The 144,179-nt window shown below is 39.8% G+C and overlaps 1 protein-coding gene and 1 non-coding gene across 4 annotated transcripts; both read right to left on the bottom strand.

The window, feature by feature from the left end:
- Positions 1-5,232: 5,232 nt before the first annotated feature.
- On the bottom strand, positions 5,233-94,439 carry LOC131221178 (uncharacterized). 3 transcript variants are annotated; one of them, XM_058216347.1, is made up of 13 exons: positions 94,266-94,439; positions 93,986-94,110; positions 62,911-63,063; positions 46,688-46,818; positions 45,458-45,691; positions 45,121-45,296; positions 38,925-39,025; positions 32,675-32,854; positions 31,660-31,715; positions 31,060-31,117; positions 6,880-7,000; positions 6,690-6,800; positions 5,233-5,794 (listed from the first exon to the last, which is right to left on the bottom strand). In XM_058216347.1, the coding sequence occupies exons 1-13, from the start codon at positions 94,273-94,275 to the stop codon at positions 5,676-5,678; spliced, it is 1,575 nt and encodes a 524-aa protein (XP_058072330.1). In that variant the 5' UTR covers positions 94,276-94,439; the 3' UTR covers positions 5,233-5,675. The 3 variants fall into 3 exon arrangements, with proteins under 3 accessions (XP_058072330.1, XP_058072331.1, XP_058072332.1); XM_058216348.1 differs by lacking the exons at positions 93,986-94,110; positions 94,266-94,439 and adding an exon at positions 93,759-93,890; XM_058216349.1 differs by lacking the exons at positions 93,986-94,110; positions 94,266-94,439 and adding an exon at positions 78,507-78,539.
- Positions 94,440-136,339: 41,900 nt separating this feature from the next.
- Positions 136,340-136,446, bottom strand: LOC131222187 (small nucleolar RNA R71). Its single transcript, XR_009159895.1, has one exon. It is a non-coding gene; the product is annotated as a small nucleolar RNA R71 (small nucleolar RNA).
- Between the last annotated feature and the right edge of the window lie 7,733 nt (positions 136,447-144,179).

The following is a 144,179-nucleotide window of genomic DNA, read 5'->3' on the forward strand; positions in this document are numbered from 1 at the left end:
TTAACTTAACACCCATAATGACGGATCTTGTTGTCTTAAGGCAGAAGGATGTTGAGTCATTATCAGCTTACATTGGACCGTGGTGAGCCATGACTACCAAAATGAAAACACCTATCAACAACAGAGAGAAAATCATCATGATCCTCCACTCAACAAACCTAACTATCTTTAGATACATTGCATGTCTTTTATTCGTACGCCAACTTTATCTAACTCATCCGTGCCAGGGAACAGGTCAAAGCTAAAATAAGGGATGCGACTATCTCCCCTTGGTGGCCTCATCAGGTCTCCCTGGTGTACTCGATAGTGGAAGGAAGTCATACTGAATAGGAGAACATTTAATGAAAGTGTTCCCATTTCCCCAACAATCGCATTGCCTCTACCCAAGGCACGTCATTCTCCCCTCAACAGGGACAACCGCAACAGTAACAACAATAATAACCAAGATGGAATATAAAATACCCAATCATGATTGGTAAATAGGGATGGCATGGGAGCTTAGATGATTCACATCGATAAAGAAAACTTACAGTGAAATGTTAACAATGCTAATTCAGTGGCAACTTCTTACCCCATTAGTGTTGAGGCCCCCAGCAAACCCTTTGCCACTAACTTATAATGAAAATGAGTATTGTATATACCACTAGGCTAGAGGCCACACAATGGTTCACTATTTCACCTTAAAATAAATAGCCCAAAACTTAATCGATTAAAGAAAATTTTTAGTCGAGGCCTTTGACGCAATCATGAACAACATACTTCAAAACCCCCTGCCATAGCATCAAGTGGGTCCCGATACATTGAGCACCCATACCATCAATATCATCAAGGAAGAATTCACTTTCTATCCAGTCTGGTTTTTCCATTGCAGTCAACTCAAGAAGACAAATTGAATTCATTGATTGGGGATTCCTGAATCCTTAGTTATTATTATTATTTATTTGAACCATTTAATTCCTTTTCTCGATGGATTAAAAATCAGAAAATCATTTACGTTTTGCTATGTTCTCACTAATTCCACGTGGATCAACCTTGGACTCCCGAGTTTATTACTACAATGCAATCGTAAACATGGGATTTCCTAACATGCCGACACTATTCAACAACCTTAATATCATGGACGTGTGAGATTCGAAGATAGATGTCCGCAAATAGATGATTTTAGAAGCCCGGTGTAAGTAAGATGCAACACACCCTTTCGCAACATGTCCCTCTATAAGAGAGGGCATAAGCCTCTTCTCTAGGCCATAACCCTTGCACGCCCAGCCCCTTGCATGCCCGAGAGAGAGAGAGAGAGAGAGAGAGAGAGAGAGTGGTGAACACCCACCCTTGGGGATGCCTCGCCAATTCCAAGCTATCCATCCCTTCGTGTAGCTGTCTCCACACCTTGTGTCATTCGTGGATTCACAAAAGAGTCGTCTTCCTTGAGTTCTATGCCTAAGGTTTCGAGTTTATGCTAAAGTGATGATCCCTTAAAGCTTAGTTCCAATTCTAGCTTTGAGTGTTTTAGCTTTCTTTACAATAATAATCTATAAATTTTATTTTTAATTCTCAATTTTAAATTGAATTATTGTTGTGATTTTGGTGTGAGATGGATGAATTCATGTTAGAGTTTGATTCATTGAAACTTTGAATCATGATCATGCCTAAATCTAAACTATGTTGTATTGTGCACACAAATTGCATGAAATCAATGATTATGGGATAACCTAGATGGGGCGTGTAACCTTATGAATGCCCAAAGGACGTAACTTGCCAAACTAAGCCAACTCGCTAATCTACACATGGTGCGCGCACTAGGGTTGGATGTATACAACCCATACAATGTAGTTTTGATATGGGCCATGTGTGTGATGTTTGTACATGTTGTGAATGTGATTTATGTGGAGAATTTATAATATATTATTGTTGGACTTTTGAGTTGATCATCATTATAAGACATGTTTGGGCGTTTGAATATGAAATCATGTAATGTACACATGCCTTGGTGAAAATTATGTGGAAACTATGTGTAGTTTCTTAAATAACAGTGCTCATGATAGAGATAACATGCCATGTGATGTTGGATACATGATTATATATATGGATATCATGTTAGTGGAAACCCTTGCCCCATGCGTGGTAAGGAGTGACTATTGATGAACCGGTTGGATGCTAAACTTATCCAATTAAATGTGAAACTAATAATGCATTCATTGGAATCTGTCTTAGTGGATCAGCCCCTTGGGTGTCGCAACGGATGTGTAATTGGAGTGTCCAACATCGAGTCGTACACTATCTAGTTGGAACGTGTAAAGGTGTCCCCCTTCTGCTAGTTAGGTTTTATTGTGAAGTTATAATTGGGGGTATCTCGCTTCACAACAACTCTAGTGACTAGTGGCTAACAAATATGTAACTGGAGTGTCCAATATTCGTTTAGTCAAGATGTCTTTTTTTAAAAAAAAAAAAAAATTATTTTTACACACGCACACACACCCCCACACACTCACGCTAGTGGAATTTCACCACCTATGGATACTCGAACCCTTGACCAGATGTTGAAAGTCTTGAGAGTCTACCACCCGAGCAAGAGTAAGGATCCAAATAGTCGAGATGTCTTTAGAGCATGCATACATGCATTACATTAAACAAGATTTTCTCATGGATGTTTCGTTACGAAATATCGTTATCATTATTATGCTATTATTGTGCTAATCTTGGAGGGATAACCTCACGGAGTTGTATCACGGCAACTCATTCATCTTTTGTTGAACAAACAACCATAGGTAACAATCCGATAGAATGAAAGTGAGCCTCGAGAGGAGGAACATGACGGCTCTTGGCAACGTATGGCAAGAGAAGAGATTGGATTAGCTTAAGAGACAGACCATCTTATTTATTGCTTTCTTAGGAACTAGTTTTCTATTATTTGTTGAAATAGTAATAATGTCCCAATGGGAGGACAAAGACATTGGATTTTAATTAATTTTTTTAGTTCTACATGAATTCTTAAATGGGTATGTATATTATTTAATACACATATGAATTGTAATTAACTAATAACCACAATGATTTATAAGTCAAAAAATATAAATATTACAATTAGAATTCAATTATAAAAAATATAATCCAATTAAACAAATGTAACTATTTGTAATACAAATATCACAATTACAAAATACAAATCTAATCCAATTACATAAATGTAACTATCCATAAATAAAATACAATTATAATGAATTCGACTCTACAAATATAATGCAATTACATTTATACAAATGACAAATCTAAGTGTTAATTAGAGTAAACCCAGCATACCCAAACCAACCCATCCCAACCAACCCAACCCGACCCACCCCCAACCCAATCCAACCCCATCAACACAACTGACCACAATCGACCCAACCCAACCGGCCAACCCCACCCAACCTAATCCAGCCCTGCCCAAATCTCAAATTATATATATATATATATATATATATATATATATATATATATATATATATATATATACCCAAATAATTTGCAAATAAAAACGCCAAATCTCAAATTTGAAATTTTCTTATTTTCAAAAAATTACACAAATCAAAAAGAAATTAACTATAAATGGATTAAAAGTATACCTTATGGGTAATGAAAGGGAGTAAGTTCCGAGTCGGGCAGATCCAAAATAGTTAGAGCTGAGTCGATTGGAGTTTTTATAATATAATTAATTAATTAATTAATTACAAATTGAAATTATATTCGAGCAAGCCAAGCTCGGACTCGAGCTTTGAGCCAAGTTGAGCTGAGCTACACTCTGTTCAAACTCAACTCGTTTTCAAACGAACTAAGTCATGTGATGCTTAGTTTGCCAAGTCACCTTTTAAGTCGAGTCAAATCGAGCTGTATTCAAACCAAGCAAATAAGCTTTTCCACCTAGCTTCGCTCGTGTGTACAGCTCTAATGCCTACTACTTCATGGTACGATCTCTCCATGCAGAAAATTTTTGGCTGTGCAATGCTCATGTGTACTCGGGCTTTCAGTTCTAGCAAGTGGGGCCCATATTTTGGAGATCCAGACCATTGACATGATATCTCCAGCCATGGTTGACCTCGGCCATAAAATTCTCGTCGAAATGTTGATCACAGACGAACCAACGATGCATAGCCACTGTGATAATTCAGTTTTAACCATTTCTTTGCAAGGTATCGACTAAATGGTTAAGATCTACCATCAATGCCTAAGGTGGGCCCATATATGTTGGAGATGGATGTGTCCAAGATCACCTGGCGAGAGACCCACCTTTACCGCACGAGTGCACTGACAGGATATCAATGTCATTGAAAAAAAAAAAAAAAAGTACAAATTCACTCATTTTATTAGTAAACAACAGTAGAGATTAGCCTCATCGATATACAGAGGAAGACGTCTTTACCTACATAATGATGTTAGGGCCCACCGTTATGTTTTATCAACATCCAATCCGCCCATCATGTGCACCCCCGATGTTCCCCGTGGCCCCGGACGCGGACACCAGCCAATGGCTAGTGGTTGGTGTTCTGTGGGCCCCACCATGATGTATGTGTTTCATCCACGCCGTCCATCCATTTTTTCAGATCATTTCAAGGTATGAACTTAAAAAATATATAGATCCAAATCTCAAGTACACCACAGGAAACAATGTTGATTGAACGCCCACCTTTAAAAACTTCTCGGGGGTCACAAAAGTTTTGGATAAGCTGATAAGCTAATATTTGTTTTTATTTTTTGTTTTTTAATTTCATCCATATAGTATGACCTAATCAACAGGTTGGATGCCAAATAAACATTACAGCCCTAGGAGGTTTTTAACAGTGGACATTCAATTACTAATGTTTTGCAGTGGTGTGGCACACCTGAGATTTTGATCCGCCTCATCTATGGGAGCAAGATGTAAATTGATCTGGAAAAATGGATGGACGGCGTGGATAAAACACATACATCATGGTGTGGCCCACAGAGCACCGATCGACCACTAGCCACCTGGCTAGTGGCAGGCTACAGCTACACTAGCCAAACTGCATCCTGTTAAAACCTTCTAGACTGTGGGGCCACCGAGTTTTGTCTATGCCATTCTAACTCATTCAGACAATCCATCTGTCCAGGATAAATGTATAGCCACGAAGAAAGAAAAAGACAAAAATAAATAATAATAATAATAATTATGGGGAAAGAGGGATGGACCCGTAGAAGAAGATCAGGTCGGAACCTAAAGCTCCAAAACCTGACTCATGTCCAACCAGGTATGGTCAATTCAATTACTCAAATGAGACTTGACTCTACTTATAAATTTAATAAATTAATAATACAAGTAGAAGTAGATGTTTAAAATATATACACATAAAATATACAAATTAAGTGAAACTAATAAAGATGCATCTTGTGGTGTGCTGGTTGTAGATGTTTGGAACTTACCATGAAAAAAGAGAAATTTATCAGGTGAGTGACTCGGTCTGAGTAATTGCATTGACACTGAGTCGACTGAGTCAAAACCATTTGTGGCTGACAAATCAGTATAAGGCAACAGGAGATGAAAGGCATGTTCCATGAAGGGTAAGCATCGTCATCTCTTTGCAACACCTCAGGAATGCACGTCCATGGTATCCAATGGTTCTGCTCTGTAATGAGAAGGGGCATCGTCATCCATCGTTTCTTTGCATTCTGCAGGATCTGGATCATGATGCATGCATGTAAAATAAACCTTCACGTGATCCAAGCCATGCCCCCCAACTGTGATTCTGCTCAAATAAAATCCCTTTGTATCTGTGCCTTTCATCGGAGTATTCCTGTAACTCTGCACAACTCAGCATGCATGAGTAGAAGCAAGAATAGTGGCGTTTGTGTCATGAGCTATATACTAAAGTCCACACAGAGTCACAGACTTAAATTGCCTGTCCCCCCTGCCAACAAGAAGTTCCTGTAGGCAGAAGCTGTGTAGGGCCCACCACGATGTCCTTGAGAAATCCACTGTCCATCAGTTTTGCAAGCTCACAATAGGGCACGAGTCCAAAAATGAGGCAGATCAAACACTCAGGTTGGCCACACAACAGAAAACAGTGTGAATGAAAACAACCATCATTGAAACCTTCCTGGAGCCCATGGTGGTCTTTATATGCCATCCAAACTGTTCATAAGGTTATTACCACTGGGTTGAACTGAAAACACAAATATAATCTTGATCCAAATTTCTGTGGCACCCATGAAGTTTCCAATGGTGGATGTTTGATCCCTGCTGTTTTGTGTGGGATGGCCCACACAAGTTTTGGATGTGCCTCATTGTTGGATACCTGTCCTATCCTATCACGAACTTGTGAAACTGATGGACTGGATTTCTCATGGACAGCAGTGGGTGGCACAGGCAATTTGCGTCCAGCCCACATGCACCTCGTCTGAGCAATACACCAGATGGGTAACAAAGTGGAGATGTGCTGAGCCAAAATAAGGCCGATCGACTCATCAGGTGGGCAACAAACGCACAGAAACAGGAGATGGCTTCAAACTAATTGATGATTGGTCTATAAACTCAACATACATGTGTGACCCAACTGATGAGTGGAGCATTTGAACTTTTAGGATATGGTGGACTAACACATGGTTCAGGGATGAACTGGATACAATGTGTTCTTAGCAAAACTGAAAGCGCGAAACAGCATGCTAAAACGTGAGTGAAGCAAGGAAACGGGGGGTACCTCCAGTTTGTGCCCAGCACACTGTTGAGACAACAGTATCTGAGATGCTAGTTCCGAAGAGAAGTTCGCCAGTCTTGATGCTCCAGATGCGTACACAGCAATCCTCTCCACCTGGTATGAGAGTTCTTTAGCATATCAAATCAGCTACCTGAAAGTAGAAAACAATAGACTGCACTGAAAAGCAATGTACCAGACATAACGAGCGATTCAGATGGATCAACCCCAAGCTGTAGATGGGTGTGGGTATTCATGTGCCCCTTATAGGACTGGACAGCTCCTCTATCTATAAGACGGCGGTCGTAGAGCTTGATCTGTATACACAAGAAAGTTAATCAGGCTATGTGAAGTTAAAAGGACAACAATAAATAAATATACATGATCAATGGCAATGGTTGTAGGCAATAGCATACAAGTAGGGAAAACATGACATTTTCCATGCCAGACGTAGATAGTTAAGTGCAGCAAGTAAAAACATTGAATATGACATATATGCGATTACAGGTGCATTCCGATCCTGTAGAAGTTATGAACCTGAGGCTTCATCATAGATGTGGGGATAAGAAAAGTAAAGATTACAGACAATTAATACAACACTAACCCATCAAAATGATTAGAATGGCCATATTGAGAAAACTCATCAAATAGAGTACATGTAATAATTGTGGATTGAAACTGGCCCAAATGGATGTGACCAGTCTATATTTGCACAAAGTCTTGGCAACAAATTCAGGTGTGAATGTGAAGAAGCATCGGTTTCAAAATGTTAGCAAGAAATAAACATCTAGGATGCGGGAGAGGAAGTGCAAAAGGCAGGAGCACACCTGGTTAGAGGATAGGATCATAGATAGGAATGGTTGACAAAACAGGATACATTAAGCCACCCCATAGCAAGTATAAGCTATGATGATGATGATATTGATCAGAAGTTTGAGAACTGATAAAAGCAATATTAGAGAGAGATGATTACATCCATTATTTGAAGTATTTGTATTGCAGTTTGTTTCACACCCTTGGAATATGGAAATATTGTGGAAAACATCGGGAAATATCGCATGTATCATGTAACATATCATCTGGGGAAACATTCGGGAAATTTTAGGTCATGTAATGTATCATCCAGGGAAACATTAGGGAAATTTGAGGAAAATGGTGGAATTTTTCACTGAAACTTCAGGAGATGTGAGGAGACAAAACATGATTACATACATAGAACTCAAAACATAACAGAACAAAAAAAAAAAAAGAAGAAGAAGGAACTATGTTTAATAGTTTGCCGTTGTTTAGGGGACAAAACAATGCATTGTCATAGAAAACTTTGCTCTAAAAACCCTTTCCAATTGCGATTTCTCTGCCAAAGTAGTGTTTTGATAAGAAACAAGACAAGTTGTTAAAATACAATTACAAAGAGAATACCAAACCGTTTGTGTGTGTGTGTGTGTGTGTGTGTGTGTGTGTGTGTATATATATATACATATATATTCTCAATGGTTTGCGTTTGTTTCAGCCGAAATATAAAAAATATTGCCCGAATATCAAAGAAATACCAGCAAAGTATTGACAATATCGTGATGTATAGGCATGTATCGACCATATTGGGAATTTTTTTATATTCTTGTGTGGTTTTGTATAGCTGGGATTCTCTTTTATATTCCTGTGTGATACACAATTACATCAAAGACAATGCAAAGAGGAGACTAATGAATGGCTAAGACTTGACCAAAAGACAAGAGGTCAGATCCAAATCCAGATGCTAGTGAGCAACAATACATTAAGCAAGGACATGTGAGCCGAGAGGTCTGCAAGTAGCAGCTAGCAACTGCTTCAGGTGCTTAGTAGTTCGTGTTTGATTTGCCTCAAGTGCACAATGGTTTGGGTTTGCAAATCTGGCAATTCAGTGACAACCAATGTGATTAGAGAACCATTGTTCTCTAACCCAACTTTATTAAAATAAAATATTTTTAATCCATAGGATTACACATGAAAGCCAACAAAACCCACAACAAAGAGAAGCCCAACATCAACACACTAACACTTCCCTCGAGTTGGAGCATAAATATCATGCACACCAAACTTGGGTTTAGTATCAAAAAGTCGAGACGCATGAACTGACTTGCTGACACTATCAACAAGCTAATCATCGTAGGAGAGATGAGTAGAAATAATGTCGGTGGACAACTTCTCAAGAACAAAGTAACAACCCCAATATGCTTGGTTCTTTCATGTAAGACGGGATTAGAGGCAATATGAATCGCCAAGTGATTGTCACAGAACAATGGGATCAGAGATGTCGAGTTAATGTCCATGTCTGATATAAGAGATCAAAGCGAAACAATTTCACTAGTATCATGCCCCATGGGTCTATACTCGGTGTTATGGCATAAAAAATTCATTAAGAAACTTGTTGTGTGGGTTCTAAAGGTGTTGCGCGGCCGCGCAACAAGGTAGTGTTGTGCAGCTGCACAAAGTGACCTCCAAAACCAATACGGATACGGGGGCGTAACGGTGATACGGGGGCGTAACGGCCCGTAACGGTGCAAAATTTTTTTTTTGCCAAAAAAATATGAAAAATATGGATTAAATCCGGAATATTCTAAGCATTCCAAATATGCATTCATTTATAAATTGGAACATATTTATGGTGGTGTAACGGTCTACTCTTTGGTGAGAAGTTGTATCGGACTATCTGATGAATTTATGAACCGGATAACCTGAATTTGACTACAAAATTCATATATTTAATTTTCTAACTATCTACTATCAAAGATAGATATATTAGAATGAATGTAATATGAAAATATCTTACATTTAGGTGTTTGCAATTATTTTTTAGGGCCAAAATTCATACGTAAATAGAAAAAATATAAAATGGCACCCCAAATATTTAAAATGCACATTAACATGTTCTACTATGATTAACACATCATATGGCATCATTAAAACAGCAAAAGAATCATTAAAAACTGATTTTTTGAATTTTCAAAAAAAGGGCCGAAATAAATGCGTAAATAGATAAAAATATTAAAAAAATATAAAATGGAACCCCAAATATGTAAATTGCACATTAACATGTTCTACTATGATTAACACATCATATGACATCATTAAAACAGCAAAAGAATCATTAAAAATGATTTTTCGAATTTTCAAAAAAGGGCCGAAATAAATGCGTAAATAGAAAAAAATATAAAAAAATATAAAATGGCACCCCAAATCTGTAAAATGCACATTAACATGTTCTACTATGATTAACACATCATATGATGTCATTAAAACAGCAAAAGAATCATTAAAAATGATTTTTCGAATTTTCAAGAAAAAGGGCCGAAATAAATGCGTAAATAGAAAAAAATATAAAAAAAATATAAAATGGCACCCCAAATCTGTAAAATGCACATTAACATGTTCTACTATGATTAACACATCATATGGGGTCATTAAAACAGCAAAAGAAGCATTAAAAAATGATTTTTCGAATTTTAAAAAAAGGGGCCAAAATAAATGCGTAAATAGAAAAAAATATAAAAAAAATATAAAATGGCACCCCAAATCTGTAAAATGCACATTAACATGTTCTACTATGATTAACACATCATATGATGTCATTAAAACAGCAAAAGAATCATTAAAAAATGATTTTTCGAATTTTCAAAAAAATGGCCAAAATAAATGCGTAAATAGAAAAAAATATTAAAAAAATATAAAATGGCACCCCAAATCTGTAAAATGCACATTAACATGTTCTACTATGATTAACACATCAAATGGCATGATTAAAACAGCAAAACAACCATTAAAATTTGATTTTTCGAATTTTAAAAAAAGGGGCCAAAATTCATGCGTAAATAGAAAAAAATATTAAAAAATTATTAAATGGCACTCCAAATCTGTAAAATGTACATTAACATGTTCTACTATGATTAACACATCATATGACATGATTAAAACAGCAAAACATATTAAAAAAAGTATAAATACCTATTTTTGACGAATTTCTGAAAAATGGCCCACCGAGCTTTGATTCAAAAAAATTTGTGATATAATGTGTTTTTATCTCAAATACCTAGCTAAGGTTGGTCGAAATTAGTAGTAGAAGGAGTGAAAAACAGTTTGGAAACAAAAGATTTCAAAAAAATAGCAAAAAACGAGCTAAAAATGAAAAAAAAAAAAAGTTACCGTTTCGGGCCCGTTACGGGCCCGTAACTGCATAAGACTGCAACAATGAAATGAAATCAACACAGAAACAGAGCCAAAAGGATGGAAAAGTCAGGCAATCCATAAACCAACCTCAGGGGGAAAGAGAAAATGATCTGACTGTTAAGGCATAAAAAATCATTAGTGTCATGTTGCGCGGCCGCGCAACAAGGTAGTGTTGTGCAGCTGCACAAAGGAATGTTGCACGACTGCATAACAGTTTTAATTCAAGGATGTTTTGTGTGACCGCACAACAAGATTTGAATTGGGTGAAAACAGAGTTTAACACGTGCGGATGCCTATAAATACCCCCTCCTCCCCCTCATTTGCATGCTGGGAACATTTGAAAGCTGTTGGAGTAGAAGAATTGCGGAACTCAAGTATAGAGAAATTCGCGGAGTCGAGGAAGAAAGAGAAATGAGAACGGAAGAATTAAGCTTGTTACGCGACCGCACAACAATGGTCTCGCGAAAATCATTCAACAAACTTGTTGTTGGCTGCGTAATCAAGGCTAGGGATTATCAATTTAAGTCTTTTAGCTTGCGTATCAGTATGAAGCCAGGGTTTCATACCCGCACAACTCTTCTATCATTTTGACGGACACTCTACAGGGCCGAAATGCTGCCAAAATCACTATTCTTAATTGTCACTTAATGTTATACAATTAATTGTATCCTGTTTTAGAATCGAGGGTAATATAAGGAATGTAATAAGAACCCAGATTAATAAAATCTTGGATGACGAGCATTCTCTCTTTTGATCTTTCCTAGTCATGTTATAAACTTAGAATACAGATATTCCAACCCCCAAACCAAAACAAAACAACATTTTGTCCTAACAAAATGGTTACTCCACTAGGGGTCGAACCCAGAATCTCTGGTTGGAATATTTGTGCCTAATAAGCATTGGAACAATTGGAAGATGTTCGTCCCCAAAAGACGTCGCAAAGGCGCCAAAATGACGACTCTCGATAGGAGCATTCCTCCGTCTCTAAAACAAGACGCAATTTGAATTAATCAGTATAACTAATGGTGACTTGTTCTAATGTCAGGTACAATATTCTCGTGTAATCGCAATGGCTTCTCTTCCTACTAATGTCACGTTTACTTCATGCCCAATGGGTTTGCCATAGCTTATGTAGGCAAGGCTGAAATGTCACCAAAGAAGATACTAAAGAAAGTCCTCGACTACAGTTCGAAGCGAACAACCACAAGCAATGGCGGCGGTGATTTTTGCTTCACCCGAAAAGCTTGGTCCCGCTGAGTGTGATAAGAGGACCGATCATGCAAAACACCGCAAGGCTCAATCCAGCCTTAGCTCCACCTTTACTCTACTTGGGAAGGATTGAAATGTCCATCACCCCACAAGATTTCTTCGCACTGCCAATTATGACTGTAAAGACATCCACCGCCAGTTCACCAAGAGTTCATAAGGATAAAGGAAAAGCCATCGTGACAGGCGAACCTTCGCCTGTGATACCCTCAGCAATGGATTCAGTGCAGGCTTCTACATCAGGAACATCGCATTGAGTCGGCTAGTTCCCCGAGATGACGATGCACTACTTTCGGGTCGAGCAACGGCTCATTTTCTTTGGTGCCATCAATGACGGTGTATTCTTCTTCTTCAGTATCAAGCCAACCGAGAAAAGAAGCAATGGTCTTTATGGTGGGTACTAGTCAAACTGATCCGCTTCCACTAGATGAGCGCTTAGCTGAGATGGCACGTACGCAAGCCCTCTTGATGGAAGAATGTAAGAACCTTCAACAGGCGTTAGTGGCATTAACTCGTAACACGACTTAGGTCCTTGCTCCTCCAATGACAATTGCCATGATCAATAATGAACAACTAGTGGAAGGGTCATAGCCGCGAAGGGTTGGATCTAACGGGTCTACACCTGCTATTGCTCAAACTATAACATGGGAATAAATCCAACAAGTGGTCGCTCCGTTCACCTAGAAGGGGAATGGGATCAAAAGAGAAGGTTCCGATATCAGACATTGCATCCTCGCGAAATAGAGGAGATGTCGTCCCCTGCCAATTTCAAATATCCGGACTTTCAAAAGTTTAATGGAGATGGCTTACCAGAGGAGCATCTTATGCACTTTATAACAATTATAGGAAATATCTCAACAGTTCATCAGTATTGCTTATGGTTAATCGGCTCATCCTTGACGAGAGGAGCCTTTATGTGATATTCGGATTTGGCTCCGGAATCTATTTGTACTTGGGAACAATTGCAAGAAACTTTTTTCTCTTCTAACAGGGAAGTTAGCTTAATCGAATTGGCTTTCATTCGTCAAAGAGAGCACGACCCAGTTGAAAAATTCATCGACTGGTAGAAAACCGTAGGGGCATCGTGTTGACAACTTCCAGGAGAATTAGAAACATGTTAAACTATGTTTGGGTTGTGTGGAACCAGAGGTGGCGTTTGGCCTAATAAGTGCTGATATACAAACTTTTCGTGATCTCGCTACAAAAGTCCATATGCTTGGAATAATTGCTAGGAAAGTGTTAGCTTCTCATATGAAGCTGCTACGCTAGAGCTTTGATAGCACATTAGCCAACACCGCTGGCAAAAGAGAGAAAAGGGAAGACTCCCAAAGTAGACAAAAAGCATCAATGGAGAAATTAGGAATAGAAAGTAGGAACAATTATACAATCGGGGCGGCAGATAACAGGCCTATACGATGTAAGGACCATAAGAGGTATGGATTTGCAAAGGAAGACGTACTTCCTACAATGAACCAATTATTGGCTACGGGAAGGATCGAGTTACCTCGGCCAAAACTCATTGAAGAAATGGGGAAGACAAGAAAAAGAATTACCGTCATTATCATCATATGCTAGGGCTTCAGACTGAAAATTGTTATGCCATTAAAAGTATAATTTAAAAGATGATAGATAAAGGCAAAATCGTTATGGAAAAATACGACAAAGGGAATAAGTAACGAATGCAATTTCTATTAAAAGTATGTGGTATGAAAATGATACCTCTTAGCCCCATACCGAAACCATTGTCTCTCGTATTCTCTCCGGAAGTTCTTAATTCGAAGGTCGAGAGTAGTTGCAGGGGCGAGAAGCCGAAGGGAAAGCCATGAATGGTTCATGAAGAAGGATTGTTGTGCAAAGTATGATATTGTGCAATGCCAAATGCTGATCCTTCAAGACAGGAGACATGGTTTTAATGCTTAAATGACCCATCATGCTTATACGCAATATTGGGGGCAGATTTAACCCAAAATGAGATGGTCCTTTTTGTCCCTTGAAGAAAACGAGGAATGAAATTTTAATTCTGAAGATTATTCATGAAGAATCCACCCAATCAAAAGGGGGCAAAGAGTACACTCTAAAAGAGTGAGAATGATGTATAATACAATACAACGACAAAAAGAATGCAATGTAATGACAAGAACACTCTTTAAGCAAGAGTGAAGAATGAGAAATAAATGATAAGTCAAGGAAAGATCTGATCTCCAATTCTCCAAATCTACGGAATGGATAATAATTATTGATCTTCCAAGGTGTTTATCGCCGACGTTGACCAACCAATTTTAAAGCAGCAAGCTATGCAATTATTGACAATCATCTCCAAAATAATTGCAAAATATCGCCGATTATCTCTAGGATTATCATCGATTACCTCCAAAATGATTGCATTAATATTACCGATTATCTCCAAAATAATTGAAGAATATCGCTGATTATCTCCTAAATAATTACAGAATATTGTCGATTATCTCGAGGAATAATTGCAAAATATCATTGATTATCTCTAGGATTATCGTCGATTATCTCCAATGACTATCGTCGATTATCTCTCCAAGATTATCATGAATTATTTCTAAAGATTATCACCGGTTATCATCGAGTACTTCCAATCATTAGATTATTGGTGATTATCGCTAATATTAAAGGCACCAAACTATGCGATAGCCTTAGTCTCTAATGGATTGCTGATTAGCGATAATTTTCACAAGCTATTGTGTGCGCTATAAGCCAATCATTCGTAAGACCTACATAATGTCATGGGGAGGGTGAAAGAAAATACCGTGAAAGAAAATACCCCCTGTGAACAACAAAAAAGATCGTCAATTCTTTAAATATTATACAGGCAACAGTGAGAGCTAGCGGAAAAAGGTCATGAAGGCCAATCACGCATAAGACCTATGTTGTCTTTATCACTCTTGATAGCATCATGGGGAAGGGTAGAAGAAAAGGCCTCTTGTGAATGGACCCAGGTCATAAAGGCTATAAGAGCTTCCCCCATTGATGAATTTGTTGGTACCCCTACAGGCAGCAGTTGCTCCGCGAACTTGAGAGAGTTACGGAGGCCAGCCGGCATAAGTCCTACATGCTCCAACTACTTACGAGCTTAAACTATGATTGCTCCAACTACTTACAAGCCTAAACTATGAATGCTCCAAATACTCAAGAGCTAAAACTGTGGATGCTCCAAATACTCGAGAGCCTAAACTGTGGTTGGACTTGGCGCTTTAGTTCTACTAACAGAACTCCAGGGTAGCTCCGCCCATTAAAGAAAACATAGCACAAAGTATACTAATGTGTAAAAGTCAGAATGAATAAATTATCACAATGCCACAATGTTTTGATTTAAAAGAAATGCATATGCAATTACGACAAGACTTATAAAGTTAAGAGTTGTTTAAAATCATATATTAGAAAATAGTATAGCAATTGAATGAAATTGTTTATGAAATTTCAAAATATAAAATTCTTCTGAATTATATATTACAAAATTTTTATGAGTCATTCAAAAATCATGAAATGTCTTACTTAGATTACATGAGTCACTTACATTATTTCTCAATACCCAAAAGGGACATAGTTTTGCAGGTCTTGGCTGATGTTGCACTTGTATTACAACAATATCCATTTCAACTTTAGTAACAAGTTTAGCTCAGTTTGGAGCTCCTGCAGGTTCCTACTCTAAAATAGCAGCATCGACTTTCTTTTTATTTAGCTTTCATCCTTCAAGCTCCACGTTATTCAAATTCTCAGTTAAATTCGCTTGGAGTTTGCTCAGCTTCTACTCTTCTGACTATCTCAAAGCTTGTAGGATCAATTTCTATGTTCGTAACCAACTCAGACGCTTCAAGGAGTTGCAGAACCCAACAAGAGAATTATGTAGCCGAGAGAGTCACCTTAGCGAATTTTGTCGCGTTGTTCAACATATCTAAAGCCTCGCCAAGTTCGGGTCATTGCTCCTGGTCCTTAAACATACAAGCTACTACTGTTAAGGAAGAGTAGGTATAATGGAAGGACCAACAACACTGGGGGCAGCATAATGATCAAGAATTTCGACTTGGGTAGTAGTGTCAAAAGTAGGCTACCTGACATTGGTGCTCAAATCCATGGTTCTCAAGAGTAGTTGTTGTATTACAATTGGGAATGGAAACATGAGGAGAAATAGAAGAAGCAAGAGCTACGTCCTTGGTCTACATATGATTTGTATCGTCTTCAGGTATTTCGACGAGGGTAGGTGTTGTCTCTATATTCTGATCCACCTCTATGCTCCTAGAAGTGGAAAAAGGTTGGATAGGAAAGATTAGCCCTTCCGCCACATTTCCAACAGGCATAAATACCTCTGCTTCCTGCAAAGAAGAAACTTCCGTTATTATTGGAAGTGCATGATGAGTTGTGGGAGGAATGATAATACGAGGCATGAACAGAGTGGATGTAGCTTGGTAAAATGAAATGTGTTCTAGTATGCACCATCAACAGTTGCTTCCATATAAGGGTCCAATTGTATAGTCCAACTCCATAACTTCTAATTATCCGAGTAACCACATCATGGGTTTTCGATATTGTCTGGTCGAACCCGAACTAGCTTGGGAACCTGTTTGGGTAGTAAGGCTCGTGCCAAAGCTCGTTACATTCTCTTAAAACACAGTTGATGATTGGAAATTGATAGAACAAGATGGACTCCGTGCTCTCGATCTTGTTCATGACCTAGCTTGGGATGCTTGCAATGTGTTACTACATCTTCGAAGGCCCAGTATAAAGAACAGAGCATCCGGGAGCCAATGAGTACTTTCCTTCCGCCATTGTCCAGCTATCACGCAATAGAAAGTTGATCCAACTTTGATTCAATCTCTGAATAAATCAAAGAGGATCAAGGAGGCATTTGTTTTGGCATAAAAAATTCATTAAGAAAGGTGTTGTGTGGGCTCTGAAGGTGTTGCAAGGGTTCTGAAGGAGTTGTGCGGGTTCTGAAGGTGTTGCGCGGTTTATAAAAGGTGTCGTGTAGGTTCTGAAGGTGTTGCACGGGTTCCAAAAGGTGTCGTGTGGGTTTTGAAGGTGTTATGCAGGTTCCGAAAGGTGTTGTGCGGGTTCTAAAGGTGTTGTGTGGGTTTTGAAGGAATTGAGTGGGTTCTGAAGGCGTTGCACGAGTTCCAAAGGTGTTGCACGGGTTCTGAAGGAATTGTGGGGATTCTGAAGGTGTAGTTCGACTGCACAACAAGGCAGTGTTGTGAGGCTGCATAAAGGAAAGGCGTGCGACCGCGTAATAGTTTTAATTCAAGGATGTTTTGTGTGACCGCACAACAGGATTGATTTGTGCGAAAAAAAGAGTTTCACTACCCCTCCCTCTCATTTGCATACAGGGAACATTTGAGAGCTCTTCGAGTAGAAGAATCACGGAATTCAGGTATCGAGAAGTTCGCAGAGTCGAGGAAGAAAAAGAAATGAGTAGTGCAGGAATTGAGCCTGTTATGTGACCATGCAACAGGACTGCCTTACGCGACCGTGCAACAGAGCTGCCTTGCGTAACCACACAACAGTGGTCCCGCGAAAATCATTCAACAAAGTCGTTGTTGGCCACGTAATTAAGACTAGGGATTATCAATTCAAGTCTTTTAGCTCACGTATTAGTATGAAGTTAGGGTTTCAAACTCGCAAAACTCTTCTGTCATTGCAACAGACACACTACAAGGCCGAAATGCTGCCAAAATCACTATTCTTAATTGTCACTTAATGTTTTACAATGAACTGTATCTTGTTTTAGAATCAAGGGCAATGTAAGGAATGTAATAAGAACCCAGATTAATAAAATCTTGGATGATGAGCATTCTTTCTTCTGATCTTTCCTGGTTATGTTAGAATACAAATAGTCCAACCCCAAACCAAAACAAAACAACATTTTGTCATAACAAAATGACGACTCCACTGGGGATCGAACCCAGAATCTCTGGTTGGAATATTTGTTCCTAATAATAGCATTGGAACAATTGGAAGATGTTCGTCACCAAAAGGTGTTGCGAAGGCGCCAAAATGACGACTCTCGACAGGAACATTCCTCAATCTCTAAAGCAAGAAGAAATTTGAATTAATCAGTATAACTAATGGTGACTTGTTCTAATGTCAGGTACCATATTCTTGTGTAATCGTTATGGCTTCTCTTCCTACTAATGTGACTGTTTACTTTATGCACAATGGGTTTTCCGTAGCTTACATAGGCAAGGCTGAAATGTCACCAAAGAAGATACTGAAGAAAGTTGAGCTGACTACAGTCTGAATCAAACAACCGTGAGCAATGGCAGGGGTGGTTTCTGCTTCACCCATGGTGCAGAAAGTTGATGAGAAATGGATAGTAGTGACGTTCAGGAGAAGAAAGGCTTGATCCCCTTCCATGAAAAGCCTAGTCCCACTAAGTGTGATAAGAGGACCGATCATGTAGAATACTGCAAGGCACAATCCTGCCTTAGCTCCACCTTTACTCTACTCGGGAAGGACTAAAATGTTCGTCACCCAACAAGATTTCCCTACACTGCCAATTATGACTGTAAAGACGTCCACCGCCAATTCACCGAGAGTTCAGAAGGATAAAGGTAAAGTCATCATGACAAGCGAACCTTCGCCCGTGGTACCCCCAACAATGGATTTAGTGCAAGCTTTTGCATCAGGAACATCGCGTTGAGTTGGCTAGTTCCTCGAGATGGCGATGCACTAGTTTTGAGTCGAGCAGTGTCTCATTTTCCTTAATGTCATCAATGACGGTGTATTCATCTTCTCCTTCATTATCAGACCAACCGAGTACAGAATCAACGGTCTTTATGGTGAGCACTGGTCAAACTGATCCGCTTTCACCAGATGAGCGCTTAGCTGAGACGACGCGTACGCAAGCCCTCTTGATGGAAGAATGTAGGAACCTTCAATAGGCATTAGTGGCATTAACCTGTAATGCGACTCATGTCCCTGCTCTTCCAATGATAGTTGCCATGATCAATAATAAAAAACAAGTTTAAGGGTCACAACCGCGAAGGGTTGGATGCTATTGCTCAAACTGTAACACAAGAAGAAATCCAACAAGTGGTCGCTAAAGCCGTTCGCCTAGGAAGGGAATGAGATCAAAAGAGAAGGCTCCGATATTAGACACTGTATCCTCGCGAAATAGAGGAGATGCAGTTTCCCACTAATTTCAAATATCCAGACTTTCAAAAGTTTAATGGAGATGGCTCACTAGACAAGCATCTTATGCACTTCATAACGACTATAAGGAATTTCTCCATAGTTCCTCAGTATTGCTTACAGCTATTCGGCTCATCCTTGACAGGAAAAGCCTTTAGGTGGTATTCGGTTTTGGCTCCGGAATCTATTCGTACTTGGGAACAAATGCAAGATGCCTTTAAGACGAACTTTTTCTCTTCTAATAGAGAAGTTAGCTTAATCGAATTGGCTTCCATCTGCCAAAGAGAGGACCAGTTGAAAATTTCATTGACCGGTGGAAAACCCTAGAGGCATCGTGTTGACAACTTCCAGGAGAATTAGAACATGTTAAACTATGTTCGGGTTGTGTGGAACCAGAGGTGGCGTTTGGCCTAATAAGTGCTGATATACGAACTTTTTATGATCTCGCTACAAAGGACCATACGCTTGAAATAATTGCTAGGAAAGTGTTAGCTTCTCGTATGAAGTTGCTAAGGCAGAGCTTTAATGAGACATCAGACAATACCGCTGGCAAAGGAGAGAAAAGGGAAGACTCTAGAAGTAGATAAAAAAAACAACAATGGAGAAATTAGGAACAAAAAAATAGGAACAATTAGAAGATCGAGGCGACAGATAAAAGGCCAAGACGATATAAGGACCATAAGAAGTATGCATTTGCAAAGGAAGATGTACTTCCTATGATGAACCAATTATTGGCTAATGGAAGGATCGAGTTACCTTAGCCAAAACACCATGAAGAAATGGGGAAGACAAAAGAAAAAGAATTACTGTCATTATCATCGTATGCTAGGGCATCAGACTGAAAGTTGTTATGCCATTAAAAGCATACTCCAAAAGATGATCGATAAAGGCAAAATCGTCATGGAAAAATACAACAAAGGGAAGAAAGCAGTAACTAATGCGGTTTCTGTTAAAAGTATATGTAGTATCAAAATGATACCTCTTAGCCCCATACCGGAACCACTGCCTCTCGTATTTTCTCCGACAGTTCTTAATTTGGAGGTTGAGAGCAATCGCGAGGGCAAGAAGCTGAAGGGAAAGCCATGAATGGTTAGTGAAGAAGGATTGTTGTGCAAAGTATGACTATTGTGTAATGCCAAATGCCGATCCTTCAAGAAAGGAGACATGGTTTTAATGCTTAAATGACTCATCATGCTCATACACAAGATTGGGGGCATATTTAAACTAAAATGAGATGATCCATTTTGTCCCTTTAAGGGAAGGAGGAATGAAATTTTAATTGTGAAGATTATTCATGAAGAACCCACCCAATCAAAAGGGGGCAAAGAGTACACTCTGAAAAAAGAGTGAGAATGATGTACAATACAATACAACGACAAAAAGAATGCCATGTAATGACAAGAACACTCTTCAAGCAACAGTGAAGAATGAGAAATAAATAATAAGTCAATGAGAGATCTGATCTCCAATTCTCCAAATTTACAGAACGGATGATACTCGTCGATCTTCCAAGATGATTATCGCCGATGTTGACCAGCCAATTTTAAAGCAGCAAGCTATGCGATTATCGCCAATTATCTCCAAAATAATTGCAGAATATCGCCGATTATCTTCAAAATAATTGCATTAATATCGCCGATTGTCTCCAAAATAATTGCAAAATATCACTGATTATCTCCAAGATTATCGCCGATTATCTCCAAGATTATCACTAATTGTCTCCAATGACTATCATCGATTATCTCTCCAAGATTATCATGAATTATTTCTAAAGATTACCACCAGTTATCATCGAGGAATGCCGATTATTAGATTATCGCCGATTATTGCCAATATTAAAGGCACCAGATTGTGCGAAATCCTTATTATCTCTGATGGATCACTAATTAGCGATAATCTTCACAAGCCGCAGTGTGCGTTATAAGCCAATCATGCGTAAGACCTACATAATGTCATGGGAATGGTGAAAGAAAATACTACCTGTGAACGACAAAAGAGATCGCCGATTCTTTAAATATTATACGAGCAACAGTGAGAGCTAGTGGTAAAAGCTCATGAAGGCCAACCACGCATAAGACTTATGCTGTCTTTATCACTCTTGGTAGCATCATGGGGAAGGGTGAAAGAAAAAGCCTCCCTGTGAATGGACCCTGGTCATATAGGCTATAAGAGCTTCCCCCATTGATGGATTAGTTGGTACCCCTACAGGCAACAGTGGCTCCGCGAACTCGAGAGAATTACTGAGGCCAGTTGGCATAAGTCCTACATGCTCCAACTACTTACGAGCTTAAACTATGATTGCTCCAACCATTGTTTGAAATATCGGTATCGCATTACGCATTGCATTCTTGGGATACGGATATGTATCAGTTATCGAATGGGATATATTAGTTGTATCGTGTAATGTATCGCTGTTGTTGGAAACATGGGGAAACTTTGGGAAATTGGTTGAATTTTTCAATAAAACTTCGATGATTGTTAAAAAAGACATCAATACACTAATAAATCAAAACATTATAAAAACAAGTACACATAATAGGTTTTCTTTGTATGGGATCCTAATCTATGCGTTGTCTAACTGAATTGATGCAAGTATATTCAATGTCTATTCATATAATTTATAAATGTAAGAAGACCCGTGGGAACATAAACAAAACATTCAAAAGTAAAAGAAGAATCACTAGATTAGGTTACATACATGTTTGATTTGATGTCTGGCCACAGATTGCAAACGATTTGCGAGAAATTGGGAAATTTTGAAATTTTTTTTTTCAATTTTCCACAACTTGACCCATTTCCTCCAAATCTCGAAATTGAAGCTCTCAATCCATGATTTTTCATTTTAAAAAAAAAAAATCATGGATTTGTAACAATTTGACACTAAATTAACATAATTTACAGAAAATAAAAGGATCGAAATACGAAAATGCTCACCCGATCGAACATGTGGGATATATCTTACTAATTGTGCATTTTGAATCGCACTGGTGGCATATAAGATATATCGTGGGATATATCAGGCGATATCGTCGATATTTAAAGCACTGGCTCCAACGACTTACAAGCCTAAACTCTAAATGCTCCAAATACTCGAGTTAAAACTGTGGATGCTCCAAATACTCAAGAGCTAAAACCGTGGATGCTCCAAATACTCGAGAGCTAAAACTGTGGATGCTCCAAATACTCATGAGCCTAAACTGTGGTTGGCGCTTTAGTTCTACTAACAGAACTCCAGGGTAGTTCCGCCCATTAAAGAAAACATAACACAAAGTATACTAATGTGTAAAAGTCAGAATGAATAAATTATCACAATGCTACAATGTTCTGACTAAAAAGAAATGCATATGCAATCACAAAAAGATTTATAAAGTTAAGAGTCGCTCACAATCGTATATTAGAAAATAGAATAGCAATTGAATGAAGTTGTTTATATCATTCAAAGCATAAACTTGTTCTGAATTACATATTGCAAAATTTTCATTAGTCATTCAAAAATCATGAAATGTCTTACTCAGATTACATGAGTCAATTACATTATTTCTCAATACCCAAAAGGGACATAGTTTTGCAAATCTTGACTGAGCTGCACTTGAATTACAACAATATCAATTTCAACTACAGTAACAACTTTAGCTCGTTTTGGAGCTCCTGCAAGCTCCTACTCTAAAATAGCAGCATCAACCTTCTTTTTATTTAGCTTTGATTCTTCATGCTCCACGATGTTCATATTCTCAGCTAAATTCGCTTGGAGTTTATGCAGCTTCTGCTCTTCTAGCTATCTTAAAGCTTGCAAGATCAATTTCTATGTTCTTAGCTGATTCAAGATGCTTCGGGGAGTTGCAGAACCTAGCAAGAGAATTATGTAGCCGAGAGACAGTCACCTTAGCGAGTTTCGCGGCATTGTTCAGCATATCTAAAGCCTCGACAAGTTGGGGCCATTGCTCCTGGTCCTTAAACATACAAGTTACTATTGTTAAGGAAGAGTAGGTATAATAAAAGGACCAGCAACAATGGGGCAACAAATGATCAGTAATTTCGGCATGGGCAGTAGTGTCAAAAGTAGGCCACCTGACAGTGGTGTTCGAATCCATGGTCATCAGGAGTAGTTGTATTACGATCAGGAATGCCAATAGGAGGAGCAATAGAAGGAGCAAGAGCTACGTCCTCGGTTGGAATATGCTTTGTATCATCTTCAAGTATTTCGACAAGGGTAGGTGTCGTCTATGGACTCTGTACTCTCGATCTCGTTCACAACCTAGCTTGGGACGCTTGCAATGTGTTGCCACATCTCCGAAGGCCTTCTGCTTCCTGCAAAGAAGAAACTTCCGTTATTATTGGAAGTGCATGATGAGTTGTGGGAGGAATGATAATACGAGGCATGAACAGAGTGGATGTAGCTTGGTAAAATGAAATGTGTTCTAGTATGCACCATCAACAGTTGCTTCCATATAAGGGTCCAATTGTATAAGGGCCTACTCCATAACTTCTCATTATCCAAGTGACAACTTCTCCATCTTATGGCATAGTCTGATCGTAACCGAGCTGTCTAACAACCTGTTTGGGTAGTAAGGCTCGTGCCAAAGCTCGTTACATTCTCTTAAAACACAGTTGATGATTGGAAATTGATAGAACAAGATGGACTCTGTACTCTCGATCTCGTTCACAACCTAGCTTGGGACGCTTGCAATGTGTTGCCACATCTCCGAAGGCCTGGTATAAAGAATAGAGTATCCGTGAGCCAATGAGTACTTTCCTTCAGCCGTTGTCTAGCTATCATGCAATAGAAAGTCGATCCAACTTTGATTCAATCTCCAAATAAATCAAAGAGGATCGAGGGGACATCTGTTATGGCATAAAAAAATCATTAAGAAAGGTGTTGCGGGGGCTTTGAAGGTGTTGCACGGGTTTTGAAGGAGTTATGTAGGTTCTGAAGGTGTTGCGCGGGTTCTGAAAGGTGTTGTGCATGTTTTGAAGTTGTTGCGCGGGTTCTGAAAGGTGTTATGCGGGTTCTAAAGGTGTTGTGCAGGTTCTGAAAGGTGTTGTGTGGGTTCTAAAGGTGTTGCATGGTTCTGAAGGAGTTGTACGGGTTTTGAACGTGTTGCACGGGTTTCGAAGGAGTTGTGCCGGTTTTGAAGGTGTTGCACGGGTTCCAAAGGTGTTGCACAGGTTTTGAAGGTGTTGCACGGATTCTGAAGGCGTCGTGCGACCACACAACAAGGCGGTGTTGTGCGGCTGGACAAAGGAAAGTTGCGCGACCGCACAACGGTTTTAATTCAAGGATGTTTTGTGCGACCGTGCAACAAGATTGAGTTGTGCGAAAACAGAGTTTCACACGTGCAGAAGTCTATAAATACCCCCTTTTCCCTCTCATATGCATACTGGGAACATTTGAGAGCTCTTGGAATAGAATAATCGCGGAATTCAGGTATCGAGAAGTTCGCGGAGTTGAGGAAGAAAGAGAAATGAGAAGTGCAATAATTGAGCCTGTTACGCGATTGCGTAACAGGGCTGCCATATCTGACCGTGTAACAAATATGCCTTGTGCGACCATGCAACAGTGGTCCCACACAAATCATTCAACAAATCGTCGTTGGCCGTGTAAACAAGGCTATGGATTATCAATTCAATTCTTTTAGCTCACATATCAGTATGAAGCCAAGATTTTAAACCCACACAATTCTTCTGTCATTTCGACGGACACTATACAGGGCTAAAATGTTGTCAAAATCACTATTCTTAATTGTCGCTTAATGTTATGCAATTAACTATATCATGTTTTATAATCAATAGCAATGTAACGAATGTAATAAGAACTCAGATTAATAAAATCATGGATGACAAGCATTCTTTCTTTTGATATTTCCTGGTTATGTTAGAATACAGATATTCCAACCCCCAAACCAAAACAAAACAACATTTTGTCCTAACACTCCAGCTTCAGCATAAGAACATCCCACAACTAATTGCTCCTTACTATTACAGGAGATGAGATTTCAACCAACAAAAGTACATAAACCAATAGTGGAACACTAATCGCAAGTTAAACCATCCTAATCAGCATTACAACAAGCACTACTATCAAGGTTACCATGATTAGAGTATATGATACCCTTACTTGAAGTAGACTTCAAATATTGTAGGATTAGAAAAAATACCTCAAGATGATGAGCCTATGGAGTTTGCTTGAATTGGCTAACAACACTCACATCATAGGCAATATAAGGTCGAGTGATAGATAAGTAAATGAGTTTACCTACAAATCTTCAAAACAGGCCAGGGTCTTCAAGTTCAGTAGACTCCTTGGTTAATAAATCACAATTAACTTTAAGTGTAGTCTCAATAGGGCAAGAACCAAGCATATCATTGGCAAGAAGGAGATCAAGTGCATAATATCGATACTAGAATGATTAGAGGCACAACATTAAAACCCAATTTGAGATCAGTGTTCAAAATATCGATACTATTGGCAAATATTATCGGTATCGCGGTCCAGCGATACAAAACCCTTCGGAAGATACTAAAAAAATGGAAAATTTTACAGAATACTTTGTATCGATTGATATATCGATAAATATCGCATAATATCGCCAAATATCGTTTGATATCGCTAAATATTGTTCTAAATATCGTGCGATATCAATGATACAACCACTTTTATTGGGATTTTATTTCTTTTTTCAAGAAATTTGCTAAACAACACCTGCCGGGGCTACTATAGCCAATTCCGGGATGTTGGGAGAGCATCATTATCCGAAAAAATGAAAAAAGAAAAGAAAAGAAAAAATAAAAACTTTCAACAGCAGATTTCGATACCTGTAAAGAAGATCGCCCTAATCGGAAGCTACGTTTGATGGGCCATTCGAATTGAAGTCTCTGATTTGGAGAGATTTGGGCGCGAAATCCTCGGAATTTGGGATAGATTTTAGGGTTCTAGCGTTCCAGAACCCTCTCTGCTTCGAAAAAAAAAAGGGTTGTGAGCCCTTATTTACGGGAAGCAAATGGGCTAGTGTACCACACACCACCGACCTGGATAGTGTGTTGATGTCACCAAGTTCTATGGGTCCCATCATGAGGTACATGTTATATCCAAACCGTTCGTCCATTTGGTGAGCTCGTCGTAAGGCTTTAGCCGAAAAATAAGACAGATCCAAAGATCAAGTGGACCACACTGAAAAAAGCAACGGGATATTGAACGTCTACCATAGAAACCCTTTTGGGGGTCACAGAAGTTTTGGATCGATATGATATTTGTTTTTTCTCTTCATCAAGGTCTTTGTGACCTCATGAACAGATTGGATGGAAAATAAACGTTATGGTGGGCCCTATGAGTGTTATAACAGTGAGAATCATTGTCCTCAATGCTATTTGTGGTGCGGTCCACTTGAGCTTTGGATATGACTCATTTTTGGGCTCATGGTCTAATATGATCTCTCCAAATGGATGAACGGTGTGGATATAATAAATACATTATTGTGGGGCCCATGTAACTTTGATCTCCTTTGAACTATTTGTACAACTCGAGCTTGAGGATCGCCAGTGCTCATCTTCGCGGACGCGGATTTCCTACGAAAGGCTTTTGCAGGAAGTTCCTCTACTGGAAACTTAGGTGGGGGCCACCATGATGTTTGTGAGAAATCCACCCTATCCATCTGTTTTTTGAGCTCATTTTAGTACATAGGGCCAAAAATGAGATGGATCCAAGACTCAAGTGGGCTGAAAACGTGAGCATTGAACGTCCACAGTTGAAATATTCATGGGGCCACGAAGTTTTGAATCAGTCTAATATTTGTGTTTTCAGTTCATCCTAGTAGTAATGACGTTATGAACAGTATGGATGACATGTAAACATCACTGTTGACCTAGGGAGGTTTCAATGGTGGGAATTTCCCTACCCACCTTGTCCTTTAGTATGGTCCACTTGAGTCTTGGATCTTGCTCAATTTGTCTCATGTCTTAAAATAAGCTCACAAAATGGATGGATGAAGTAGATTTCTCACAAATATCATGGTGTGCCCCACCTAGGTTCTAGCGCAGGAACTTCCTGCGAAAGGATTTAGCGAGAAATCCGCATCCCATCTTCGCAGGGCATGTACCAACACCAGCCAGGTTGCTGGTGTGTGGTACACTAGCCAATCCACACCGTCCATCCATTTTCAAGTCATTTTAAGGCATGAGCCCAAAAAGGAGACAGATGTAAGCTCAATTGTACCACACCACAAGAAAACATGGTGGCAATGATGTCCACCATTGAAGCTTCTTAGGGCCCACCGTAATGTTTATTTGCCATCCTATATGTTCGTAAGTTTTGACAAACCTGGATGGGGAAAACATAAATATTAACTTGATCCAAAAATTTTATAGCCCCAAAAAAGTTTAATGGTGGTCATTCAATGAGCACTATTTTGTGTGGTGTGGTCCACCTTAGAATTGGATCTCCTTATTTTTCGGCCCATGCCCTAAAATGATATGTTAAAGTGAATTCACAGTGTTGATACACCATCTCATATCGAGGTAGCCCCATGGTCAGGGTCCCATCCAAGTCGTTGGTTGCTTGGATTTGACCAAACAAATTGGGTACGTGAGTAAACTTTTAGGGCCCACCTCGATGTATGCACTGCACAACAATGTTGTCCATCTGTTTGGACTGCTTATTTTATGGCATGGTCCCAAAAATGAAACAGATACAAGTTTCAAGTGAACCACACTATAAGAAACAATGGTCATTAATCCCCCACCATTGAAAACTTCTTAGGGTCCATTGTGACCATCCAACTCGCTGATAAGTTCACACAGACCTGGATGAAAGGAAAACACAAATATCAGCTTCATCTAAAAAGTTGTGGTCCATAATTTTTAATGGTCAATAACCACTATTTCGTGAGTAGTCCACATCTACCTGAAATTTGTAATTGCCTCATTTTTTAGGCCAACCCCTAAAATCAGGTTGCAAAACAAATGGACGATGCGGATATGCCGTGCATGCATCGAGGTGTGCCCTATTGTTTTCGACAGTAGCATCAATTCATTAAGGCCTTTTACGACTCCAAGAAGTTTTCGACGGTAGCATCAATTCCAACTGTTTTCACTTGCGTGGTCCACATAAGTTTGAATGAAGGGAAAAAACAATTATAAGCTTGATCCAAAACTTTTGCGGCCAACTAATGGTCAATCAACATTGTTTCTTATGGTATGGTCCCCCTGATTATCGGATATGCTTCATTTTTTGGATAATGTCCTAAAATGACATGGAAAAACGGATGGACGGGGTGGATATTGAATACACACATCATTGATAGGTATGTTTCCTAATTTCTAATATATATTTTACTTTTGAATGCATTGGTTATGTTTTCATACATATCTTTATACATTTATAAATGGTATGCAACATATTTGAATATATTTACCTTAGTTCAATTAGATAACGTATAACTTAAGATCTTATACAAAGAAAATTTATTATATGCACTTCTTTTTTGAGATTTTATGATTTAAAAGTGTGTATTAAGGTCTTTTTAAATAATCCTTGAAGTTTCATAAAAAAAATGTCAACCATTTTGCAAATGTTTTCCCATGTTTCCCAAAAAGTGCGATAAATTACGCGATACAAACGATATATCCCGTGCGATAACCAATACGTATCTGTATGCCAAGGTTGCGATACATTGCGTGATACCAATATTTCGAACATTGTTTGAGATATAGTAATGCTAAACTACTCAAACCGAACTTGAGGAGACTACTTGAGAACATACAAGGCCTTTTTTCTAATTAGCACACATTTCCAATGGATTCGTGTAGCTGAAACTTTAAGAGGAAGACTCATGTATATCTCTTGGTGAAGAGCACCATGAAGGAAGGTGTTCTTAACATTAAATTGATGAGGAGGAGGACAGTGTCGATACACCACCATAGAAAGAAGCACTTGCACTGAATACAATTTAGGAACATCAGAGAGTCTAATGGTACCCTAAACTTTCGTGTAAATCCCTTGCCTACTAGACGAGCTTTGTAATGGGCAATGGAACCATCGTGATCATATTTAAGAGCATAAATCCATTTGCATCCGACGACATGATGATCTCCAGGAAGGTCGGCTAACTCCTAGGCCCCATGTTTCTCAAGGGCTGGCATCTCGTTGACCAGTACCACCTTCCATAAGGGATTCATTAGAGCATTTGTCACTTTAAAAGGGATGGAGACGTCTAAGTTGCAGAAGGAAAGGCATGAAAAGATGGAAAAGACAATTATACGAGGCTTACCAATTAAATGAGATGTGCTGGTATAGTATCTCGTTAGATTATAGATTATATGTTTGGCTCTACAAACTGCAATATGTAGGTCATGAGAGGCCAAAGGAATGTCAGGACCATGAGTCTTAGAATGAACATGTCCATTGTTAGCAACATTGTTGATAATTGGAATAGGGGTATCATTACCCGAAGTGACGATGGAAGACTTTGATAAAAATAAATAAAGAATGTCTTTAAAAAAATAACATTCTTGGAGACATATGTCCATTTGGTTGCATGAAGATAACATTTGTACTTTTGAGTAGAGGACCCAAGAATAATACATCTAATAGACCGAGGCATTAGTTTTCCCTAAGATTGACTAACGACATAAACAAAAGAGATATAACCAAACACATTAGGGGGAAGACTGAACAAGGGTGAAATTGGTTTAAGAAGTTGAAGAGGATAACTAGTTCCAAATGACAAAGAAGGCTCACTATTGATCATATAGGCAGCCGTAAGAATTGTTTCTTCCTGATAGATCTTTGGGGACAACATTTCAGCGGATATGGACCTAGTAATATCCAATAGGTAATGATTCTTCTGTTCAACAACCCCATTTTATTAGGGTGTGTAAGGACATGATGTTTGAAATTCAGTACCACAATTAAGAAACTTTATAATTTTTGACAGACATCTTTTCGCATCATTAGATCTAATCAATAGCTCAAACTGCATCTGAAAATATTTGCAAACATTTGAACAATTAAAAAAAAACGAGTTGACTGTTGATCAGATAAATTCAAGTAAATCTAGAGTAGTCATTAATCAATGAAATGAAATATTTGTTAAAAGAAGAAGAAGAAGAAGAAGAAGAAGAAGAGAGACAAACAGGGTAGGTCCTCACACATGAATAAATAAAGCAAACAGTAAACCGACTCGGTTTCACTAAGAGGATAAAATGTACTAGTCTATTTAGATAGTTTGTAAGTTTCACAATGAAGTTCTCTATTAGTCATGAGTGGTACTTAGTCATTGACCCAATTCCCTAGTGTAGAAAAGCCTAATATACGGGATGAAAGGAATATAGTTGCACAGAGTGTGAAGTGAAGTAGCAACAGATTTGGGTGCAGGAGCAGGGAAACGTCTCTCTGTTTCAAAATGTTTTCACAGGTAGGAAGCAGGAGCAGGAACACAAGTCCAAAACATGACACGAAGCAAGAGCCCACACCTAGCTAGAAGAATCATGCAACTACGAAAGGAACTGCACGTTGTATCTCATTTGGGAACCTTTAGTTTCTATCGTTCATAAGCTGCAAAATGTGTCATCATCAAGAGCCAAGTATTTTCACAAAAAGACTACCCCTAAGATAAATAATACAGTTGTGCTTAAGACATAAGAACTTCACTATTATAATATTAATCAATTATCAGAAATGAAAATAGTAAAAGTATACGGGGCTAGAAAAGGTGCCAACAATACAAAATTTCATTAACATAAACAAGATGAAACTTACAAATCCATCCATGGAGCTTGCCAAGAAGTATTTGTCATCAGATTGAAGCAAAACCAAACTACAGAGCGGTAATTGAATCCGTTAACACGAAAATGAAGAGTTAATAAAGAAAATGCTAATATGCAGCTTTTGTCATAGATGTGGTATACAGCTCAATCATGGTACAGTTAGCAAACATTTGAAGTGACAGGAACTACTGATCTGGTGGGCCATCCTGTGGATATTCATTATCCCAAAAGCGAGGGGATTGGATGAGTTAGCCATCCAACTGTAGACTGCAAATGGGACAGTTGGCTCAAAACAGCACAATGGCAGTCAATCAGCAAAACTCGTGACAAATGAATGATTAGAGTTGTCCAGTCATTTGCCATTTTGTGCATGCAGATCATCCATAAGGTGGCCCCACCAACTCAACAGTCCACATCACCATGCATGTGTTCCACATGTATTGTGAGGGAGCTGTATTGTACGTCATGATGTCATATGATCTGCATATTATGATCTGCATATTATCATTGCTCATTTTAAAAAAAAAAAACACGTTATATGTTTATAGCTACTATGGGAGAAATATTAGTGTGCAAAGTGAGATTCAAACACCTGCAAACAGCTGAGGACATGTTAATAGCATTGGAGGGTTTCAGATTTCCTTTGAGCTGCAAGGCACAGCATTGAGATCAGCAAGTTTTTTTCTATTTGACAGAATGGTATTTTATATTCATGGCAACAATAGTTTTTCAGCATGACTCCAAAGAGAAAACAAAGGATTGCTTGCAAGGGATGCTGACTGGGCAACCCAGGCACTACCAGGCAATTAGATATAAAGATTCCAATGCACAGAAAAAAAAAAATCTTTTTTGCAGCCCTCTAACTGGGGCAAACCCAAAGCCCATCCCAACCCTAATTCTTCTGCACTTTTTGGGTTCCGATTTTTCATGGAGAACCTTGGAAAAGGAAACCAAGAAGAGAAGAGAGTCTGCTCGCTTCCTTTGCAGCCTTGGAAACTGATTTAATGCCTTTTGTGAGCGACATCAATTTCCATGATTTTCTCAGAAAACCATGGAAAAAGAAAAGATAATCCACAACATTTTCTTCATTTCATAACAGACGAAAAGTAGGTTTTTGTCGAACTCGTTTTCATTTCCAAGGTATTCAAAGTTCCATAACACTGCATTTGCCTTCTGTATAATTTTTTATTTTATTTTATTTTTAAAGAAGCATTACTTTCAAGAGAAAGCATGGATAAGCACCTAAGTGCTTGGCCAAGTAAAAATGCCCTCATTTATATTCAAATGCAGAAGAACCAGCAATTGATGGCATCTGAAAGTTCTGCAGCTAGCTGCTCGATAGATTGTTTCGAAGACAGGATAAGCAGCTAGGAAGAAGCTCGCAAGTATTTATGTACCAGTTAGAGAACAACGCAAGAAAGGGTTTCCATGATAAAACCATCATTTAATACTCAGAAGCTGGGTCTTATTTCTCCATTGGGCCCTTTTCATTACCTCTCCATAACCAACACATAATTTTCTTGTACTTCAAAAGCGACGAATTTTCTTTCAAACCGTTTAATGGAAAGCTGTCAGAAAAGTAAAATCCTAGAATGTATTTCGAATACCTCAAAATATTGTTTGGTCAAACTCTGGCCATGTCTACTTTGAGGCTCCCGAATTTTATTGGAAGCGAAGGCTATTCGATGTCTAGGAAGTCCAGTAGACTGTGCCATTGAACGTTGTCTCTGGCGAACATCAATTTCCACAATTGCCCCATTTCTAAACCCACATAAAACAATGTTTCCCTGCAAAATAGGCTATGGTAAGTGTGATAAATAGTAATACAAATAGTATTAACAAGGCAGCATGTAGTATTCGTCAAAAGGGGCACATCAAACTTGTTTTGATCATTAATATGTTCTAATTGCGAAGTTTAAGTTTGAAGATGACATCAAAATCCAGGAAGTGCCATAAAGATGATCAATATTCAGTACATGTCTAACAGAAACTAAGGAAGAAAAAGATTATAAACGTAAAATAAGGACCAAAAAGTCATGCCTACATGGAAGGATGAGAATATCAAACCTTTGAACAATACACCCAATGCATGCCTCATCTACTTCAATTTCCCTGTTTACTTTTCTGTTCTTCAAATCATCTAGAAGAATCTTCCTTTAGCGTCTAATGCTCGAATTTCCAGAAGAATAGCTGCCTTGATGATTCCCGACAGGCCGCAGCATTAAGATGCTCCCTTCACTCCTTAATAAGCCCCTTTCAATCGCATCCCCAATTAAAATCCAACCTAACCATCCAAATGAATAAATTCTCACCACTTTCACTTTTTCAGCAAGCCCTCTTCTTCAAAACACATTAGCTCAAACCATAATAGCAATGACACCATAGCTCCTTGTTTGTGTCCAAGATGACCAGGTAATGAGACAGTGGGAAATACAATATTTACCCCACCCAATACCGAGCTACCCAATCTGTTGAGACCAGGAAACAATCTAGTTTGGACATAGCTGGGATTTCCTGGTTATAAGTCAAGTAAACTCACAGCCCCCCATCGGAAGATCGAACCCAAATCAGATAAAACACTTGTACTAGACTTAATCCTTCCCCCCACCTCTCCTTACATGAGTGAAAGAAATAACATTGAATCTCTGCAGATACACCATGGCTAGTCCCATTTTGCTCAACTTTATTTAATTCTTCCCAAAATTCTGCACGAAGTTTCTGAACACATGATCCATGAACCACCAACATGATCCCAGAGAAGCTCCCTGAAAAATCCTGGAAAGAGATCGAAACTGAGAAACACCTGGTACCATTCCACTTTTTGAAGCACATCTCCTCTCCACCCCACCGCCATGCCCCTTGACTTGACAATAGAATCCTGGGTAATCCAGTTTGAAATTGTTGTTGGCCCGGTAATCTCAAGTCATTGGCCATTACTTATTTTGAAACAATAGTTAGAAGTAAAAGATCTCAAACAATGTTTGATTTTTATTTAACAGTGTTACTTTATATTTTAATAAAAATGGATCCAATGAATCAGATGTCGAAACAGGTTATGTTAGGGAGACAAGACTCTAACTGGGGGTGTCAGTGGCTCATGAGTGTACTGAATCAAGACAGAGAGAGGTAAAAGTAGATATACTATACAAGCTAGACATGGAGAAAGCATAAGATCATGGATTCTCATCTTTAAGTGATTGGGACATCAGAGGACCTACTCGAGTGTACTAGAGATGGAGGCGACCACCCACATCAACACGACTCTCTTTGTGGATGGGAGACGAGTTCCAAATGGGGCCCACCAGGCCATTTTAAAGACCCCACATGCATTGGACGTGCATTAGGAAGACCCCGCTTAGGGATGATGCATGTGGGCTGCCTAGGAGACAGTTTTAGTCATAGGAATTTTTTTCATGTTGATCCAACCATTGGATCTTGTTGATCAAGACATCGGGCCACCAAATCTTTCAGATTTGGGCACATTCAACCCTGATCTTATTTTATTTTTTATTTTTTATTTTTTAATTTTTTTGATGGTTAAGATTTATGGTAAGTGTTTTAGCTTGATTATTTTGGAAGATGGGCCATGTCACTAAAGAGAGTAGCATATTTGTAATTTTTAAAAAAAGTTTTAATATAAAAGATAGGGGGGAGGGGGGAAGTCCAACCCTATTGGAGCTTGAGAAAAAAAAAAGGTTTTCCTAGTGTTGAAAAGGTGTTCTTCTTCTTTTAAGGTTTGTGAGAAAATCCTTCCTTCCAATCGAATTATGGAAGGGTAGAAGCTTGCTTGGTGGTGAATTCCTCCAAAGTGTCTTTCTTCTTCTCTCTTATCCAACAAGGTACACCACTTCTTTTCTTTTTCTTCTTCTCATTCCCTTACAACTCCTCTAAACCCATCAAAACCCAGCCCAATCCACCTCCTTTCTCTTTCCCCTTACTTGTCCATACGTGAACATGCGCGCGTGCACGTCCGTACACGCTGCCACATGTGAGCCCCCTCTTGGTACCTTTTCTTCCTTAATTCCCCTCCAAACCCTACCTAATCCCCAAATCCCTAATTCCCAAAATCCCCAAATCTCAATCCCTAAACCCCAAAACCGTAACGAAAATATGATTTTTTTAAATAAACCCATTCCCCAAACCTGATTTTATTGGTGTCATTATTTTCTCACATGGTAGTTGCACTACCCATGCTATATCGAAAGTCCCTACTTCCAACTGGGCTACTCTTGTAATATTTTATATCTTCATGCACCGCGTATGTGATAGCCTAGGCCATTTGCATTGCAAATCTGAATTTTCTGAATTTATTATGTGGATGTATTTGATTTTATATGTTGAATGCTGAAATTGATGTATATTTGATCTCACATCTTACATCCTAGGTTAGTTTCACTCATCCTGCATCAGTCTTTCAAGAAAATTTCCTTAAAATATACAATGATCCTTTAATAATTTATGTTCTTGTTAACTTTCTTGAATGTAGAATCATGTTGGAAAAGCAGCATTTGATTACGTAGACCAACAGAAAAAGATATTTTGATTTCTAACCATCATTCCACAATACCTATAAGTCAACATGATCGTAACCATCCATAAAAACATTACAGGTAAGTCATACATCATTTTAGTGTTTTGACTAGTTAAGAAGTAAGAAATCATTACATAAATATATATATATAATAAAATAAAATAAAATAAAATTTAATTTTAATTTTAATTTTATTTTTTTTAAAAAAAAAAAGCTCTATGATTTAACGTTAAAGAGAATATATATCATTTGATCTCTTATAAAGAACAAAATAAAATAATTTACCTTTTCTAAACGGTTTTTTTTAAAAAAATTTAAAAAAAGTTTTTTTTTTTTAAACAATTCTTAAAGCCCCCACCAATTCAAAAACATAAAATGAAAGCCAAGTGAAGCTTAAAATAGAAGAGAATAAGTATAATTTGAATCGTAAATCAGCATTTGAATCGTAAATTGTAGGATTCAAATCAAATAATCATAAAATCATAAGATTCATATAAAAAGGGATTCAAAGTTGGGATTCAAATTATTTTGCTTAAGATTCAACTCAAATCATAAATCGTAAATCATAGGATTTTGACAACATTAGTGGAACTAGTATTCAGGTTTCCAATCTACAATATGCAGATGACATGATTCTTTTCTCTTTTTTTTTTCTCTTTTTTTTTTTTTTTTTGAAAGGCATGACATGCTTATATTTTGTGACACAAATATACTGAAGGTGTCAAAACTAGGAATATTATCAAATGTTTTGACGGTATTGGGTCAAAGACATTATGTTTAAAAAAATAAAAATAAATAACAAATACAAAAGGTGAGAGGAGTTTGTCCCAAACTTGGCAGAATTTTATGGATGCAAAGCAAGGAGTCCATCTAGGTATCTCAGGTTGGTGCTGTGGGTAAGCCAGTCATAAAGCAATGAGATCTGCTGGTAGAAAGAGTGGAGAAGAAGTTGTCAGCTTGGGAAGGGTAGATATCTCAGTTTTGGGGCCACACGACTCTTCTAAGGGTGGCACTATCAATTTCCTGGCTAACTATATGTTGCTGCTGTTTTGATATTGGCCAGAAGAGCCCAAAAGAATTGACAGACTTCGAGGAGAATAACCATGGAGGGGAAATGTAGAGACAAGTTTCATATGGTAAAGTGGGTTGAAATTTGTGCGGCTCAGGTGCAAGAGGCATTAGAAATCATGAAACAGGCTCTTTGCAGAAAGTAGCTGTGGAGGTTCCAGGATGGTGAAGAAGGCATAGGAAACTAACTGCCAACAAATACGGTGTAAAGATCCTTCAGAAAAAAAAAAAAAAAAACGGTGTAAAGGAAGATGGGCAGTTTGCGAAGGCTTCTTCTCAATATAAACCATCAAGTGTTTGGAAAACAATATTTAGGGAGAAAGAGAGATTCTTAAACAGTTTTTAGTTCAATGTTGGGGATGTTTTAAGGATTAGGTTATGGATGGGCAATGGGAAAGATGGTTGTCCATATGCCAAAGGTTTGCTTTGTTATATCAAGTTGCCTCCAATAAGGAGGCAATGATAGAAACTGTATTACCAAAAGCCTAAGAAATCATCTGATCGATCATCATATGGAAGACAGAAACCGCAATTGAGACTTTTCACGGAACATTTTGTTATTACATTCTCTCCACACAGACCATATAACCACAAGCAAGATGAACACCACAAATGTCTCTTTCTTTTACCTTACCACCCCCATTCCAGGCTTGAACGAAAGCTTTCGTAGTCCATTGAACACAACATGGACCATCTCCAACCAAACATATGCAAAATAAGTGACCAGATTCTCGCAACATATTCACAATGAATGACCAAGTGATTTACAGATTCCACATCCTTAAGTCATAAGATACACCCATTCTTAATTGTCACCCCCCTTTTGCACAAATAATCAATAATTAAATTTTTATTTTTGGCCACTAGCCAACCAAATGCAACCACTCTAGAGGTGACCAGGAAGATGCCAAATAGTGATTGTTTGGGGCTTAAGGCCCATCATTGGCACTGCTCCACCACAAAGAGAGTGATAGAAGGGCCTAAAAATAAATCTTTCCTAAAGCATCTAACTTACAGTGCCACATTTGAGTCATGACAGGGAGGGGAAATTGACCAAATATACTCGTCTAGCAACATAAAGTCAGACTTCTCTGCATCCCCTAGGTTCTTAAGAAACCAAGGAGGCCAAACCACCAAATATTTTCTCCTCCTTATCATCGTAATGCCAAAAAGGGCCTTGGGAAAACAGAAGAGACTGGTTTGTCTTTTAACCATAGAAATTATCCAGATTATAGATGGTATTAGAGAGATGCCTAATATGCGGCTCCTGATTCCAATACATATGGAAACCTGCTAGAAAAATATTGGATGCCATTCTCCATCTTCCCAATATCTGACGATCTATACAAAGAAAAGCGGGAAGTGAAGCAACCGTTTTTGTGAACCCCATAGCTGTTGCTAGCAACAACTTGCTTCCACAAACTACTTTTCTCAGTCCCAAATCTCCAAAGCCACTTTCCTATCTAAGCACGGGTCATAGTATATAAATCTTTTGAACACATGCCTCCCTCAAAATGGGCCAACAGAGTTTGTTCCATGCAACCAAATGGAACTTTCTCTTTTCTCCCATGCCAATACATAGAAAATCTCTTTAATTTCTCTCTCTATGCCAAGTAACACTCACAGGACATTCAGACAGGGAAATATAATAAACTGGCATGTTAAAAAGGGTGCCTTGATTAACTTTATCCAGGCCCCAAGCGACAGGTAATTTATGCATTTGGATGTTTGCCTAGATATCTGATTATCCTCAGGTTACACAACTGAGCTCTCTTCGCATCACAAAACAAAATATTACCATCAGCAAATTACAAATTACCGACTTGCAAGCCTTCCCTGGTTGCCTTAAAGCCACTAGCCAAACCAACTACCATTGCCTTATCAATCATGAAGCTAAGAGCATTGGCAGCCAGAACAAACAAGAGTGGAGAGAGTGGATCTCCCTGATGGATACATCTTGAGCCCAAAAACAGTCAAAAGTCTTATTGTTAGCGGAAGAATCTTCTATCCACTTTCTCCTTCTAACCCTGAATCCTGTCTCCATCTAAACCCCAAATGTCGTATTACACATCATATATTGAAGATATCCCACTTAACAAAGTGTATGCTTTTTCCATGTCTAATTTGCAAGCTTGGGCAAAGTTTTTTTTTTTTTTTTTTGGAAACGACAAGCCTGGACAACGTTATGATAATGATGACATAACTGAAAATAATGTAAACTAAATACATCTCCCCGGAGGCTTGGTATATAATGTTACCGACTGATCAAATTGTTGCGAGAAGATGTCACTTTTACTGCGGCAAACCCATGATTGCAATCCACTTTCTAAATCTATCAAGGCAGCTCCATGATTGGTGCCTATGTGAAAAAGAATAAAAGGTAAAGTGAAAGAAAGTGAAATATCCATCTAAAGATTAGAATCTAAATAAATATTTGGAACAAAAGAGCTAGGTGGGGTATAAATTGTTGGAATTAGTGGCATACTGGTAACTGTGGAACTTCTAGGCAAGTTAGCAAAACATGTCTCATATTTAAAGAACGCATCACTTTGTAGCATGTATAAAGACCAGGGGATGCCAAAATAATTACAAAATGGTCATAACGGCCGGTATGTAACAGTAACGGTGGTAACCGTTATGTGTTACAAGGGCCGAAACGGCCATCACAGAAAAAACGGCGCATAACAGGGCTGAAACAAATTTATGAAGAAAAAAAAAAGGCGCCACAATGGCCATTACAGGGGCCGTAACAGCCCGCATCATGACGGTAATGACAATGGCCGTTACAACCACCATTAGCGTTATGGAATACCTTGATAAAGACAATTACAAAAATAAAAATAAAAAATAATAATAAATAATAAAATTTGAAAATAAAGAAAGAAAAGATTTAATAAAAACGATTATATGCTATCAAACATGGTTGAGTGTTTTTAATCGTACTAATACTGTTATAAAAAAATTAAAACATATTGCAGTGATACTGTAAATAATTGAGGAAGATGGCAAGGGGTTCCAAAAAGGCTAGTAATTGATGTTCTCTTTCTAATGACATGGGAGATGCTAAAGTGGGAAAGTAAGATGAATGAGACAAAAGGTTGGCGATGATGAGTTTGGAAGATCAGGTTCACCAGACAATAGTGATATGGACACACATGAAAAGGTGATAAAAAAATAATGAGACAGCAGCTAGCAGCAGAAATGAGTTGAGGAGTATGATATATCATAGCATCTCATTAGTGAGGCCTACAGGGGTTTGAATTTCAAATCTCCAGCAGGAAGGCCTGATTGATGTTATAGAAGAACTAATGGTTAACATATTTGTCAGGTCTGATCTCTCCTCAAGAAGCACTACTGGGCAAAGTAAATGAGGGAAGAAAGATATTTTCAAATGGGAACGGGAAGGGCATAGAGGTAACGGCACATGTCGATAATGGGGGTAATGTGAATGTTAATTGGAAAATCATCACCACTTACTGAGGAAGGTAGCTTCGATAAAATAGTCCACAGTAAGAGGGCAGTTTCAACCCTATCACCAGTAACTGAAGAAAATAAAAGGAGTTGCTACAATTAGGGTATCGACAAACAAGAGAAAGGATCTAAAGGGAGGGTGTCAGTTATCAAACTTCAAATGCATTAAGAGAAGGCTTGTTCCTAAATGTCATGTTGATGAATTTCAAGTGAGGGATCCAAATATCCGTATAGAGTCGATGATGGATACTCGAATCTCAATAATAGAACTATTTCTTTGTTCAAAGTCATGGTGACCATTCTGTTTCTGTACAAAAGGATATCTCAGGTCTCATTGTGCTTGCAGTATATGTGGATGATATTGTTGTTACTGGAAGCGACAAAATGGGGATTGAAGAACTAAAGAAGCATCTTCAACAGCATTTTTTCACAAAAGATCAGGCCATCTTCGATACTACCTTGGTATAGAAGTAGCCAGCTCTAAAGGAGTTATATCTCAATGGAAATGTGTTCTGGATTTACTTATGGAGAAGGGTTTTCTTGGGACCAAGACAGTTGACACTCCAATGGATCCTAATCACAAGCTTATAAGTTGTAAGTGATCAAAGAGATGCAGCAGAGGTTCCAGAGACTTACAAAAGACTAGTTGGAAAACTTATCTACTTAACTATTACTCGACTAAACATATCCTATGCAATGAGTTTAGTAAACCAATTCATGAGTTCTCCAAGAGTACCTCACACGGAAGCAGCTGGTTGAATTTTGGGTTACTTAAAAGGAGCTCCAGTTCAAGGAATGGAATGGTCATCTTTGGGTCATAGGATATTCAGATGCAAACTACACAGGTTCCTTAGCAGATAGATGATCCACTACTAGATATTCTACATTTGTGGGAAGAAAACTAGTCAAATGAAAGAGAAAGAAGCAGAGTGTGGTGCATGGGTCAAGTATCGAAGCAGAGTACCAAGCAATGGCTTATACCTCTCATACTTGATCTGAATCAAGAAATTGTTGCAAGAAATAGGATTCATAGTGTTCATACCTATGTACTTATTTTGTGACAATCAAGTTGCTACACATAACAAACAATTCAGTCTATTACAAAAGAACTAAACATCTCAAAGTCGATTGTCACTTCATACACGAGAAAGCTTCTAGTGGCGAATTCTCTACTCCTTATGTTAGATCTCAAAACCAACTTGCCGATGTATTCGCCAAGGCTCTTCATTCCATTCAGGCTACACACACACACACACACACACACACACACACACACACATATATTCCAAGCTTGTCATAGATAATATATATACTACAGCTTGAGGGGGAGTGTTAATGAATGTGATATGGGCCTACATAGGCCCACTTAGGTTATTTTGGTCTAGGATAGAAGGGATTTTTTCTTTTGTTATTAGTAGCATTTTTGTGAATATGAAACTTTCAAAATGTGTGTGTGTGAGAGAGAGAGAGAGAGAGAGAGAGAGGAAACCGTGGGGGGGGGGGGGGGGTTGTCTTAACTCAGTCCATTCCCTCCTCTCTACATTCTCCTCCTCTTTTTCTTCTTCTATATTTTATCGCTTTCCACTATTTTACACTTACATTGGGCCACAACTGTGGAGGTTTTCTTAGTCGAGTTCCTCGGGTCATCTTTTTTTCTTTTCCAATGTGTAGGAGCTCATCCTAATGGAGTTTTAAATTAGTACATTATATATGCTATGCATTATTCCTTGAAAATTATTACACTAAAATGATATTTATTAATGAAATATTTTTGTCCGACAACGCATAGTTTGGGCCCCTATACAAGGGAATATGATTATGCATAGTTATTTTTTTATAATATTTTGAATTATGTAATCATTGTGTCTTTTAGGTCACATTTGGATAGACATTTATAAGGTACTTATTTGGCTAACATCAACAAATCAATAGCTTACGTAAACAAAGTTTGCCAAAAAACCATTCAAGAGTTGTTGAACACCTTAAGATGGCTTATGGCCTTGAGCCAAAAAAAGTTGCTTTCTTACTTTTGTTGAAGGCAAGAAAAGGAAGAGAGAGAGAGAGAGAGAGAGAGAGAGAGAGAGAGAGAGAGAGATTGAGAGAGGAAACTGACACGGCTAAGAGAGAGAGATAGAGAGAGAGAGAGAGAATGAAAGAGGAGAGAGATTGAGAGAGGAAACTGACGCGGCTAAAAGAGAGAGAGAGAGAGAGAGAGAGAGAGAGTCCATTGCCGCCTCTGCTCCGGCAGAGAGTGGGTTTTCTTCTTGCACAGCCATTTTCACATAGAAGCTCTCTACGAAGAGAACCAGTTATAGCAACAATAACAACAAAGAATTAGAAGAAGAAAGAGGATTCTCATAGCTTTATAACTAGGCTAGATGAAGCTACATGGACCTTTCTTGAAGTTGTCCTGCTTAAAAAGGTAGTTTCAAAAATAACCCATCTTTTTTAAATGTTTTGGAGATATTGAATTTTTTTAGGTTGTCCAAAGGAGAAATATTAGTTGGGTTTTATGGGTTTTTAGGATTGAAATTGGTTTTGTATTGGGTTTTTTATTTTATGGTGTGAACTTTTGTTTGATTTTTTCAAAATTAGGTTTTATGAACCTTTTTTATTTTATGTTTTTTTAGATTTTCTAAAAGTTGGGTCTTTTTTTCAATAGAAGATAGGGTGGTTTAGAATGGTGAGTTTTTTTTATTACATTTGGATTCTTTTCAGGATTAAGTATGCTACTAACCAAACATACATTTTTTTAGAGGTAATTGAAATTGTATTAAGAAAACCACCCAAGGGAAGAAAATAATACAAACCAAGCACTAAGACAAAAACCAAGAGTCGAGATTGCAGCCTTTGCTACCTTTACAAGAGGAGCCCATTCCAAGACCACAAATTTCATTAAAAAGATGATTTCTTCAATGGAGGGACTCTTGTTTTCGAAGCATTGACTATTGTGGCCCTTCCAAATGAACCAGAATATCCCCGAAGAGAGAAGCCTCCAAATAACTTTCTGGGGTTTCCCGATAGGAACTTTGTGCAAAGCCCATAAGAGGAGATCTATAGAATTCAACATCGCCCAAGATATTTGAAGTAACGAGAAGAAGTGGTTTCACAATTTATGCGCAAAGAAGCAATGCATGAAAAGGTGATCGACCGACTCCGCGTCTTCCATGCACATCAGACTGCACATCAGACATATGATGGGGAGAATAAGGGATCTCCTCTCGAGGGTATCTATTGTTAGAACTCTATTCCTCCCAACAAGCCAAACAAAGGCTGCAATCCTAGGGGGAGCTCCAAAAGACCACTGGTGGAATGAAAAGGAAGTCAAGGTGGTCGGCTTAGAGATCAAACCATAGAAAGATCAAACTGAGAATACGTTGTAGTTGTGAACTTTCCAAATCATCAAGACTTCTTCTTGGGGTGATGGTATGAAGGGCTTCAAGAAGTCGAGAAGACTAAGGAACTCGTAGAATTCCGTGTCCAACATATTTCTTTGACACGGGGCGTGTTCAATCAACTGATCCGTCCACCATGGAGTAGCAACGGTCAAGAAGGATAAAGCAGTTTGTGGTGATATTGGCAATACTCATAAATCTCTCTAGTAAAGGTGTGTCCCTGCACAAGTGGTCAACCCGAAAGCAAATCTGATTCCCCTTTCCAAGCAGAAAGGAGATCAACCAAACATACTTGTGTTGAATCAGTAGAAATCAAGATCAACTTGATGCATAAGGAGCTGAAGCAAAACAACTTGCAACCAAACGTAGACTTAAAATCTCTTGAAGTATGATGGAAAATTTTTTCCTAATGTTTGCCTCAGACAACAATACATTCCTTAGTAACTATTAACTATGATATTATCAATGATATCAATAGAAGTTTCCATATCCGAGGTCTCCGATACATATAGATATCACTAATGTTGAGAATATCATTGTTTTTATAAGTACTTAAATTTTACATTTGTTGAAGAATATGGGGAAACTAACTCCAATGTAGGCTGTCCAAAGGTTCTTTGAAAAATATTGGATTTTCAAGCATAAAATGACGTAACTCTATAAAATACAAGAAAAACAAAATGGAGCTCGTGACTTAATTTAGAGCATCTATTAGTAAGGTATAGTAAACGGAAGTGATGACAAGCAGGAGTAGAATATAGATATAGTAGACACAATTTGTGTGCTTCTTGGAACATGTCCTGAATCATTGCCAAACTGGGGGGGGGGGGGAGAGGGGAGTATTGAAATATACAAATATGCAACAAAAAAATCAAAACAAGGATTGGTTAGCAAGGAGGGCTAGTAGAACGAATTGAATATTAAAGTAGAGCAAATAGCAATGGTACAAGGTAAGTAACAAGTTGACAATCAAACATGCAGATGAAGAGTTCTCTACGTGATACGTGGATGGTTACAATAGAAATACTAAGACAATTTGCAGGAGGAAAGATTAAGGCGCAATCTGCAAGACACGTGCCAATGTGGCATATGGTTGAGAGATATGGTCGGTTCATCAGCTGGGCTCCACTGCCAACATGCCCTGGTCTGAAAATCAGGGCAGTCCACTGAACAGGCGGACCACATGTAAGGGGGGAAAGTCTATATCTAAAAATAGAATGAACGACCTATATTCAATATACATGCTTGTCCAACTTGATGAGTGGGCTAGCATAATTTTTGCACCAAGACATTTTCTCAATGACTCCATCTGACAAGGGGCCCAACCTCAAACATGTGCCACATTGTCATCTCATCAATCTCTTCCCTGCAAACACTCCTGGTTACACTGGTTTTATTGCATAAGAACAAATTATCTGCATCCTCATCCTTATGAAGCATTTTGCCACTTTACCATGCTCAGTATAAACATTACTCCAGTAGAAATTTTTGCACTGGTCAAGAAATGAGAAGTGAAATCTCACTCCAGAGTATCTAAACATTGAAGATATTACAAAATCAGCTGAAAAGCATTAAACGTAGAACTTACCAAGAACTGCACGTTTCCCATCAGAGTTGCAATCAGCTGTCCAAATTGTGCAATTCAGTGAAGCAATTTTAAAAATTCTTCTATTGATGGGAATACTTAGGCAGAAATCTAATGGCTCATTTAGGTTCACAGTGTACACAGATCCACCTGACATTCCTGATCCAAGAGTTGTAACTCTGTTTCCTTATGTCAAGTATAGCAAGTGCAGTAACACAAGAAAATGTGATTGAAATATTTGATGCTGGAATGAATAGAACTTCCATGCAGTCAAAGAAAACAGATGCACAAGGTTTTTTCTCTCTATATGCTAATTACTGAGATATATATAGGAGGATACAATGCATGCTGGAGGGATGAACCATCTCCAGCAGTATCAGGAGAATGCTTACCAATCCTCTTAATACAAGATATACTGGAGGGTAAAGACGTTGATGCCTCAGTTGAACTCCTAATTTCTCCAGATGCACTACCACATTCTCCTTCTCTTTCTGTAATGAGAGGCCAGACACGATTTGGAATGCATGTTACCCCCTGATCAAAATGTTCCCCAACTTCTACAACTTCATAAAGACTGCAAAAACATAGTACCGTAACAACCACTAAATTAATGACTTGGAATAGGAGAGTGAGTGGGATTATAAAATCAAAAGTCCATACGTATAGTCAGATTAAATAGAGAAACTGCAAGGAACAACAATAGCAGTAATAATCATTGGAAAGATCTAAGGGTGGCAATGGGTCGGGTAGCCCACCTTGGAATTACTAGCTTGGTCCATTGGTGGGCTAGGGCATTGCATGCATAGCCTTATCAATTTTCGTGTCGGGCTTGGGCTCATGTCATTTTAGCCCGATGGACCCGAATTTACATGTTCATGTGTTATATCCTACAAATATGCCATTTCAATTGTCAGTTAGGCAACCCATACTTCTTGAATATAGCAGTTGGTTTCATTCCTCTAAAATGTCTACTTCTTGTGCATGTGTGACCCACTTGATCAACAGATATATTAAGAATATTCAAGTGGAAATAGGGATTTTATTGATTTTCGGACTGGCCAGGTTGGTTTGGGTCGGGCTGGGCCCAGCCTTTTTTTGGGCTCAGACCCAGGCCTGCTGTACTAGGCCCATGCTGGGCTTGGGCCTTAAGTATTAACTGTCTGACCAGGCCCGGGCCTAGCTTGGCTCAGACTAAACCTGGCTCATCGCCACCCATAGAAAGATCCAATGTGAGAGCAACACAAAAAGGAATAGAATCTCAAACACACCAAATTACCCACACACTCACCAACCCAACCCCAGCCACACCCACCCACCCACAAACCCACGCACGCATGCATGCACATATATAAATATACACATATATTACATACATCATCGTCATCATCTAAGCCTTAGCCCAAATAAACATACCTACAAACATAGATATATATATATATACACACACACACACACGCACACAGAGAAAGAAAGAAACACATAAATACATATATTGACATGAAGCACACTGAGAAAATGCGAAAAAAAACCCAAAACATCAACCAAGAGTGCAGTGCCATCCATATCTCACCTAAGTGAACCGGTAACACTTCCTGTTAACAAAATGTTTGTTCCCTTTTGGCCATGTGGAGTTTGAATATCAGCATGGAACTGTTCTAGAGCACCATCTGCATGACAATCTGTGCCTTGATACTTCCATGCCTGTAATTCATGAAAAATCTTGAAACACTTAGATATTTCATATGAAATTAGAAACCCACAATATTCATATACAACTGCAAAGTAAATCTCAGGAGGGGTATTGAAAGTGATCAAATCCACAATATTCATATACAACTGCATTGTTAACCAATCAGATCTTTGGACTGTTTTTGGCGAGAGTGTGCTGCACAATCCAGTTAGTTTTATTTGAGTTAATATATGCCACGTGAACAATTCCCAAGAGCCAACATATTAGACAGCCTAAGTACCATATAACTCAGGAGAAAAACTTTGTTGCTATAACAGGAGTGATGGATGATATACGGCCATTTTAGATTACTTCAAAATTGCAAACATGGCATACAAGTAATTCAAATCAAACTTTCCAGATTATCTTTTGTAGCTTAGATGCATCATAATGTAAAAAATTAGGCTTATTTCATCATCTGACAATCAAATTGGTGGACATTTAAGTTAAGAATGAAAATTTCCAATGGTTTTTGGATCAAAAAACAAGTGCCCATGAATCAGAGGTTAGGATTGTTCAAACAATATGATTTTGGGGCTGGGATACAGTGGCAGTGGGTTCCACAAGTTAATTGATTTAGTTTGAGTTAATACATACGCGGCGTGTACAATTTCTGAGTGCCAATGTATCTAGCATCATACTGTTGCCGGAGTATCACATATATCCTCTTTCTAGTGAGAACATTGGCAGAGCCGTTTCAGGCTCTTTATTTGAAAAAAGAATGAGAGAAACCCTTTAAACACACTTTCATTTGAAATGACCCACATGTGCATGCAAGTAGAGTAGGGAAAAAAAAAAAACAAGAAGAAGAAGAAAGTAGAAAGGAGGATTTACAAGCATTGAGTTTTTTCTCCGGAGAAAGTGGATTTTATTTTTTTTTTTCAGAATTTTCGGAGGGTACAGTCTCTAGCCAAGTATCATCAACACGTGTTGCACAAATTGGTGATACAAGGGAACTTCACAAAGGTATTTTGGCAATACATTGCAGTACGAGTTGTGGTATATTGTGTGATATCGTCAATATATCATATGATAAGGGGAAATTTTATAATTTCCCTTGTTTATTGTTTCAGGGGCGTGTGATACTGATGATATCGGCTGAGATTATCGATACTATAACACTACAACTAATTATGAACTACCCCCAAAATCTCTACACCCTCACATTTTCTAAACTACCTAATCTACACCTATATACCGGTACAAGAAAATCAGACACCCGAGTGTGAAGCCCTAACTATCTGATCATGGCTACATCATCCTCCCTAGTTGGAAAAAGAAAAATCTCCTACGTGTTTGGCAAATTATTGCAGTATGTCTCCAAGTGGAAGCTTTTTCCATATGCCTTGTCTTTTCAGTGTCTGCCATGCACATGCTACAAAGCCAATTGAATGCTTTTGAATAAGCACTTCACCAGGTTTGTGAATTCCATCTTGGTCAATCCAGTCCTGTTTTGCTTGGCAATTAGCTTCAAACCCACCTGAATCTCGCTCTTTCTTATTGTCACTGATTTCTTTACTTCTGTAAGATCTCATCATCCTTTCTTCAGAATTTTTTACCCAGTCTCCTGCTCGTTAGATTAGCTGGTAGAGACACTGTAGTGTTTGTGAGTGATCCAGGGTTCAATCCCTAGAAGTGTTAGCTTTCAACCAAAAAAAAAAAATGGATCATGGAAACTTCACTTCTAAAACTACATCATAACCAACAAAGCTTCTCCTGGAACCCTATCTTAATGACATTCAACGGAATCTACTTCAAGAACTTTCTCCTTATCTCTATACAAAACACCTGCTTTCTCAGCACCCTATTGGCATCTAGTCATCCTTGGGATATTGATTAAAGACAGTCTCATGGTGTTCCTTTCATTTCCCATTCATTCTCAGGGCATCATCTTCATAGCCTTGCACAGCTATTTGAGGTTGGCCTTCATGATTTCTTGGCAAAAGTTTGGCAATGGGCTGCAAAGCTAACATCAACCCTCCAGATGCTGCCGAGTTTGTAATCGTTGACCTATCACTCAACAGAGTGAGATCTGGATGTTTGAGTCTCAGATCTGAGTCTGAAACACCTGTAAATCACAGAAAATGGAAGCAGAAAATCGGAGATAGGACTATGGCAGATTCCCAACAGCCACTAGCCCAAAAGCTAATGTTAACAGGCACCACCCTTCTCTTAATCTGGCATAAGGAACAAGACAATCACTTTCATTCCTTAACGCGATCCTCCTACTACTCCATTCACCTTTCTAATAGTAGCCAATGTTGTCAAAATCATTATCGTATTGCAAATCATAATATATGTGTTGAATCGTATCGAATTGCAATTTGTATCATAAATCGTAAGATTTTTTCTGATTTACAAAAAATATGTAGATAAGACATGAAAAGATGTAAGTAAATCATAAAAGATAAATAATAATAATAATAATAAAAAAAAAAAAAAAAAAAAAAAACAAATAAAAACTCATCAATCATCCATTTACCATCAACATGTACCAAAAAAGTAATACATATCGTGATATTATCAATTAAGAAAATGTAAATGGTATACATATCATGATTGTAAAGGATTCTGTCTTTTTCCTTTGTTGTCTATTGAAAATTTTATCTTAAAAAACATACATGAGTCCTTAAAAAGTTTGTTTTGTACCTTTCTTGAGTGTAGAATCATGTTAGAAAAAATGGCATTCGATTCCATTGTGAATCAAAAGATATGTTGATTTCTTTGTTGTGGCTTTTTAAATCTCTCTCTCTCTCTCTCTCTCTCTCTCTCTCTCTCTAAAGAAAAAATGAGGACATTTTTAATAGGGGAACCTTTTTCATATTTTATGAGCAAAAGGGAACAAAGAAAAGGAAAAAATTGAATAAAAAATAATAATAAATTATTTTTCCAAGTATTTTTTGGGCCCATTTATGCAGGCTACAATTATCTTACGATTCGATATGATTATCAGACAATTATTTAGGATTTACGATGGGTGTACAATTCAAATTGTACACCCATACGATATGATATGAATCGTACGACTCATATCCTAAATCGTACTATTCAAATTACCGACTCTCGTTGAGATCAACTTTTCGGAGCACTGGTTTGAGACACTTTTCCAAGGCTTTTGGGGAGATAAGAGAGGCAAAGGAGGTGGTGCTTCCACGATTCTAAGGGTCTACAAAACTCAAGGGATTTGCATTGATGAGAATGGCAACCGAAGGAGCTAGTTACAATGTTGTGCCAGCTCTGAACAGGATGAGCTTTGAAAGGAGAGGCTCTCTAAAAAAGAGGTGAAAGGGGTGGATCATAGCAGAAAAGTTGGAGGCATGGAAGGTTGTCAAGTCTATCACTAACAGGGCTATTGCAGCGAGTGGTCCTCGTACCTATCGAAATGCAGTGACCAAAGGACCTCAAGGGAGAAGGGTCGTGATGCAAGACACATGCATGTGGCTAAATGGTGAAGTGAGATCAATCAGCAAATTAAATTAAATAATCAAAATCAAAAATCACGCCAAAATCATCAAATATCTCAAGAATCGAACATGAAACTATGAATAGTCTAGGCAACAATTAACAAACTACGCCATGCATGATCATTGAATACTAAAAATTAGGATCTAATGGATGTGAGAACACCCAAATAGAATAGGAATAAGCCTATTTCAAGAGGAAGGGAGTATTACTACATAGGATTTGCTCAATTAGAATGTGGACCAACCTAGGATTCAAGGACTATGGGGAAAAGGTGAAATTAGGGTTTAGACGGCTCAATTGGCTTAGGGATTTTCGAGCTTGAGCCTTACTTGAGGGGAATTAGGGATTTGAGTGGTTGGAGGATTTGAGTTTTAGGTTAATTAGGGAAATTGGGATTCTAGGGTTTGGAAGATTTGGGGAAAATGGGCGACATGAAGTTCGATTGGTGAAACCGGCAAGAAAGGGCAGTCATGTCTAAACCATGTCATCTCCTCATTTCTCGACTTTGTGGATATGTAGCCTTTAGTGAGATAGTGAGGTCTACCAAGACTGGTTTCTAATCACTGCCCGATTCTGTTGGAGGTGGTGGAGGAAAATTAAGGCTCAAGTCGTTCCTGATGTGGCTTTAAGTGAAAGTTTTCTCGGAGCTTGTAAAAAAGTGGTGGATTTCCTTTCAAGCTGAGGGTTTTACTAGGTTGAAAATATTTCAAAAGCTTAAATTATTAAAAGGAAAGATCAACAATTGGAAAAGAGAGGTGTTTAGGGGTAGAGACGCTGAAGTGGAGTCTATTTGTAAGGATATCCAAGCCATCGACCTAAGGAGTGCAGTCTAGTTATGAATGATGAAAAGGTCATGCATGCTAACTTGTCTCTCAAGTACATGAAGTGCCTTACGGAGAATGAGATAAAATAGAGGTAGTGATCTTATGCAATGTGGATTAAAGGATACAAGAACATCAAAAATTTTCATGGAATTGCAGGCGCTCAGGCCAAGAATAAAAGGATCCGCAGTGTAACAGTGGATGGTAGAAGGATCGAAGAAAGGAGCCAGGTGTGTGATTCCATTGTGAAGTTTTATAAGGAACTATTTTCAGAAAGGGGTGGATGCGGCCTCAACTAGACAATCTCTGATGTACGACCAATGTATGAACCAAATATGTTGTGAGATCAAGTAGCAAAATTAAGGTAATTAACAAAAAACATAAAACTTGCCATTATCATCACAAATACCAAGAAATCCAAAAGAATATCATGCATATTCCTAACCTAGGTTACCAAACATTGTCGTACAAGATCATTAAATAAAGGAAACTAGGATCTCATGGATGTATGGACATCCAATTAGCATAGGGAAAAGTCTATTTCAAAGTAAAGGACCTAATACAACCTAGGGTAAAATTAGGGTTAGGGAAATTGGGGAAATCTAGGAATTAGGGTTTATGGGATCAAATTGGGTGAAGGGATTAAAGGGTATATAGGTTAGGATGTGGGAATTAGGGTTTTGGGTAGAAGGGGTGTAAGGATTTTGGGTGAATTGAAAAATGGGAAAAGTTAGGGATTGGTAATTTAGGAAAGTAGGAAAGTCAGGGATTTCTAGGTTTAGAGTTAGGGTTTTGGTAAAGAGAGAAGAATGTTTTGATTTAAGGGTCATGGGATACCAAAAAGGACAAGGTATGGTTGTACGGCCAACCCGAGGGGTTCACACATGTGGCCGTACGGTCCCACGCGTGACTAGGTTGGATGGGTTTATGTCTTTTTAAGGTTTGGATTGTTGATGGGTATGGGAAAGTTAGCTTTATGAGAATATGAAGATCTGGAATGAGAGAATCGAAGAACTTTGAAAAAAGTACCTTGATGGAGAGTAAAGTGATGATGATGCGGGGATAGATGGAGACCTCGCACTTTTGTTGATGAAGATTAGCCTCACACCAATCTCCCTTCCAAATCACATGGAAGTATCTTCAAATCTCATGAATATAAAAGAAGAAGAAGAAAATGAGCATTTTCACAAATCTAATGGGAGAGCCCCCCCCCCCCCTCTGTTTGTAGCTCCAAGAAGTTTCAATAATTACAATAATCACTATCTTGTGAATTCTAACGAAAATAGCCCTAGTCTAAATAAAATCAACTAAAAACGCTCATAATGGTGTCCAAACATAACATAAACAAAACTAAATCCTACAAGCTGATAAAGTCTAACAAAAACTAGTGTGGATGATCCACGATCAATGGTCCGATCATGTGATCCAATGGCCCGATCGCCACATCCTCCAATTCAACGATCTGGATCACTCCATAAACCAGCCCATATGCATCTTCCCATTGTGAGGTCTTTCAAATACACGCACATACACATGGGGTCTTCAGTACGATCACGGGTAATCGCCTAACCATAGGGAAATCGGTACGGCCTGCCTCCTCTGATACGTACGCAAAGATGTACCTGAAGTGATGTCCTCATCAATCTCACTTCAGCCAGCTTTCATCAGAGTTGGCCGATAGCCTTGAAAAGCCAGTTTTCATCGGAGGTGGCTAAGAACCTTCAAAAATCATACTCCATGGAGGAGATCAAAGCTACAATCATTGGGTGAGGACAAAGCTCTTGATCCATATGATTTCTCGTTGGCTTTTTTCCGAGTCTTTGGGACGTTGTGAAAGGCGATTACTTTGCTTCTTATCCAAATTTTGAGAGAGAGATTGGATTACATCAAGTTTGGGAGCATCATACATCTCTATCATTCTGAAAGCCAAAGGAGCCACATCTTGATGATAAATGGGGAAAAGAATCGAAGAGAGAACAAAGATTTACAAATCAACTATGAATTTTACTCTACTTTACTCCAAGGGTGGGAAACGCCGAAACTTGACAACTTGCAAGTTGATTTTTTGTCCAATGAATAGGTAGATCAGGTACAAAGTCCAATCATAGAAGGGAAGAAAGCAGTAGAAAAATGTTTGGGTAGACAAAGAATTAGGTTTTAACGATTTCCCAATTATGTTCTTCCAAGTATCATGGGAGCAGTGTTCGTGTTGTCGACGGAAAATCAATATTATCATCGATAATTTCGGTATCGCTAGACCTGCGATACCGAAAACCCATAAGTTTGTTTGTCTTCCACATATCAGTGATATGTCGTCGATAATGTCGGTGAGAACGAAAATATTGATAATCCAACCATAACATCCGAGTTGCAGATCTGCGTATAGAGTTTTAATTTTTTTTTAAACGAAGGATCTTATATTAGATCGAGAGAATCGCATAGAGATGTACTACGGAGGGAGAATCGAACGAAGTGATTCAAATACTTACAGAGGGAGAATCGAATCGAGAGATTTCTACTGCAGTTAGAGCTGTTCACAGGTTGAGCTAGCTCGAATAACTTGCTCGACTCGGCTCGAGTCAGCTCAGATTGACTCGGCTTGAATGGCTGAGTCAGGCCGAGTCAAGCTGAAATACTATAGCTCGAGTTGAGTACGAACCGAGTTCGCCCAGGGCCCATTTTAACTCGACTCGACTCCAAACTCGAGCTCGACTCGGCTCGTTAGAAATAGGTTTTTATACATTTTTAAATATTATATATATATATATATATACACACACATACACACACACACACACACACGGAAAGACTCACCTGCGAACCAGTTCGTACGTACTACATACAAACTTTTTTGAGAACTCATCATATCTAATGAGTCTCGTAAATCTGAATGGTCCACATGAAGCAGAACCTCATGAAACCTCCTAGTACGAATTTTTACTTTGATTCAAAACTTCGGTGGGCCATGAAAAATGTAAACAGTTTCTTCCCTTGATTTGAATTTATCTTTGTTATGGCCCACCAGAATCTTAGATCAGGGTGAAAATTCACCCCCTAAGGTTTCATGGGAATCCGCATCTTATGGACCGTTCGGATTCGACACCCATGACACGTGTGCAAAGGTGCGCACGTGCGTAGGTGAGCATGCCTCTCTCTCTCTCTCTCTCTCTCTCTCTCTCTCTCTCTCTCTCTCTCTCTCTATATATATATATATATATATATATCATAAAAACTAAAAACCCTACCCCACCCCATCTGCATGGCTGCCTCCCTTTCCCTTTCTCCCTTTCTAATTTTCTTCTCTTTCTCTATCTCTACCCCATAGTCCCCACCCAGCCCGCTGCCCCTGCTCGCCGCACGCCCGCCCGACCAACATCATCAAGGTGAGTTCTTCTTCTTCTTCTTTTTTCCTCTTTCTTGATTCCGTTGGAGAATGGGGTCCACCTGATGAGTGGCTTGGATCTCGAATTGGGTTCCGTGATGGCCGGCCTGATGCCCCACCTGATGAGTGGATGGATTAGATCTCTCATGTATCTGCCTGTAGCGTGGGTATAAGAACAATGGTAGGATGTAGGAGGTTGGAGGTGGAAAGGATGGAATGGATTGGCTACTCCCCGGAGAACAGGGATGCAGAATAGGGATGCAGATTTTTTCAGAGAATACTAGAATAGGGATACGAATTGGCTACTCCCCCTGACACGAGCCCCAGAGCTGGTGGTCGGTGCTCTGGGGGCCCCACCATGAAGTATATGTTTCATCCATTTTGTTCATGCATTTTTAAATATCATTTTAGGTCTTTATCCCAAAAATTAGAGGGATATAAATCTCAAGTGGACCACACCACAGGAAAACAACAGTGATTGGATATCCATCATTTGAATCCTCCTAAGGCCCACTGTACTGTTTATTTGACATCCAATCTGTTGATTAGGTCATAAAGACCCAGATGAAGGGAAAAAACAAAGATCAACTTGATCTAATACTTTTATGGCCCCGAAAAGGTTTTTAATGGTCGAAGTTCATTCAACACTGTTTCTTGTAATTTGGTCCACTTGAGACCGGGATATATCTCATTTTTTGTGTATTACTATAAATTGATCTAGAAAAATAGATGGACGGAATGGATGAAACACATACATCATGATGGGGCCCATAGAGCACCGACCACAAGTAGCCAATCCATTTCAAATAAGTCAAAAGGGAGCTGTGGAAACGTCATTTCGGGCATGGCTGTGAAGCCCCTCCTTGGAACCTACGCTGGAGTAAGGGATTTCGTGTGCCCAGTGGTTGGTGCTATGTGGGGCCCACCATGATGTATGTGTTTTATCTATGCTGTCCATCCATTTTGAAATATAAATTTAGGGCTTGATCACAAAATTGAGGTAGATATAAATCTCAGGTGGACCACACCATGGGAAAACAGTAGCGATTGAATTACACCATTAAAAATCTCCTAGAGCCAACTGTAATGGTTATTTGGCATCTAATCCGTTGATTAGGTAATAAAGACTTGGACGAAGGGAAAAAATATTTATGAGCTTGATCCAAAACTTTTGTGGCTCCCAAAAGGTTTTTAATGGTGGGCGTTCAATCAACACTGTGCAGTCCACTTGAGATTTGGATCGAACTCATTTTTGGGCTCATATCATAAAATGATCTGAAAGAATGGGTGGACGGCATGGATGAAACACATACATCATGGTGGGGCCCGCCGTGCTTGGGCTTCACAACCTACCATTACATTAATATGCCTGGATCCCTCACGGAGAAACACCTTTAATACTCTAGCGAAGTATCATAGACGATACGCATGCACTTGAGACTTGCATACATGGCATAAAATTAGTTCAAATTAAACCGTCTGAATTATGGGTATCAATTTATATTTAGGAAAAAATTATGCCCACTTGATCATCTAATATCAAATTTATGAAAAAATATTAGACAGTTAGAAATTAATCCTATCATATGGTTTGATTTCAACAAACAAGTGTTTACGACTCCGAGGTCATGATTTTCTAAGATACGGTGGATTTTGCAATTTAATTTGTTTAATGTGAGTTAATATATTCCAAAAATATACCATTTTTAAGTGACTGCATATCAAGCGTCATAGGCAGGCAAGCAGAGTATCAATTAATTTCCCATCTCTCTCTCAGAGTTTACATTGGTATACAAATAATTCAAATGAGACCATTCAAATATTGGGTACTGGATTTTATGTATCATGGATCGAAAACTGAGATTATTAGATAATCTAACAAGTGTTTAAGAATCAAAGGCCAAGATTGTTCAACTAATCTGATTTTTGGATGGTAACTCAATGAGGGTGGATCCCACGAGGAAAAACCAACTGTACAGGTGATGATTTCTCTTTCATCCACGACATACACTTACATTGATCTACAGTGCCCAAATCACGGCCCCCAATAGTCACACTGATCAAATGGTCCTGATTATCTAAGTATGGCCACCAAATGGACAGTTAAAAAGATGATCATCTATGGTCCAAACCTTATAGGTAAGGCCGTATCCTAAGTGAGCTATTTTGGATGGTCAGGATTGACAGACATGCATGCCACTTGCTTGGTTAATAAGTCATCGATATTTAAACAATTGTACAAAAAGTACACGGGAAGGCAGCTGTTGGCAGTAATTGACTTAATTAGAATTACCGGCTGTAAGATATCATAAAAATACAATAATTACAAATTACAATCTAATTACAAATTACAATCTCTCTTTGATTTATTTTTTAAAAAAAAGTAACTTGACTAACCATTTTTATATTTGAATATAAGTGGTAAAATCATAATAATAATATTTTTACATTACTAAAATATTAAATTAATAGAAAAAATATTATACAATTTATTTTTTCCATACAATACAATATAAAATTGTGATGATCACAAATTTCTTTTAAAGTCCACTTGATTTAATATAATGTAGAGGAATTAAACAATGATAACATATTACTTTATTATCTCCTTATATAGTTGCATTATGCAATGTTGTATGTTAATGATCATATATATTATTTTCTTATTTGTTCTCAAACATTATCTTCTTGTAGAGTTGTAGTTGTTGGATAAATTGGTTCTTATATATTTTGATAATTGTTCTTTACATATTGTCATATTGATGCTTATGATTATTTGTGATCTAATGTTGTTAATTAATATTTAAGCCACCTAGGAATTTATATTGAACAAGTACAATCATTCCACTGAAAATACTTGTTCTTTATGAATTCCTAAATTGTCCATTTTGGACAGTTCGTTACCATACCATGTACTTAGGTTGTCATCATTCAATTTACATGTGGTTGGAATTTCGATAGTGTTTCCCTATATTTTCTCTAAATATGTAGTTCTTTACTAGTTAGTTTCCACTACATGTGTAATGGATTACATGTGACTGTGGCAACTAATTAGTATTGAATTTTACATATATCCGGAGAATATAGGGAGGCGCTGCCGAAATTTCGGCTCGCATGTAAATTGTATGGTGATAGTACATGGTCTATTACCGAATGGGATAGAGACAATTAGCACCTCTACATAGAGACAAGTAGGAATAAGATATTTAGAAATAATTAGTAAAAAAATTTGAAACAATTATGGACAATTTATAATTATGTATATGTATGTATCTTAGTAGATTTATTTATTAGGGGACTATTTGAGACACTTGTGTTTTGCAGTTTATGGAGGGGCCTGATATTGTTTGTGTTATATATTTATATATACGTATAAATGTCATTGACTGATTCCTTCAACCTATAAAATCCCTGATCTTACCCTACTCTTGTTAACTTTTAATTTTTAAATGACTAGTGAAGAAAATCCAAGTACTCCTGGCCTTAGTGCGTCAATCAATTCTTCTTTTTCTGTGGATGATGAAAAATTAGAGAACAAAGTTGAAACAGCTTCAGGTTCTGTGAGGGGGGAAAAAAGATCGGCAATATGGGAATCTTTTGATGAGATCACGCAACCAGATGGTTCTGTCAAGATTAGATGCAAGTTTTGTAAGACTCTTTACAGCAAGCATTCTGGTTCTTCTACAACTCACTATCAGAGCCATCTAGATAAATGTGTAAAGAGACCAAGAACATCGAAGGGTGGAGTGCAACAACTGCTTTCATTTAATATTTTTTAAGATGACGACTCTAAAGTTGCACTCTCAATATATAAGTATGACCTGGATAAACCAAATGAGTGGTTTGCGAGGTTAGTGATAGTCAATGACAAGCCATTTAGCATGGTGGAAAGTAAGGTTTTCATGAGATTTTGTAAATTTCTAAATCCCAGATGTGAAAAGGCCACTCGATCCATTGTGAAAAGAGAGTGCGTGAAGATATATGCCGTTAAGAAAGCTAACTTCAAAGCTCTCCTTGAATCCGTATCCAGAATAAGTTTGACATCTGATATGTGGACGGCCTCAAATCAGATAAAGGGATATATGTCATTGACCGCACACTTCGTTGATGCGGATTGGAAACTACAAAAGGAGATTTTAAACTTCCGCCATGTTCCTCCTCCTCATACCGGTGTGGCACTGTCCGATTGCATTTACAACTGTCTTGTTAAGTGGGGCATTGAAAAGAAAATATCTTCAATTACTTTAGATAATGCCTCGTCCAACGATACGTTGATTTCTTTCTTACGTACTCAGTTAAAGGCTGCTGGAAATTTATTCTTCTAAGGTAAAATATTCCAATTTAGATGTTGTGCTCACATACTCAACTTGATTGTCCAAGAAGGGCTTAAAGCAATTGATTCAACGATTGCAAACATACGAGATAGCTTTAAATATATAAGGGGGTCACCTTCAAGAATGAGTACGTGGAATGACATAATCCAACGTTTGGATTTGAAATCTAAACAGCAGTTGAAGTTAGATGTCTGCACTCGCTGGAATTCCACTTATGAAATGTTGGATACGGCTTTACAATTTAAAGTTACATTCCCTGAACTTGCGGCGCGTGATAAAATGTACGCATACGTGCCAAGTGATGAAGACTAGAAGAAAGATGAAGATGTTCATCGGTTTCTCAAAGTTTTTTATGACTGCACGAAGATTTTTTCAAGAAATAAGTATCCCACGGCAAATCTATTTCTTCCTAAAATTATTTTTATTATGAACGCGCTTAAAAAATGTGTTGTTGATGGTCCGGAATTTTTAAAAGCGATGGCTCTAGGAATGCAGATGAAATTTGATAAGTATTGGGCTGAATGACACTTGTTAATGGCCATTGCGGTTGTCCTGGATCCACGATATAAGATAGCAATGGTTAGATTTGTTTTCAGATTGCTTTATTTCAATTCCGAAAGAGTTTCAGTGGAGACCGTCATTATTAATGCTACAATTGAAGAGTTGTTCGCATCATATATTGATAATTCGGCCGATCCATCAAGTGCAATAGGTACTTCTCAAATTGCGGATAGTTCTTCTACTGCGGGCGAGCGACTTCATGACTGTCTTTTTTAGACGAAGAAACGGAGACGCAGAAAACTAAATCCAAAGTGGACAAGTATCTAAAGGAACCGGTCATAAGGATAAAAGATAATGATTTCGATGTTTTGCAATGGTAGAAGTCTCGAGCTCGTGAATACACTAGACTTTTATTGATGGCACGAGACATTTTAACAATTCCAATGACCGTGGCATCAGAATCAGCTTTTAGCACTGGCAGTAGGGTAGTTAGCAAGTATTGAAGCTAACTCGCCTCGAATACAGTTAAAGCACTGATGTGTACGCAAGATTGGTTACATCCAGTTTGGGGCGGTAGCACTTTCAATGCTGAAGAGTGTGAAGAGGACAATGAAATTGAAAGCGTGGGCCAGAATGCTTGAAGGAATGAAAGCTTTGAAAATTTTCATGAACAGATTTATAATTTTTGATATATTTTAACTATTTTGAATTGATGTTAATGTTGATTGTTGAGGACAAATTATGTTTTTGTCGTATGATATTGATAGTATCTAGAGGTTTATCATTTATGTCTTAGTAACGTGGCATTTAATTTGTATTTTTTGGCCAAAATTTTAATAACTTAACCTATGATGAATGATATGAACAAGCTCGAGCTCGACTCGAGGTAAACTCGACTCGAACTCGACTCGACAGCTTTGGCAAACAAGCCAAGCTTCAATGTTGAGCTCGAGCTCAAGCTCGAACTCGAGTACACCATGGACAAGCCAAGCCAAGCTTGGCCTAGCTCGACTCGACTCGGCTCAATGCCCACCTCTAACTATTGTGGATGAAAGCTTGCGTCAAGTTAAGGCCTGAAAAGAGGGACCCCTCTGTTAAAAACCTTATCCTTTTACTTTTTTCTTTTTCTAAAATGTATGTTTTACACTGTTAAAAAGCATGGGTCGCCACCATTTTATATCGAAACAAAACAAAACAAATAGTGTATTTAACTTTTAAGTTAACTTTATAGTGTGAGTTTTAAACCACTGCATAAAACTAATTCACCACCATTTTACAAATAAAAATTACCATTGAAAGAAAACTTTTTAATAAAAGTACCTTGGGCTGACCAAGATGGTGCAGCCCTTGCTATGGGCTCACATTGATGTATGTATTCTATATCCGCGTCATCCATCCGTTTTTCTCGAACATTTTTGGGGCATGAGCCCAAAATTGTAGAAGATCCAAATCTCAGGTGGACCATACAGCAATGGTGATCAAATGTCATACCATTAAAAACTTCCTAGGGCCCACATTAATGATTCGATAATGTTTAGTCAGGTAAACATGGATGAAGGGAAAAAACAAATATCAGCTTGATCCAAAACTTGTGGCCCGTTAATAGTCAATCACCATCGTTTTATAGGTCCACTCGAGAATTGGATCTACTTCATTTTTAGGCTCATGTCGTAAAAGGATCTTGCAAAATGGATGTATAGAATACATACATCAAGGTGGGCACCACAGTAAGGGCCACACCGTCTTGGGTGGATAGATGGGATGGATGTTTGGATGGGATGGGATGGGATGGTTGGACGATTGAATGGATAGATGGATGGATGGATGTTCAGATGGATAGATGGGATGGATGATTGGATAGGATGGATGGATGGGATGGTTGGTTGGATGGTTGGATGATTTGATGGGATGGATGCATGGATGCGATGGATGGATGGTTGGATAGATGGGATGGACGGTTAGATGGAAAAATGAGTTGGATGGATGATTAGATGGAAAAATGAGTTGGATGGATGAATGTTTGATTGATTGGATGAGATGGATGTTTAGATGATTTGATGTGATGGATGGGATGGTTGGATGGATGGATTGATGGATGGATGAATGTTTGGATAGTTAGATGCATGGGATGGCTGGATGGATGGATGGATGGATGGGATGGTTGGATTGTTAGATGGATGGATCAATAGGTGGATGATTGGATGGGATGGTTGGATTGTTAGATGGATGGTTGGATGGATGGATGGTTGGGTGGTTGGATGGATGAATGGGTGGTTGAATGGATGGATGGTTGGTTGGTAGGTTGAATAGGATGAATAGATGGATGGTTGGCTGGTAGGTTGAATGGAATGAATAGATGGATGGGTGGTTGGATGGTTAGATTGTTAGACCATCATGCATATGTATTGTATTTATAAATTATATGCTTAATTATACATAGATGTAAAAATGTATGAATGTACTATGCTTGTTTGTTTGCTTGTTAATTGGTTTAATGAGATTTTAGTGATTGTTGTGTTACAATTGGACTGATTTCTTATGATAACACATGATGTGAGGCTATTATTAAAGGAAATTTTATTATATATGCATTCTTTTTACAATATTTTGAATCTAAAATATGCAAATATGTATATTTAGGCATCTTCTGAAGTCTCATTAAAAAATTCCACAGTTTTCCCCACGTTTCCTAGCATTTCCGGTTATCAGCGATAATATCGCCGATAACGATATTATATCTTTATCTCCGGTAAGCAAAACTTGCAGCAATACCAACAACTCGAACACTGCCTGGGCGTAGGTGAAAGGGAACTTTATGCCCTTCATCTATGCATTCTACGTAAGGAGCAAGCTCTCAAAAGAGAGAGTTGTCGTTCATCGCATTGATCAAAGACAGTGCTGAAAGAGCTCAGGCCTTAAGATTAGTAAAGTCTAATTGGGGATCCTTAACAAATCTTAGCAAACGAGTCCTTCTAATTAGTGCAAAAATAAGGCATGCTTAGTCTAATGGCAGTTAACACTCGACAGTTAGCAATAACAATAGCATTATCCAATACAAGTATTTGGTCGGAAGTTACATAAAATTGTATGCATCAACATCTAAATGCAATTATGTGTTTAAACTCAAAAGTTTCAGTTTCAAATAAAATAATTTTAACTACACCTGTCTAATCTCCAACCTAAATGCTTTTTAAGTAGTTCAAACATATGCATGATAAACCAAACAGAAGCAGCATCTCTGATATCAATAAAGAGGGTCAATATAGCCCACCGAGCAGAATAGATTGCATCAGTTGATAGGAATTCCTGCCAATACTCCATAATGTGGATATCTTTCTCTTTAGAAATTTGTGCTTGCTTTCAAGAATTGAGAAAAGTAAAGGGTTCTCAAGATCAATTTTGTGTGGGAAGTCAGTATGAGAATTCCCAGTATGAGTAGGGGCTTACTAAATACAATACAATCCTAAGGGAACAGGACAGTGCCTTGTAAACAATACTCGAACATGATGAATGGAATAAGAATAAAGAACTACAAATGAAACCAAGACTATAGGAACATACCACAGGTTGGGAAGCTTGTAACTTTTGGTACTCTTGCTGAAAGTTGCTCTTTCTTTTGCTCAAAATGAGCACTTTACCATACAATTCCCTAAACTGAAGAAGCTCAGAGGAGTTGATTCTCTTTCTCTGACAAAGGTTACTTTCATCATTTGTCTGCAAAAGGATAACCACGGATTATTTCAGATCCAAATAACAGTACATGACCAGCTAGGCCTAACTAAAGCATATATTTCCTGCTAAAGTCATGTTATTTCCAATTGGATTGTATGAGATCCAAGCACCAACTGCAAGAATTCATGGCCATGAAATCGGAGCTCTAAGAAGAATTGAATTAAATTTAAAAAATATAAATAAATAAATAAATAATTTAAAAAGGAGAAGAAGAAGAAGAAGAAGAAAAAGAAAATCAATGATACTTCAACGCATCTCCTCCCAAAAAATAAATAAATAAAACTTTTGTCTCAGTTATCCCCTACCCACCTATATGGAACCTGCAGTGTCTTTCCCCGACCAATGGTTCTCCTCCTCTAGATCACTACCCGAAACAAATACGGAGGCCTAAACCAAATCTCATTTCTCTAACAAAACTTAACTAGAAAACCCAAAACACAAGAATTACCTTCCGACTACCATGCATCCACCCAAGAAGGCAACTTTAGAAGTTTATCCTGTAGGAATATATATATATATATATATATATATATATATATATATATATATATATGGGAAATGGTTTTATGTGGTCAACCTCATGGGAACTTCCCATGAGGTCGAGCTGTGTGGGTCCCACTGTGATGCGTGTCAAACGTCTACCCAATCAGTCAGATGCACCATTCCATGGTGGGCCTCAGGCTTAAAAATCAAATCAATCCATGACTATTGTGGGCCACACCACATACAACAGTTGAGAGCCCCCCAGCCCCCCCCCCCCTTTAAAACATTCATAATCATTTGTTGGGCCCACTGAGATGTGGTTCACAAATCCAGCCCATCCATTATGTGTGTCCCACTTAGATAATGGGTCAAACCAAGTTTCGGACACAACCAAATTTTAGGTGGGCCCCACCAAGTGCTTTTATACGTTTTGGACATGTCTTCACATGATTTTAGATGGTATGGCCTACCTGAGTTCCATATACGGCTGATTTTTGGGATGTCCCGTAATTTAAAGGCGACCCATCAAATGCACGGTGTTGTTGTTCGACACACATCAGGGTGGGGCCCACACAGCTCGACCTCATGGCACACAGCTCGACCTCATGGGAACTTCCCATGAGGTCAACCGCATAGAACTATTTCCTTATTGTAGACACCCCAACTAAAACAAGGACGCCACTCTTTGAGCTTCAACTTGACTTCAATAAATTGTCTCCTGCTGATTTGGAAATCATTAAAAATCCAAACGGATCAAACTGGGAGCATACCCGGCACGTGCTGGAGACAACCAACGGACCCAATTGGCTAACACACCAAATCCAGTAGCAATTCAGTCATGGCCGAGCATCCGAACTCTAAAACCTCTGAAACTCTTTATATGTCGCAACCGATATGCAAAAATGGATAAAATGAATCCTCTTTACCTATGGATCGCTCTCCATATCACTTAGTCTTTCCGAATAGCGTTGTGTTGAGGCGTGAGAGGTCATATATTCAAAATCAAGGAAAATACAGTCATCCTCGTATACAGAATGGTCATGATATTATTAGAGGCAAATCCTGACCGATCAATATGATTTATGATCCATTGGAAAGGTGGTCAAATGATCTTCCTAACAAACTTTAGTTTCCTCCCATCCGAGTTATGATGAGGAAGATTCGGCCCGTTTATCAAAACCTCGCATTGTCGAGTTATTAAATCGAAAAAAAAACTTTGGTCGTGCTTTAAACTAGAAATGAGATCCAATTGAAGTGATTCCAGTTGCAATGAAAAACTTATCAGGCGACGTTTCCAATGATCCTAAGATCATCAAAAGCAAACCATTGGTCAAATTGCAAATAACCGATTTCATATATTGGACGGACGTATTTTCGGCACATCAAACGAGGTCCGATTGAAATAATTCTAGCCTTGTTAGAAAGCTTATCTGATTATCTTTCCGACAAGATAAAGATTACAAAAAACGGACAAATAACAAAGAAGATATAAGCGTTTGAACATTTAACAGAATTTTTTTTTAAAAAAAAAGTAATAATTACGTTTATATATACTTATATATAAATAAGTACTGATTATCTTTTAACTTATATATATATATATATATATATATATATATATATATAAATAACTTAATCATTACTTTTATTATTATTATTATTATTATTATATAATATTATATATCTTTAAATGTACTGAAGGTGGGCGCCCACAACATTACCCAATGCAACGAGTTGTTGGCAACGCAGGCCAATGCCTATACAAGGTATTCAGGATGCACAGACACAAGGGAGAAAAATATACTAAAACAGAGAGATGGAGAAATGGAGAGAGGAAAGGAGAGAGAAATAAAGAGTGAGAGTGAGAAAAAATAGAGAGTAGAAAGAGAGATAGAAAATATAGAGAGGGTCAGAGGGTTGGAGTTTGCTTAGAGGTACTACCCAAAGCATATGTTTCTCCCTTGTGTCTGTGCGTCCCGAATACCTTATATAGGCATTAGCCTGCGTTGCCAACAACTCACTGCATTGGGTAATGTTGTGGGCACCCACCTTAAGTAATGATTAAGTTATATATATATATATATATTATAAAAAAAAACGTAATTATTGCTTTTTATTTTTTTCTGTCAAATGTTCAAATGCTTATATCTTCTTTGTTATTTGTCCGTTTTTTGTAATCTTTATCTTGTCGGAAAGATAATCAGATAAGCTTTCTAACAAGACTAGAATCACTTCAATCGGACCTCGTTTGATGTGCCGAAAATACATCTGTCTAATATATGAAATCGGTTATTTACAATTTGATCAATGGTCTGCTTTTGATGATCTTAGGATCATTGGAAACGTCACCTGATAAGTTTTTCATTACAACTGGAATCACTTCAATCGGATCCCGTTTGGCTAGTTTAAAGCACGACCAAAGTTTTTTTCGATTTAACAACTCGACAATGCAAGATTTTGATAAACGGGCCGAATCTTCCTCATCATAACTCGGATAGGAGGAAACTTAAGTTTGTTAGGAAGATCATTTGACCACCTTTCCAATGAATCATAAATCATTCTGATCGGTCAGGATTTGCATCCAATAATACCATGGCTATTTTCTATACAAGGATGACTGTATTTTCTTCGATTTTGAATATATGACCTCCCACGCCTCAAAACAATGCTATTCGGAAAGACTAAGTGATACGAAGAACGATCCATAGGTAGAGAGGATTCATTTTATCCTTTTTTGCATATCGGTTGTGATATACAGAGAGTTTCAGGGGTTTTGGAGTTCGGATGCTCAGTCGTGACCGAATCGCTACTGGATTTAGTATTAGCCGATCGGGTCCGTTGGTTGTCTCCGACACGTGTCGGGTATGCTCCCAGTTTGATCCACTTGGATTTTCAATGATTTCCAAATCAACAGGAGACAATTTATTGAAGTCAAGTTGAAGCTCAAAGAGTGGCGTGTCCTTGTTTTAGGTGGGGTGTCTACACACACACACACACACATAGAGAGAGAGAGAGAGAGTAAGAGAGAGAGAGAGTCATAGTCTCCTACAAACCAATCCACAGTGACTTTATCTACAATCTTAGGTACGATCAGCTAAAGTGAACCTCACCATGATGTCTAAATGAAATCCACCCCAATCACCAAGTGAGTCATCCCATTTTAACCGTAGGGCCAAAAAATCATCCATGTCAATGATTCAGGTGGGCCATTCAAAGGGCAATAATTTGGAGGGGTGCCCACCCTTCATTGTTATGTGGCCCATTGAGATGTTTACGAGAAATCCACTTCGACCATTAGATGCGTCATCCAAAATTACTTTTAGAGACCAAATATAAGGCTTAAGTGTAATTCTGGTGGGCCATACCACAGGAAACGGTTGGAGGATTATAGGAGATAAGTCCACCCTTGATTTTTTTTATTTTTTTTATTTTTTTTGAAGGACCACTGAGTTTATTATATGAAATCCACTCCAACTATTACATAACACAATAAAATTTAGGCCCGGGGCCAAAAAATCAGCCCTATCTATGATTCAAGTGGGCCTTGTTAAGGGAAATACATTGGAGGTATGTACACTATCTTTAATTGTGTGATCCACCTAAATGGCTGGTTTTTCAGCCCTATGCCTAAAACCGGGTCACTCATCTGATGGTCAGAATGGATGTTTAAAATACATGGTGGTAGGGCCCACCAGAGTTAGACGGCACCATTATGTGGATGGCTTTTATGTAACATCCGGAGGTGGATTGCATGCTGTAGCTGTCAGTAATTTGATGCTGGAAAAGCTCTATGGGCCACCAAGATGTATGCGTATTACCCACACAGTCCACCCATATTGGATCAAGCTGATATTTGTATTCTCTCTTCATCGAGGTTTGTTTGACCTCATGAGTAGGTTGGATTGCAAACAAACATCACTATGGGCCCTAGGAAGGTTTCAACGGTGGACGTCATTATCCCCACTGTTTTCTGTGGTGTGTCCATTTGAGCTTTGGATATGCTGCAATTTTGGCTCATGCACTAGAATAAGCTGGAAAAACAGATAAATGGCATGGATAAAATATATATCACGGTGGGCCCCACAGAATTGACACCACACTATAGCGTGGTGAGCTCCTCACTACACAAATAGTGCAAATAGTGTCCCAAAGATGGGCTCTGGTCAGGCAAACCAACTAGCAGAGGGGAGGGGAGGGGGTGGCTGGGGGCGGGCCCCACCGTGATGTGTATGTGAAATCCACTCTGCTAATATGGTGTGTGACAACCATTTAGCCATAGAGCTAAAAATTCAGCTACATCCATAATTCAGATCAGCCACATGAGCAAAAACAATGCTGCGGATGCCCACCATCCAAACTGTTTCACATGGTATGGTCCACAAGTCATATATGGGCCTAATTTTTGGCACCCATGCATAACATTTCATTTCAAGTGGCAGCTAATGGTTGGAGTGGATTTCACATAAACATCATAGTGGGCCCCGTACAATTCAAGGGTAGGCATCCTCTCTCGCACAGTTTCTCTTGGTGTGGCCCATCATAATCATGAATTCACCTAGTTTTTGAACCCTATGAATAAATTTCCATCAATCACATACTGGCTAGAGTAGATTTCACGTGCACATTATGGAGAGGCCCATTCCAAACTCGAGCCCGTGTGTGCCCACTTGTCCCGCACAAAGGTCTCCTGCAATCCATGTGTGTGTGCATGCGTGTGCGTGTGGGTGTATGCGCGTGCGCACACGTGTGTGTAATTGTGTAATCTGTTTACTCCTGTGGAGCACATATATATGTTTCTCTCATGTTAATATGTGTGTGGTAGTCTTTTGCGCAAATACTTACCTTGTTGTACTAAAACATTTTATCCTTCTCTTTCTTCGCTTCCCCTTCAATCTCTCCGCTTTCTACTTGGTAATAGAGCATCTTTCCTAAGCTGATCTAAAATAGTGGGGCCCATTGACGACGTCATCCAATCATATGTTATCTAGTCACACTGATAACATCGGCAGTGTACAGCTAGGTAATCATCTAAAGGGGGAAAAGTATGGGATTTGGAAGAGCTTGATTTTTAGAAGGTTTAAGGTGATTGACATTTTGTGGTAAGTTTTTTGGGGTGTTTCATGCAAAATAGAAAGTTAAGAAACAGATAAAATTTTGTTTTTGGCTTCTTCTTTTTTTTTTTTTTTTGGTACTGTTTTTCCTGAGGGTTATTGTTCTATTTCGTGCAGTTGAATGTGTCTCAACTATAGAAGCAAGTTTCGTGTGATTTGAATGATATTTAAGTTACAAAGTTTTTATGGAATAGCTTTGCTGCAAAGGAAAAGATAGCTATGTTTTAGGGATTGTTTTGAATTATTGGTGACCATTTATGGTTAATTGTCATGTATGATGGCTGTTTGGGTAAATTTGTGGTTGTTTTATGTCTGGTTGAGATGAACTTTCTTCAACCTTTGTCACACAAGGTATTTTGTAATTTTATGAAAATTTCTAGGGAGCAATTCTCAAGGTAATTAGTGGTTGAGGCATTGTAGTGGGTTGAAGATGTTCTAGATGTTCACCTTACATGCGCTGAGGCATCATCGCAAGCGTATATAACTAAATGAAGGTTGACGTAATGCTTGACCCAACCTAACACAGGGTATATCTACCGGACAATGGAGTTTTCCTTTCCATTCATCGTTTCTTCCTTTATTGCACGTCTTCACATGCTGTTGTGGTGTTGTGGTCCCCTTTCAACTATTGTGAGTGTAGTTCACTCACCTATTGTCCACCATTCATCGTTTCTTCCTTTATTGCACGTCTTCACATGCCGTTGTGGTGTTGTAGTCCCCTTTCAACTATTGTGAGTGTAGTTCACTCACCTATTGTCCTGTGTTGCTAATGAGGACATTTGAGCACCAGTCAGAGACTCAGACTATATCAGAGGAGGAGGAGAGCTCCCATTTCTTTATGACTAGGTGATGCATACATGGGGCCCCGTGGGCTCAATTTGAATGCTTACCCCATTGAAGACCCCGCATGCATGGTTATGCATCTTTGAAGGCCCCGAAATGGGAAGATGCATGTGGGTTACTTAGTTGGACCATTTGGACCGTTGGATGTCGACTGTGGACCGTTCTAACCATTGGATCATTGTCACTAGAGATCTTGATCGTGGACCCCATGGGCCACGAAATAGTTTAATTTATTTAGTTTGTTTATATGTTTTGATAATTTTTTTGTTTTGTTGGTTTAGCATATACTTTTGTTGAGTTTAGGGAGTTAGGACCAAATTTTATTTCATTGAGCACCTTTATGTGAGAATTTTTATCTAAGAGCATTGTCTTTTTGTAAAAAGTCTTTTTTTTTTTTTTTAATACTAATATAAAGACTTGGACGTCCCCACCCTGGCCATTATTGAATATGAAATTTTATATATATATATATATATATATATATATATATATATATATATATATATTGAATATGAAATTTTATATATATATATATATATATATATTCTCTCTTTTCTTTGTGATGAAGTAAAACCTCATGTGATTAGAGTGGTGTGAAGCCATGGAGTGATTCCATCTTATCTTCTTCTTTCAAGGTAATATCTACACTTTTCTTTTCTTTTTTCTGCTTCTACTTTCCTCAGTTTCTCTCAATCCTTCTCTACTCCTTTATTTTCTTTATTTTCCCTAAAACTCATCCGCAATCTCCTCCAAAACCCATCTAAACCTAGGCCTACTTACTCCGTACCACCATACGAACCTCCACACATGACCATACAGACAGCCATCTGTACAGCCAACCCATCTCCTCCCTATTTCCCTATTTGATCATTTGCTCATTTCGCTCTAAAATCCATAACCCCAGGCCTAAAACCCTGAAGTCCAATCGTAGATTTCCCAAAAACCTAATCTTAAACCCTAACTCTAAATCGTCCTAATTCTCAAAACCCTAATTCCCCATAACCCAACATCTAAACCCACTAAAACCTTAATCCTAATTTCCCCAAAATCCCCTAATTTTACAAAAACCTCAATTTTTCTAAGATCCCAAAACCCTACTTCTTAAACCCTTTAACAAACCAAGAGATTCCCTTTAGAATTCAATTCCTATGTCAAATGGAAGACCTACCTTCCGTAGGTCCTATCTAATCATGTTTTATAAGATCTAATTGACAGGTTATGATTTAGTCTTGAATTTGAGCATATTTAAATACTTGAATTCATTAAGCTTGTGATTAATTAGCATTATTTTGTGCTTTAAAGTGTTCTAGTTAATCCGTTGATGATCTCATTACATCATTCTAGGTTAGACCATCCGTCCTGCATTAAATTTTGGTATCAGAGACTAGATCTGGCATAAGACTCTCATGCTGCATCTAGGTTAGGTTTTCATATTGCTGTGTCTAGGATTAGCAAGGATTAGCAGTCTTCCCGTTCTCATCACATTGCATCTAGAGTCTTTATTTCCTAGGTTCCCCCTTAAGTTCATGGTTTAAGCCCACTCGTACTGGGCGTGGTTTTGGTCTACACCCCATAATGAATTTGGAACAACTTGCCAAGGCTATCAATGCCATCGATAACCGTCTCACGACCATTGAGGCCCACAATAAAACCACCAGTAACTAACTGGTAACCCACGGGAATGAGACCAATACTCATGTGACCCAGTTGGAAAACTCTTTTCAAGCAAACCCCGACGATGGGGAAGATGGTCAATCTCAAGCAGGAGATCAAGTTAAGAGGACGTGGAAGAGGTCATGGCCGAGGTAATAGTCGTGGTCGGGCGCCTGCCCAACCACCCCTTGGAGAGTACTAGGGCCACCATGATCCTAATGAGCGTATCATAAAGAGTGTGAAAATTGAGGCCCCGAACTATGATGATCATTTGGACCCCAACGCCTTCCTTGATTGGCTTGCGGACATGGACCATGTCCGATCGCCGTCAAGTGAGGTTCGCTAAGATGAAGTTGGTGGACCAAGCCAAGTTGTTTTTGACAAATGTCGAGCAGAAGATGGAGAGGTCTAGAGATGACCAGTCTCACTGTGGGCCGAGATGAAAGTGATTTTAAAGGAAAAATACCTTCCTCTCTCATACTACCAGAAGCTTCAGGATCAGTGGCAATCCTTTCGTCAAGGATCAATATATTGCCAAGCTTAATGAATACATGATGCATTGTAACATGGAGAAGGACCCGTTACTGACCCTTTCTCGTTTCAGGATGGGCCTCTGACCTGAGCTTCAGCGTGAGCTCATTCCTCATGACGTCAGCACCCTAGAGCATGCCTATCAAGTGGTGCAAGAACTTGAACGGTATCTGAAAAAGCAATTCATAAGGTGATTCGACTCTCATGAATCAACGTCAAGACCACTCCCCAAGGAGAAAAGCCTAGTCTTGGGAGTCAATCCAAAGCCCCAACTGGTACTCAAACCAACAATAGGGATGTGAGGGACAAAGCTCTAGCTAGTACCAGTTTGAGAGGAGGAGAGCATACACTGTGTTACAATTGCCAAGGATTTGGTCATTTTGCATACCAGTGCCTCATGAAGGAGCGAAATAAGGTCCCAGTGATTAGCGAGTTTGATGAAGATGCAAATGATCAGGGCAATTGGGAAGAAGAAGAATATCAACTCGAAATCGGTACTAGTGATGAAGAAATTGGAGTTGAGACTGTGCCACTTGTAGTTGTCAAATGCGCCTTAACCTAGGTTAAAGAGAGCGATGATTGACGCGGGAATTCAATTTTCCACACCTAAATTAAGTGTGGCAACAAAAACTGTATGGTGATAATTAATAGTGGTAGTTGCAACATCGTGGTCCCCACTAGCACTGTAAATCATTTGGGTTTGAAACCTATTCCTCACTCTCAATCTTATCGAGTTTCATGAGTTGATGCATCCTCGATACTGGTTTCTCAGCAATGTCTTATTCCCATTCAGTTTGCTTCCTACAAAGACATTGTCGTGTGATGTTTTGCCTACGGATGTAGGCCACATCATTTTGGACAGACCTTATCTGTACGACCATGATGTGACACTATTCGGCCGCTCGAATACATGTTCATTTATGTATGAAGGTAAGAGGATAAAAGTTAAATCCTCTTCCCCCCAAGAGCACCCCGGATAAGAAAGAAGACGTCAAGAAGGGTGATCCTAAAGAGTCTGCAGATGCATTCGCATGCCATATGCATGATTTGCATAATGAGATTAGAAAACTGATTAATACGAGTAATGAAAAGTACAAGATATTTGTTGACTCTCATCGCGGGTTTAAAGATTTTCAAGTAGGTGACTATGTGATGGTTTGTATAAGGCCAAAACAGTTTCGGCAATGAGCCGTTAGCAAATTATAAGTTGTAGTGCCGATCCTTATAAGATATCGAGAAATTTGGGCTTTAATGCATATGATGTAGAACTTCCACCCAATATGGGTATTAGCTTTATATTTAATGTGGTAGATCATGTGTCCTTTAAGGGCCCAGCAACTTCACCCTCTAGCCGTTGCTCTAACCCACACATTGACCTAAATAGCTTTCCCGACCTATCCAACAAACCATGGCCTTTGCCGGATCCTTCTTCCCAGCCTTTGCCTTCTCTACCATCCATACCCAATAAAAGAGAAAAGATTGAAGATATTATGGGTGAGCAAGTGGTTTCCACCAGACACGGAGTTTTCCAGAAGTATCTCATCAAGTGGAAGAACAGGCCGGAGTCAGACTGTACGTAGATCACAAATGCAGAGCTTCAAAGGTTAGACCTGGATCTCCTTGAGCATTACCGTAGCTTTATTTCGCCAGAGGCGAACTCTTCTCAACCGAGGGGAGTTGATGAGGACATCCGAGCACTAATTGGAGTATACCAGAGGAGGAGAGCTCCCATTTCTTTATGGCTAGGTGATCCATACATGGGGCCCCGTGGGCTCAATTCGAGTGCCTAGCCCATTTAAGACCGTATGATTATGCATCTTTGAAGGCCCCACACTGGGAAGATGCATGTGGGTTACTTAGATGGACCATTTGGACCATTGGATTTCGACCATGGACCATTCTAACCGTTGGATTTCGACACTGGACATCTTAATCGTGGACCACACGGGCCACAAAATAGTTTAGTTTATTTAGTTTGTTTATATGTTTAAATTTTATTTTTTTTTGTTTTATTGGTTTAACATATATTTTTGTTGAGATTAGGGTGTTAGGACCAAATTTTATTTCATTAAGCGTCTTTATGTGAGATTTTTTATCTGAGAGCGTCTTTTTGTAAAAAATCATTTTTGAGACTATAAAGGCTTGGACGTACCCACCCTAGCCATTATTGCATGTGAAATTTAAAAAATAATAATAATCTCTCTTTGCTTTGTGATGAAGTAAAACCTCTTCTGATTACAGTTGTGTGAAGCCATAGAGTGATTCCATCTTATCTATTTCTCATCTTATTCTTTCACACTTTTCTCTTCTTTTTTCTCCTTCTACTTTCATTAATCTCTCTCAATCCGTCTCTACTCCTTTATTTTCTTTGTTTTCCCTAAAACACATCCCCAATCTCCTCCAAAACCCATCTAAACCTAGGCCTACTTACACCGTACCACCTATGGACCTCCTCACGTGACCGTACGACCATACACACAAGAGCGTACAATCGTCCGTATAGCTAACCCATCTCCTCCCTATTTCCCTCTTTGATCCTTACTCCTTTCTCACTAAAATCCATAACCCTAAGCCTAAAACTCTCTAGTCCAATCCTAGAACCTAGATTTCCCAAAAACCTAATCTTAAACCCTAACCCTAAATCGCCCTAATTCTCAAAACCTAACTCTCAAAACCCTAATTCCCCATAACCCTAATATCCCGAATTGCGCTTTGAAAAAAGTGGCCTACTTGAAAAAAAAGGGTGGGCACTCTCATCTAAAACCCTAATCCTAATTTCCCTAGAATCCCCTAATTTTGCAAAAACTACAATTTTTCCAAAATCTTCAAAATCCCAAAACCCTAGTTCTTAAACCCTTTGACAAACCATGAGATTCCCTTTAGAATTAGATCAATTCCTATGCTAGATGGAAGTCCTACCTTCCATAAGCCCTATCTAATCATGTTTTTAAAAAAATCTAACTGACAGATTGTGATTTAGTCTTGAATCTGAGCATGGTTAAATAAATACTTGATTTCATTAAGCTTGTGATTGATTAGCATTATTTTGTGCTTTAAATTGTTCTAATTAATCCGTTGATGATCTCATTACATCATTCTAGGTTAGACCATCCATCTTGCATCAATTGCATGTGTTTGACAGGATTTTGCATGTGAAATGACAGTTTGGTGCCTTGATGGTTGTTGAGCTTAAATATGATCTTCTATTGAAGAAATGATTCAACGAACGACAAAAGCTCAATCTACAAACAAGTAGCAATTGAAGATTCTATATCCTACCAAGTTGTGGTTGAGGGGAAATAGTGGCCCATGCCGACGAATTTGAGCTAGCCATGATCAACAGCCATGCTCCAGTTTGAGGGGGAATAGAAGAAAATATATGTACCTACATATGTTATCTGTGTACTCCAGTGTAGCACTATATATTTTTGTTATGTTAATATGTGTGTGTGTGTGTGGGTGGGTGTGGTGTGCGTATTAGTCTTTTGTGCAAACACTTGTTGCCCTAAAACTTTTCTCCATCTCTTTATCTTTCTTCCTTCTTGTTAGAGATAAAAAGATCTTAAGGAAAGAAAAACAAGGCCAGGTTTGGACGTCTAACTTTTCCTTTTAAATTAACATGATTGCCAAATTACTAATGTGTCCTTAGCTTAAAGGAAAAAAAAAAAACAAAAAACAAAGAGAGAGACTCACGGTCCCATATAAATATATGTCTACACTCCCCTTCGAGCTAGGGAATAAGGTATAGATATCAATCATGCCCAACCTGCCAAGAATATATCATCTAACATCAATTGTAAGAGTCTTGATGAAGATATCAGTTAGCTATGTAATAAATGGAACATATGAAGCAGAAACAACACCATTATCAAGCTTTTCACAAATAAAATGGCAATCAGTTTCAATATGTTTCGTCCGCTCATGAAAAACAAGATTAGAAGCTACATGAATTGCAACTTAATTCTCACAATAAATGAGAATAGAGGTCACATTGGAAATCCTAATTCGTCAACTCTTTTATCGGACAATTCTACACGATATATTTTCCATAGCATGGTACTCAATCTCAATACTAGATTGCACAACAATTGTATGCTTTTTAGCCTCCCTAGTAACAAGATTGCCTCCAAAAAATGTGCAGTATCTATCTGGAGAACATGCCCAATCAGCATCAAAAGAGACTTTAATTTTAAGACTATTATGATATTCGGTGTTTTGAATAGCGTCCGTAGTAGAGGTCTGTGTACGCTACAGTTTTTTAATAAATGATAATTGTATTTTGTATTTTATACTTAATACTCTCAAGCTGTGGAATTATAATTTCTTTTCATACTTATTGACTTGTGGTTTCAATAAGACACTACTAAATAAAGTGGGATGCTTAGAAAGTTGTTGATGCGATAATGATTTGATTCGGTTTATATATATGGACTAGCTTTTGATAATGATAATTAATAACTTGTTTGAACATGCTTATACTTGAAAAAATAAATCTTTTTTAGGTATTTTTATTTTTTCCTTACTATTTATCATATATATATATATATATATATATATATATATATTAGTATCGTAAGCTACACGCTACAGAGGGTTGAACGATGAGCAACGTGCTACCACTATTTAAAACACTAATGAAAGCTCAACAAGATGTCACGTCCTGAAGAATATTTAATATAGCACAAGATGCGACGAACTATCTCAAGATGACTGGTAAGAGAAATATATGCATGAACTAACTCACCCAATCCACTGCTTTAAGATAGGCACAAGTAATAGCCAAATATATCAACCGACTAACCAAACGTTGGGACATATGTAGATCATCAAGAAGCTCCACATCATCAGCCTAAAGCTTCTTATTAACCTTTAATGGTGAATCAATAGGTTGACACTAAGATTAACAGTTGAAGTCAACAAATTTAAGATATATTTTCGTTGAAACAAAACAATGCTCTCCTTAGAATGAGAGGCTTCGATACCAAGAAAATATTTCAATGGGCCCAAATCTTTGATATCAAATACGTTACTTAAATAGAGTTTTAACTCAGAAATTGCACTAGCATCATCACATGTAACAATAATACCATCCGCATACATCCTCACAAGGATGATACCTTCCACACACCGCTTAACAAACACAGAATGACGATGTGAACACGAGTAAATCCAACACAAATCAAAGTCCGGCTAAATTTCTCAAACCAAACTCGAGGAAGCTGTTTCAAACCATATATAGCCTCTTTCAGACAACAAACTTTATTTTTCTCCCCCTTTCTAGCAAAGCCAGATGGAGTAAGTATATAAATCTTTTCAGTCAAATCAGCATTCAAAAAGGCATTGTTAACATCTAATTGATAAAATGGCCAGTTCAAATTAGCAGCAAGTGAAATGATTACTCATATCAAATTCATTTTAGCAACAAAAGCAAAACTATCAAAATAATCCTCACCATATGTCTGAGTGAGCCATTTAACACCTAGACGAGCCCAACTATACTACCATCAGGATTGTACTTAAGTGCATACACCTAGCAACAACCCATTGGATTCATCCCAGCAGGTAAATCAGTCATCTCCCATGTATGATTCTTCTCATGAGCAGCCATCTCCTCCTCCATGGCTTGACGTTATAGTTCAAAGTTAGTGGTGAGCATCAAGCCGAGTCGAGTCGAGTCGAGGTGGGCCAAGCTCGGCTCGGCTTGTCCATGTTGTACTCAAGTTCGAGCTCGAGCTCAACATTGAAGCTTGGCTTGTTTGCCAAAGCTGTTGAGTCAAGTTCAAGTCAAGCTCGAGCTTGTTAGGTGAGAGAGTAATGGATTATGTTTTTGATCCTCCTCCATTGATGAAAAATTCAAAAATCTTAGGAAATCAAAGCAAAACCCGATGAAAAAACCAAAAAAAGCTTCGAATCGGATGAGGAAACCTGTAAGAACCAATCTGTTCTTGATCTTCTTCCACCAGCAGAAATCCAAGTACTAAAAAAGAAACAGAGCAGAACACAAATCAAAAATCCAAGTAAAGAGCTCTAGCCAATCAGATCATTGGATTTCCTTGAAGCTCTAACAAATCTGAGAAGAACCCATCTTGGATTTCCTGGGTTTCTCGCCCAAGAAGTAGATCTCAAGAGATTGAAATCATACTATTGTGGAGCTGAAATGAAAACTGGTGGTGGTGGTCCGGGCGAGAATGCGGCTGGCAACGGGTAGAGAGAGAAGAAAGGGAAAGGGAAAGGGGGTGCGTGCGGTCGAGTAGAGACTCTAAGGTTTGTTTTCTTCTTCTTTTTTTAAAAAAAAAGATAAAACTTAAAACTTATATTAATATAACATATATATATATAATATATAATATATAATATTTAAAATATTTATTAATTGAGCCGAGTCGAGCTCGAGTTCGAACTTCAAGTCGAGTCGAGTTGAAATGCCCCCTGGTCGAACTCGGCTCGAACTCAACTCAAGCTTCAAATAATTAGCTTGACTCGGCCCAAATCGGTCATTCAAGCCGAGTCAATCCGAGCTAACCTGAGCCGAGTCGAGCGAGTTTTTCGAGCTAGCTCGACTCGTGAACAGCCCTATTCAGAGTTACGAGCCTCTTTAAGATTTATAGGAATAATAAAAGAAAAACACTCCATAGCAAAAATAAAGAACATGTGTACCAAAGACAAAATGACAAGAGATGAAAGGTTGAATATGATGAGAAGTACATTGTCTTTTGACTTTTCTAATAGCAACAAGCAAATCCAAAGATTAGTCTAAATATAGGTCAAGATGAATAGCCAAGCTAGTAGGAACACTATCAATACCCGTTGCCGAAGGACCATACTTCGTGGTAGCCTGCGGGAGGACTAGAACATAGACATCTCTTCTTTCATATACCTTCAAGTCTGATTTAGCTAATTGTGAATCAGGAACAACTTTATCCTATACATTATCAAGTCTAGAAGATACTTTTGGAACGGGAGAAACAAAAACAATCAAACCCGACTCAAGAATAGGAACGGGAATAACCATAAAATTGTGCTCCCCCGACCCTTGGAGAAATATGGAGTGTCTTTTAAAAAACCTAACATCTATGGAAACAATGTTTCTTAGTGGCTACTTGACTGGATTAAAACATTTATATCCTTTTCTAGAAGATGAGTATCATAAGAAAACACATTTAACAACATGATTGACAATTTATTTCGATGAGGATCAGTATTATAGACACAACAAACACACCCAATGACATGCAACGAAATTTCTAGAATAGGATAGAAAGGCAGGAAATAATGAACAAGAGACTAACCAGAAAGAACCTTAGTAGGTAAACGATTAATCAAATAGCAAACAGTAAGAACAGTGTCTGACAAAAAAAGACTTAGGAACTAATATACCAATAACAAAAGCACGAATAACTTCTAAGAGATGCCTATTCTTTTTTTCAGCAATTCCATTCTTTTGTGAGATATATGCACAAGTGGTTTGAGAATTAATATCAAACTCCTATAAATAAGACTTCATAGAATGGGAAAGATATTCCCAGCAAATAGGTTGTCGTTAGTTTGGCAAACTCAAACCATAGTTTACCCGACAAAAATGATGTCTATCTAAGAAAATTTATTCATTATTTAAAAACCATTGTCTATGTTGCCCTTCCAACCCTTCTTAAAACACAATAGTGTTGTATAATCAAACTGCCTAAAGTAAGACCTTCGTATTTCCAATAGAGGCATCTCACAAGGCTCCTTAAGTTTAACAACCCATAATGACTATCAATATCCCTCTGAATTTTGGCCTCCCACAAGGCTCCTTAAGTTTAACAACCCACAATGACTATCAATATCCCCTTGAATTTTGGCCTCACTTATATATGTATTACGTCAAAAACCTTTATTAAAAAAAAGGCCCTAACCCTTTCTTGGGGTTCTTAACTATGTATGTTCTATCTAATCTGCCTCAGTATGGTTAATTCAACATAAATAGCACAATGCAGAAAATGAAAAAAGAAAGTTCAAATGCCAATAAATAAAATATATTCCTTCTAACTATTTTGTTATGTTTGAAGCATTGAAATATTAACCAAGTTTAATATGCACCTATGAGAATATGAAACAAAAACAAAAATAATAAAAAATAAAAAATAAAAAACAAAAAAAGATGGTTTCAAACCAAAATAGATACACCATTTATGCAATTGCACCCCATCCCACTCGTGCACGCTCCACAAGTGTGCATGAGAAGAGCCTAAATGGGGATCGGCTTAAACACACTTGGCTATAGCTTCTAGTTTGAGTAGTTTCATACAAATGGTTTTGTTAGGAGTCTTTCCTTGTTTGTTGTCTCTAGTATATTATTATTTTTTATAGGTTTTGCTAACTTCCCCACCTTCATGAAGCTCATCAAACGAGGAGGTAGAACTCTTTATTCGGTTGATGAAGCATCTCCAAAGCCTTCATCCATCGGTAGGGGAGCAAGACTGTATGGTGTGGAACAAGGATAGATTAAGGCAGTTTTCGGACCAATCTTTTTACATATAGTTGCATGGGGCCTCTCAAAAGATGCAAAGTAGGGATACCTTCTTTGTCTAGCATTGTGGTGCCCCGGTGAAGGTGGCGGCCCTTCTGTGTTTGTGGGAAGGAATAGAGTGTTAGCGGTCAACAACCTTCAAAAGAGAAGAATGGTTATCCCCAATATCTATCACATGTATGCGGAACACGATCAATCGACCAACTTTTTATTCATTGCCCTTCTACTAGAGGTTTGTGGGAGTGGGTCACACGAGCATCCATCGAACACCTCTTTCTAGAATGGCGGGGGGAGGGGTAGGGAAAGAATGTAAGATGGTATGAAGGCTTGCCCTCCTTGCAGGTATTTGGACGTTGTGGGGTGAGAGGAATAACTTGTGCTTTTACGATCGGAGTGGTTCTATTTCGAAAGAGTTCAGGAAAGCTAGGTTGGATGTGTTGGAGTGGGCTTCTTGTATTGAGTCCTAAGCTAGTATTTCGGCTCTTTTTAATAAATTATTTTTAACTTTAATATATATATATATGTATGAAAGTTCGGCAGGCTTAGGTGAGAATCAAATAGCGGCTATCTCAACTATTTTCTTTCCATGCGATGCAGGAGTAGGGGGAGCACGGTACTCCAGCAACATCTCAACTTTGGACCCAACCCGAAACTGCTCTTCCTTTGGTTCGGAGCCACCTATGCAGCCAACAATACATCAACAACAGCATCATGACACGTGTCTAGTTGAGACGAGTCGGCAGGCTAGGTCAAGCTTCAAATCCCAGACAAGACTATTTCCGATCCACTTATTTCAAACCCTTCACCCGTTACTTCCATTCCTTCACACACGGGTCTCTCTAAGTCGGAAGTCATGGTTCTAGCTTCGCCATGTGACAAAGATCCATGTCTTCGTCTGGTGATTGTGGTCCTTCCACATGCATGGATCTTAAGTCATCCACATGCGAATCCAACGACTTAGAAGCAAATAACTTACTCCCCAATATGGAGACTCTCATCTGTGATGTTCTCTTGAGCCATTCCCAGTCTCCTGAACAAATAGAAGTCAGAGTGTTTGACGTTCCAGCTTCAACTCCAGATTCTTCCTTAGATTCAGAAGACCATTCCTCAAATCTTAGCACTAGCTTAGAGGAGTGGGAGGATGACTCTGGTAGTGAAGAGGAGTTTCTTCCGGAAGAACCGATGGCTAACGAAGAAGATTCGACTGTTAAAGATTCGACGAAGGCTATTTTGGCTAATTCCCTGGTTGTTGCTAAACTTGAGTCTCAGGATCAGCTGCTGGAAGAGGCTCTCATAGTAACCCCTCTTTGTGTCACGAAAGGAGCAAACAATAGGGGTCTTCTTTCCCAACCAGAAGAAGTAATCATTTATGAATCTCAGGACTCTGTGTCTGCGTTACCCGCTCTGTCTTAGGATCAGATTAAATGGTTCAAGGATATCCTCAAAATAGTAGGGATGGTTGGTGTGTCCTTCAAAGTGAACGACGAAGATGTTTATGACGTTGTTCAATTTGTAAAAGGGAAGGGTGCTTAGAGAATGCTCGAGGAGCAGTACTTCAAGGGTAAAAGGATGGAGGGAACTAATGAGCCTGAAATGCTCTATTAATTACGATTCTTCTTCTAAATCCAGTGGCTTCAAGAGGGTTACGACAAGAGGAGCGAGTGATCAATGTTAGTTTTGCCTTAGAATGTGAGGGGGCTTGGCAACTTGGCAGCAAACTCAAGCGAGCGCAAGTTAAGAAAGTGTGTAGGAAGTCGAAGGCTAATATAATTCTCCTTCAAGAAACCAAGTTGAACTCAATCAATAAAGGTACGCATTCTTCCATTTGGGATATCTCGAATGTTGGTTGGGTTTCTTTGAATGCACTGAGGTCTGCGGTGGGGATAGTTTTGTGTGGATATACAAATTTGAAACATATGGTCGACAGTATGACAGGATCTTTTTCTCTGTCTGTTGTTTTACAAGATTGCTCCTTTGGTTTCATTTGGGTTCTTTCTTCGGTATACGGGCCATGTATTCCTTCGCAGCGTGATCAGTTTTGGGTCAAACTCTCTTTAATCAGGCAGAAATAGGATCGCCCATGGTGTATTGGGGGCGATTTTAATTCAGTTCTATTTTCTTATGAAAAGTCTAAAGCAGGGTCCAGTCTCCAATAGCATGCGGAAAATTTTTTGATTGGATCAATGGTGCAGGGCTGATGGACGTGGATTTCTTGGGAAGCCGATTCATGTGGACCAACAATCAGGCTGGTGCGGCCAGAGTGTGGGCGAGACTTGACAGGGTCCTCTTCAACACAAACTGGTCTACTTCGTTCCCCCAGTCGCAGGTACATCACCTCCTCTGATCATAGACCTATTGTTCTCGAGGTTAAGGAAGATAGTTGGGGTCCTCGTCCATTCATATTCGAGTTGGCGTGGCTGGAAATTGATGGCTTTCACGATCTCATATCTGTTTGGTGGTCATCCTTTCAAGTCAGAGGGTATGTGGGGTTTAGATTGGGAATGAAGCTTAGGCAACTTAAGGGGGAGATCAAAACTTGGAAAAAAGAGGTTTTGGGGGCTCGTGAGGCAGAGTTTGATGATATGTTGGCAAAAATTCACGAAATGGATCTCAAGGAAGAAAACAGATAGTTGTCGGAAGTTGAAAGAGTGGATAGGACTGATTTAAAGGCTAAGTATGCATCCTTCTCTAAAGAAGAAGAAATCAAGTGGCGTCAACGGTCTAGGGCCTTATGGCTCAAGGAGAGAGACAAAAATACAAAATTCTTCCACAAAATGGCTAGTGCCCGAGTTCGGGTAAACCGTATTAGCAATTTGGTTGTTAATGGAACTACGATCACACAGAAGGATCAACTTTGTAGCGCCATTGTTCGGTTCTATCAAGATCTTCTCACCGGGGAGCAGTGGTGGAGGCCCAATTTGGATAACCTGTTCTTTCCCTCTTTTGCTTCCTTTCTTGAATCGCCAATTGCAAAAGACGAAGTGAAAGTGGCCCTTGATTCAATGTGTGGGGACCAAGGTTATGGCTCCTGGCCCTAATGGCTTCTAATGCGGTTCTTTCAAAAATAATGGTCTTTGATTAAAAAAGGTATGATAGGGGTCACCTATCCAAGGATCTTGAGGCAACTTTCATCGCTCTCATTCCAAAAGTTGAAGGAGTGGAATCTCTTAAAGATATTAGGCCTACAAGTCTTTTGGGAAGTCCATACAAGTTGTTGGCTAAAGTCTCGGCTTTGAGATTTAGAAGGGTTTTCTCTCCGGTAATTTCAGAAAATCAGGAAGATTTTAGTGCAGATAGATTTTTGACTCAGCCCTCATAGCCCATGAATGCTTAGACTCGAGATATAGATAGGGTAAAAGCGGTATTGTGTAAACTGGATATTGAGAAGGCTTATGATCATGTTGATTGCCAGTTTTTAGATTACATGCTTCAAAGGATAGAAATGTAGTGATAAATGGAGAACTTGGATGCAGGCCTGTATTCAGTCTTCTTCCTCGATTATGATTAACGGTTTCCCCTTTGGTTTTTTTAAGGCTTCTCGTAGTATTATTAGACAGGGCGATCCTTTATCCTCTTACCTTTTCATTGTTGTCGGGCAAGCCTAAAGTATGATGCTTGTTAAAGCTGAGGAAAATGGTCTTATTAGTGGGTTCAAGGTTTGCAAATCTGGGGCTAAAAATTAGCCATCTTCAGTATGCAGATGATAAGATTCTATTTTGCGATGCGAACTTCACTTTGGTCAACAATTTTCGTAAGGTCGTGGTTTATTTTGAAGCAATTTCAGGGCTGAACATTAACATATCCAAAAACGAAATGTTGGGTGTCCATGTCTCCCAAGGTAAACTTCGTTAGCTAACTACTGTTTTTGGATGCAAACTGGGGTCCTTTCCTTCGTCTTATATTGGGTTGCCGTTGTGTATTGGTAAGCCGGCTAAGTATCTTTGGGACAAAGCGGTCGAAAGAATAGAGAGGAACCTATTCAGGTGGAAGCATCGCTATCTTTCCTTGTGGGCTTATATGACCCTTATCAAATTGACCTTTTCCAACATGCCTATTTATTTCATGTATCTTTTCAAGTGTCCCAAGTCTGTTTTGGATAGACTAGAGAAATTTAAGAGGTTTTTTTTTTTTTTTTTTTTGGAAAGGAACCGAGGATTCCGCCAAGTTTCATTTGCTCAAATGGGGGGAAGTTTGGAAGCCAATAGCGGAGGGAGGGGCTAGTTTGAAGCGTCTTGATCTAATGAACATTGTCCTTCTTGGTAAATGGCATTGGAGATTCGCGCGATAGTGGAAAGTTGTGGAGAGAGATTATTGTTTTGCGGTTGGGGTATAAAATCCCCTTTGCTTTATCGTGCAATCTCATATATGGAAGGCCATTTCCGCCACCGATCATCTCTTTCGAACGGGAACTTCTTTCTCTTTGGGAAAGGGCAATCGCATCCGCACCTGGTTGGACATTTGGTGTGGAGATACATCTCTTCAAGATATTTTCCCTAAACTAGCCATGCTCGGTCCAAACTGGTTTGTCACGGTAAATCTCAATGTTCTCATCTTGGCGGTGTTGTAATTTGGTCCCCACTTTTTCAGCGGAATTTGTCGGATGAGGAGTTGGATGAGCTTCTCTCTTCTCAAATTGTTAAAGCTTAGCATTGCCCTCAATTCAAGATAAAGACTGTAGATCCGGAAAGCTCATAATTCCGATCGTTGGGTTGCTCCTTTGGCTTCAGTCTTCCCACTCCAGTCAATCACATCCATTCCCTTATTTCCATTGGTTGTATGGTGCTCCTCCGAGGATAACGGCGTTCGTTTGGCTTGTGAGTAGGAAAAGGGTTCTAACAATAGATAATCTACAAATGAGGTCTCTCATTCTCCCAAATATCTGTCTCATGTGCATGAGGGAAGCATAATCCATTGACCATCTCTTCATTCACTGCACATTTGCCCGGCAAGTTTGGGAGCACTTCTTCCGTATTTTCCACATCTCGTGGGTGATGCCGAAGTTGGTTGATCAGTTATCGTGGGCTTGGCATGGGAGTGGAGTGGGAAAGTCCCGAAATTCCATTTGGAGACTCGTTGCAACCGGAACCTTCTGGTATATTTGGAGGGCTCGTAACAATCGTAGTTTTCATAACAAGGAATGCTCCATTATGGAAACTATTCATATGGTTACGCGGTTTCGGAATGTGTATTTTATATAAATTCAACTAAGCACGCTGATTTGCCCTCTTGGTTTTCTTTTTGATCTTTGTATTTTTTTTTTTTTTTTTCCGCTTTTGCTGTCTTCATTTTATATATATATATATATATATATATAAAAGGTTCACCTCATGGTAACTTTTCATGAGGTCGAGCTGTGTGGGCCCCACCGTAATGTGTGTCAAACATCAACACCGTGCATCTGATGGGTCCCTTTTAGGTTATGGGATATACCAAGAATCAGTTGTATACGGAACTCAGGTGGGCCCTACCATCTAAAACCATGAGAAGACATGCCTAAAACAGATAAAAGCACTTGGTGGGGCCCACATGAGTTTTGGATGCGGCTGAAACTTGGTATGTCCCCTCATCCAAGTGGGACACACACAGTTGATGGGCTGGATTTGTGAACCACATCTCAGTGAGCCCAATACATGATTATGGATGCTTTAATGGGAGGGTAACCCCTCTCAACTGTTGTATGTGGTGTGGCCCACCTAAGTCATGGATTGACTTGATTTTTAAGCTCGTGGCCCACCATGGAATGATGCATTTGACTAATGGAGTAGATGTTAGACACACATCACGATGGGGCCCACACAGCTCGACCTCATGGGAAGTACCTATGAGGTATGACCTCTTAACTATTGTATGTGGTGTGGCCCACCCAAGTCATAGATTGACTTGATTTTTAAGCCCATGGCCCACCATGGAATGGTGCATTTGATTGATGGGGTAAATGTTCAACACACATAACGATGGAGCCCACATTACTCGACCTCATGGAAGTTCCCATAAGGTTGACCTCGTAGTACCATATATATATATATATATATATATATATATATATATATATATATATATATATATATATAGCACCATATAGTATCATAAATTCCTACTAGACAATCCAGATTGATGATTGGGCATTCAAGTGTCACTCATAAGCTTTGGAGATGTTTCCAACATCCCGTGAAGGTGGAGAAGTTAGAAAATCCCATTATTATCAATATCATCATCATCATTATTATTATGATAATCATTATCATTCACGTGTCCTTCAAATTTGTATTAAACCCTTGGATGATGCTTCTTGAAACTGCCCTATCCATTATCATGCTAAATCCCTCCATAACTGCCACAAAAGGAAATGGCAAAAGGGGATCTCCTTGCCTCAACTCCCCGGATGATTTGAAAAATCCTCTTGGAGAGCTGTTGACTAAAACTGAAAATTTTGTTGATCGAGTACATTCTTTGATCCAACCCCACTATTTTTCACCATGACCTAACCTTTTCTTTGCAAACTACACTTTGCTTACCTTCTTTCGCTTGGGCATTAATGCATTCTTGGGCAATCAAAGCACTATCTAGAATTTGACGACCTTCTAAGGCCCCTTGAACCTTGGAGATCACATACCCTAACGTGGCTTGAAACCCTATAGCTAGAATTTTTGCTACAATTTTATAAGGTGAACGGAATAAGCTTATTGGTCTAAAATCTTTTAGATTCTCAACATCTTACTCTTTTTGGAATTGAGGCAATAAAAGTTGCACCCAACTTTGAGGCAAATCGATTATTTAAGAAGTCAAATCAAAAGCCTTCACATCCTCTTTAATTAAATCCTAGAAAACCTGGAAAAAAAAAAAAAAAGCCAACGGAAAACCATCCGAGCTCGGGCTTTGTCCCTAACGATCAAGTTAACCACTTTCACTTCCTCTTCAAAATCAGCCTTTCAAGCATGCCGATCGAGATTCCGACAAGCTTTTGAATTCCTAAATATCTAACAATGGATGCTTCCACCCTTCTAGAAAGCAAATTTTCAAAGAACTACACAGAGAGTTGTAAATCTAATCTTTATATTCCACATAATTGTCATTAACCATAGTACTAACATTTATATAATTTCTAGCTCTCGCACTAGTGATATTGTGAAAAACTTGGTGTTGTCATCACCTCCTTTAAGCCAAACCACACGGGATCTCTACCTCCATTTGATCTCTTCTTTAACTCTCTTCCCATATTGAAGAGACAACAACGCTCTTTTCAACCTCTCCTCTTCTATGAGTACGCCCCCTTCCTCTTCCAGGCTTCACCATCGTCGCACTTGGAGAATTTGATTGCTCCTTGCCACTATGAATTGGAGAAAAGATTTTACGTCATCATCATTGCCCCCATACGAAACACCCATCTTCCCGCCCACCCCGACCGGTGAATCCTTCATCCATTTCTTGTCTCGCACAAATGGTTCTAAGACCCCAAAGAATCGATCTTGCAAGGAAGAAGACGATGTGTGGTCGACCCCTTCCTGGAGAATCGGCTCATGTCCCTTTATGTCTAGGGTAGTCGCGATCAAGAGGTCTAACAAAAACCTCCTCTGCGAGAGTTTCTTGAGACGACTCCAAGCAAGAGGGAAAACTCTAGGCTTTGAACTCCCAACGCCGGACTAACATCTCGATCATCTTCCAGCAAGTCTCGGCTTCCCTCCAAGGCCTCTTCACAGAGACCATGTTGTCCCGATTCTTCTTCTCCCCTCGAGCCGAAGGCACAACTTTCTAAAATGAGGAGCTTTTAGCTACAAGCGCTACCGTGAAAATCCCACAAGGCAAAGAGTCCCTTACGAATTAAAAGAGGTTGAGGTCCACACGTGCCGGCTTGTCCAAATGAGACTCACGTGCATCCGAAGAGGGAAAATCAACACGAGGGGGAAGGAAAGCATGAGCGTTAACTCCTCCCGGCCACGTGTCTCTAAGTCAACAATCAACTCTCCTTTGGAATTCAAAACGAGTCCATCGAACCCAACCCTCCCGCCAAAGCCACCTTGCGATCTAAAGGGAATATTGATCATCCATGCAACTCCCCATCAAACAAAGAGCAAGACCGGTCCTCTACTTCGAGTCAACCTCGGCACCGTAGCAACTAGCACGTCACCGGATGATATCGAATCAACCTCACTGTCATCATCAAAGAGATGAGATGACGTCTCGCCCGACACGTGCCCTAAGAGACTCTCGTCTTCTCACTCCTGCCTTGGCGACCTCGAAGCGCATCTCGTCATCAGGGAGAATGATAACTCCTTACCACCCTCTCCCCAAGGCCCCCCACGTGTTCCACACTTGATCAGAGAAGCATACACATGTATGCACAACAAGAGAACTTGCCTCAACCGCCAATGACATCTCTTCCTTGCTACCAAGTGTCACTCTACCAAGCTCCCCCGTACAGACAACCTTTTACCCACCAATGAACGTTTCACACTGCGCCTTCACTCTCCCGATTGGTGCTCCGCAATAGCACAAAAATGAAACTACATACTCCTCCCTCCCGTTGTGCCTCCACCACCACCTCTCCTTCATCCCTTCTCTTCCAAACCTCTCCCCATCAACAAGGTACCTTCACCTCCCTTTCCACCTTGAGGTAAACTATCACCAAATGTACCGAAACCAAAATCTATTCTGGGATCCTCACCACATCCAAAATATCCAGCACGTTACAGCTCTTAAAACGCACATTCCCTAATGCCCAAAATATGATTATCCTCCTTGCTTTCTAGAAGACCATCTCCACAGTAGCCAACTTATTGTTCGACATTCTATATTTGCACTCCTAGATGGACCAACAAACTGATGGTGTTACCAATTTTCATAGGATTCTCAATCTTTTGGTATGAAATCACCAGTGTCTAGATTGGATAAACTATTGCATACGGTGTTTGAAATATCGGTATCACGTTACGTATCGCACCCTTGGGATACAGATACGTATCGGTTATCGCATGGGATATATCGGTTGTATCGTGTAATGTATCATTGTTGTTGGAAACATTGGAAATTGGTTGAATTTTTCAACGAAATTTCAATGATTATTAAAAAAGACATCAATACACACAAATCAAAACATTACAAAAAACAAGTGCACATAATGGGTTTTCTTTGTATGGGGTCCTAATCTATGTGTTGTCTAACTGAATTAATGCAAGTATATTCAATGTCTATTCATATAATTTATATATGTAAGAAGATGTGTGGAAACACAAGGGATACATTCAAAAGCAAAAGAAAAATCACTAGATTAGGTTACATGTTTGATTTGATGTTTGGACACAAAGATTGCAAACGATTTGTGAGAAATTGAGAATTTTGATTTTTTTTTTTCAATTTTCCGCAACTCGGCCCATCTCCTCCAAATCTCGAAATCGAAGCTCCCAATCCATGATTGTTCATGCAAAACATGAAAAATCATGGATTTGTAATAATTCGACACCAATTTAACATGATTTACGAAAATAAAACAATCGAAATTTGAAAATGCTCACGATCGAACATGTGAGATGTATCGCACTACTTGTGCGTTTCATATCGCACCGGTGGGATACAAGACAAGTCCATGGTTCACTAATCTAGACCAACAGTATGATGGAACCCACTTTGGATATACCATGCACAAAAGAAGTTGTTCAGATGAGAAAATACATAGAATATTTCAATTGATGGTCTAATACATGGATAGGAACAGTCTCCTAAGGATAAGACCACCCATATTATGGACGCGGTTTGGCTAGTGATGCTGCCAGTAGCCAAGTGGCTAGTGGTCAGTGCTCTGTGGGCCCCACCATGATGTATGCATTTTATCCACGCCGTCCATCCATTTTTCCAGATCATTTTAGGGCTTAATCCCAAAAATGAGGCAGATCTAAATCTCAGGTGGACCACACCACAGGAAAACGATAGTGATTGAATGTCCACCATTAAAAACCTCCTAGGGCCCACTGTAATGTTTATTTGACATCCAACCTGTTGATTAGGTCCTAAAGACCTCTAGATGAAGGGAAAAGCAAATATCAGTTTGATCGAACTTTTGTGGCCCCCAAGAGGTTTTTAATTGTGGGAAGTTTTAAATATGGATTGAAACACACTGATTCTGATTTGGACCATTGAACTGATGGTCCCAATGTTGATTCGGGGATGCCCCAAAATTGTTCTCGATTGGATGGTCCTAACCCTTTATCAAGGGTCTGGATCATTGATGCATACGCCCCACATGCACAAAATCAAAACCATCATCAAACCGTTTGTCTATTGTTTGTCTGCGTAGGCATCTAGATCCTATAATCTGGTTTAACTCTATATGTTGGGCCGTTTAGGTTCCTTTCGGATCGACCGAATCTTATCCATACATTCATTCATAGTGTGTCCCCTAACCAAAGGCATGTATGATTGGAGAATATGGTTCCTAAATTAAACTTGTGGCCACCAAGATGTTTTTAAGCTATTTGTAAGTGGGCTTACTTTTACATATTTTTTAATACGTATGCCCACTTTTAGAACCCATCTAATGATTAGTTTAACTTAATAATTGGTCCAACTATTCATATAGAGTGGCTTAATAAAATTACATACTTTTATCCGTGGTTTTTTATATGCGGATTTGATTCTTAAACGATTTCGTACTTCAAATTCAAGTTAATGTGAATATACATCTTACATATAACTAACTTACATGTTATCTAAACATATAAACTAAGTATCACACCATTGGGATATAGATACTTATCGGTTATCGCACGGGATATATCGTTTGTATCGCGTAATTTATCACACTTTTTGGGAAACATGGGGAAACATTGGGGAAATGGTTGAATTTTTCAATGAAACTTCAAATATTATTAAAAAATACCTTAATACACACTTTTAAATCATAAATCTCAAAAAAGAAGTGCACATAATAGGTTTCCTTTGTATAGGGTCCTAAGCTATTTGTTGTCCGATTGAACTAAGACAATTATATTCAGTTTCCACCCGTCCATCCATTTTTCTAGATCACTTTGGAAAACTATCCAAAAATTAAGCAGATCCAATTATTAGGTGTACCATACCATATGAAACAATGGTGATTGACCATTAATGGATCACTAAAGTTTTAGATCAAGCTGATATTCAGTTTTTCCCTTCATCTAAACTTATGTGAAGTTATCAATGATTGGATGCCTAATAAAATATAGGGAAAATTAAGGTGCACCCTAAGAAGTTTTTAATAGTACCATGTTCAACTACCACAGTTTCCTTGAGTATAGTCCACCTGATAATTGGATCTTCTTAATTATTGGGATCATGCTGTAAAATGATCTGAAAAAATGGATGGATGGAGTGGATACAAAATACACACGTCAAGTTGGGCTCCACGATAGGGTTTTACGGTCTTGGGTGAGGCCGAGGTCTCACCTAAAACCACCACCTCTTATAGTACCAAGTAAACTCTATTGGGCCCACCGTGAATGTACATGGTTTATCCATGTTTATCCATCCGTTTTTCCGGCTCATTTTAGGGGTTGAGCACAAATTTGAAACATATCCAAAGCTCAAGTGGACCATACCGCAGGATTCGACCTCGGTCATTAATCATTGTTTCATGTACTATGTCCACCTAAAACTTTTATCTTATTCATTTCTAGTACCATGGCATAAAATAAGCTAAAGAACCATATGAACAGTGTGGATATATAATTCATACATCGAGGTGGGTCCTACGGTCAGCTGTGGTTTCGGGGACTCACCCAAGTTGCGCTCAATGCGGATTAGGTGTTATCTAGGTAACAACTCAGTGAGTGTTACCCTTACCATAGGGCTCACCTTAATGACATTTAGTATATCCACTCTGTCCATTCGTTTTTCCAAAACATATTAGGACAAGTTGCTAAAAATTAAGCATATCCAAATCTTAGGTGGACCGCACCACAAGCAACAGTGATGATTGAATATTCACCATTAAAAACTTCCCAAGGCCCACTTCAAGCAGATCCGTAATGTTTATTTTCCATCCAACCCGTTGATAAGGTCAAGCAAAAATGAATGAAGGGAAAATACATATGTTAGCTTCATCCATAACTTGTGGCCTACAAAAAGCTTTTAATAGTTATTTACCACTTTTTCCAGTGGTGTGGTCCACTAGAGATTTGGATCTGCATAAATTTTGGGATAACGTCCTTAAATGAACTAATAAAACAGATGGACGTCGTGGATATGGATAAAAATCATCAAGGTGAGCCCCACACAGTAAGGTTAACACCCACTAAGCTCTTGTCTAGGTAACAGCTAATCCGCTCCATCCGCCCGTACATAGTAAGAGACGGATGGACCTATCAGGGACTATATGGGGCCCGCCATATTAAGTATGTTTTATCCATGCCGTCCATCCATTTTGATGGATCATTTTAGTGCATGATCCGAAAAAAGAGACAGATTGAAGGCTCCAGTAGACCACACCACATTAAACAGTGGTGATTAAGTTATTTGCCATCCAACCTGTTCAAAACGTCGTAGGGCCCATCGTGATGGTTATTTGGCCATCCAAGCTGTTCATAAGGTCACATGGACCTGAATGAATGTAAAAATTAAATATCAGCTTGATCCAAAACTTCTATCCCTATCAAAAAGTTACCAATGGTCAGCGTTCATCTCCATTGCTTCCTATGGTGTGGTCCATTTTAGCCTTAAAAATTCCTCTTTTTTGGACTCATGCCCTAAAATGATCTTACATAATGAATGGATGGATTGGACAAAACATATACAACAAGATGGACCCCACAGAGCCCGTGATACGATCATCCGTTTGGAGCTAGCATGACGCACCCGTGTTCGTAAAAGGCTTTAAAAGCCAATTTTTGAAAACCTGCAAACAAAGACGGTCCGAAACCCTAAAATCTCTCCAAAAAATCCCTAAACTCCCTCGGTTAAACCCAAATCTCAAGGTGTTTCACAGATTTCTTGCTGAAATCTCCTATACAATGTAAATGGAGCATCTATTCGAAGAAAATCAAGGGAAATCGAGATTTTGAGGAGCTTACGACGCACCGCTATGGATCGATCGAGTGGCCCACCAAATTCTGCTTCCGATCACACAATATTCTTCTATAGGTACCGAAATCCTCTGGATTGAATGATTTTCCCTATTTTTTATTTTTTTTCAATTTTTTTGGTGATATTGCAAAAAATTGTGTGTGATATCGCGTGATATATCGCAAGATACATAGAAATCTATATTTTTTTTAAATTTCCGAGGGGTTTACGACGGGTTTCGTTTCGCTGGCCAGCAACAACGATAATATCAGCTGATAGTATCAATATTACGAACACTGCTTATGAGTACCCAAACACCAAAACTAGGTCACCAGTGATTAAGTTACAACTTACATCCAAACATGATTAGCTGTAACTTTCTTTCACCTGTAAGTTACAGGTAACTTGCAATTTAAAAAACTTACAGGCATCCAAATGTGGCCTTAACACTTTTAAGAATCGAAAGATACACTTACATATACATTTCTCAATAAAATGGTACCACTTTGTGATCTTACATTGGTTTTGAGCCCATAGCTCAGTGTTAGACAGCCCATGCTTCAACAAGAAACTCTCGGGTTCAAGCCCAGCTTACATATCAAATATGTGTGTGTGTGGGTGCTCTTGCATCACAAAAGTTAGAAAAGATGGGTAAAAATAGTGCAAGGAAGAAACAGATGCACGATGGAATTGAAAAAGAAGTGTGTGGAAATTTAGAAAACAAAAAAACAAAACAAAAAATTACCCGTTTAGGTTTTGGCTTTGGCCCTTGATTATGTGAAGCAGTATTAGGAGCATTTGATCCGGGCACGGGTCCTTTGATTGGGAAGTAGCGATTCCTCTCTTTATCGAAATAGAAACCCGGAAGTTCTGAGCCATAGCAAGATTGAAGAAAAATCGGCATTAAAAAATAAAATAAACATACATTCGAAGTGCTTGGAATAGAAAGGGGGAGGCAGAGATGATGAGATAAAAGTGAAACAGACGAGAAGCAAAAGGTAAGAAGATGAGGGAAGGGAGTGCACCTTGTGGCATTTTCTTTCTTGGAGGGAATGCTGAGTCGCAAGCTATTTTGGAACGAGAGAAATCAGAACCGAGCGCTTGAGGCTTTGAATGGGAAAATCGGTGAGGCGGCTCTTTAAAAGAGGTGGAGCTGGCGCCCTGGGTTAACTGCACCACGACTCGTGGAGCAAACTGCCATGCGGGACATCCGGACCATGAAAACGGTAGGGCACACCATTGGGTCGATCGACGGCGTCGATGAAACACATATATCATGGTGTCCACACAGCCCGACCACTAGCCAATCTGCGTCCATTCCCGTATGTTGAATTGGACCTTGAATGTCGGATGATGTTGATGGTGGGGCTAGCCTTTTTATGGTACGGATGTCATGGGACTCGACCGCGGTTCACACATCCCGATTTGGCACAGGGCGTGCTAGATGTGAGCCATTCATCAAGAGGGTCCAACTGCTGTGCTCTAGTGGCCCAGAGTCGTCGACAGTTGGGCGCACGTACACTAAAGAGAACAGATGGTCTTAGAAGACTTGACCCCACCGTCCACGTTTCCACGGACGCGGACTGCGTACTGACAGTGATCTGTGGTCCATCGTGATGTATATGTGTTTTATCAAGCCGTCCATCTACTTTTTTTGGATCGTTATTGAGCAAGAACATAAAAAATGAGGGTATCCAAATCTTGAGTCGACCGCACCACAAGAAAACAGTGGCGATTAAATGCCCACCATTGAAAAACTTCATAGGCCTCACTGTAACGTTTCTTTATCATCCAGACGGTTGATTAGGTCACCGACACATGGATAAAGAGAAATAATAAATATCACCTTGATCCAAAACTTTTGTGGACCTTAAGAAGTTTTTAATGGTGAGTGTTCAATCACCAATCTTTCCTGTGGTGTGGTCCATATAAGATTTGTATATGCCTCATTTTTGGGCAGCTGCTGTAAAATAGTATGAAAAAAAAATGGATGAAAGGCTTGGATAGTATAAATACATAACGATGGATCCCACGTATCACTATCAATACACAATCCACGTCCTTGAGATGCTCCACCTTGTGTGAGGGAGCTGTGGTAGTGGAAGGGTTAGATGGCTAAGAATGGTGTCTAATGCAGATCAAATGACTACCTATAAGACCGCTAACAACTATCTCTATTATAGACGGTTTCTAATAGTCTCGGATTACCATTATAAGACGCCTTTTATTCCAGACGATCAGTAACCATCTTTTATCCACCATTAAAAACTTCTAGAGAGCTGGAGAAGTCTTTATATCAAGCTTATATTTGTTTTTTCACTTCACCCATGTCTAAATGGCTTTATTAATAAGTTGGATGGTAAAAAAAGTTTCAACGGTGGGTGTCATTATCACTGCAGCTTCCTTTGGTGTGGTGTACAGGAGCTCTAGACCTGCCTAATTTGGGAGACAATACCTTAAAATGACCCGAGAAAAGCGATGAATGATGTGGATAAAAGTCTTGCATCACCATGGGCCCCACAGAGCCCTGCCCGGACAATAATCCGTTCCAGGGTAGGACACAATCCGCTTCCACACATGCAGCCCACTCAATGAGCCCAAATGATCACACGTGTTTCCGTAGGGGTGGCAATAGGCCACTACCCCATAAGGCTTGGGCTTGGGGCCCTGAACTAGTTTAAACCAAGGGCCAGACTTGTGTTGCCCTTAAAATATTCTAAGATTAGCCTATTTTAGGCTGGTGATCATTTAACAAATTTTCCTTTCTGTGCACGGGTCAGCTGGTATTCGGTGCTCTGTGGGCCCCACTATGATGTATGTGATTCATCCATGCCGTCTATTTATTTTTCTAGATCATGTTAGGGTATGAGACCAAAAAAGAGGTATATCCCAATCTTAAGTGGACCACATTACAGGAAAAAGTGTTGAATGAACGTTGACCATTAAAAACTTTTTGGGGCTCATAAAAGTTTTAAATCAAGCTCATATTTGTTTTTTCCCTTCATTTAGGTCTTTATAACCTAATAAATGGATTGAATGTCAAATAAACAGTACAATGGGCCTTGGGAAGATTTTCAAGATGGATATCCAATCACTATTGTTTTCCTGTGGTGTGGTCCACCTGAGATTTATATCCCTCTCATTTTTGGGATCAAGCCCTAACATGATATGTAAAAATGGATGAAACACATACATCATGGTGGGGCCCACAGAGCACTGACCATCAACCAGGGGGATAGTGGCAAGGGGAGTAGCCAATCCGTTTCCCTTTTCATCCCAATTAGCCTACGCTATAGAGACTAGGACCACACTAGAGCAATCCTCAACTTAGTTCTAGCCTAGCCCATGGCCACAGGATGCCATTTGGCTGGTGACTCCAACACCAGCCAGTTAGGTGGTGTCAAAGCTCTGTGGCCCCACCATGATGTATATTTTAATCCATATTATCCACCCATTTTCTAGCTAATTTTAGGGCATGAGCTCAAAGATGAGGCAGATCCAAAGATTAAGTGGACCACACCACAGGAAACAGTGAGGATTGAATGCTTACAGTTGAAAACTTTTTGGGGTCTGCAAAAGTTTTGGATCAAAGTTGATATTTTTGTTTTCCCTTCGTCCAGCTCCATGTGACCCTATGAACAGGTTGGATGACAAATAAACATCATTGTGGGCCCTAGGAAGGTTTCAATAGGGAACATCATTCTCCTCACTATTTCCTATAGCGTGGTCCACTTGAGCTTTGGATCTGTGTCCTTTTGTGGGATCATGCCCTAAAATGAGCTGGAAAAATAGATGAACGGCATGGTAAAACACATACATCATGGTGGGGCCCACAAAGCTTTGACACCAGCTGGCTGGCTGGCATTGGGTCATCAGCCAAACCACGTCAATTGACACCCTGTGATTTGTCATTGCTTAATGAAGTTGTGGACCACCATTTGGTGAACAGTAGGAATCTGTTTGCATCTTGTCTTTGGAGTAGGAATGCAATGAGCTAGACAGTCCAACTTGTCAGGCTAGTGATGAATGGGCTGGCTCAACCCATTGGCCCAATCCAATTATTTAGTGGGTCACCAATATACAAAAAGAATAGATTATCAAGGTCCCCATTTTATGATTAAAATTATTTATTTTATGACACTTGTTGTTGATGAATGATATACCTAAAATATTTCTTAGAGGGATGGATTGAGGCCAAGGTTTTTTTGTTAGCCTGATAGACTAAGGCTAGGCTAGACCAACCCCAGCTTAGCCCTAGCCATTTCCCATGTAACTTTCTATTTTAGCTTAAGTTTAGCATGTTACATATTATGTATGTTTTTCCTTAATTAACATGAATTTTAACTTGTCCCATAAATAACTCATTTACCGTAATGATTTAAATGAGATTCCTTTAATCGAATTGCTTAGAACCATGTATAACCATTAGCTTTTCCAAAACTCTTAAATCTCATCATTTCTATGGTTTCATATCCTTGATCAAAAACTCCTAGAAAACCCAAAAGTGGGAATACGTATATCAGCCTCATCAACCATTAATCTAGAATTTGACCCATGGGCTAATGAGGGCATCCACTCGAGAAACTAATATTTACACTTGTGAGGGAAAACCTAACCATTATCCATAGTCAATTATTCCATATCTAATGAGATTCTCGTATCTTAAAGATCATGGACCAGTTGAGAGATTTCATCATCCAAGTTATAACATGCACAAAAGATGTAACTAGTTTTCTAATCCAAGCTAAAGAGAGATAAACCTAATATTAAGCTTGATTTCAATGGACTAGGCCCTAAGTTAACTATGTTCCCACCATCCATCAAAGATGTAACCTTGAGTGATGATTTTTCCAACAAGACTATGAGTTTTAGTGGAAAGTATGGGCTCGATCAATGCACCATGACCGTCCATCAAGCCCCACTCAAGATCAACCATTGTGAGTGGTAGACCCCCTAACAAATTACATATCTCGACTCATCTTTTTATCCCAAACTAGATTATTGGATTGAATTTCCCAACACATTAGCCAAAACATCAACAAGTGGACCATCCTCACCCTTCCCTTTAGTATGGATGTCCAAGCCCCTTCCGCACCTACTGCAGAGTGCCCATGCCCTTCCCATTAGCCTATATCGTTTAAAAAGCCTAAAATTCAATGACTACCAGCACTTAGCCGTCCATGACTTGGGACGCCCCCTCCCCAACGTTCCACGTGTAGCCCTTAGCATCTGTGATCGCCATCTCCACTTCCTAACTTGATTTAGGTTGTCCTAATAGGCTAAGGTGAGGAATCCCTTCTAGCTTTTTTCCAATGCTAGCTTAATATTCATGAAAGTTGGATATTTTCTTTAATGGTTTGTTGATTGTTTGTTTCAATCTAAAATCCTCATGTTAAATTTCTAATTTGTGATGATTGTATGTTATGAATCATGTGTTGAATAATTAATTATATAAATGATTGTGTTTGGGTTAGAGATTGAACAAGGTTAGGTTTAATGATCAAACTACTTGTATGCGGGTTCATGATTTATGTTTATATATTGTTGGAAACCACATTGTATACTTATGGTGTTATAATGATGAGAATGATGTTCTACAATAGTAAAATAAGTGGGGAAGTGTAGATTAGTGAGCTAACTCATTGTGACAAGTTAACCCGCCGAGTCGACTTGGTGAACCCACCAATTTAACCTGAATGAACCCTAAGTTATGTAGTTTGTATTAGCCTACCTTGGGACACGATTGTAGGTTGTTTGATGATGATTATTATGAGGTTTATGCATGAATGTATTGCTGGCCTTTTGTAGAATATGACAGTATGAGAACATATGCGAATACATGAACATGGATTTGAGAATAGTTTCAAGTTGTAGATGAAACTGTGTTAAGATTAAATGTGTTCCGTGATGAGAAATACATGAGAATGGACTTGATATGCACATATGATGGTGTTGTGATGGAACACATGTATCATAGGAATGTCACGCCTGGAGTAATCACACATCCATGATTAATGTAAGTATGTCTATAAATAATAGTGTATATGTTTGTATGAGATGTGCTAACTATTAACTCCCAGCATTCATCTAATCATTCATACATATAATTCACTAATTAATTATAAAAGCATAATTAAACAAGTGCTCAAATAACAATCCAAAACACAAGCATATATAATGATTTGGTTTCCCTACTCCATTCTAGGGGCCAAGCTTTCATGTGTAGACACTCCACCTCGGGTTGATAAACTGATAGAGTTTGAATGGATGGACAAGCACACCTTAATCTTAAACCCTAACCTTAGAAGTCTAAACCCTAGAAACCCTAGTCCTAAACCCTAAACTCAGCACATCCAACCTAGTCAACCCAGTCAACCTAATCCGAAACCTTAAAGCTCGGTCAACTCATTGAGTCAACTCACTCAGTCAACCTACCCAAACCCATAACCCAGTCAACTCATCTAGTTAAGTCCAAAACCAATCTCGAACCTAATACTTCAGAATTAGTTTCACATCTTCTTCTAGTTCTACTTCTAGTTAATTTCAGAAACGTACAAGTTTCAGTCCCTATGGATTCGACCTCGGTCTTATTGAGATTATTATTACATCGCGACCCTACACTTAGGGTTGTGAACACCCACCCAAGCTAACAACTTGATAAAGCATGTATGATCCTTAGGAACTAAACCTAAACCCCACACCCAACCTAAAACCGTAGCCACTTCCTAAATCCTAGCCGAACCTGAGTCATTCCATTACCCTAAACCCTAACTTAACTCGAGCCATCACCCAAGCCAAAGCATGCCCAACCTTTACCCAAAATCAACCTGTCTTTATAGCCATTTTCGAGCCATTTTTAAGCCAAATATCCAAAACAGCCTTTGGGCCGCTCTCAAGGCCCAAAATAAGCTCACTGGCTAAACTGGGAGGCAACCATGTGGAAGCGGTAATTGAATTACTACCAACAGTAATCCGATTACCGCCCCCTCTCGAAAAATGTGCATGGAGCCAGCTGGCTGAGTTTCGAACCAGAACAATCAGAGGCGGTAATCCGATAGATGTGCCCGGAGCTGCAGCTGCTTATCTCCTTGAAAGTCAACTCTGTCTGGACCTCTTTGCTAAAATTCTTACTATTTACCATTCTACCATACCCTATAAACCTAAAAGAAAGTGTCATGTGGCATCCTCCTTCCCTCCACCAATCCCAAGTCGCCACATCATCATTTACCTTTCAAAGTCCCTAAAATTACCTAAAGACCATCCCAGAAGGCTGTAAATACCCTTCACTTCTCCTCATTTTACCAAACAACTATAATCACCAACAATCACCAATTAACAAAGAGAAGGAGAGTGAGAGAAAGAGCAAGAGCGAGCAAGTGAGAGTGAGGAGTGCTTGAATCTTCAACCTCCCATCCTTCTAGCCTCCTCAGCCATCACTTAGCCACCTGTTTCTTTTCATATTAGTTCTTCCTAGATACCATTTGTCAAGCAGAGCTCCTTTTTGTGTGCTCTCATAACTACCATCAGGTCGTACTCTAGTAGTTAGAGGATACTTTCCTGTGGCTGACTAGTTGAAGATAGGTCTATTGTTTTTGTTTCTCTTTATAGTTCTTCTTGGATGCCAATTGTTGAGTGAGCGCCATTTTATGTTCTCTCACAACCATTTCTAAGTGGAACTCTAGTGGTTACAAAGTGCTTATTTGTGTCAGACCAGTTTATACCCTTTACATTTAATAAGATAGCTTCAAAATTGATAAATTTCCTAAAATCTACCTAATCACATAAAGTAGAAACTGCACTTCATGGGGCGGAAAGGGTGCTAACATTTCCCTCTCATAATCGAGGTTACTTACTCAGAAGCCGAGGACATAGATCAGGAGTCAATGCAAAATAGGGAGTCTTTAGATTTGCTAATTTCTAAAGATTTTGTAGGGTCTAGCTGCTTGCGAGATTTAAGTTAACTGGCTAGTGGCAACCCCAAAGTCAAATACATCATATGCATGAGTTAACGTACATACACCGGCAAAAAATATTGTGGGCTCCAAAAACCAACATACATAGTGGTGACTTCGCTAGGGACTTGCTAGTATCACTAGCCAAGATTTCATGCTCCAAAATCTGGGTACCTGATTAGGGCTACTCAAGACCGGCTTACAAACATTTGTAGTTTTACTCCGCAGAAAAACATATAATAAAAGGGCATCAATCTTTGGCTCGCACTTGGTTAGGCATCCACTTCCTCCATGACAACCCGATCTCGCGTAGTCATGACAAGTCAAGAAGAAGAACCAAGCCCTGTAGCTCCTGAGGCACCAGAGCCAGTACCACCAGCAAATTTAGTAAATCCAATGACCACCGTGACCATGAATGAGGTAGCCCAAAATCTCAAGGTAATGAAAGAATTGCTACTCCACCTCGTGCTAGGGATTATACCAATCATGTACGCACCACAACCTAATGCTCATAATAGCTCACTCCCACAACTCCCTCTTGCCTTTTCCTTTCCTCTAGCAGTAAATTCGATTCCATCTTTTCCTTTGGGGTCTACACATGATCTTCAGTATCTTCTCATAAATGGGAACAACTTTCCATCATATTTTCCCATAGGTGGGAACATTAACTAAATTCCAGCACAGACTCCCCTAACGAAAGCCACATATAAGAATTGGTGGATGCCCATGAAGGGGGCCAATTTCAAGTCCATCATACTCCCCCTAAGGGGAGTAACAATCAAGATTTGACAAATACCCTAGGCGGGAGCCATTTTTGAGTTTCACGCACTCCTTTGAAAGGGAGCGGTGTTTAACTCCAATCACGTTCGACAACCGGGAGCCCAATCTCTTTTTAATAACCTCCCCCTCATGGGAGTCATAGGGTCGACAAGCTAAATCCCTATGATGAAGAAGCGGCCCAAGCCATGCCATAAGGTGCAAGACCCCCTCAAATGAGTTGATCTAAAATTGAGGAGCTACATGAACAACTCTAATTAGCACAAAGTCAGTTGTAAAGGAAGCAAGGAGTGGATCATCCATCCACCAAATTCAGGGACTTGTGTCCCTTTCCAGACGTCGAGGTGCCTCAGAACTTTGAGGTGCCAAAATTCAAAAGATACGATGGTAGTGGGTGCCACAACACATTTAAAAGCATTTTGTGGGGAACTCAATGCAATTGCAAGGAATGATGGAGCATTAATACAACTCTTCTAGAAATCCCTAAAGGGTGATGCTTTGGACTAGTATACATCACTTGATAGTCATCAGATTCAAACATGGGAACAGCTTTCCTAAGCCTTCATTGATTGCTTTTCCTACAATTTGAATATAGCCCCAAGGAGAGCAAATTGGCTACCTTGAGACAAAAAAAAAAATGACGAATTATTGTTTGCATATGTCAGACGTTGGCGGGCTATGGCCGTTAAGATGAGAAACCCCATTGACGATGGAGAGAAAATTTCTATGATCGTCCACTTGGCAAATCCAAATATCTCTGGATACTTGATCTCTTATCCATATGCAAATTTTTCCTAGCTTATCTGTGCCGAGGAACAGGTAGAAGCTAGGATAAGGGTTGGGACCATCTCCTTCTCATCAGGCCACACCAATTAAACGAAATAAAATCAAAGGGAAACCCATTGGATATGGGAATGGGAACGACAATGTCCCCATACAATGCACAATAGAAGTAAACAATATCGTGGCATCTACCCAAGGCAATCAATATGCTCCCCAACAAGAGCGTCAACAAAACCAGCAATACCATCCACAACAACCCCAACAGGGATATCAGCCACAACCACCCAGTAGCAACAACAACAGCTAAGGGGGAATGCACAGTACTCATACCAAAATAAATAGGCGATATTGGCCAGGAAGTTTACTCCATTAATACAAACGTATAGCCAGATCACGGCAACACTGGTGCAAAACTAACTTCTCACACCACTCCAACCCAGGCCTGCACCAAATCTCCTACCACCTAACTACAACAAGAATGAGTACTGTGCATATCATCAATCTCGAGGCCACCCTACGAAATGTTACTTCATTTTGAAGCATGCAATCCAAGATTTAATTGATAGCCAAAACATTATGATCACCCCTCAAACCAGCGCAATGACTCAAGTTAACATCCTCCAAAATCCCCTGCCACCACTTCAAACAAGACCCAGCTCGTCACACCTTTACCATCAACAACATCAAGGAAGGATGCCCTTCATACTCCTCTCCTCATCAGTCCATCCATGCAATCGCATATGACCCGGTAAGTTGGTCATGTGAAGGAACACCCTCGCTCCGACCTCAGACATTCTTAGAAGCAGCACCGGTAGGCTCCACAACAGAGCCTCTCATTCTGCAAGGGGTACCTTCTATACCAGATTTTGCCTTTCAATAAAGAGAAAGTTCTACTAGGTCAAACTCTGAACTTATCATCTTGCAAGGAGGACTCTTGTTCACTCCCCAAGTCCTGCAAGGGGCACCTCCAATCCAGCCACAATCTCCAAACCCTTTCTTCTTACCCCATCACTTGACGCATGATGGAAGGACTCTCTGCTCGCAAAACACACCCCAAGGTGGGGTGGTGGGTCCCACCATTGAGTAACCAACCCCTCCATGGAAACTTGGTTCTTACATGTCAAACCTTTGTGCTCTAAGGAAGGCCTCCATGTCTGCCACAAAATATGTCAATACCTGTAACGAAACCGCTATTTCAAACTCCTCAAGGTTAAGTGTTCTTGGAAGGAAAGACAGTCCCTTCCTATGACGAAAAAGCAGTCCCCTGGCATTATCCCGAGTGTGCTGAAGTCGGCAATATGAACCCTAACAAGAGGTGTTTTTGGAGAGACAATCAGAACAGAAACGAAGCCCGAGGAGCTTTGCCAGGAGCCGTTAATAAGATTGAAGTCGCCTACGATGTAGTAGCTTAGCTTAAAGCCATTCCTACACAAATCTCTATTTGGGAATTGTTATGCACATCAAGGTCACACCGAGAAATAATTGCAAAGACCTTAAATGATGCACACATCTCTCCAGATGTACCACCTGAAATGATCGCACACATGATAGGGCAACTCCTTGCTCCACAGGCAATCACATTTACTGATGATGAGCTACCATTAGAAGGCCGTAAACATGTGCTCTCATTCAACATAGTTGTCCGTTATAGGGATCTTAAGGTCCCCTTGGTCCTCATTGATAATGGATCAAGCCTGAACGTCTACCCTATGAGGATTGCTGATCGTCTAGGGATCGAACCATTAGAGGTGTACATGTGTCAAACCGAGGCGAGCTTGGCATAACTTGACTCGACTTAGCCACTTGCTAACCCCAGCTTGAACTCGGCTCGGCTCGGTCCCTAAGCCTGACTGGCCAACTCGGTTCAATTAGATCAGTAACTTAGGCCAGTTCAAGCCGAGTTCGCCTATGCAACATTTTCACAAAAACATGGGTTGCACCTTCAAAATCTCACTGTATGTAAAACAACAACAGTGGTAAGTGTGTAGACATCCCACCCAGGCTAGTAACTTGATGAATCATGGATGATCATTAGGAACTAAACCTAAACCCTACACCTTACCTAAAACCTCAGCCATTTCCAAGCCTAAGCCAAACCCTAGCTGAAACCAAGCCATTATCTAAGCTGAGCCACTACTTAAGCCAAGCCAAACCCAAGCCACTACCTAAGTTAAGCTATACCCAAGCCGTTTCCAAGCCAAATCCTCAAACCCCAAGCCTTTAGCCACTCTCTAAGCATGAACGAGCTAGTTGGCTAAATCTCAGAAGTGAATAGTAATGGGCAGTAATCGGATTACCGCCCCCTCTCGAAAAATGTGCCCTCAGACGATCACCAGAAGTATTAATAATTACTTTTTAGGTCCTCGATATCTCTACCTCATTCAACCTCCTATTGGGATGGCCCTGGCTCTATGGAATTAGAGCCATCCCATCAACTCTTTATCAAAGGGTCAAATATCCCTCCAGGAATTGGGTCATCTCTATTCTAGTTGAGCCTGAGTTCATCTTGCCTGTGGCATTCGCTGCTCTAAAGCCAGACATCCCAGTGATCGACATCCAACACTCTGAGGGTGACATACCATATCACAATATTGAATTTAAAACTATAAAATCTATCACCAATCCATATCCTCTTACTCCAGACTATGTCATTTCCCCTGCTGAGCGTCAAATACTTTACTATCGTACCGAGTTTCATTGAAGAGGTATGGTAATTGAGTAAATCCTCATATCCTAGCGTCCATACGCCAGATTCCGATCCTGGGATCCTACAAGGAGGATTTTTTTTTTCTTCGTTTAACTCGCAATAAGCATAACCACAAGATTACCGAATTCACAAAGGCAACATCATCATCACATATCTACTAATGTAATCAATTTGAGTACAATGCCGAAAGGAAAATACATACATAAAAAATTAAAGCTCCAGAGGTCCACCGCATGCTCCAAGCTCAACACCGCTGCAACCTATCATCATCTGCACGTATCTATCGTGTAAGCTTATGTAAAGCTTAGAGGGTGGTGTAAGTGTGTGCATAAGGTAAGTGCCAAGTATTCAATACAATCCCATCATCATACAATACCGAAAATACCGGTAATCCATAAATCGTACATTATTGGAATAAGCAAAAAGACTAACAAGATCATAAATTATAAGATAACAGAGTAAGCAATATAGAACAACTATGCAAATAAGGAGTCATAAAAAGTCAAATATCGATGCCGAGGATGCGATGCAATATACAATTCTGATGAGTTCACGAATAACGCCAATCGTATCTAGACCATATAAATGTAGAAACGCAATAACCTAAAATGCCGTATGCTCGCGAATGTCATGCAATATGCGGTGCAAATGAAATGACCATACTAGAGTGTAAAGTCGGGATGATAGTATGTAATATCGTAGGCTATGGGGTCCATCACAAGGACTTCTATCCAAACCATCTCATACCTAAATTTGGATAGTCGGACTCAATGTGGTAAACTCTTGATCTCAGTTAGTCGCGCACCCCAACCGAAATCCTGGCCATTGCGAAGGCACACGTAATAAATAGTTACACACCACCAACCTCGAGTGGATAGTGAATGAATGAATGCATGAATGAGTATGCAACTCCCGCTCACTAAATCCACATATCGACAGTTCATCTCTGGGATCATCACCGGGTTTAGTACACTCCAAATGGCACTGCGGCTCTCCCCACACAACCCAAGTGAGCATAAGAAACCTCACTATCTGCCTTACCAATAGTCCGCCAATACCTATCCGGCACTTCGATAGCGGACCCATTCACGAGCTAGTCAAACTCACCTAGTATTGCCCCCTACCCTCGGGCGGATAAGGCCACACCCCCCAACCAACCACGACACGGTGAGAGACGCGGCCTCCTGGTATTCGGCACTCGGCGCTTATGTATCCACTCAATCTAGACATTGAGGCATCTCCGGTCACAGAGGTTTAGGAATTTTCACCCAGAGACATCTATGGCACCCGTGTGCTATAACTAAACATTTTCGATGTCCCATTTGGTCATCCACGATTTGCCTGTGGAGGCTACGACCCGGTGTCGCTAGGGCGTACGTAATCACAACACATAATGTAAGATGCATGAGTCATACAATCCAGTCGTGCATCAATCCTGCGCATACCATGTGCTCATGTGAGATAATCCTCCACCTACCAGGGAGTCTCATAACCTACCCAATGACATATGCAACGGTCAACCACATCTCATAATAAACATGCAGATGATGCGTATGGGCATGTATCATGATGCTATGCTATCACATACTCATAATCGGTATTAATAACTGGCACCGATAATCGGCATTGATGATGTGGATATTTAACCAACATTGTCTCCAAGGAATGGCCCACACAGAGCTTAACATATGGTGAACCCATGGACTCACACAAGGGCCTAATATACAACACCATGGGCCTTACTCAAGAGTTTAATATACATCACGATGAGCCTCTCACATGGGCCGAATATACAACACAACGGGCTTCATTGCCTGGACCTCAAATACACCACAATGGGCCTCATCACATAGGCCTCACATACATTAGATAGGCCTCAAATGCATCAAGCTTAGGCCGAATGCTCATTAAAATGGGTCTCAAATATGGGCCACATATACATCACAATGGGCCTCGGTAATCGGCCACGACAATCAAAATCGATCGACAATCGGCATTGATAATCAGAATCGGTATCGACAATCAGAATCAGCAAATCGGCAACATCAATTAGAATCGGAAATCGGTCACGATAATCGGCCTCGATCGCTAATAAGCAATCCACGACCATCAAAATCGATCGATATTCGCCTCGATAATCGAGAATTGGCAAATTGGCCGCGATAATCAACCGACAATCGGCACCAATAATCGGCATCGATAATCAACATCAATAATAGGCACCGATAATCACGTCGGCCTCGATAATCGACACTAATAATCAAGATCGATAATCGGCACCAATAATCGCCATCGATAATCAACCTCGACATAAGGCAGAATGATCGCACCATAATATAAAGATTGGCCTTCGGCCGTGTTTATATCCAATCTGATAGCACGGAATCATCCGTCTATGGTGAATGGGGCCCACTTATTCGGGTTATCCCATGAAGAGAATGAGTTTAACAGGGCCTAAGGAAAGGTCACAATGAGGACATCTAACCATCATTGCCCATCAATGTGGACATCTAACCAACATTGCTCCCAAGGAGTGGCCCACATAAGGGATTCATACACAACATAACGGCCACACATACATCACATTGGGCCTCATTCATGGGCCTCTCATATATCGCGTTGGACTTCCTACAAGGGCCTCAAACATATCACAATGGGCCACGCCCATGGGCCTCAGATACATCTCGATGGGCCGCACCTATGGGCCTCATACAATCTCAATGAGCCACATTACGTGGGCCTCATATACAACAAGTGGGCCGTACTGCCTGGGCTTATACGCATTAAATGGGCCATGTATCTGGGCCTCGAATACATCACATCGGGCCATATCACATGAACCTTAAATTCACAATAGGTGGGCCTTGCACCTGGGCTCCAAATATATAACAATGTAGGCCCTACACATGGGCCTCAAATAAATAACAATGTGGGCCCTACACATGGGTCTCATACGTCAAGTGGGCCGCATCACATGGGCCTTATACATCACATCGGGCCTCACACTAGGGCCAATATACATCACATTGGGCCTCGCCCATGGGCCTCGAATACATCACATGGGCCTCATCATACCGACCTCAAATACACAACAGGTAAGCTCTATGGCACTTTAATAATGATCAGCACCGCCCAAACATTGCCCATGTAAATCAGCACTATCCAAACATTGTCCAGCACCGTCAACACCTGTCCAACTGTTGGACAGTGTGTACAATACACGTACATCATGGCCAGGCCCACATAGATGGGCGGCGTGGATCAAAACATACATTACGGTGGTCCCATGCTGGCAAGACAGATGGACGGCTTAGATGGGTCCCAGCAAATCAGATGGACGACGTGGATATAAAACATTACATCAAGGTGGGCCAAATGGATGGGCCGCACCAATGGGCCTTATATACATCAAGTGGGCCGCAACCACGGGCCGCACCAATGGGCCTCATACATTCTAAAAAAAATGAATCATATCGAAAGATCATTTGGACCACACCCTAAATAGCGCAATCTGCTTCACAGAGGTGGGTTTCACATGGGGCCCACCATAATGTTTATTTTCCATCCAATCTGATCATAAGGTCTTAAGACCTGAATTAAGAGGAAAACAAATTTCATATAGATCCAAAACTTTTGTGACCCAAAAAGGGTTTCAATGGTAGTTGTTCAATCCCCACAGATTTTGTAGTGTGGTCCACATGATAGACGGCAAGGATATAAAATATATTCATCAAAGGTGGGCCAACGGTGTGGATGATGATCATCAAGGTGGGCCCGGAAGATGAACGGCGTGGAGTATACATCATGCGGGAGCCACAAAGCTTGGTGGCGTCATTCACAGCAGCAAATAGCTGCGTGAGGTGCACTTGCTAATCCGTCCAGCAGGTGGGTCCCACATGGGCCCACCACACACACATCTATATACATATAAAAAATTTATATTTTATTGCCCTAGAAAGAGGTCCAGCGTCCAGCGTATATGAGACACATACTTCATCATGGGTGGGTCCACACACGTGGCCCACCATAGATTGAATCTTCCTCATTTTGGGGATGGACGGTGTGGTTAAGAGGTAGGTTCACACGTGTGGAGCCCACCAGGTCAGCACCAAGCTGACGATTGTGTTTCCCTCAACGTCCAGGCACGCCGGTCGGCCTGAATAAAATAGATGGACGGCGTTGATAAAATACATAACTCGTGGTGGATCTCCACCGTCCAGATCTGCTGGACGGTGTAGATATAATAAATACATCATGGTGGGTCCCGCCCATCCAGAACGGACGGATGGCAGGGAGAAACGCATACATCATGGTGCGTCCCACACCCTGACCCACAGAACTTACTGACACCATATGCAGCAGCAAGCTGCTGGCCGCCCAACATATAGACAGTCCAGATATAGGACACATGCATGAGGTGGGTCCACACACGTGGCCACCTGATATAACAATGCACCGGGGTTGGGTCCCACTACATGTGGCCCACCAGCTGAACGGCTGGGATTAAATACATGCAGCAGGGTGGCGGTCATGCAGCTGCTGGACGATGGATCTGTCCAGCAGGTCTTAGCCCTTAAATGATCTCTTTAAATGCACAGACAGGATGAAATACATAGTCCAGATGCGGTCTACGTGCTGCATACAGCACTGCATCAGGTGGTTACCACCGTCCAGGGTATCTGGACGGTGTGGATAAACATATACATCATAATGCGTCTATACTTTGGACGGTTAGGATTCAATGCATACGCCAGGGTGCATCCCACCATCCCACGTCCAGATGGACGGTGTGGGTGAAACATACATTTTGGTGGGTCTAGCACCGTCCCTAGGCTGCTGGACAGCGTGGATGATACACACATTGAGGTGGGGTCCACGTCAGCATGGCCCATCAATTTGGATCAAACTGATATTTGAGATTTCCTTCACTTAGGGCCTGCCAAAATCCAGCAGCAAGGTGGGCTATATCCCAGCAACAAAAAGGAAAAGAGAGAGAGAGAGGGGGGGGGGGGAGATTGGATGATGGATGGACCCTGCCACTATGGGTCCCTCTTAAATACAAAACATACATCAAGATGGGTCCATCCAATGTGGGCCCTTAAATCACAAAAAGACAAATACAAGATCACCCACCTTTGATCTCTTCTTCCTTCTTCCGCCAACACGATCTAGAGGTCCAAGGGGACGATTTCAACGGTCGAGATGTTCTTTGGATGGTGGAGATGGGAAGTAGGAAGTGGGCCACACAAGCTCTCTCCCATGGAAGCTTGGACGTGGGTTGCTTGGAGAATGAGGGAGAGAGAGATGAGAGATAGTGGTTGTAAGAGAGAGAGGGATGGGTGAGTGATGGGGTGATGGGTGAAGTGAGTGATGGGTGTACTTTATGTAAGAGAGTGTTGACTTTAGGGGTTGCTTGGGGATGGGGTGATGTGTACTTGACATGAGGTGTGATTGATGGGATTGATGGGACATGATTTGAAATCTTTCTCGGGTTTGCAAATGCGCGGTGTTTTTCCTCGAATTAAATGCGGTCCCACATCTCCTTGCCCGGGAATCACCTCGGCGCGCGAGACGCGGCATCGGAACCGCGGCGACGGCGCGGTCGCTAGGGTACAGGTCTCAGATCAAGCCGACTCAGATCTACGGAATACGACTCAGGGCCGCACGCAACTGCCGATAACAGATCGCGGGTCCCCGGAATTCGACCGGGAGGACCGCGAAAACTTACAGAACGGTATACTCCAGACTATGTCATTCCTCCTACTGAGCTTCAAATACTTAACTACCGTACCGAGTTTTATGGAAAAGGTATGGTAATAGAGCATATCCCTACAAATGAATGAAGACAGGGGTTGTGATATCGGCCCTCACCAGAGGAGTGGGCTGCAAAGTCTAAAAAAAAGCAGCCGTTTAAATGCATGCCTATCCAATTTGTCAAATTTGGGATAGTCTGTGGGGACAAGGAGCCAACCTTGGATGAGCAATTCCATGGGTTGAGATTAGCGGGAAACCATAATTAGGAGTCAAGCTGGCCTCCAATTTGGTGGGATAAGATCATCAAAATTCCAAAAGAGCATCCGATATAAGGGGCAAGACCACCTGACTCCTCGGGTGGGACTAGGGGCATTAGAGAGGGATCACCCTCAAGAAGCTAAAGAAAGGGGCAAGGGGTGTCCTTTTTGAAATCAACGGATAAGGGGCAGGAGTCACCTATCTCTAACATCAACTAAGGAGAGAATCTCCCGCCAACTAGTCAAGGTAGCAAGGGGTAGAAGCTACCCATTCATTGGACTAAAAAGGGAAGTGGCATTCCCTCGATTAGTTGGATGTTAAGATTCCTCAGGAAAGTGGATCGGAGGAGCCAGAAGAGCTCCAACTTCTGAGCGAAGAGATTGAGAAAAATGGGTCAAATGCAGACTCTGAACCCAGTCCAACAGACATCATGGTCATAGGGTCTGATTGTGACAATCCGTCAACATTGCTGGACCATACTCATTAAGAGGAAAGGGTATGGGCACAAAGTTGTTCAGCCATCCCCCTGACATTTGAATCGGCTAGTAAGCCATCCAAGGGTACTAGTCCAAAAACAAATGCCAATGTAAATTGTGATTAGCACCCCAGGCCAGGTCAGGAACAATCATGGTTTGCAACACCATCCTCTTCGGGGTCCCTTAGAGCAAAACATCTAAAAAAATTAGAAAATTCCCAAAAACCAAAAACACAAAATATTTTGAAAATACCCAAAAATTCAGATATTTGTCAAAATCCAAAAAAAATTAGAAAATTTCCAAAAACCAAATACACTAAAAATACAAAAAAAAAAAAATAGATATTTCTCAAAATCCAAAAAAAAAAAAGATATTTCCCAAAATACAAAAACAATAGAAAATCTTTTAAAATTCGTAAGCAATAATGTACCAAGTGTATCTGTTAAAACACTAGAGTTTAAAGTCGATTCTTATGACTTCGATCTAGAGTTAGAATTCGAACTCATGGGTTTGGACGAAGACTAGGATAGGGAAAATGATGACCCGACTCTCGAGCTAGAGGATTCCCTCAAAAAGTTTGAAATAAAGGCCAATGTCGTTGCTCACGATTTTAAAATTGTAAACTTGGGAACCCCAGAGCTCCAGAGAAATGTGCAATGGGAGGTCCTTGCCTCGGAAATACAAGCAGAGGATGATAAAATTCCTGAAACCAAGACTATCCAACTTTGCATTTTCCTATAAAGACATGCCCGAGATCCATGAAGAGATGGTTGTACACCATCTACCAATGAAGTCCGACATGAAGTCAGTCAAGCAAAAAACTCTAAAGAATGAAGCCTGAGTGGGCCTTGAAAATTCGAGAAGAAGTCGTCATGCAGTACAACACGGGATTCTTGGTAGTATCCAACTACTCAGAATGGCTTGCTAACATTATACTGATTCCAATGAAGGACGACAAGGTCCGAATGTGTATCAACTTTCGAGACTTGAATAGAACTAGTCCTAAAGATGACTTTCCCCAGCCACACATCGACACTCTAGTCGAGAACACGACAAGACACAAAATCTTCTCATTCATGGACCACTTCTCTGGCTACAGCCAAATTAAAATGACCATAGAAAACCGTGATAAGACATCTTTCATCACACCATGGCGAACATTTTGCTACCGAGTTATGTTGTTTAGGCTGAAAAATGTTAGAGCCACATATTGGCAAGCTATAACTATCTTATTCCATGACATGATGAACAGGGAAATGGATGTTTATGTGGACGACATGATCGTCAATTCTCTCTTGATCGAAGGACACTTTAAAGATCTTAAGAAACTCTTTAATCAATTGGAAAGGTTCAAGCTTTGTCTTAACTGACAAAAATGTATCTTCGACGCAACTGGGGGCAAATTATTAGGCTTCATCGTTAGTGAAGAAGGTATTAGGGTCGATGAAACCAAGATGAGAGCTATCATCAAGATGCCACCTCCAAGGAGTGAGAAGGAAATTCGGGGTTTCCCTGGGCGAATACAGTACATCAACTGATTCATTGCTCAGCTCACCCTTATCCATGGCCCATATTTAAGCTCCTATGGAAAAATTCACCAAATGAATGGAATGACAACTGTCAAGTCGCCTTCGACAAGATTAAGAGGTACCTGCTAAATCCCCTAATGCTGAAATCGCCTAGACCAGGTAGGCTGTTGTTGCTCTATATCTCTGTCACAGCAGAAGCAATTAGATGTGTTCTTGACCAACATGACTTCTTAGGAAGGAAAGAATAAGCAATTTATTACTTCAGCCGGAGATTCACTGACTACAAGTCCAGCTATTCAACCTTAGAGAAGACATGCATCGCTTTGTCTAGGCAACTCAATGGCTTCGTCAATACAGGGTCGCCTACTGATCCTTTTGCTCGCTCACATGGACCCATTAAAGTACTTGTTCAAAAAGCCAACGCTAACAGGTAGAATTGCAAAGTGGAAATTTCTACTCTCTAAATTCGACATCACCTATGTCACTCAAAAAGCAATCAAGGGGCAAGCACTAGTCGACCACCTGATGGCACACTCCTTGCCCGATTATCAACCTTTGAAGATCTTCTTCCCTGACGAGGACATTATCCTTATTGAGGGAGAAGAAGAAAGGAAGATAGGAGAATAAACCCTCTTCTTCGACAGAGCCGCTAATTCAAAAGGGAGTGGAGCAGGGGCAATTCTCTACTCCCCCGATGATGTTCTAATTCCTATTTTCAGGTGCTTAACATTCAATTGCACGAACAATGTGGCAGTACAAAGCATGCATCACCAGTCTAAGAGAAGCCATAATCCTAAATGTAAAGAAGTTATGTGACTTCGAAGATTTGCAACTCATCATCAACCAGACAAACGACGAACGAAGGACCAAAGATGAAAAGTTGATCCTCTATCACATCTATCTTGAGAATTTGAGCAAGGAGTTCGATGAGGTCACGTTCTCATACATGCCCTGAGCTAAGAATTAGTTTGCAGATGCACTCTCCACCCTTGCATCAATGCTAGCGATTCCCATGGGAATTTCTGAGTGGGAACTTACTGCGGAGCTTTAAGAAGAGCCTACCTTCTGTTTGTAAATCGAGGAATTGGAAGCTTCCCCTAGTGGCTGCTCATGGTATAAGGATATCAAAAGGTACTTGGAGCACCAAGAATATCCAGGAGAAGCTACACCAACTGATCGTCGCACCATCTAGCGGTTGGCAGCCCAATACACCATTAGTGGGGGTATCCTCTACAAGTGATCCTTTAACCAAATTATGCTTCATTGTGTCGACGAAACTGAAGTGGGTAAGATCATGTCAGAAATCCATGATGGAGTATGTGGCCCACACATGAACGGTCATATGATGGTGAAAAAGATTCTACATCTTAGTTATTATTGGTAACAATGGAGACAGACTGCTGCCAACATGTCAGGAAATGCTTCAAATGTCAGGAACACGCAAGTCAGATTCATGCACCTACTTCCGAACTTTACAACCTGACAACACCCTGGCGCTTCTCTATGTGGGGTCTCAACATCATCGGGAAAGTTAATCCAAGAGCTTCAAATGGTCACGAGTATATACTAGTGGTAGTCGATTACTTCACAAAGTGGGTAGAAGAAGCATCCTACACCACCATCGCAACATCTCATGTGGTAAATTTTATGAAGAATAATATCGTCAGCCGGTATGAAATTCCTCACGCCATCATTACAAACAACAGGTTGCCTTTCGTCAATAAAAGGATGGACAACTTCCTTGAGAAATTTAAAATTCAGTGCCATTGGTCAAGCCCCTACCACCTTTAGATGAATGGTGGGGTCAAAGTCATAAACAAAACAATTATCCGGATACTTGAGAAGATGATCAAAACATATCGCAACGGTCTGAAATAACCCCATATGCACTTTGAGCTTCTCAGACTTTTGTATGGTCTGCTACAGGTGTAACTCCTTTCGAACTCACATACAAAATGGAAGTGGTTCTACCAGTTGAAGTTGAAATACCATCTCTGCGAGTATTGTTAGAAAGGAAAATCGAGTTTGGGGCGTGACACATCAAGCAAGATACGATCAATTGCATCTGACAGATGAAAAGCGCATGCGTGCGTTAAGCCATTCATAATGTTATCAAAGGAGGATCGCATGGGCCTACAATAAAAGGGTCTGAAAGAGGAGCTTCAGGGTAGGCAATATGGTTATGAAGCGCATCCTTCCATTGCACTTACTAGATCTCGGGGCCAAGTTTAAGCCTTCTTGGGATGGTCCACTAATCATCCGCGAGGTTCTTCTAGGAGGTGCCCTTCGGCTCACCAACATGAGGGGTGGAGTTTTTCCAGAGCCCATCAACGCCAACAACGTGAAAATCTATCACAGGTAACTATACTTGATTACGTCAACAATTATAATTATAAAGTTGAAGTTAAACAACAAGGACAGACCATCCTCAGATACACCTGTCATTCCTCCTCCCAACAAGTGTTTAGAAAAAGATTCAAAAAGAAGAAGAAGAAGAAGAAATAACGAAAAAAATGGAGTGCAATCCAAACAAAAAAAGCAGAGAAAAGAAAAGAAGAAAAAAGAATTGAACCTAAGAAAAGAAAAAAAAAAAGACACAGGCCCCACAAACCATCCCATCATCCCCACGGGATGGTCCGACCTAGTCAACGACTTTATAATTATGATTGAAAACGAAGTTAGGAGGGTAGCCAATTGGCCGATAATGAATGGAATCTAGCCTCCTACCTCTGTTACTTGAGGAAGAAAAAGAAAAATCAAAAGAAATATAACATGCCTAAGTGAAACAGGCGAGGTGAAAATCCGAAATGTCGCCTTGAGTAAAAACAGCTGGCATGTAGCGGATTTGATGAAAACCTGAAAGGGCACCAAGGGTAAAAAGAGCACAACTGTCAAGGGGCATATAAGATCAAAATCCCGGGATGTGGTGAAAGCCCAAAAGGGCGCCATGGACAAAAATGATGAGAAAGCCAATCATGGTGAAAACCACAAAGGGCGCTATAGGCAATAATGGCTTTAAAAAAAAGAGGTAGATACAAAGGAAGCCAAGCCAACGAGTAAAATGAAGAAGCAAGTAAGTCATGGATCGTAATTCTGTCAAACTCTACCCAAATCTAAGGGGCATGATCCTAGTATGCGCTATTATCAGGGAACTAAGATCCCTAGTAAACAACTCAGAATACCGTATTCAACATGGGCTAAGCCAAAATGTTCTTATTCCACCATCCAGGCACAAGATCAAACACAAGCACACACAAATAAACATGGTGCAAAAATTTTCATTTCATCTTTGTTCTTTGTATATAATCTCATACCTTTAAATAGAAAAAAGATAAACAAAAAAAATAATTTTCCTCTTTTCGGCCATTTATATATAAAAATCAAAGGTATGTATGGCTCTCTCTAAATTTTCCAAACCCCTCTGGATCGTTTCCTATGGGCGACTATCTTTCGATCATCATCACCCAAAAGGTAAAAATCTCTACGTATATCCTAACTCCCTGGTTTCGTAGATAATTCTATCATTTTTGTATCGCAGGTGCTAGAGTTCTTCCAAACTCACGAACCACAAAGTAAAAAGGGTCTAACCTTTTAAATGGTATGATGGATTTGATCTTCAAGAAGGACAAGTGGGCGCACCATCCATCATAACCGTCCCTCCACCATCACCATCACCCATCATGGCCAATCCACTCCCATCACCATAATCCACACCACCCATCATGGCTATTCCACTCCCATCACCATGATACACACCACCCATCATGGCCAACATGCTCCCATCATCTAGATCCGTACCATCAATCATAGCCGATCCAACACAAAAATCCGGACTGTCCACCATCATCACTGTCCCCATCCACACCATTAAATGGTACACCCGTACCAAAACTCCTAAAAAACCAGCCCCCCAAGATCCCAAATTCCACCACCGAATGGCCCACCAAGTGTGGACCCATCCAAATCATAAAAAACCCATTCATCTCCCAAACCATTCCCCAATGCCTCTCTAATGCCCATCCCCTCTCCATTGATGGAAGATAAATCCCCCTCATTTATGGCATTTATCTCACCACTAAACTCCACCACACCACCATCAATGGCCTCACCAATATATGTACTCTCCCTTTTAACATACTCTCCTTGAGAAAAGCTAGGAAGTACATCCTTGTCACCCATGGTGGAGCCCAAAAGCTTCATATCTTAGGACCCACCAAAACTTCTTTCACCACCAGCAATTAAAAGGGACAAAGAAGAAGACAGAGGAGAAGCGACAAAAGGAAGGAAAAGTGAGGGAAAAGGGATATTCGGATGACATAACAGAGAACAAAGGAGGCAGAGAGGAGTTTCGGAGAATAGGGAAGAAAACTCCGTTGCTGGAAGAAAAGAGGAGCATGGGCGGTAATCCAATTACCACTGACGGTAATCCGATTACCGCCCTACCTCGATAGATGTGCCCACACTTTCGAGATTTAAAAGGTTGTCAGAATGTCAACGGGAACATGGTGATGTGGCGGGCGGTAATTTGATTATTGCCCCAACATCGAATGGGCCCAAATTTGTTCGCCACCTCTCCTCAAGGCTCATGGAGATCAAAAGGATATTAAAGAGAATATATGTGATGAAAAATGCCATACAATCATCAAATGGCTCAAAAGAGGACTGAAGCAAGGCACAAGAAAATATGTGAAAATATCTTCATTAAAGATCTGATCTTTATAATAACCATTGGATCATGAAATAATGGGTTAGACCATTTTAGAAAAGAAAAAATATGCATCCCCAGTGAATTTAATCTCGATCGCAAGGGATAGAATGTGAAATGACATATTAGATCCTTTAAAAAAAATCACAAAGACCATGTCTTTCAATAAATCGATCTTCCAATAAAAAATAAGACCAGTTAGAAGTCCCACGGAACTCCCAGTGGAGGCAACAAAACTGTCTGGACTTATTTTTTAAAAAAAGAAGGCCAAACTCAAAACTAAACGATGATGCCCTCCCACGAGATCGGATGGATCTTTTCAAAAGGCCTCGAAAAAACCTTCAAAAATTGTAATAAAATCCCCCAGGAAGTGTAGCTCCTCATACGGGATAGTTTTTAAAACAAAAAATTTCAAAAAATATCACTCAGTATCCAAGGCATTAGGAGGTCTTTTATACCTCTTAGTGGCATCCAGTGCAATAAACAAATAAGGTTCGGGTCTTCAATGTCATTGAGCAGGTTTTCAATATCATCGAGGGGGCCTTCAAGTAATTGAAAATTATGTCCAATGTGTACAGCGAGGTTTGCTAAAAATCTACAGAAAATTTGATGTCATCGAACTGGCTTTGATCTCATCAAACAAGGCTTCGAGTCATTGTTATGCCCCAAACTTGAAAACCGGGCTCAAAAAATTCTCGATTGCTGAATCCGGCGTCGACAGCCTCCATAGTACCCCATTCTCGGATCCCGACACCTATATACCAGGTTCTGATCCTGGGATCATACAAGGAGAATTTTTCAACATGAATTTATTCCGTAACAAGTATAACCATAAGCATAACTTACGAACAATAACCAAGACACCATAAAAAAATCCACTATGATAAAAAATTTAAGGTACAATGCTCATAAAGCGAAATATAATGATAATAATAATGAAAACTCCCGAAGCTCGACTACATGCTCTTACTCCTACTAAGCTACGGCTGCGTCCTCGCATCACCTGCATGCATTAATTGTGCATAAGCTTATAGAAAGCTTAGAGGGTGGTGAGAGTGTATGCGCAATATAAGCATGCTCGGAATACAATATTAGAGTAATACAAAATATGTTGGCGAATCCATGAATACTCTCAACCGTACAAGGCTATGCGATGCAAGGCATGAATGCTATCGGCCATATCAAGGCCATGCGATGCGAGATGCAACTCAAGTATACTAGTTCTCATCCAAATCCACATATCAATACAGCTCATCACTAGAGCATCAAATATCAGTATAGTTCCACTCTAGATAATCATTGAGGGCATGCATGGGTAGGACGTTCGTGGATCAAAGAAACACAAGAAAGGTTAGGGAGACACAGAGAGAGAGAGAGAGAGGATGAGAGAGAGGAGAGGGGGACACGGATTAGCTACTGACAGGTTGAGAGAGAGAGAGAGGGAGAGGATTAGGGCGAGAAAGGGAGGAGAGGGGAACATGGATTAGCTACTGACGAGAGAGAGAGAGAGAGAGAGAGAGAGAGAGAGTCATCCTCTGGTACCATCAGGTTTAGGAAATTTCACCCAGGGACATCTATGGCGCCCCAATGCTAGTAACAGCATTTTTGATATCCAATCCGGCTCTCCACGATGTGCCTGTAGAGGCTACGGCCCTGATATCGCTAGGACGTATAGTAACCACATCACACAATGTAAGATGCATGAGTCATATAATCCAGTCATACATCAATCTTGCGCGTACCGTGCGCTCATAAGGGACAACACCGCCTATCGGGGAGTCCCATAAATAACTTGCCAAAAGGCATATGCGATGGTCAAACACGTCTCATATCAAGCATGTGGATGATGCGTATGGGCATGTGTCATAATGCTATACTATCACGTACTCATAGTCGGTATCAATAATCGGCCTAACAAAGGGCCTAAGGGACTATATGCATTGCGGGGTCCGTAGATGAACAATCGACCTAAACCATAATATAAAGATCAGCCCTCGACCGTGGATATATCAATTTCAGTAGTACGGAGCCATCCGTCTATGGCGAGGATGGACCATGCAACATCAATGGGGCCCAATAATTTGGGTTAACCCACTAAGAGAATGATGAGAATGGGCCTAATAAGGCCTAAGGGAAGGTCACAATGTGGACATTTAACCAACATTGCTCCCAAGGAGTGGCCCACATACAGTGACATGTATAGTGAGCCCACGGCTTCACACAAGGGCCTAATATACATCATAATGGGCCTCGCTCATAGGCCACAAATACATCACATTGGGCCTCAACGGATGGGCCGCAAGTATATCACATTAGGACTCACAGATGGGCCATAAATACATCACATTGGGCCTTAACGGATGGGCCACAAATACATCACATTGGGCCTCAACAGATGGGCCGCAAGTACATCACATTGGGCCTCACGGATGGGCCATAAATACATCCCATTGGGCCTCATGGATGGGCCATAAATATATCACATTAGGCCTCAACGAATGGGCCACAATTACATCAAGTGGGCCTTACGATTAGAACACGTACATCAATGTGGGTCCCTCAGCGGGGATGAAACACATACATTGAGGTGGTCCCACACCACCTACTAACGTTAATACCACAACTTCATAGTTGTGGTCCTTGACGTCCATCAATTCATGCTAGGTGGGCCACGATCACGTCTCAGTTAAAATGGATGGACAACATTGATGAAACACATAGATCAACGTCCCCACTAGATGTCCGTTTGATGGATGGTCTAGATATAATACGTACGTCAAAGGGTCCATGGAGTTGTTGAAGTCAAACAACAGCTAAGGCTGCACCGTCCCAAACAGGTCCAGCACTGTCTAGATGATCTGGATGGTGTGGATGAAACTAATACATCATAATTAGATACATCACGGTGAACACCCATCGTCCTAACGATGGACGGTGTGGATGTAACACTACATCATGGTGGGCATGCATGATGTGGATACAAAATACATACATCATGGTGTGGTCCACATCTATGGACTATACAGAGTGGATAAAACATTTACATCACGGTGGACCAACACCCATCAGCTAGAAGGCGTGGATGAGATCCGTGCATCACGGTCGGCCCTACATAATACCATCCAGATTTGATTGGTGTGAATTCAACACTACATCATGGTGGGCCCAGAACTTGCTGACGTCACTACATCAGTTATATAGCTAGTGTGAGGTACACTGGCCAATCCAATCCCAGCAGGTGGGTCCCACCATAGAATTATATATATAATATATAAGTATTATTATATTATTTATTATTATTCTTTTTAAAGATCTTCAATGTTCAGGCCCTGGACGGCCTGGATGAAAAACACATAAATCATGGTGGTACCCATCGTCTAGACCAGTGGACAGTGTGGATATGTATCACGTGTAGGTCCCACATGGATGAACAATTTGGGTATAAAACATACCTCATGCTGGGACCCATAGAACTTGCTGACGTCAGCTAGCAGTGCTGCTGCAAGTGCGGCCCGCTGGTCGACCGTCCAGGATGGACGGTTGGGATATAATAAATAAATCATGGTGGGTCCACGTCAGCGTGGCCCACCGCTTGGATCAAACTGATATTTGTGTTTTTACTTCATCCATGGCAGTGGGAAGGGGCCCAACAGATGGACGATCTAGATCATGTGGGCCACAATCCATCAAAAAAGAGAGAGAAAGAGAGATAGAGAGATCGACATTTTGGAGGGACCCCGCCACTATGGACCCCTCTTTGTTACAACACAAACATCAAGATGGGTCCCATCACAAGTGGGCCTTAAAAAAAATTAAGATCCTACATTACGATCACCCACCAATTGGCCTTCTTCTAGGTCCCTTGGCTTCTTTAGCTCCTATGCTCAACCTTTGATGGTGGATGATGAAGTTTGGATGGTGGAGATGAGAGTTTTTGAGGTAGGGAAATGGGCCACACCTAGCTTCTCCTTGGGAGGCTTGGATGATTGGTCTCTTGGTTGCTTGGGAGTGAAGAGAGAAAATGAGAGAGAGAGAGAAGTGATGGGATGAAAATGTGATGGAGTGATGGGTGATAGGTGTAACGAAGGGATGGGTGGAGAGAGAGAGAGAGTTGACTTTGGGAATGAGAGAGATATGGGTAGGGTATGGGTTGCTTGTACTTGACTTGTACTTGTGATATGATGTGTACTTGATTGATTGATGTGATGGGTTGTAGAGATTCTGTTGAAATTTGTAACGCGCGGCATTTCTTAAGAATATGCGCCGGCTCACAACTCCTGGCCTGGGTATCGCATCGGCGCGGGAGACGTGGTGTTGGAACCGCGGCGACGGCTTGGTCACTGGGGTACAAGTTTCGAGCCGAGTCGATTCGGGTTGACAGGGTACGACTTAGGGTCACGCGCAAATACCGATTACAGGTCACGGGTTGTTGGAATTCGACCAAAAGGATTGTGTGAAGCCTACATAACAGTACGGTCTAAGATACGGGCCTTATATAAATGATGATAATCGGCGTAGTGAGTTCCCCATAAGGCCACAGAAAGCACAGGGCAGCTAACAACTTTGAAGATCAAATGGAACAAGTATTCCTAGGGTGATCATATAGCAAAGGAATATCACACATTCAAACAGTACGAGAATCTCCGTAAAGTCACAAAGCGCTGAGGCCTTACTTTTTAGATTTACCCTCCGATGCTATTACCGATTTGATGCAAAAGAGTTGTGATTCGTGGCCCATAATGCCACAAAAAGTACAGGGACAATCACAACATTTTCCTTAAACACTCGTGACAATGATATCATGGCAGGCAACAAGTCCAAACCATAATTTTTTCTGACTAAAAGGATGGGTTGTCAACTCGCTTTGGCATTCGGTTGCATGCAACCTCTGCCAAAAAGGGGCATATGTAGACACGCCACCCAGGCTAGCAATTTGATAAGGCATGAATGATCCTTAGGAACTAAACCTAAATCCCACACCCTACCTAAAACCACAACCATTTCCCTAAACCTGATCCAAACCCTAGCCGAACCTGAGCCATTCCGTTCCCCTAAATCCTAAGCCAAAGCATGCCCAAACCTTTACCCAAAATCAATCCATTGTTTGAGCCATTATTGGGTCATAGTCGAGCCGTTATTGGGTCATAGTCGAGCCATTTTTGAGCCAAATATCTAAAAAGGGGCTTTGCGCCACTCTTTAGGCCCGAAAAAAGCCCATTGGCTAAACTTCGGAAGCAACCATGAGGAGGCGGTAATCAGATTACCGCCGGATGTCGACAGATGTAGCCCCCGAGCTACAGCTGTTGCTCCTCTTAAAAGTCAACTGTGTTGACCTATTTGACCCCAGAATTCTTCCTATATATTTACCATTTTACCAAATCCTTTAAACCTATCAGAAAGTGTCATGTGACCATCCCCCTTTCCTCCACCAATCCCAAACCGCCATATTATCATTTACCCTTCAAAATCTCTAGAATTACCTAAAGACCATCACAAAAGGCTATAAATACCCTTCACTTCTCCTCATTTTACAACAACAACTACAAAAAAACCAAGAGTGAGAGAGAGAAAGTGAGTGAGAGTGAGAGAGTGTGCTTGAGTTCTCAAACTTCCATCTTTTTTACCCCCTCCAGTTATCTCTTAGCCTCGTAGTCCTACTTAGGTCAATCATTCCCAACCATGATGCACCCAAACATCTAAGCCATTTCAAATACAAGCCAAAGATCATGCAATCATCACTAGCATTCTGTGCCCCAGACTTCCCGTAGTTGGAAGCTTTGTGGGGCCCGCAGAAATGCTAGTGACAAATCCACTCCGTACATTAGTTTTGTGAGATAACATTTGGATAGGAATGTAAAAATCAGATAGATCCAAAACTCATGTAGGTTACACTATATGAAGCAGATGGGATTGAACATTCACCGTTAGAAACTTTGTGGGGGTTACAAAAGTTTTGTATTAGGATGATATTTGTCCCTATGGTTTATCTGAGTTGTATTATCTTATGAATGTTTTAGATTGCATATAAACATCCTGGTCGGCTCTAGGAAGGTTTTAACGGTGAACGTCTATGTTCCACTGTTTCATGTTCTGTGGCCTACATTAGTTTTGGATCTTTCTAATTTTTAGATTCATGTTCTTTTGTGGGATTTAAAAATGGATGGATGGAGTGGATTTTTAAGGGAATTTATATATGTAAAAGAATCATGATTTTCAAAGATACCAAATTAAAAAGCATGTGAGTTCTTATCAACTCCCCCTTTTTCCATTTTCATCTATACTTTTTATTTCTAAAAAACCTAGCTCTTTAGAATAATAGTGTATTTATTTATTTATATATGGCCCGGATCGGATTGGTCCGAATCGAATCGGATCTAATCGGATTGGATTCCGAATCGATTTGGTCCAAATTAAGTTTGATCCGAACTCGATTTGATAAATGGTCGGATTTGATTGATCCTACTCAACCGCACCGATCCAGGCCGTCGGTTCGGTGTGAATCGGGTCGGATCTGGTTGGATTGGGTCGGATCCACCGGATCGATCCCAAGATGCCTAGCTGGGGCGGTAATTCGATTATCGCCCCACCTCGACAGATGTGCCCGGAGCTACAGTCGTTGCTCCCCTCAAAAGTCAACTATTTTGATCTGTTTGACCCCAAAATTCACCCTATTTACCATTCTACCAGACCTTATAAACCTATAAGGAAGTGCCATGTGGCATCCCCCTTCCCTCCACTAACCCTAAGCCGCCACATCATCATTTACCCTTTAAAGTCCCTAAAATTACCAAAATACCATCCCAAAAGGCTATAAATACCTCTCACTTCTCCTCATTCCAAACCAACAACCAAAAGCTAAAACAGCACCAAGAGAGAGAGAGAGAGAGAGAGAGAGAGGAAGTGCTTGAGCTCTCAAGCTTCCATCTTTTTAGGCCCCCCCTTCTAGCTTCCTCTACCAATCTCTTAGCCTTACAGTCCTAATTGGGTCAATCATCCCCAACCATGGTGCACCCAAACATTTAAGCCATTTTAAGTACAAGTCAAAGATCATGTAATCATCATTAGCATTCATATTTTATTAATCGTATCATTACTTCCCTTCTCAATCCCCCTGCTCTATAGGTTACCATTGAACATATGTCTGTGACTTGCCGGAATTTTGGATCCTGTAATATCAGAAACTCATGATACTCTAGTTCTCTTACATAACATTCTAGCATCATCACATCTCCTCTTAACCTCATTTCTTCACTAGGCATTCTCTGGACGTATGCTCTTCAGCTTGCCAGGAATTCGGATCCTGCCACATCAGATATCCAAGCCCGCCTAGTCTCATTTTAATACTTCATATCCTATCATTTTATCCCCTAAGATTAGCCTACCACACAAAGTAGAGACCGTACACCTGTACGGACAAAAGGTGTGCCTAACACCCTCCCTCTCTATAATCGAGGTCCCTTACTCGTAATCCCGGATCCAGATCAGGAGTCAACTTAAAGCAAGAGAGTCCCTGGATTCTCTAGCTTTACATATTCTGCGTAGGTTCTAGCCGACTGCGAGATTTTGAGTTAATTGGCTAGTGGCACTTCAAGTCTACAACATCTCCAATCAAAAATAGATGGACGGAGCAATTTAAGACATAAATCATCATGGGCGCCGATTTCCAATGTTCCTAGTAGCATCCCTCAAGCATGTAGGTTTCTCCTTTTTCAAGCCTTAAGTATGCGGTTGAGGTGCATTTACTCGATGCCCATCTCCATACCCAAAATTACTATTTTACCAACTCATCCAACCCATGAGACCATCGCTCTTTGAAAGCTTCCCTAAAACTAAGACATGAACCTCGGGTCTCGATCAGAAATGATTGAGACTGGAACACTGTGCAGTCTCATAATCTCCTCAATAAATAACCTCGCAAGCCGATCCAAAGACCAGGTCGCACAAATCGCAAGAAAAATATGCTGACTTCATCAGGCGTTCCATGACAACCCAGATGGTGTTATGACTGCGTTGAGTCCTCGACAAGCGCATAATGAATTCTATCGACACATTTTCCCACTTCCATGTTAGGATGCTCAACGGCTGCAATGGACCAGGGGGTTTATGATGATTAGCCTTGAAACGCTGACATATGTCACACTCGGCCACAAAACTGGTGATCTAGCGCTTCATCCTCGCCCAAAAATACTGTCGCCTCATTCCACGGTATATCTTCGTTGAGCCATCTATGGCTTGTAGATATAATCGAATCTTGTCCATCGAAAACCTTCATCAGTCAGCCGTCGTTTTAACATAGATATTGCATTCTATAATTTTCAATCATATCTGACTTGAGGGCGTATGCTCTGAGATCTGTCGATATAATTGCAGCAGGTCCACCAGAAAACTTAGCTATTTGGTCGTCGTTTCGTCATAATCATCCATATAGCATCAAGCATCCATACATACCTTGCACCCCGCATTTGATCATTTCAAATGTATACTTCGCAGGTTGCTGATATAGTTGGATCCTACCCATCAGAAATACGGATTGATCAATCACCGACATCATTACATATCATTACATATTGCAAGTAAAAACTACCCCTATTCTTCAGAAATTAGTCAGATCTTATGAAGTAAATACTGTACATCCGTACAGGTAAAGTGGGTGCTTAACACCTTCCCTCTTTGTAACTACGGTCCCTTACTCAGAATCTCTGAAACATAAACTCACGAGTCATCGTAGGGTTAAAGATCCACGGGTCCTCAATCTTAAGCATTTCTACGAGCTCTAACTGACTATAGAATCTTAATAATTAATTAGTGGCAACTCTGGTCAAATATCATATCTTTTATCACCATCACAAAAGCCCTTGAGTGAGGCAATCAGGTGGAAAGAAGAGAGTAGATCTCTTGTACCCTCGGGGAATCCACCCTCTAGCATCCACGGAGTGTACCTGATTTCACTATAAGAGGTTTTAAATCAGGTTCACCTCTAACCTTTACAATCTTACGTAAGGACCAGCTCCCTTAGAGAGTTATGTGGTTTTTTATAGGATTGACACGAACCTCGTTCCTAGTCCAAGGACGTACATTTCCTCCTATCGAAGGCTCCCACAAATACTAAGATGTATACACCCATTTCCAATGGCCTATACAAGGACTTGATTTTGATCATACATAAGAACCTAATTGAGTTTAACAATTAAACTCTTACACTCAATCCTACATATGGAATGAGTGTACACTAAATCTACAAATGATAACCTTACTTATCGAATTGAGCCCCGTTGATGCATCGATCTTGAGTTGCTTCTTCAAAGCCCTCCTGCACTTAAATTCACTCCCATTTGCTACCCTGATCGTGATGTCAATGCGTTAACATGGTTTTAACTCTAATGATTAAACATTTTGCATGTGATGCTCCTTTGAGGTGAATAAGGTGATGGAGGTTGGGTGAATCTCTTACGACTAATGGAAGGTTATAATCCTAGACGATTACCTAAATGAGTGTTCTAGAGGGTTTATACTAGGATTTGTCCATAGGTTAAAGTCTAATCTCTAGAATAAGATGGAGATCAAGTTCATCTTCAACATTGAGGTTGGAATCCTCTTTCAAGTGATGAATCACAATGAAGATAACTTAGATCTCATAGACTTAGAGGCTTGGGATGAGGGATATGATCATGGAATCACCTAAGGTTCTATTGCACTAAAAATCTATCAAATTGCCTAAGAGCCGAATGCCCTATATATAAAGGTCAAGTTCTAATGGTAAAAAAAAAGGGACAGAAAATGGCTCTGTTAATGACATCAAGTGTGACTTCGATGGCATCGAGAAAATTGGGTTTCTAGCTGAATCATTGTTAGGTAATTTACACACTACTACTCGATGCCATCGAAGAGCTACCTGATGCCATCGAGTGGTTTTTTATGGCGTTGAGGGAACATTTTGATGTGTCCTTGATGCTATTGAGGAACTTAGATAAAAAATCAGAAGTTGTTGGACAAATCCGAGTTACCTACTCGATTCCAATGAGTAGTCTTCGATGACCACTCGAGGACTGCTCGATGAGATTGAGCACCACTCGAAAAGTTGTTGTTTTGGGCATATGATTTCACAATAGCTTCAAACCTCTTCTAGCCTAACTTATCATGTTCCAATTAAGCTTTTAAGGCTAAGGGATGATTAATAATGTTTACCTATAAGATTAAGGATCATCTAGAGCTTCAAGGGTTGTTTTGGGTCAGGTTAGGGTCATCAAGTCACCTCATTTATCTATTCTATGCTCCTTGATGCTCATGTCCACTTGGGTCTTCGGTCTTCATCTTCTAAGGGCTCAACCGAATACATGACATGTAGACTCACGTGATTGACAAAAAGATGCACAAATCAATGTACTAACAACATATTCATATTAACACTCATGAACTCGACTCCTCATGTTGTCTATAAGAGTTAAAAATTTCAAGGCACTATAAGTTGGTATCAGAGCATAAAATGGGACCGTTAGGTTTAAAGTCCAACCTATTGTATAATAAACTCACCATAGGAACTAGGTCTCTAGACTAGTGAAAAATACACTTAATTAGGAGTATTCACAAATTGTTTGTATGTATTGTTGGAACATAGAAACCCACATTTAGGTTTCCCTCAATCTTTTTTTTTTTAGATAACCGTTGAACATAGAAACTATGACTCTAGGGTCTTGAGAAGAAACTCTCATTTAACTTTCTATCTCAGGGCTCTCATCTATTCCCCATGTTTAGGTCAGTGTCCTCACTGCATAGATTAGTCCGCACCCACGAAAAACCTCAGTTTCCTATTATTTATTTATTTTTTTGTCGTATGGTAGATTTTTAGACTTGGTTATAGAAACTCTATTAGAAAGTGATGCAAAGCGGGTCGCAGACAGTTTCATGGCCAAGATGGATCAGAAAAGGCGTGGTCGATGACAGAAGTGATCTAGACCATCATACCTTAAATCAGGCGTATCTCATAATCCAGAATGAGTTAATGGATGTAAAATATATGATTTTGGGGTAGGACAAGCTACCTTAGCCACCCAACCTCCTATATTATGTTGCGCAAGCCAGATTTACGAAATACCATCAGATCGACGGTCATTTCCCTATTTTAATTATGTTTTTACCATAAATGGTAAGTTTTAGTTTGATTATAACTCTTCATCCGGTGGGCTTTAAGAGTTGCACTTTACATGAAAAGTGCTTAGAATAATTATGTAACGCCCTGAACTTTTCAATAATCGAGCATCAAAAGTCCTCAAGCGTTACTAAGAATTTAACGTAAAATGTACATGTGTTCAATACCGACCTAACGATCCTAACATTACACCTAGTCTATAAGCCCATCTGACCATTAAGAAGGATCCCCATCCATAGACCAAGTCATAGGATCGCTGAGCATGGAATTTGATATAGGTACCTTCCTTTGACTAAATCGGTGAATGACTCTTTATCTATAATGATTTAGATGTAAGTTCTTTTGTAAGAATTACTTAGAAACTTACCTACAACCTAGTAAAACCCTTAGATTTCACAAATCTTTTAGATCAGTATTAATTACAAAAATGCCATTAACCTAGACCCTTGGTTTTCAGAACACCTAGTTTCCATGATCCGTTTCATGTAAAATTTGATATTAAGCCTAATCATCATAAACTGACCATATGTAACAAATTTCTGCCATTGAATCAGTAAGATCAAGGACTAATCAAAACATTCACTAGAACGACTTATTAGGACCAGAATTCATTTTCCACCCTGGTATAAACTTTAATGGGGCCCAACCAAAACAAGGGAACAGAATGGATTTGCCCCAAATCCCATGTGGGCCCCATGTGCGGGTGTGCTTACATGAGATGCGCGTACACCATATCACATCAGAACTCCAAAATGCAGTCAAACACGAGACGACGCAAAATCCCAAAATCAGTGGGATCTCCCACCACGCATGTGAACGAACAGTCCTGATGAGATCTGTTGTGGTTCACCTCTGTGATTTGGAAAGATGATCCAGACCGCCTATCCCGTCCAGAAGGAGAATTCAACCCCACCCTAGTCGAATTCACACATAGGTAACATTTCACACGCATGCAATCGATCCACAAACTAGACTAGTCCCGAGACTCTGTTTCACGCCACGCATTCAAACCGGTTCTATTCAGGGGTTCGATGGGGCCCACCACTGAACCAACCCTTAGAGAAAACTTACCCAAAGATGTCAAGCACGCCCGTCCCTTTAGCGAGCAAATTCTGCACTAACAGGGTTGTGTGAGGATGGATTTTGGACCGCTGCAACCAAGAACGTGTGATCTGGGCCATCTATCCGGTGGCCTCACAAGGATGGCTGTAAAAATTGACCACAGCTACGCAAGATAGGAAGGCATCCCGACCCATCAGCGTATCTCTCGTAGCTTACTGCGTTCAACTTCTACGGCATACCGCGCTGTGAAACAGGGACGGTTCGTACAACCTTCAAGCGGCCTGCTGGCCACACTTCTATAAAAGGGAAGTGAGAGAATCAAAGGAAGAGAAAGAAATGAGGAGAGAGAAAGAGCAACAACCAGCCATTCCCTTCTGCTGGACGTATTAGCAGGAAAGCAAAGAAAGAGAAAGAAAGAAGAAAAGAAAAGAGAGAGAAAGAACAAAGGAAAGAAAAGAAAAGAGAGAAAGAAAAAGAAAGAAAAGGAAAGAGAAAAGAAAGAAAAGAAAGAAAGAAAGAAGGAAAAGAGAAAGAAAGGAATCTAGATTTAATCCTAACCTTGTAAACCTTGTAGATCTTATGATATAGGATAATATTGAATGCGAAGGAGTATGCAGGAACACCTAGCCTAGGATGAGGACAATTCGACTTTAAAAGTGAGGGTTTTATCCTTTAAGCTTACGTTAATTTAAATCGATATATTTATCCTGCCCTTTCATGCCTTCATGCTATTTTACCACGCCTTTTACGTACATTTTGTCTAAATTAAGTTGATGCATTTTATCTTGCCTTTACACTTATCCATTACATGCCTTTTATCTGTTCTTAGATTTCTATTACTTTCTCGTTGTTTTCATTTTAAATTGTTATAATCAATTATTGGCCCTTAGAGATTTTTTACATGATACCCAATGTAAGGAGCCTTCTTGAATTCATGGGTGGCTATAGATACAAGCCTTGCTCTTGCCTTACCATTGATTTGACTTTACTGCTCTTCGTATCCAAGAATCGACGGTGGTTGCTCTTCTACTTATGGAGTTGGCCATTACCACCCTTCTTAAAGAATCAACCGTGCCACTCTTCTATTTTTTTGAGTTAGCTTTAACCACTCTCCTCATATTTGAGTTAACCTTTGTTACTCGCCTCTTATTCAAGTTGGTTATTGTCACTCGCCTCTTTTACCTTAAGGGCTTGACAGGTGTCTTGATGTTCTTAATCTTCCATGGATTAAGAATTACTCCTTGATGCAAGTTTTATGTTGGGAATCCCTCTTCTAGCGATCGATTAAATGTCGTGGACGTAATGCGTTTTCGGTAGCGGCCTTGGGGCAACACGTAATTCCATGTTTCTTGGGTTGATGGTGCCCTGGTTGGTGTATGTGAGCCGTTCTGTATATACAGTACATCAATTCCTTTCTATCTGGATGTCGCTTAGTCGCTCCTTTTCCAATTTTTGGGGAACTAGTGTCGCTTTAGTCGCTCCTTTTCTGGTTTTTTTTTTTTAGAACTGGATGTCACTTTAGTCTCTCCTTTTCCAGTTTTCGGGGGGTTGGTTGTCGCTTTAGTTGCTCCAATCCGGGTTGCGAGATTCACCTGGTCATGTGTGGTGTTCGTCTTGGGACAACCGCATAAAACCATGTTAAACATAGGATACGCCGACGAATATCCATAGTATGAGATGCGTGTCGAGTTGGATAACTATAATCGTATTGCATATTTTGACGATCGCTAAGTGTGATACACTGCATATACTCTGCTAGGCATGCATCTCATATAGATTACTTGTGCATTGATACCTCTTGTAGTGTGGAGTACATGACGTATCAGAACATTTATCATGCTTTCATGAATCTCTTGAATTACTGTTAATCTTAAAGGATAACCATCACTATGAGTAGGGCATTGACCCTCTTCCAACCGTACTGATTATGCAGGTGACGTACAGATTGAAGACCTAGTGAACATTCTCCCCAAGGAAGATTATGTTGAAAGAATGAGAAAACAATCTATGATTTAGTTTTATACTTCCTCTGCGAACTCGATGATTATAATAAACTTCCATTGAAAAGGCCTTTGATTATTCTTTTTACTCTGATGAAATATAATCAATATAGTTGATGTTATTCTTGTGAATGTTACCTTCATGAATGTATCCGGATGTGAACCAAATTAAAAAAAGGTGTAATTTTTAGTTTGATTATAACTCTTCATCCATTGGGCTTTAGGAGTTGCGCCTAACATGAAAAGTGCTTAAAATAATTAGGAGAACAGCGTAGTGAAGCCATATAGAACACTTACTATTTTTGGCTGAAAACCTTGCAAACTATCATTACCGTCTATAAATAGTAAGTTTACTATTTATAATAAGTTGCAAATTTTAGGAGTTTTAGTTGTAGTTTGATTCTAAATTCCCTCATGTATCCTTATTTAAATGGTTGTGAACTCATTTATTTCAATCATCCATTAAATTGCGAATTTTATATAATTTATTTTTTATTTTCTTGCTTTTTCTTGTGAATTTGAGAAGTCCAGAGAAGTTCCATGAATCTCGGGTCGAGTTGACTCAGATATACAGGATTCAACTTAGAATCACACGTAAATGCCAGTTATAGGTTGCGGGTTATCGAAATTCGACCGGGAGGACTAATACATCAAAAGATATTCAAATCAAGAAAAATTTGGCAATGCTCGGATTCCTATGTAAATTTGTGCTATTCTGCAGGATTTTTCGATCTTAGGTTAGGTGAAAACCTAGGTTAGCATGTGAATCGGATTTCGAAATTTTTTGATCATTTTCTGATCAACCAGTGACTTAAGTGTCAAATTTCAGTAGTTTTTAGTATTTGGGTAAAGTGAAAAATTCTAGGAGGGTCATGTGTTCTAATTTTTGCAGTTTTCATGTAATTTCCTTAATTTGTCTTAGTATCTCCTCAATCCTTGTGAATTAGGCTCTAATTTCCATGTATGATTTTAGGTAAATAATACATCAACTGATGTATTCCCATCATTCTTATAGGCAACTTATCAAATCCTTCTATCTCCTTATGCTAGCGATATCATTCGTTTAGATCTCTTAATAACCTAAGGCAACTCAATTTATCTTCGATATGCATCATACATTGTAATAGTATTATAATAGATTTCTATAAACATGTCTTTAAGATTGATGTTTTAACAAACATGGTAATTTATGTTCAAGTGTTTCTTCCAAAATGCCCAGTTTATTTAATTTCTCAAACTCTGCTTCTCGATTTGAATATCTTTTGATGCTTGTTAGCTTTCGCATAAGTGATTTCTTTTTCTTTTCCGAAATCCAACTCAAGTTTTTTTTTTTTTTTTTTTGCATTATTTAAACGTTCCTTATCCATCCAAGATAGACTTTATGCTGGAGTTAATTCTTGTTTTATGTTTTCTTTGTGCTCTAAGGGAGTAACCATCCAAATCTTATATTTCATCTCAAAGTCTTTATTTTTCTATTTATTTATTCACTTATTTATTTGTCAAATTTCCTCTATAAGGTCATCTTTTATTTTAAAATTTGCATTTTCTCTTCCTTTGATTTGATCATCTCCATGCTTTTTTATACGCTTGAATTCTTTACATATAGGTTGATATGTGTTTGTGTTTCCTATCTTGTGGAGGGATCCTTATATTTCTTCTATTTCCCTTAAATAGATTATTCTTGGATAGCTTGGGTGTCTATTGTTAAGTGTGAAATATTATATATTTTTCCTATATTATGCCTTGGTTTTTATAAGCATAGATGTGTTTAATTGATCTATTTATCTATGTTTTTCTATGAGATGTGATTTGGAGAGCTAAGATGAAAAGAACGATTAAAGAGAAGATTTAATGCTCAAAGAATGACCAAGTAAAGTTTTGAAGATTTTGAAGTAATTAATGAAGATTTTAAGTACCAAAGATCTAAGAAAACTAAGTGCAAAAGAGAGAAAAGGCTGGAAGGATCACAAAGTTCATTAATAGAAATGACAAACTGTTCAGTCCCACTTGAGGTTGATTCGGTTTGACCAAATGTGTACAAAACAATCCAATAAAAAATTATGATTTTTGGAGCAAATTTGGCTCGACAATTAGGTGTGACTGAAGCCATGTTCGGTGCCACCAAAGGAGAGTTCGATGTGACCTAAGGAAGACAGAGACTTCAAATCTATTTTGGTAAAATTTGGCTGCAACCAAGAGAAAATTCGATGTGATCGAAGGTATGTTTTGTTGCAACCGAAGGCTATAATCGGTGCTGCCAAAGCATAACAAAAGTACATAAAATTGAAGTCGGTCCAAGCCTGTGTGAATTTTTCCTATTTAAAGGGGTGAATCTAGCCTTCCAAAATATAAATTAGGGTAGAAGAGATAGAGCAAAGAGTTACGAAGCTTCTACCGAGTCCTCTTTCTCCAATCCTTCGGTTCTTCTCCAATTTTATGTTTTTCTTTTAAGCTTAGTTCAATCATGTCTATGGTTAGCTAATCTCTTAGCTAGTGCTAAGAGGTGAAGCTTGTAGTAATTTTTAATGTCTTAGTTTACTTTGATTCAAGTAATTGGTTTGATTGTTGAACAATTCATCAATATTTTATTTGAATGAAGATTTATTTTAAATTTACTTTGATTCATTATATACTTCGGGCACATTGGATTATCAAAAAAGGTAAGAGTGATTGCTTATGTATTGTACAAGGGATTGGTCTGTAAAATTCATTGATTTATCATTGACTAATGACATGATATATGCTTTGAATTTCCTACTATCAATACTTTGATTCTTTATGTGGGAACTAACTCAATTGAAGTTTAAATCTATGTTGGTATATAAATAATATTTTAATCGCTCTATTAGCCGGCTAGATAGGATATGACTTCAATTCTAGTTGAGTTATAGAATTGAATCAAGTGAATTAAACATTAAGGATGGATATAAGTGGATCCTTGGCACTATAGTACTTTAACTTTATTAATTTCTTTCTTAAGTACATCATTTCTTCTCAAAAAAAATTCCACAAGTTAGTTTAGATCTAGTTCTTGTTCTGAAGTGTTTCAGAAATTGTACAAATATAAGTCTATGTGGGTTTGACCTCAGTCTCATCGAGTTATTACTACATTGTAGCCTTACACTTGAGGTTTGTTTCGATCAAATTTTTAGCACTGTTGCTGGGGACTTCAACTGTGTTTTTCTGAAATACCTCAGTATTAGAATTGGTGTAGGATTAAGAGTATTTTTACTGTGTTTCTAGATTAGGTTATTCTAAAATTTTCGATACTAACCTTGCTTTTGTTTCCTTTATTTTATAGAATCACTAATCGGGTACTATCATTCCAACCCTCTTACTCTAGTTATTTCAGATTTCTTATTTCTTTTGCAATTTTTATTTTAGTAGAATTAGGTTTGAGAGTAGTTTATGCCCAAGTGGGTTCGTGATAACAATCTCCGTCTCTTAAGTGAATGAAGATTAGTTGAAGGTTTTCTTATCCATCACCGAATTAGACAACACCTAAGATCCTCTAAATTAGCTAATAATATGGCTGAGAATCAATCTCAACATCGTACCATTAAGCAACAAGATGAGAACGAAGTGCAAAACGTGCCACAAGCTAGAACTCTATGTGATTATTTACAACCAGCTAGGACAAGCACACCTTCTTGCATAATCTTTTCACATAATGCAAGAAACATAAATTTTAAACAGGAGTGATCCAATTGCTTATGAAATTCCATTTACTAAATTATAAGAGTCCATATCTATATTTCAAAGAGTTTGATGAGATTATAACGACCTTACACTTCAACAATGTGTCGGATAACAACCTGAGATTAAAATCGTTCCCTTTTCTCAATGAAGGAGAAGGCTAAGTCATGGTTTCACTCATTGAGACCGAGATCAATTGAAAAATGGGCTGACAATTATAGGAGCTTGAAAAAAATAACACTTACAAGACCAATACCCTTAAAAGGGCCATTGTGAATTTCTCACAGAAAGAGGAAGAAACCTTCTTCCGATGCTGGGAGAGATTTGAGGATCTCCTAAGTACTTACCCACATCATGGCTACGAAGTTTGGTGGGTCATAAGATTTTTCTATGATGGATTGACTCCGCCCATGCGCCAAGTCGTAGAGATGAAGTGTAATGGGAAATTCATGAACAAATATCCCGATGATACATGTGAGTATTTTGATATACTAGTTGAAAACGCGCAATCATGGGATACCCCACCAATCCCAAGTTGACTCTGTCCAAAGAGAATGGAGGAATATATGTCTTAAGTGAAGAAGACGATGTCAGTGGTAGGGTGGCTAACCTTATGACAAAATCAAGGCCATGGAATTAATGAAAGTATAAACGATCAAATCTGAGGAGACTATTGAACTGATTGTGGTATTTACGCAAGTAACATATGCTTAACGCAGGATTATCGTACAATTCCTACGTTCGAAGAGTTGTTGCATGAGTAATCCAATGTCATAAACAATTATCAAAAGTCGTTCAATGCTCCCATCTCAAAAACATATAATCCTAGTTGGTGAAACCACCCAAACTTTATTTGGAAGAATGTGCAAACAGCTAATGCAGACAAAAATCCTCAACGGTCTTTTCCTTCGATCTTCATTCTACTACTAACTCAGAAAAGAACCAAAGAGAGGATCTGGTTCAAAAGTTCATGTAAGATCACGAGCAATTCAATCAGAATACTTTACAAGCATTCCGGGATATTAAAATATCCTTAGGATTGTTTGCATCATCTCTGTAAAGATTGGAGTCACAATTTACTGTTAGGGAGAACGGGACTCTTCCAACCCAACCTCTACCTAACCCAAAGCCGCAATTTGAGATAAGTGACCCGAGCTCTTCGACTCAGCATGTGGAGTAAGAAAAGTCCATCATCACTCTTAAAAGTAGAAAAATAATTGACAAGAACATCCTGATGAGGGCTAAGAAGCCTAAGGACTTGGAAGAATCTAAGAGAGATGATGGGCCTAACGACACTACATATGAGAAAGAATGGGGAAAACAATACAAGCTGTTTGCTCCATTCCCACAAAGGTTGATCTCACCAAAACTTCTACCCAACACTTAGGATATCTTAATGGTTTTAAAATAGATGAAAATCAACATCCCTATGTTGGATGCCATAAAATAAATTCCATCATACGCCAAATTCCTAAAAGATCTGTGTGCGGCCAAGAGATGGCACAATGTCCAGAAAAAGATACTTTTAATAGAAAAAGTGAGTGCTATCATCAAACAAGATGTGCCTAAAAAATATAAGGATCTCGGTAGCCCAACCATCTCATGTGTGATTGGGGATCACCAGATTGAGCATACGATACTTGATCTATGGGGGAACGTGAATTTGAACCCATACTCATTCTACGAACAACTGGGCCTAGGTGAATTAAAACCCACCAAGTCCACACTCCAACTCGCTTATCATTCAATTCATATACCAAGAGGGATGATAGAGGACGTACTTGTCCAAGTTGATAAATTCTACTATCCAATAGATTTTATTATTTTGGATACATATCCCATTATTGATGCTAGCACTTATATTCCTGTCATCCTTTGTTAACTATTCCTACCTGCATTAAACGCCATAATCAATTATAAGAATGTGATTATGAAGCTATCCTTTGAGAATATAACAAACAACAAGAGGATGGTGATGGCGTCCACGAGATTAACTTGATAGATTCATTCATAGAAGACAAGTCACTTTTGACTTTATACCCGGACACTTTAGAGATGTGCTTTGCCTACTCCACTAATTTGGATGATGACATGATTAGTGAGATGGATGCCTTGCTTGATGCTATGTCAGTACTTGAAACTAACCGGTGGAGGCCTAAATTTGAAAGGTTACCACAAATTGATTCAAACCTCTACTGTCTAGTGTCAAGGCGCCGAAGCATGACTTAAAACCTTTACTTGCGGATCTTAAATACGCTTAGGTCAAGATGAAACATACTTAGTGGTGATTTCTTCCCTCTTGGATGAGGAACAAGAGAGTATGCTAATTTTTACTCTTAAAGAATATAAAGGAGCCCATGGATTGACAATTGCAGACCTTAAGTGTCATGTCCTAAACTCAAAAACCGGGCTCACAAAATTTTTGATCACCGAATCTGGTGCTGAATCGGCTTCAATTTTGGGCTCAATGCCTAAAATGACATGGAAAATCGGATAGATGACATAGATGTGATATATACATCATGGTGGGACTCACGAGTGGGCTCACTCGGTGGCCTTCCCAAAACCCAAGCAGTGTGCACTACTGGGCAGTAGTGTCTCTGGACCTTGTTGCATCCAGCGACAGCAGCCGTTGGTCCCCACTCTCTCTAATTTAAGGGGGGTGGGGGGGCCCACCTAGAAAATCTACCCCGTCCATCAGATTGGCCAGCTCATGGTAGGGCCAAGGAGCTTTGTATCAACTTGATCTTGGTATTTTTACACCATCCAAATCTATGTGATCTAAACAATAAGTTAAATGGAAAATAAATATCACAATGGGCCACACAAGCTGGTCCAGGATATGATAGCATACGAGGCGTGCTCTCCAACAATATGGCCCACTTGTGGGCCCCACAACACTATAATCTTTAAAGAAAAGAAGGAGAATAGAAAGGGAGAGATAAAATGGATAATTTCAACGATCGGGTGGGTCCTCGCCATAATAGGGACCTCCATACTCATCTCTATATACATCAAGGTGGGTCACACCCTTGTGGGCCCACCAATAATGAAATAACATAAGGAAAATGGGATTTTCATCCTCCCTTGCATTCACAATGAAGATGGACGGTTGGATCGGTTCGGATCGGCGATCGGACGGTCCTCTAAGCTCCTCTCTACTCCTAATCTTCTCTAATCTCTCTTTTCTTTTCTCTCCTCCCCTTTACCTCTTGATCTCTCCTTAATTTTCTCTCAAGTTCTCTCTTTTTCTCAAATCATCTCTCTAATCTTTCTTTCTCTCTCTCTCTCTCTTAATCTCCCTAATCTCTCTAATATCTTTTCTTCTCACTCTTTCTTGCTAGGAAAAGTGGAGGAAATGGGAGGGGATTTGGGGCTTTGTGGTATAACTTTTAGGATAGAGAGGAGATTAGTAAAATGTGGAGTGGTAAAATGGGGAGAGGGAGAAGGAGAGAGGAGTGTCCTAGCATGGGCATGAGCATGGGTAAGATAGGAAAGGGTATAGGCTTCTTTAACTAATGGGGAGAGTGAGGTGATGGGTTGATTGGTGGATGGATTGATCGATTGGACAACCTTGGGATTTGTGCAAGTATGTCATGCATGCATTGCATGGCCACCTCGGATTGCGCCAAAATTACGACTTCTAAGTTGTGGGCCGCCAAGGGGAGTGCTGTAACACTCCAAATTTTTACATCTCGAGTACATATTAATAAATTAATAATTGGACACTTCAAAATCACGCCTTATTTTTTTCCACATTCAGTTACATTCGTGAAGGTAACCAATCACGAGAATAAAATTAACTATACTTCTTATTCTTTTAAAGTATAAAATCAACTAACTGTCTAATGCCCTCTCAAGTGAGAGTTTATTACATTATTTAAAGTTTTACAGTGGAAAATAAATAAAACTAAACATAATGTTATCATTCTTCCTTATTCAGAATAATCTTCCATAGAGCGATCATCATCCGTATCTTTAATATGCACTTCACCTGCAACGTCTGTATGGTTAGAGAGGGTCAATGCCCTACTCATAATGATGGTTATTCTTTAAGATTAATAATAATTCAAGAGAACCATAAGAATAATATAAGAGTTCCGATACATTTCGTACTCCACCACTATGAGGGGTATCGGTATGTGTAACTAATCTACATGAATGCATGCCTAACATAGTGTGTGTGGTCCATCATATGTAGTGATAATCACAATGTGGAATATAATTTACAAAAAACCCAGCTCGCTCCGTATCCCATACTACAGAGATTCATCGACGTGTCCAACGCTACGGTGAATTTACGTGAATACCTCAAGACGGCATAACACATGGATCGGATGACTAACGTGACACGATTTGTTCATGGAGCGACTATTTGCAACATCCAATCCCGTAAGTGATGTAACATGCATTACGGATTACTTACATCAATTTGTGCACCATTATTAAAAATTTACAGAATTACGCGTTAACAAAGAGGGTTACTACCCAAAGTGCACTACGTCCATGATAAATATATGAATCACTAAATTTAAGACCTCCAACAAATCACTTGCATTAATAGAAAAAATAAATTGAATCATAAGACTTTTAGAATTTCAAGACTCATGCCCAAGCAATAAAGGGAGGTTGTCACGCCCCAAACTTGGAAACTGGGCTCACAAATTTTGATCGCCGAATCCGATGCTGACAGCCTCCATAGTACCCCATTCTCGGCTCCCAATGCGCATATGCCAGATTCTAATCCTGGGATCCGGTCTCATATATCGAGTCGGCTCAACTCGAAACTTATATCCTTGTGACCACGTCATCGCCGCGGTTCCAACACCGCATCTTACATACCGATCCGATACCCGGGTCAGGAGATGTAGGCCCGCATTCGATTCAAGAAAACGCGTTTACAATCTCAAGAGAATCTCTACATTATGTCCCATCAATCACCTCATGTCAAGTACAACAGCGACCCTAAAGTCAACTTTCTCCCTCTCTCTCTTACACACCCATACATGTCAAGTACATCTATCAACTCACACCCATCACCTCTCTTACAACCACCACTTCTCTCACTATCTCTTCACATTTTCCAAGCAAGCAAAGAAGTGCACATCCAAGCACTTCCAAGAGAGAAAAGAGTGTATTGTGTGGCCCACTTCCCATCTCAAGATCCATCATCCTAGCCCTTCATTTCTCATCATCTTCCATCAAAGTGAGACACAAGGAGTTCGGCGTTCCATCGGACTAAGAAGATCGAACAGTGGGTGTTCTATAGGCCTAGATTTCATTCTTTTGACGATGGGCCAAGTGGGGCCTACCGATTGATGGTATGGATCTCACTTTGGACCTTATATGTAGCCGATGGCCCACTATGATCCACATGATCATTCCATGATGGGGCCAATCTCCATGGACCCCATCATGATATTTACTTTCTAGCTTGAAAGAGGCCATCTAGGCCTTCCATTTTGATGGAGGAGGAATCTCCACCGTTGATTTGATCGGTGGTCCCACATGTAGGGACCCACTTGATGTATGATTGAATGCATGAAAGGGAGGGCCATAGTGTAGGGGTCCCTCCATCAAAAATGTCTTCTTCTTCCTCTCTCTCTCTCTCTCTCTCTCTCTCTCTCTCTCTCTTCCCTCTCTTTTTCATTTTTGTGTGATGATGTGGCCGTGTGGCGCACTCGGATGGACCCCACCTTGATGTATGTCTTTTACACACCATCTAACCATTTGGTGGCCCACCTAGCAGCACATCTATAGGTGGAGCCCACCTTAGATATATGTTAAGCAAACTACCCGCGTCAGGGACGCTGGATATGGCCAACACAGTGAAGTATGAATGGACAGTGTGGTGAAGGCAGATGAAGACAAAAATATTAGCTTGGTTCAACAAGCTTTGGGGGGACCGCTCATACATGCCCCACCTTGATGTATAAGTCTAATCCATGCCATCCATTCCATTCCCCACCTCATTTTAGATGTTGAGCCGAATATGAAGCCAATCCGATTTTCACTGGCGGGCCATAGCATATAAAAACAGTAGTTTTTACCATTAAATCTACCAGACCCACCTTGATGTTTCTATACGCCAAAACACATCGGATTGCAAGCCCCACCTAGGAAAAACATCAAAAAATCCTTTTCAAAAAAATATATTACAAATATGTTAGTTGTATCAAGGATTAAATGAAATGAGACGCCGTGGACGGAAAAGGGGCAGGGACCACGGGTCCCAGCCATGGGTTCCACCATGATGTGTGAGAATATCAACACCGTGCATTTTGATGGGCCCCCTTCTGGCTGTGGGCCACCCTTAAAATCAGGCATATTTGGAACTCAGGTGGCCCATGTCACAGGAAACAGTTGGATTGAACGTCGCCATTGGAGCCCTCTGGTCTTAGAGGTCTTGGATAAATATAATGTTTATTTATTTATTATTTATTTTGGTCGTGTGACCCTATCAACATTGGATAGAAAATAAATGTTATGGTGGGCCCCACGATGGACCCACTATCCGGCTTTGGATTGGTTGGTGTACCACACACCACCATGTGCTGTGATGTGGTAGGTTATGTGGAGCCCACCTTGGCGATGTGTGTGGGATCCTCTCTGATGCATGTGTTGTATCCATACCATCCAACCATTTGGCAAGCTCGTCTTACAGCTTGAGACTAAAAATAAGATAGATCTGGGATCAGGTGGACCACATTATAGGAAACAGTGGGTTTGAACGTCCACCATCAAAACCCTTGGGCTACCAAGTTTGGACCATTATGATATTTGTTTTTCCTCTAAATCTAGGTCTTTGTAAACTTATGAATAGGCTAGATGGGAAATAAACCCTATGATAGGGCCCACTGGAATTTAACCGTAGAAATCATTATCAACATAGTTCAATATGGTATGGTTCAATTGATCTTTTGATATGGTTCATTTTTATACAATACTCTATAATCTCTAAGAATAAATGAATTTTGTTTGGCCCCTTTAATTCAGGCCATTGATTCAGCCCATTTGATTAGGCCCAATGTGACGTACTTAGGGCCCATTTGATAAGGCCCGATGTGATATACGAGGCCCATTGTTGAGGCCCACCTTGATATATATGAGGCCCATGTGATGCGGCCCATTTGATGTATTTGAGGCCCGTTGTTGAGGCCCACCTTGATATGATGTATGAGGCCCATTGTTGAGGCCCACCTTGATACATACGATGCTCATGTGATGCGGCCCATTTGATGTATTTGAGGCGTGTAGGCCGTCTAGGCCCATCCTCGTTGTAAGGATAGTTCACCACCATATAACATGCTTAGTATAACTTCATGATTCATGTCTATATGCATCATATGTATACTTGATATGAGGAATGTTTGATCATAGCATAAGCCATTGGGCTGAGACATTTACAGGACTCTTTATATGAGACGAAGTGCCTCACATGATCACGCGGTATGCGCAGGATTGCTGCATGACTGGACGATGTGACTCATGCATCTCACATATGTGTGACATGATTACTGTACCCCTAGCGACAACAGGGCCATGGCCTTCACAGGCACATCGTGAATGGCCGGATTAGACACGAGAAATGTTTGGTTCGAGCATCCGGGCACTTTGGATGTTCGTGGGTGAAAGTCCCAAAACCTTCGAGGCCAGGAGACACCCCAATGTCGAGACCGAGTGGATACATGAGCGCCCGAGTGCCAAATACTAGGAGGCCGCGTCTCCCACTGCATCATGGTCGGTTGGGAGGGGGTGTGGCCTTATCCGCCCGAGTGAGAGGGCTATAAGCTAGGCTGAGTTTGACTAGCTCGTAAATGAGTCCACTATCGATGAGCGGGGTAGGTATTGAAAGACTACTGGTCAGGAGGATAGTGTGGTCTCTTCCACTCACCGGGCTATGTGGCTAGGAGGCGGCAGTCGGTGTGGAGTGTACTAGACCCTGGTGATGATCCCAGAGAGGAACCGTCGATACATGGACTTATTGAGCGGGAGTTGCATACTCATTCATTCATCCATTTACTATCCACTCGGCGGTGGTGCGTAACTATTTATTACGTGTACCTTCACAATGGCCAGGATTTCGGTTGGGCG

Source organism: Magnolia sinica, chromosome 12, assembly GCF_029962835.1.
Source record: "Magnolia sinica isolate HGM2019 chromosome 12, MsV1, whole genome shotgun sequence".
Lineage (NCBI taxonomy): Eukaryota > Viridiplantae > Streptophyta > Magnoliopsida > Magnoliales > Magnoliaceae > Magnolia > Magnolia sinica.

What these genes read in the sequence shown, in the direction of transcription:
- LOC131221178 (XM_058216347.1), bottom strand. An exon ending in CGCAACAATTTGATCAGTCG is followed by an intron (nt 32,855 to 38,924) that starts GTAACATTATAT and finishes CCTATTTTGCAG; the next exon opens with GGAAACATTGTTTTATGTGG. An exon ending in GTGCTGGGCACAAACTGGAG is followed by an intron (nt 5,795 to 6,689) that starts GTACCCCCCGTT and finishes TGAGTTGTGCAG; the next exon opens with AGTTACAGGAATACTCCGAT.